Below are 132580 nucleotides of genomic sequence, written 5' to 3'. Positions count from 1 at the left end.
TATATGCAATCATTTTCTAGTTGCAGTCTTGAAGAGACGAATTATGTATTTTCTTATAGTTTTGCCTCATTTGGTTGGGAAGATTAGCCATGATTAATTAAATAGTTGGACTTTGTTTGATGTTTGGTATTTCAATAATTTGCCGGGTCTACCCGTAAATATTATATTATCATAGATTATCTTGCCTTCTAAGTATGTTTTTTTGTTGGACCTTGCTAGCTCTAATAAAACAATTGAGTTTTATTAGACTATTTAATCTTACATTGGCTAATCTTATGTTCGCAACAAAACGAGGCATTAAGGGGCTCAATTCATATAGTTGGGGGGCTAAATTCACCATAACGATGCCCTACCTTTCACTTAAAATAATGTGACAGAGAAAATATTATTTTTGAAAAAGATTGGTGTATAATCTTTAATAAAAAAAAAAAAAAAAAAAAAAGAGGAAAAGAGGGGGGAAAAAGGAAAAAACAAATGTGGCAGAGGCTCCATCGAATGCCGAACCTTCTCCGCACGCGTTAAAAGTTAGAGACACCTCACACGTGCTGTCCCGACTGGGATACCCGTACAGGCCTCCACGTGTCCTCTCTTCACCTCCAACCCACACTCTTCTCTCTCTCTCCCCATTTATATTCTTCCTTTCTTTCTCACTTCAAATTTTTCATAGACCCCCCTATCAGCTATAAGCTAGCTCCTGTACAAACGCCGTCGTTTCCCATTCCCTAAATTAAATTATCCGCCTCCATTCCAAAAGTCAACCCTAAACCAATTAATCGGTCCCCGATTATCGGATATGATCACCGCCTAATTTAATTTCTCATGGATACTGAATCAGTTCAATCGGGCGGCTTCACTTACATGGGCCGCAAATTCAGCGATCTCGGAATCACCGACGATTCCTCCTCCGCCTTCAGCGACTGCAACAGCGATAGATCCGGCGAATTCCCCACCGCCTCTTCCCAGAGCCGCCGCCTCTTCCTTGCCTGCGCCTCCGATAACTCCGACGAGCTCATCTCCCAGCTCGTCTCCGACCTCGATTCCGACAATATCGATGAACAGAAGCAGGCGGCGATGGAACTACGCCTCCTCGCTAAGAACAAACCGGATAACCGAATCAGAATCGCCAGAGCCGGAGCAATCAAGCCGCTGGTTTCGATTGTCTCGTCTAACGACCCTCAGCTCCAGGAGTACGGCGTCACCGCGATTTTGAATCTGTCGCTGTGCGACGAGAACAAGGAGGAAATCGCCTACTCCGGCGCAATCAAACCCTTGGTCCGCGCCCTCAGAGTCGGCACCTCCACCGCCAGGGAGAACGCCGCCTGCGCCCTCCTCCGTCTCTCCCAAATCGAGGAGAACAAAACCGTGATCGGCCGGTCGGGGGCGATTGCCCCCCTGGTGAGCCTCCTAGAGAGCGGCAATATCCGCGGGAAGAAAGACGCGTGCACCGCTCTGTACTCGCTGTGCTCGGTGAGGGAGAATAAGGTCAAGGCGGTGCAGGCCGGGGTAATGAAGCCGGTGGTGGAGATGATGGCGGATTTGGGGTCGAACATGGTCGACAAATCGGCCTTCGTGTTGAGCTTGTTGGTGTCGCTCCCGGAGGCGAGGGCGGCGCTGGTGGAGGAAGGCGGTATTCCGGTGCTGGTTGAGATAGTGGAGGTGGGCACCCACCGGCAGAAGGAGATTGCGGTGGCGATTCTGCTGCAGCTGTGTGAGGATTGCTTGGCCTACCGTACTATGGTGGCCCGCGAAGGAGCCATTCCCCCCTTGGTGGCCTTGACTCAAACCGGTACCAGTCGCGCCAAACAAAAGGTAATCATCCTCTAACTGAATTCCACATTAGTTACTATATACCCTCACAAATTTAACCCTAGGATGAAATTATAAATATTAAAATATGCGCCTGCTAATTTGATTATTAGTTATTGGTTAAAATGCTCTTAGGATTGCTAATGACTCTACTAGGTAATTCAAAGCTGTGTGATCAATAATTAAGAAAATTAATATGGGTGGTTAGTTTGTTAACGTTGTAGGGTGGTAGGATGGAACACTTACAAGTATTAGTCACCTGATTATTAATTATTAATTGAACAACACGAAAGTTGACATACACTTTAATTTATTTTTTTGTTAAATAAAGTTATGGTCATATATAAAGTGTTGGTGATAAGTTTATTAGTTTACAAGGGGCGATGGACAATCTTGACCTTATAATCATGTTTTAAGTGTAGACTTCCTTATAAACTAATCAAGTCGTGCAAGTAAAAAAAAAAAATCTTCTTTTGTAATAAAAATTATGTATGATTTGTATATTTGAGTTGGTCGAAATTATACAATGTCTAGTAGATTGTTATATTAACTTATATTGCTGTTCTAGAGTAGAATGACAAGTAACACAATACATTCCGATGAAATTGACGATTGCCACTACTATACCTACAGATGTTATAAATTAATAACCTGGTTTAAATAATATATGTTTTCCTAGTCCCAACTTGACGACAAATTGTTAAATAATATATCGTTAAGTAATATTTCGCTAAATTAATAGAATTTGGTCGGTCCCGACTTTATTACTTTATTAGAGTTTTAATTGTAGATAGCAAATATTAATATATATTGACCAGGCTGAAGTGGCCAAAACAATAAGTGAATATTCAACCTTGAGTCTGAAAATTGCATGTATTTGACCAGGCTTAAGGCTTTTACTTTCTCTACTTTCTTGAAAAAGTCTCCTTATTTTTTTAATTTTTTTTCCTTTTTACTTTAATGTATTAACAAACTGACCAAAATTAAATATAGGCTTGATCCTATGTTTATGATTATTTATAAAATTATATTACATATATACATATATATAGACTTTTGACTTTGTCGGTTCTTACTAATTTGAGTTGTTACTTTGTTACTACAGTAAGACATTTGCTGTGGCATATTAGTTATATTTATAGAGTCTGAACTGCAAGTACATGTTTTAGATTGAGTTTTGAAAAATGCAACCTGAAATTTAATACCATGAATTGCCATAATTTTAAAGAATAAAATTGAAATCGCAGATTTTTTATTTTTTAATTTGAAAAGAACATGGCAGATAATAATTAGTAACATGGTTGTTTATATATTTAATTTATTAATATTAATAATAACTTACATACGTGTGGGTGGTGTGTTGGACAGGCGGAAGCACTGATTGAGCTTCTAAGGCAGCCAAGATCCGGCAACGCCGCTGCAAATTAAAGGACATTTGATCTGTCCTTTTCTTACACTCTCACATGCCTCCCCATACCCTGACAACAATCCACATTCACAAAAGGACAAAATACATGCCAGTGGCAATTATGGAATATCTGAGAAAAGAATGAGGGGAGGGTCAAAATTGTAAATATAAAGTACTTGTGCTTTCGTTAAAGAGCTTTGTATATTCGCCTCCGGTTTTGATCTTGGGTAACAAAAAAGTAAAAAAAAGAAAAAGAAAAAAAAAAGAGAGAAGGATGACTCATACACCAATACAGTATTTTCCCATTATCAGGTTTGGTTTGCTGCTAAATTAAATATAATTTGTTTTTCCTTTTAAATATAGGAACCTTTTTTCTTTCTTCTACTGTAGTGACAAGTATCAGATTTAATATGTATTGTGTTTGTTTGGTTTGGTTTTGGTCTCCTAAATCCTTGTCACTTCAAATTATACAACTTTTATTTTATTCACAATTTTGCCCCTTCACCTAATATAATTGTATTCCCGAATCCTATGGAAGAATCAATGGTTTCGAATTTGTTGACAATTTAATGAAAATAGAGATGTTACGTAAGGTGTGGTAACGCTGAACATAATATGCAGAAAACCAGAATTTATTATTTAGAAGTAAATACTTGTGAAATATCTTCAGAGGCGAACACATATCCTTTGTACAGTCGAGTCTAGATTGATGCAAACTAAAAGTTCGATTGACTTACAAATTATACACTCAAGATTAGTAACTACTATCCTAAAAGACATATATAGAAGTAGCTCAAATCTATTTTCTTCTCTTTTCAAAAGCTCTCGTTTTTTTTCTTCTAATGTGGACTGATATTTATAGACTTCGAAATGCGTCCACTTTCTACACAAGTTAAACGTGAACCACTAATTCATTATCAATAATCGTCTAACCCATGATCGAGTCTAACACATGATCGAGTTTAGATTTTATGAAAGTTAAAACATGTCGATTAAATCGGTCTCTACTTTCATCCAACTTAGCATTAAATTACAATTCCCTCGTGCTCGTGATTTAAAAGCAATAAAGTAGTAGGGACTTGTCTAACCCCACCTCATTCGACTATGATTAGAATTACAATTAAATAGTGACTTGCAAGCGTGGCCACTTATACACCTTCCATTTGCAAAGGGTTTGTCTCTTTCTGTAATAAAACGTACAATTCAACTTCTGTATGTATATGTGTGTGTAAAGTTGTTCGTATTATTCAAATAAAAACAAAAGTGAAAGAAATACAGATTATGGTGATAAGCTCACATGAGAAATTGGTAATATGAGAAACATCAAACAAATGTAGGAAGTTTGATTAGTGACAAGCAAACCATTATTGGTCACACACACGTCTTGCCTTTGCACGTGCCGTTCACAGATACAACTCGATTTTCTCACATGTGAAAACTGTCGTATTCTTCATTTTTCATGTGCTACTAATTAATTACTCATAGTTGTTGCCCTACCTATTTCCAATACTTTTCATTCACAATAGTTGTGACAGATTTTCAATGTTTTTCCAATTATGGTTTTTTTCTTTTTTTTTTTTTTGTTTTTAATTTGCAATCTTTTAAGATGAAGATTAAATTACGAAAAAAATTACTAATGTTTGGATAATTACAATCACCCCTCAACTACGAATCTTCTTACACGTCTTCTCTTGCAGTGTCAAATTTAATGAAATCTTTTGTTTATGTAAAATATTCACCAGTTTGTACATGTTTTACTCCATTCGAGCTCAACATTTTTAAAACAAGATGATCATAAAATGCGTCTCCTGACTTGTAAATATCAGATTGTGGTGCTTCAGAAACTGCATTTTTCTACAAAACGAGTACAAACTAGAGAACATTTCATAGAATCTAGAATATCATATCGAATTTGACACCATAAGGATGAACATGTGAGAAGATTCATAGTTGAGGGGGTGATTGTAATTACCCAAATAAGATGGGGGTTTTCGTAATTTGACATTAGCTTAGGGAGATTGTGTTATTTTATTAAAAGTTTTTCCATTATTTATTTTACAAAAGATCTTGACGAGAAAAGCACTTAACCAGTAATGCGTGTTTTGTTAATGTATAGGTCAACCACTAGGTGATATTTCGAGCACCAAATCATGATTTATCTGACCTAATATATATTCGAATCATATTCCACATTAATTAATATCTAGAATGAATGATATATTTTGATTAAATGAGTGATTGCTTTCTAAATAAATATTATTTTTCAGGAATTAATAAAAGTTATCAAGAAGTTGTTAGTTCGCTTCTTATAAGGCGAATGATAAAATTAAATTACTCTGTATTCTATAATTGTTCAGCCTTGTGTTAGGTTAGGCAATTATTATGTCATTAAAAATAATTAATTATAATAATAAATTTAAATTAATCTATTATTAGGTCATTAGCACATGATTTGTAATCTGTGAGGGGAATCATAATTTACAATAAGATTGTATTTTATGTTTAGAAGCTTAAGGAAATCAAATTTTAATAAACTTGAAACATTTGGTACGTAAACTTTACCCTAGCCAATATTGATGAAATTAATAACATAATTCATTGATCTTGTTGGAATTATTTTATACTGATTCGGACAAGGATGTGGCCCATGAGGCGAAGCCCACTAAGGCCCATCAAGAGGTACAGCCCAAAAGACGAGGGGAACAAGTTGCCGAGGGCCGAATGGGTATATGGTGTTCGGAGAGACGACGCGATAGCTCGGTCCAGGGGACGCATCATATGCACACGTCGGCGCATTAAATACACGAGCACCAGCATTTGATATCAGAATGACTAGTGACAGCCGGAAAAGGGTGGGAAAGCCTAGGGGACGTGCGAAAAAACTACCCACCGAGAAATCATAACAAACGGCGCACGGCTGATTAAATGAGAATGATGACTCGGGTAGCCCAAAAAAGAAGGACAAAAGGTAGAAAGGGCGACTGAAGCGGCGGCAAGTATACCTCGCCCCGATTTTCATAAACTATTGAGATCCAAGCTCGAGGATTATAAATAGGAGCTTGACCCCTCCTATGGAAGTTAAGAATTTATATACATATAAAGGCCAACGCATTTTCTTTCTTAAATATACACAAATCCATCCTTAAAATACCTATCATTCCCTACTAACTTGATTGTTAAAGTGCTAATTTCGGTGTCAGTCCGACTCTCCCTTTTTAGCAGCTTAACCACATTCAAGGACCTAGTGTCTCCGCTTCCACCGCAGTTGTAAAGAAACTGAGTACGGTTGAGGTGGTTTTTCGGGCTAATCGTATTCTGTAACGAATTTTAAATGATTAAATAAAACTCGAGTCATTGTAATAAATTTGAACTCATCTCAAACTTATTTATTTGATTGTCGTTCCTTTTTTTTTCCCCACAAATTCACTTTTGTGTCATGAATAATAAGGTTGAGTTTTGGGTTAACAGTCCAAAATTAAACTCAAAATTCAATAAGCCCAAAACATAATTGGGTTTCATTTACTGCAAAATTAGGCCCATTATTACAATTGTCTTACAAGCCCATGATTGTCAAATTCGAAGAATCGACAGCTAAAATTCGAATGAAAGGGTAACACGTGGCGCGCATTTGTGCGTCGGGTTATGTAATATTTACGCGCTCCACTCTGTACAGTTGGTACAGTAACGCACCAACATAGATCCACGTATGGGAATTTAACGTTAAATCACGCGTGCGTTATCCCATGTAATCATGTTCAGCCCTTTACTAAATAATCATTACTTTTTTTATTTGTGTGTTAGTTATCCTATCCATATTATCCATTATCCCTATCCTACTCCCTTTTCTAGCCGACGGATTAACTTCTCCAATATTTACTCTAAATTGCAAAAAACCGTACGAATCCAACTTTACCGGACCGTTTTTACCTTTGACTATTAGAAGCCGTCCCGCGTAAAATAAAATTTAATCACTTTTAAAATCTTTTTCACTTGTCCAATCAAGTGGATTATTTTTAATTGTGGATAATTGATTTATTTTTAAGTTTTAATTAGTATGTTTAATTACGACAGAATTGTAATTTTTTATTTTTGCGGAAAGTCGTACTTTTAATCCCAAGTTATGGTATGGACTATGGATACGTGGCCACTCAACTAGTGGTCGTGCTCTTTTCATTGGTTTTGACATTTAATTTATAGTTACAATATTTATTTATATTTAGAAGAAAACTGATTTCTAATTCTTTCATATTTTTTTGGAAAACTTTTTTAGTGTGCAAGTGATCATTGCTCATTAGTAATAACCAATAAAAATGAAGCATGAGTTAAAATAAAATGGCATTAGGCAAATAATTATTTGATTATGTATATAATTGGTTGTAAGTAGATAACACCGATTGTAATCAAGACTAATAATTATTGGTAGTTATGGGTGTTTAATCGTAAAATTTCTTGAAGTTGATTTATGATCGCCTAATCCAGAAACGACGATTTATAGTGGTGCAAAAGTCAAAATGTCACATTCTCATAAGTCATAACTCAAGAGGCTAAAATAGTGGTTTGGCATATGCTTTTTTTTTTTTTTAACGATAACGTGGCGTATTGTCATTTGAGGAAAAATAGGTTGAAATTTCTCAAAAATATTTTGTATAGTTAACAGTTCGTGCTAATATACTAATAGTTCATCGGGCACTGTAATTAGACAACAAGACACAAATAGATAACTTAGTTGGATAGACTAGGCTGAAAATTGAAAACTTAAACTTAAAATGGACAGCTTAGGCAAATCAGACTTAAATAGATAACTTAGTTGAATAGTTTAAGCTGAAAATAGAATATTTAAATTGAAAATGGACAACTTAGGTAGAGAATCTGGACTCAAAATAAAAATCTTAGACTCAAAAACGATGAAAATAACTTTTTTCCAATGATACGGCTAGCAGAAATTTGGGGATCGACAATGGGAGCTGGTAGAGAGAAGTTGGAATAGTGGAAGAAAGTCCAACTTTTTGAAGTGTATTTTGTTTTTTATGGCATACGAGTTGGAGAAAAATAAGGAACATATTTTATCTAATTGAGCTGGCGAATGACATTTTAGCAAAGTTTGAAAATATAACTGTCCTCATTTGAAAGAGTGTTAATATGAAAGGATTGATTAGTAAATTGTCAATTTGTTTACATAATTAAATTTATTTATTTATATCATCTTGTTCAAACAATTCTCCCGAACTAGAGTGGGCCGGGCCTCTAAGGTGCGGACCACCTTTACGAAATTAAATTTAGAGAGAGAGAGAGAGAGAGAGAGAGAGAGAGAGAGAGAGAGAGAGAGAGAGTGGATAAGGGGTGATGAGTCAGAAAGACGTAATGAAGGAACCTTGGCATTGCACAATTTAAGGCTGTAATTAATTTACGAATTCTGCGCCATTATTCTTCTTCCATCTGCCGCAATTGTCACTGTTGTTCCACGTGGACTTGTTTGGGGAAACGATGTTAACAGTTCACACACAAACCTAACCTATAATAAAATAAGATAAAGATTGTGATTATTTACATTTAAATAAATATAATATTTCTCCTTTTTGTGGAAAAAAAAAAAAGATAAGTATATGTTAATCAGAGGTTAACGTAGTACAATCATCAACTATTTGGATGCGGCTACAAGATGCAAAATATAAAAAAAGAGAGTACAATTTTATTTTGGGGGAGTGTGAATGAAAGCAACATCCATTGAATCTGATTCTTTCAACATATATATATGTGGCCCCACTTTTTTTTTTTTTCTTTTATCTTTTCATTATGCAGTGAATAAAAATAAAAATTAATGAAACCTATTTTTCTTACTGCATGGTGTTTTTGGGATGTGGCTATGAATAATATCAAAATGTGAGAAATTGGGTGTAGCAATCAATCAATTGTAAATAAATGTGAAGTACATATATATATAGTTGGGCGGGACCATTTGTATTATGAATTGGCTCATTTAATTAATTATTGGTGATGTTAAGTGTCTCCCTAATTAAAAGATGCCTTGTGTGTTCAACACTCTTAATTTGGTGTCGAAAATTAAACTAAATTATTTGGTATTTTCATTCGAGGTCGTTCTGTGAAAATTGGTTCGAGCTCGAATTTGTTAATATAATGAACCACGTTCAACTTGTACTTTCATTCGATTAAAAAAACTACTATGGAAATTGACTCGAGCTCGGTTGGAACTCGTTCGAGCAAAATTTTACTTGTCAAATCGAACCCAAGTATAACTTTAAAAGCTCGATATCAAACAAAGTTGATAAACTTTCATACTAAGTTTAAAATCGTCACTCACTTCATCTCGTTATTGTAACTTATTGAGGTGCCGAAAAAGACCGGTTATTATGGAAAAAATGCAAAGTATTAGTGTAAGTGTAGGGTTTACACTATGTTACATACACCGAATGAAATATATCGGTTAAATATTTATCATTCATACTTACAAATAACACCCAGACCTACAGTGATTTGTGTAAATTAACAATAAAAATTAGTATAATGTAACTTTTATCGGGTGAAACATAGAAATAACTATTAGTGGACCCCCAAAGTGTTTGCTATTATATAGGATTGGATTAATTTAATGGACCAACCTACGAAGCCTGGCCTGTAAACTAGGCTCATTAAGAACCCACTAACTATATTGAGCTTAAATTCTTCTCAATTTCTTTTTTTTTTTTTTTTTTACTTTGCTCATACTTTTATTTTATCTGCCATTTTTCACCACATAAGAGCAACTCCATCCCACAAATATCAAAATTAATTATCAAATATTTATTTGATATTTTATATTTTAATTTGATACATAAAAAAATGTATTTGCTCCAACCACAGTTATCAAATAGTTCCTAATTAAAAATAAATAATGTGATTGTATATTTTAATTAACACATGTCATTTTCTAATTGGTTATTTAGGTGGTTAAATTGTGTAACTTCCAATTGATATTATTTTTTCGGGATGTATTTTTACATCCCAAAAATTAGAATATCAAAATAGAAACTCATTTGATAACTCAATTGGAATGGAGAATTTCTAAATTGAATTATCAAAATGGTAGTTGAGGGTTTTGATACCCCATTTAATAACCCATTGGAGTTACTCTAACAATATAATAAAATATTTCTAAATTGAGTTTATAGGCTTAAAAATGTCACATCCAAACATTATGCGCAATTGAGTTGTAAAGGAGTTTCCGTCATTAATGGAAGTTGGACGATAATTCAAAGAATTTATTTATATTATTTTGTTATTTTATTAATTTTTGCCTGCAAAAAATTGACATGTCGACCTAAAAATTCATACCACATATATTTTATTATTTATGCACCAAACGTCACAATTCATCCAATAAAATCCAACTATTGTGTTGTGTTTTTATCTGATTGTGGAACGAATCACTCTTTGTCTCTTACCTATTTGTTTATTCATTATTTTTTTTTACAATAGATTTTTTTATTTTTTTTTGTGAATGGGTCCAAAATTCCCAAAACCCCCTCCCCAATTGTAAAATCACAATCCAAACTGGTCACCGCAGAAAAATGCACATCCAGGATTCAGCTGTCACCTTTTGATCCATAAAATCCCATGTCACTTTAGCACATAAAGAAAAATGAAAAATAAAAAATAAAAAATAAAAAATAAAAGGACACATCCAATTACAGATAAGGGGTAGATGATACTTGTTAAAAAAAAAAAATTCCGAATATTATAAATAGCCCCCTACCGAACCAAGACTCTCATACACAATTTATTATTTACCCCCATTTTTATTTCTCATTTTCTTAAATTTAAAAATAAAAAATAAAAAAATGGGGCACAGTTTGTTAGATGCGTTGAATGTGCGTGTGGTGGGTTCCGGCGAGAAAATCTTAGTTCTAGCGCATGGATTCGGCACCGATCAATCGGCGTGGCAGCGGATTCTGCCCTACTTCATCCGCGACCACCGCGTTGTTCTATATGACCTGGTCTGCGCCGGCAGCGTCAACCCTGATTACTTCGATTTCCGGCGATACACCACCCTCGATGCTTACGTGGACGATCTCCTCTACATACTCGACGCCCTCCGAATCGACCGCTGCACCTACGTCGGCCACTCCGTCTCCGCCACGATCGGGATTCTCGCCTCCATTCGCCGCCCTGAGCTTTTCACTAAGCTCATCCTCATCGGCGCCTCTCCTAGGTCAAAATCTAATCGATTTTTTGCAATTTCTTCTTCTTCTTACTGTTAATCCAATTTCAGTACCAATTGTTGGGCAAAAATTGAGTTGAATTTTTCTGATTGGGAATTAAATAATCAACACTGATTTATAATTATTCCGGATTTTTTTTTTGGCACTGTAGGTTTTTGAACGATAAGAACTACCACGGCGGATTCGAGCAAGCGGAGATCGAGAAATTCTTCTCGGCGATGGAGGAGAACTACAAGGCGTGGGCGAGCGGATTCGCGCCGCTGGCGGTGGGGGCGGACGTGCCGGATGCGGTGAGGGAATTCAGCCGGACTCTGTTCAACATGAGGCCGGATATATCGCTGTTCGTTTCACGGACGGTGTTCAACAGCGATCTCCGGGGAGTGCTAGGGCTCGTGAAGGTGCCGTGCTCCATCATCCAGACGGCGAAGGACGTGTCGGTGCCGGCGTCGGTGGCGGTGTACCTGAAGAACCACCTCGGAGGGCGGAGCACTATCCACATGTTGAATATCGAAGGCCACCTCCCTCATCTCTCCGCCCCCAATCTGCTGGCGATTGAGCTCCGGCGGGCGTTGCCCCGATGACTCTGATTTGACAAGGAAAAAAAAAGGGTTTTTCTAACTGAAAAATTGTGGGAATAATGGAGTGACACGTGGAGAATAATTGTGGACTATTTTGTTTTTTTCTTTTTTCCCAATCAAAGGAGTGATCTTGTTTTTCCGCTTTAAGGAAAGAGGATAAGATATCCACGTGAATATCACGTGATGATATGTCCATTTTGTCTTTGCTTTATCTTTTTTAATTTTTTCCCCCACTTATTGCATTTGAGCTTTGTTATATTTTGGCGTGATAGAAGAGGTGATACTTGAAAAGCCATTTTCAAAATTTTATCCCAATAATTGAGATTTTGATTTCCAACCATGTTTTGACTTTTGAGAATATTCTAAAATTTCTGAATATAAATATTACATATTTATATGATGCATATAATTTATATTAATAAATATACAAAAGTTTAAAGTAAAAATTGTAATATTGAATTTCTAAGAAAAATCTGAATTCTTTTTCTTTCTTTATTATAGTTTGTCTAGTCCAATAGACAAATCTTTGAGGCTTATTGGGCCTTCTGCTTTAAAGCCAGTTCGCATTTGTGTGGCCTATCATTTTTATGTGGACTATGGTTGGCCGAAATTATTGATATACAAAGTCCAAAGCATGGTATCTATTCACTTGTAAATAAATTAAATATCAAAATTTAGGCATACCTAATTTAACCACTATGGTTAAAAGCATATAAATAATGTTATTTGTGTATCTATCCTCTTAAAAACTAAAAGTTAAGGATATATATTTAGGGGCAATTTGCTATACGTCTTTAGTGTAATTTCATTTTAAATAAGTATAAGTCATATTTCGCATTTTGCTAACAATTTATTAGGAATTTGAGTATTAATGATCACACCAAAACACCCCTAGAATTGTACGTTGCAAGCCACATTTTCACTTTCTTCAATTACGTCGATCAAAAGTACGAATCCTACCGTGAGTTCCTATCCTCGCACCACAAACAACGAAATCGAACCAAAAGCTTACAAAATCAGCAACGAATTGAGTGATACTGAACAACAACGCGCAAAACAGAACGAGACGAACATGATAAAAGCGAGAGAATGTTTTCTAGGTAAGGTCTATTATATACTACATCGAGTGAAATACACTAGGTAAATCTTTATCATTCATATACACACAAACACACACACATTTGTGTGTGTAGATCAACAGTAAAAGAAAAATATCCGATATAATCTTCGCATGGTGTAACATATAAATAACTTTGTAGGTAAATGCGTGCTATATATTTTATTTTTCTTTTTTTTTTAGTAAGAAAATAAGAAGGAAAATATCTTGCTTGGAGAAATAACACTAAATATTCTAACATGTATTGCATTTTCTCTCTTATATTATTTTCATCAAAATTGCGTTTTCATGAATACTTGGTGAAAAAGAAAGCGTTAGAAAACTTCAAAAGTCGCAACAAATAGTGAAAAAGCTGACATAGTCAAACAAACAAATGACCTACAACTGTTTCTCGAAGCTCTTAACCACACTAAGGAGAACCCGCAACCTAATCGGCGTCGCCACCCTCTCCACCACCGCCGCCGCCTCCTCCGTTTCTCCCAAATTCTCCGCCATGGAGAACGATCTCCAGACTCTCAGAACACGCGTCTGCATCGTCGGCAGCGGCCCCGCCGCCCACACTGCCGCAATCTACGCGGCGCGTGCCGAACTCAAACCCATCCTCTTCGAAGGTTGGATGGCGAACGACATCGCTCCCGGCGGACAGCTCACCACCACCACCGAGGTCGAAAACTTCCCCGGTTTCTCCGATGGAATCGGAGGGATCGAACTCATGGACAAGTGCCGCGCCCAATCTCTCCGTTTCGGCACTCAAATATTCACCGAGACTGTCACCAAAGTTGATTTCTCAGCCTTCCCCTTCAAAGTCATCAGCGATTCCAAGACCGTTCTCGCCGATTCCGTAATCATCTCCACCGGCGCGGTGGCGAAGCGCCTCAAATTCCCAGGCTCCGAGACCTTCTGGAACCGCGGCATATCCGCCTGCGCCGTGTGCGACGGCGCCGCCCCGATCTTCCGCAACAAACCACTCGCCGTCATCGGAGGCGGCGACTCCGCCATGGAGGAGGCTAATTTCCTAACGAAGTACGGCTCCAAGGTTTACATTATTCACCGGAGGGACGAATTTAGGGCTTCGAAAATTATGCAGAGCAGAGCTCTTTCAAACCCTAAAATTGAAGTCCTGTGGAATTCGAAGGCCACAGAAGCATATGGCGAGCGATCGTTGTCTGGATTGAAGATCGAAAATCTGAAGACTGGGGAAATTTCAGATTTGAATGTTTCTGGTTTGTTTTTCGCAATTGGGCATGAACCTGCTACCAAGTTTCTCGACGGGCAATTGGAATTGGATTCCGATGGGTACGTGGTGACGAAGCCCGGTACGACTTTGACGAGTGTGAAGGGAGTTTTCGCTGCCGGTGATGTTCAGGATAAGAAATACAGGCAGGCCATTACTGCAGCTGGAACTGGTTAGTACACTTCAAATTTTTAGTTCAGCTATTTTCATTTTGCAGTTTATTAAACTTATGTTGTGTGTTCAGTTTTATTTAATTAATTGTCCACTAATAGATGATCATTATACATTGTGAACAATGAAAATAATCTCAATTTAAGAAAGTAGTAGCCCTTACATTTTGAAATAGGATAACTAGTTTGGAGAAAATTAATAAAAGGAGAAAAGAATATGCTGAACTTCGACTGTTTCGTTGAGTAAGTACAGTTATAGAAGATAGGAATTGTTCTAGTTTTGGCATATGATAGTTGATACTTTGTTGCATTTGTGAGCATGGTACCTAAATATACTTTACCGAAAATTAATAAGAGTGACGAGAATTGCTTCTTGAATTCATTAGGCATCACATTCTTTAAAGAAGATTTAACGAAAAGGTTTGCGAAAATGGTTATCGAATCTCTATAGTTTGATGAATAGGATAAGTCTGTTGTACAAGCATGAGTTAGATTTACAATACTACATAAACAAATCTGTCACGGTATGAGTAGAAAAGTTATAGGCACATAGAAGTAGATTGTTGTGATACTTTTGATTCAACTTGTTTATCTGAAACGATTTAGAGTTGCACTAGAACTAGGAAATTGTAATAGAAATGTAACTTGGGACTTTTAATGATTTAAACAATACTACATCCATTTTAAATATGTGTTTCGATGGTATTGTTAACCATTCTACCCGATTTTCAGAAGTAGAGGGTAAAAAGGAAATTTCTAATGAGTCAACCCTCTAGACGAGATCAAATGTTGGCTGGGGTCAAATTTAAAGGGTTTGTATAATTCACCAAACTTGAGGGGATCTATGTGTAGTTAGACGAAACCTCAAAGTAGGGCTGTTTAATTTATACCCTGAAGTAAATCGTCTACCGCCGAGTTGTAACAACAATATCTGTATTACCCAACTTTCTTGATAGATGAACAACATAGAAATATTTCTACGGTATATTAGTTCTTTTCGTGGGTAATGCACTTCATGTTCTTGATTGCTTTGTCTTATTTCGTTCACCTTTACGTGGATTTGTTACATCATCGATAAACGCTTGGAAATTGATGGAGTAATTTGCGGTTGTTACTTTGATATATATGCAGGATGTATGGCGGCATTAGATGCAGAACATTACCTTCAAGAGATCGGTTCTCAAGAGGGTAAGAGCGATTGAGCATTGAATCTTATTGGATGTTGATTTGAATTATTAATGTTACAGGCCCTCTCAAACTGAGGAAATGGGAAAAATTGGCACTTCTATTTATTAATCTTATTATATTGGTTAATATTAATGCCGAATATGTGTGGTTGAAGAAAGGTAACTCCGTTTGTGTTACATTGCATTTTATTTATTATAATTTCACAATTTAAGGCACGCAGTAGTGTTGCATCATATTTGATATGGATATGGTATTTGAGGTTGTTTGTTTGAAGTCTGTGTATATTACATTCAGTCCACATGAGCTCTGCATAAATCAGAGTATAAAGTTGAACTAGCAAATTTTTGAGTCGATTTGAATCCATGTTCGAGCACTCGTAACTAATCGGAACGTTGTGAATTTCAATTTAATCCTTATATTGGAAACCCTGATTTATCAGTTAAGGTGAACAAAATGTCACATGATATTTACTTCAAGTTCGTATGTATAGATTGCTACCGTATAATTCTACAAAAAGACCATTGTCTCCCCCCACACCGCTACCGCCATCTTCAAGCCACTGTCGTCGTCCAACAAAAATTGACTATCACTCACACACACACACACACACACACACACACACACTCACACACACACACTCACTCACACACACGTACCCACACAAATTCACACACAACTGTCGTTGGAAAAGCATATATGCGTCTGTAAATACACCTTTGCAAGATATGAAAAGTAGTTGTTGGTTCACTTCGATTAGCTACATAATTTGAAGGAGTTTGAAGGAGAGGTGATTGTGAATAATTGTGTATACATTATTAGGCGTCCAAATTGAACTTTGTTGCAGTACAGTAAAAGTCAAGATCTTCATCATTGTTATCAAGAAACTGCAATACAACAGTAAAATTCAATAATCCATGGCCAAATTATTGTAGCCCCAAGTACACAAAAAAGATGTGTTACAATTCCAAACATTGAAACAAATCCAACCAATCACAAAGCAATCTTTTACAAACCTTTTCTTTTTGTGATGGGCAATTTGCAACACAGATAGATGTATCAAATCAAAGAAACAACACCTTACTTCTTCTTCAACCCCACCACCACTCCTATAGAAAAAATTTAAAAATAAAGTACATCCAAAGCAACACCCCTCTAAAATCTAGGGCTGCAAATGGATATTATAAAACTATATTAAAATGTAAAAGAACAGAAATAAAAAAGTAGTTAAAATAATGAAACAAATGGGACAAGTATGAAGCAAAAAACAATAATAGTTGTTAACTGTGTAAAGTCATATCTTTGATGTCTCTTCCTTTCAAAGCTGTGACCTTTTCTTTTTCTTTTTTTTGTTGAAAAAAAACCTTTTTTTTTTCTTTTTCCAATTGTAAAATAAAATAAAAAAGATTAGCACACTCATTAGGCCAGTAATCAAAATTCTCAATCACTTAAGAATATTGCTTAATCTTTTGATATTTCATGGCTTTTCTCCTTCTTAATATTCAAATCACCGAATTCATCGGTTTGATTAAACACGAGCCTCTTTCTCTTCGCACCGCCGCCCGAATAACTACCGTAGGCGTCGTCGGCCCTTTGTAATTCGGTTGGCGATAGTTCCGGAGACTTAATCCTTTCACTTAAATTTAATCTTTCAACCTCCATTTCCTTGATTATGTAATAGCAAGCAATCACCTCTTCCTGCAACCAAAAAATTAAAAAAAAAAATTAAAATTAAATTAAAATCCATGATAATGCATTGTGAACCGAAATTAAAATAAAATAAAATAAATAAAACTCACAATTTTTATAGCATGAGTTGAAATTAAAGGGGCAATTTTGTGGTGCAAGGCCTCTCTTGTGTAACCATGATCAAGTGCAACCAATGTGGCTGCTGCTGCTATAACAGATGGTTTGTGGCACATCATTATTTTCACATCTGCATTTTTATTTTATATTTTTCAATTAGTCTATTATATTATATAAACTTCAATTGAATCAAAATTAATCAATAACCACACACCTCTAATTGTGGCTAGAGTGATGTGTGCAGTTCTCGATACTCCAATTTTCGTTCGATTCCGAAACTTTTCGGCGAAGAATTGAACGAAAGAAAAGGGGGTGATTGATCCCATTTCCCACTCAAGTGTGTTCAATACCAAAAGCTCCATCCTCTGTATAACACTGCTTTCGAATTTGTAATCGTCGGCGCATAAATCCGATAACGCCGGCAATGTGGTTTCCTCCATTTTTGCAGCCAATGAAAGACAAGCTATTGACAATAGCCTTATTGCCCATGACTTCTCTACCTGCACACATACATTTAAATAAATAAATAAAAAAATCAATAAAATTATAACATCTACATTATCAAGAAATGGAGGTTATTACATCAATAGATCTTCTTGAAAGAAACCTATCAAGAAATGTGACTGATGTGTAAGCAGTTTGATATCTGAACCCAAGAACTTCTCTTTTCTGCATTAAAAAGAATTATATGTCAAAATTTCTCACTTTCTCTCTCACACACAAACACACATACTGACGGTGAGAGAAAAAAAGGGGTTGGGAAACAAACAGTGAGAATGTAGTGGATTCCATCCAAACGAGCCCTAAGAATCAAAGAAGATTGCTGCTGCATTTGGAGCACAACACCATTTGAGGTGGTTTCTCTATCAAGAAGCAATTTAATGTAATCATCTTCATAAAAATCTTCGAAAATCGAAGCAGCTTCGTCTTCATCATCTAAACTTGTTGCAATTTCTTTACAGAGCAGTAGATTAGTGGGAGAGTGTACAATAGACTGATGATTTTCCATTTCTTTTTTTTTTTGGCAAGTGTACTAGTGAATCTAAATGTAAAGAGGAAGAATATGTATATATATAATGTATGGAGGGGGAGTAATTGGTGCCCGCCAAAACAAGCGGGTGTGTGTGTGTGTGAATAATGAATAGTGATAGGTGGTCGTGTCTTGTAATTAGGCATGTGATGAGTAAACCATTTATTACTACTAATTTTTTTTTTTTTTTTTTAATTTATGTAGTGAAAAGTTGCTTAATTTGAAAAGAAAAAATAAATTAAAAAAAATAAAAGTGAGTGGTGTTGTGGTGGCCGAGAGTGGTGGAGGGGGGCTGTGTAGAGGAAGTTTATAGTTTTCTTTTTTTTTTTTTTTTTTTGATGAAAATTATATGATTGGGCTAGAGCGTTTTGTTTGCTTTGATTGCGTGAAAATTATCGTGTATTTTTTATTGCACTTAACATCCTTCGTGTTTACTTTAATTGTAAAAGAACTCCCATTACTATAGATACTAAAAATATGATTACTGTTTAGGGTGTTGGATGCTAGGGGTGTACACGGGTCGGTACAGTTCGGTTTTTCATATTTTAAAACCGTGTATGTCGATTTTTTTTTCGGTTCGTTACTAATCGATTTTTCGGTTTTCGGTGAACGGTATCAGTATCAATTCGGTTTATTTTCGGTTTCGGTTTCTTTATCGGTTCGGTATAAAATCGATGTTTGATTAACGGTAAATTTGGACTTCTATCACATTTCTTTAAGAAAATTAACAAATAACAATTCAAAATTAACTAATAAAACAAATTAACTATTAAAAGAAAAAAAAACCTGCTGCCATAATAAACCTGATGTCATTAATGTCATCTTCAAAAAAATAAACATGTTGTACACAAAAGAAGTCCAACTACATCAAAAGATTAAGTATCGGAATATGGTCACATTGATTACCAAAAAAACTTACCGATTTTTACTATCTATCAAGCGACGTCGTTTTGTATTCTCAAATGGATTCGGTTCGGTTCGGTAAATTTTTTTTTTCTCCATACACATACCGATTTTTTCGGTTTTTCAAAAAATATTTACTGTGTATGCGGTTTCACAAGGGACCTTTTTGCTAATATTTATAATAAATAGGGTTGTTTTGGAAATACGATATATTACGGGGGTGATAAATAACATAAAATCTAAAAAGAAAAGGTGTCTCTCTTTTTAGTGATTGGGTGGTGAAGTCCCTGAATATGGTGTGACTAGTCAAAGGTGAAACGTGGGTTCGGACCATTATTATTTATTACGTCACTTCACATACATAAGCAGGCCAGTTTTTTCCTCTCTTAGCTTTTTCCAGCATTTATTTTATTTTATTTTATTTTATTTATTGATATGGAATTGTTCTATTTTCCCGACAGAAATAGTTATATATTATACGGTCATAATAAATCATAACACATAAGTGTGGGTAGTAGTAACAAGGCCAATTTGAACCGAGTTTTGGTAAACTCAAACTCAAATGCAATCGGGTTTTGTGATTTGAAACTCAAACTCCCGTACATCGAAGTTTGTAGTTGCAGGCTCAACCTCGACTCATCATATAATATTTCGGTTTTTGGGTTTATCACCAAACTATTTTTGTTAGTGTTATTTGTATAAAATAAATTCTAATAAATATGTCATATAAATTTAGTAAATATTTATATTTCTAGTTCGATCTGGCTTTATTCACGTTGAACCATAATAAGCTCAAACTTTGTTCACACATTTTCCGTGTTTGATAAAATGGCTCAAACTCGACCAGACTCCCACTTAATTAGACACGACCCAAATAAAATCAAATCGACCAATCGGGCTTCAAGTAAATCCGGCTCAATGATATAATGCTCTCAAAATATAATTTCAGAAAAATAATAAAAGTCATTAATACCTTAAAACCCCAAATACGTTGAATTTCTAGAGGATACCTCAACTTTGTCGGATTGCTTAAAGGTGTTTTGCAAATTTTATATTTTCGTCTGAAAATTCATAAAATTTCGTTTTCTGTTTCAAAGTTGTCGTTTGTGAAATATGTTTGTTACTAGTATTAATTATTATTTAAATACTAGTAGTAATTTTATTTTATGAAATAAAATTCTAGCAATCTTGTTTGTTACTTCATCAATGCGAATTAGAAGATGCCGTTTCACTGCTCGAAAAAAAATGACAACATATTGTTTTTAATTTAATTAAACCAATTAGCCATACTTAGTACACACAGATTAGCCCATCTTCAGTCACACAGACAACTGTGAAACGCAAGATCCAATACCAAAATAAAAAAAAAAAAAAAAAATTGTTATTAATTTAATTCTTGATTAACCTGTTAAAAACAAGGACTAATCACTAGTGTACCTATCTTTTTGTGCATTAAAACTTTATTTTAACTGCCTAAATTTTGTCTATATTATTTCAGAAGAATTCCCACTGACCTATATATGCTATAGCTAGGTTAAATCAAAATACACCAATGGATCGGAGAATATATTCACTAATTACATAATTAATTGATATATATATATATATATATATATATATATATATATATATATATATATATATATATAGACATAAATAAAGACTTGTTGGGTAGTCATTGTGTAGTAAACAAGTACATTTGATCATCTATTGGATCTTATTACACTCTGAGTTTGTAAGTAGTAAATACTAAATAAATTTGAGCATTCCAAGACTGAGTTTTTTTTTCCCCAATGCAATTAAACATTAGCAAATTGTGTATTATTTAGGGGGGGGGGGGGGGGGGTTAAATCTTTCAAAATTAATTATGTTTTATTTTTCCGCAAGTGTTGGACTATATATGTATTGAATTGGAGAGAGTTTGAGACGTGTTTGAGGTAATTAATTAATTATTTAAGAATATATATATTTATCGTGCATCGCTCGCTCGTTAGAAGTAATTACTTAGTTAGATTTTCATGGATCATGCCTGTTTATCGAATTTCACATCTATTCAACTCAATATTAACTACTGTTTTAAAAAAGAAATTAATTGCAAAGTAAAAGATTAGTTACTAATAAATGATGTTAGTGAAGTAGTAGTGTAGTGTAAGTAATATTAATATGAACATTAGTGGTAGATTCTGATTCTGTTTGGGACTATGTATTAGATGATCATTTCCTGAGTGTGGATATGAGTCGACCCGTGTATGTATGTATAGTCATCCCATATATATATATATATATATATATATATATATATATATATATATATATATATATATATATATATATATATATATATATATATACCAATGTATAAATCCAGATGCCATTCTATGATTTGCCAATGATTTATTGTATATCAAGTTGCAAAATGATGATAATTTTTTTGAGGGTGCAAAGTGCCGAAATGTTAATAATTCAAGGGTGCGATGTGGAATTAAACATAAATATTATATATCATGTCATAATTAAGTTTTCTCATAATTTTTATTTGGAATTTAGGGTTCTAAAGTTCAAACTAAATAAAGATGAAGCCGACTCCTATATATCTGTTTATGTACAGTACGTGCATTACTTGGAAAAGTTAATTCATCAGACTTTCACTTTCCCCTTTTATTTCATTTTATTATTAATTAATTAATTTATTTATTTCGAATCAAATGACCATCTTTCATCTCCCTTTTAAAGGGTTTATAATTCTGAAATGGTAAATACAAACATATTAGTGGTAAAGTGTAGTAGTAGTTTGGAATATGCTCGTCGAATAAAAATTAATGACATTAATTAGATTAAATTTATTTTAATCATTTCAATTAAATGAAAGCTGACTGTCATTGTTACTTCCCCTACATTTCTCCATAAGATACAGTAAGAGTAAATTACACTGACCTCTCATTAGATAATGCTGAATTATGAAAGATCGCTCTTACTTTTGATAAATTACGAAAATGTCCTTCTCACAAGAGTTTTTTTTTTGGGATAATTAGCAAACCCCCTCCCCCATCAAGGAAAATGAGTTAAGAAAACACCCCCTCCCAAAAAATAATTTGAAAAAACCCCCTTAACTAATATCCACCCAAGTGATATTTTCATAATTCTAAAACTACCCTTAATTGTCTAATATACTCTTTCAAAACCCTAAGTTTATTTCTCTTTTCCGTCTCTTCTCTCGTCGTCTCTTCTCTGCTTTTTTTTTTCTCTCTTTTATACTTTTCTCTCGTTCTCTCTTATCGGAAGATGAAGAACCGACCACCGACATCACCGCCAGAACAATGATGCCAATTCCGTTGAAGCCGTTGTCGTCGCCGTCGTTGCAAATCTTAACAAAAGCCATAAAGATGATGATGATTTTGATAGCGATTATGAATTCGAATGCCACGATTGCTACATCGGCGGCGAAAAGCGGTAAAATTGTCGATTGGAATCGGATTTTGATGGGTGGTGGTTCTGCTTTGGTTGGTGGCTTTGGTTTGGTGATTTTGACCGTTAGTACATGGTTCTGTTTTGATTGTTTGTATAAAAAACCGTTAGAATATGGAAGTGGGGTGGTGATGGTGTGGTGTGGCGACGACGTGGTGACGATGAAGAGCAGATCTAGGGTTTTTTGGTGGATAGTGGCGGACGATGGCGCAAAAAAAAAAAAAAAAAAAAAATCGCGCAGGCAGGGCCCTTAATCGACTACGTGTGGTTTAATCAACTATGTTCAATAGTCGATTAAGGGTTAATCGACTATGTTCAGTAGTCGATTAAGGTTAACCGACTCCAGTTGTTAATTTTATTTTATTTTGATTTTTTTTTATTGATTCCAATGTATAAATCAATTACAATGTCTGTATATTTTTTTTAAATATAATTGATTTTGTATTTTTTTTGTAATTGTGATTTGTTATTTTTAATAGTTAAATTTTTAATCGACTATCCATTAATAAATCTGATAGAGAAAAAAAATTAGAATTTTTTTTTTAAAGATTTTCCTTAATCGACAATGAAGCATAGTCGATTAAGGCTAATCGATGAAGCATAGTCGATTAAGGCTAATCGATTATGCTTCATAGTCGATTAAGGAAACTGATACAGAAAAGACGGAAGAAAATACGGACAAAAAAAAAAAAATCGTTGAGCGCGTGACCCAGTGATGATGTGGCGGGCGGGGGCAAAACTGGAAAACCTAATGGCTGAAAATGGTTGTGGACTTTTCTCAAATAGACTAAAATATTTTGGGTCTCCCTCCATTAAAAACAGTAGTGAAGGAATTTTCTCAAAGAACACTTTTTTTTTTTTAACCTTTCTTGAAAAGTTACAAAATAGGATATATATATTTTTTTTTTTTGTTAATTGTATAATAACTATTATACTGTGAACTTTTTTTAATTTTTTTTGAGTGGGTACATACGTGAAGGCCACTTAAAAATATTTGCTTTTGAAAGATGAAAAATCAGAGAAAAAGGAAGTACATCGTTTTCTTGTTTGCAGGAACTGTCCAAACAGAGCCTTAAAGTTTGCTGCAAAATTTAAATACTCAGAAGAGAAAAAAAGAAAAAATAAATTAAAAGAAATAAAAAAAAGAGAGAAAAGTGCATCTGGGCCTCGTTTTTCCAAAAACAATTCCGGTAAAATGTGGATACAGTGTAGCAGAGAAGACAAGATGGAATATAAATCAAGGAATTCTGTGCCGGTCAACATCTTTGACTCAATTCCCATTACTATATTTATATTTTTTATATTTAATATTTTCAATTATATTAAATTACAACAATTTCTAAGGTAATATCAAATTGTGAAAAAATTCTTCTAAGATAATATCAAATTATGATAAATTCTTATATTTGAGTAATTATAACCATTCCCATAATTATTCTGAAGTATGATCGAATCTTCTTACGTACAACTTTGCGGTCTTAAACTTAGTAGAATTTTCTAGATTATGTAGATATTTTCTAGTTTGTACTCATTTTATCTCACTCGAGCTCCATATTTTGAAACAAGATGATCATAAAATGTGACTCTTGGCTTGTAAACATAATACTGCATTGTATCTGAAACTGCATTTTTTGACAAAACGAGTACAAACTAGAGAAAAAGTCAGTAGAATATAGAAGATTATGTTCAATTTGACACTATAAGGATGAATGTGTAACAAGATTCATAGTTGGGGAGGTGATCATAATTACCCAAATATTTAGGGTTGTTTCGTAATTTGAGCTTACTTCAATAAGGTATCCGTAATCTACCATTTTTCATTTTGAACATTAATATGCTAATTCTTACTCCCTCCGTTCCAAATTAACGTTTTTAGGAGTTTTTCTTGTTCCATATTATTTGTCACTTTAAAATTTCAATGATGCATTAATTACTGTTTTGTCAACTATGCCCTTATTAGTTATTACTCTTAATTAGTTGAGATATAATTAATTACATGGGTATTTTAGTCATATTATATAGTAATAATTTCCTAAAATCCACATATATATTAATTTTCTTAATATGTGCGCAACACCTTAAAACGACAATTATTTTGGAACGGAGGAAGTATTAAATCAAAGGAAAAAATAAAGATTTGGGCATGGAATTACAATTCAAAGCTCCACACACTAATTTGTTTGATCTTTTCACCATTTTTTATTCCCTTTATTTATTTATAATTTTATATTATATATAGACATATTCGAAGGGTTTAAAGCAACATTTCTTCTTTGATATCAGATACTTTTCTTTATTATTAGAATATATAAAAATAAGAGAAAAATAGCCCACATATATACACACATTATTCGAACAGACGACCCATGCAAATTTGCAGACCCTTTAAAGTGTAATTTCTCTTTTCTTTTTTTCTTTTTTTCCTTTTTTCATTTTTTCATTATTTTATTTATTTTTGGGAATCACAGCTGCAATAAACCACAAGTGTATTTTATGGGAACTTGAAAAGAAAGAATCATTGTTAGAAAGGAAGCATGTTTTTCTCTCCTTTTCTCTCATTATATTCAGCAGCATGGGAAATTTCAAACCCTATTTCTACCATATATATACTCCCTCTGTTCCATAATATCTGTCTCTTTTGATAATTTTTTTTGTTCCATATTATCTGTCACATTACAATTCCAATGCTGCATTAATTACTTATTTTTTTAATTTTACCCTTATTAACTCTATATCACTCTTCCTGTATTAATTAATAAACAAGGATATTTTGGTCCATCCATATCTATTTTCCAAAAATCAAGACATATTTATTGAGATTCTTAAGATTTGTGCCAAGGTGAAAAACGACACCTATTTAAGAATGAAGAGAGTATATGTTTCTCTTCATCAATCACTACATTAATTCATATTTAATTTATATTAATAATTATAATATATATTGGCCAAAACGACGAATCGGCCCCTATGCTTAAGTACGTAGACTGTAGTGAATATATATATACGGCTAGGGTTCGAGTAAAAACTGATTGATCGATTTAGCGGGCCAGTTGACAACGGGGACCCGGCCCGTTTAAGTAAGAGTACTCTGACCCAAATGAAAGCGTGGCCATGTGTGGATGGGGTTTGCTTAGGTGCCCCTTAAATATTAATACTGCGCAGAAATACCCCACAACAAAACACGCGTCACACACACTATAGCTACCGACTTGATCATAATAATTAAAGCCCCTCTCAGATGAATTTATTAATTAAATAATTACAAGCTGTAAAAAGATATATATAGTATTGATCAGTAAGAAAGTTGGATTCCCAATATTGACTGAAGCTCATCATATATGTATGTATGTATGTATATATATATGTATATCACCTTCAATTCAAACTAAATGGGCAGCATGCAGTGGATTCTCACATGGCCTTTAAATAATTAGTATAGATATATATGATTATATAGCTAAAATATAGCTCACCTAAGGGGTATGGAAAAATGAGTTGGGAGAGCAAAGCGGATCAGTAGCTTGACAACTCGATGATCCTGAGGTCCCTACAAAATAAGCACACGTGAACTAAGCCGGGGGTTGATCCGGCGGAAACCCCTCCGACGCTCAAGTCAGATGTACGGATCGTAGAGAGAATAGAGAGAATAAACTCGTGGTGGATTATCAATAATGAGAACGTACCTTTACAAATGAGTAAAACACCTATTTATATCCCGGTGATTGGATTGGGCTTGCTTTGTTGGGCCCAAGCCTTACTTTGAAGGTATTTGGGCTTTCGTGCAGTGGGCCTAATTAGTAGATATATTTGAGGGCCCATTGGGCCGGCCCATTTAGGTATATCATTAAGCCCCCCAACTCTCGATTCGAGATGGGGACTTGTGTAGAGGAATCCGGGTCGTGTCGAGAGTTAATTGCGTCGGGGATTAAATTGTTTCCGTTGGTGGTGAATTAATTCCTTAATTTTAATAAGGGATAATTGTATTTATTTGGCAGCGAGGTATATATTTAAGGGTTTTAAATATTATACCAGGGCCAAATAAATAGACTTCTTGTGCGGTAGAAAGAGATAAACTGCCTCTCCTGCGTAATTAATATGGGTATGTACTTTGAACTCTAGGTTTTCTTCTGTGCTATTCTTCTCTTGAAAATTTTTTATTTGCGGTAGGGTAGAAATTTTTTGTTTTCTTGATTGTTTCTTGGCGGAGAAAATCTTCACATGTCGAACTCGGGTAATTCGAAATCTTTGCGAATTAAACTTCGAGATCCGGTTGAATCGGGCAAGAAAACTTTTGGTACGGTTGGCTTGGACCGCGGGAATCTTGTGATGTCGAGTGCGAAAAACGGATCTACATCCGGAGGTGCGCGAAATTCCGTGCAGATGGGGGTTGGGTCTGTGGCTGAAAAGGAGGGGACCAGCGCACGTGGTCCAATGGGGGGAAGCCACGTGCGCACGGCTGGTACAGAGGTAGAGGCACGCGCGCGCGCGTCGGGCGCTGGAGTTGAGAGACGCCCGCGCGCGGTAATCAATGTGCAGCAGGCGGGCGCGCATCCCAAGCGACACGCGCGCGCGTCGGAAAGGCGGGTGGACGCAGACGCGCGGGATCCGGTGGTTGGGGAGGCGCCACGTGGGCGGGGACAGGGTGATGACGCGCGCGCGCGTGATTCAACCTCTAAGCGACGCGCGCGCGCGTCGGAAGGGGGGATCGATGCTGACGCGCGGGGTTCGGCGATTGGGGAGGCGCCACGTGGCTCTGGGCAGGCAGCTGGTGTGCGCGCGCGTGGATCCGCCCCTTTTGGGGCCACGCGCGCGCGTGAGGGCGCGTTAGATGCCGGTTTTGAGCGTGGTTTGGGCGTAATTGACGGGCAAATTTCCGAGGGTGCTGATTCGCGTGTTTTGTTTAACGGAGGAAGTGTTGGTCGGCGAGAAATTATTGAATCGTGGGGTGACGATGTAGAAGTGCGTAACAATATTAACATTTGCCCTGCTGTTGATGAAGCGAATTCCAGTGGGCGTCGCAATGTGCGTCGAGTCGTGGATTTTGGGAGCGATAGTGATGATTCGAATCAAGCTCCTTTGGCGAGTGATGAAGCGGTGTTAAGTAGTGAAGTTGAGGTGACGGATGAAGAGGAGGAGGAAGATGATATTCCGCCAGGTGATATTGAGATTGATAAGAGGAAGCAAAAGAAAATTAAGCCAATTAATTTGGACTTAGTTGATTTTGACAGTGTGTTGACGGAAGAGCATCTACACTCTATTCGTCGTTTATCTGGAGCGCCAAGTAACGTTGAGTTGTTGTTGCCTCAGATGGGTGACCGTTTGTATTCGCCACCCGATGGATTTCATACGGTGTTTTTGGGTTACTTGACGTGTACATCTCAGATTACACCACATCCGACCTTGTTGAAGGTCTGCGAGGAATTCAAGATTGGGTATAGTCAGCTAACGCCCAGTGCTGTTCTGATTTTCCAGGCGTTTCATTTTAGGGTAGTGCGAGTAGGTCTGCCTGTGTCTGTGAGTTTATTTAAGGCGTTATTTACGTTACATCGGCCCAATAAGATGCCTTTCTTTTGCTTTCATCCTCGCGTTCATTACCAATTCGTGAAGAGTGTGAAGTTATCTTTGGGGAAATGGAAGAACTATTTTTTTTACGTGAGGGCTCCCACTTTTGACGTTCCCGTAGTTTGGAATCCTACGTGTGAGAGTTTCGCGATGACTGCAAATATGGCGAAGAGGATTGAGGAATCTGGGTTGTGTGATGTGGAATTTGATCCGAGGAGTTTGATACCGACGGTGAAGGGTCAGCATCGTATATCCTTTTGTTGCCTTGACTTGTGTTCCTCTTCTTTGTTGTTGTTTTTTTTTTTTTTTTTTTTTTTTTTTGTAGTTTATTTCCCATGTTTCTTATGTATTCTTTATTTCTTGTAGATGGGGGTATCACCTTTGCGGCACTTCAAGCTAAGGCGAATGGGACGTCGAAGAAGGCATCGAAGAAGGCATCGAAGAAGGTACCCTCTACCTTGGGAGGTTCTTCAAATGGTTTGCCTCGTGGGGAGGTCCATGTAGAAGCTCCTCGAGTAGTCGCAGATGATCGTAGCAGTGCTGGTGAAGTGGAGGGGCGTCCACCGATGAGGGACCGTGGCAAGGGGAAGAGGGTGGATACCGAGTATGTGGCTGTGCCTAAGCGTCCACGGGTAGAGCCAGAGGAGACTTATGCTTTCCATGGTGGAGGAGGGAAACAGTTGTTTACTTATGGAGTAAACCGCGATGGTAAGGAGTCGTACTGGGATGTGTCGGTTTATGATTTGCCGATGTTGAGTACCGAGGGTTTCGTTCGAGAGTATGATCGTGTTCGGATGTCTGGTAAGGGTCCTTCTCATATGCTAGAGTTAGCTGGTGGAGACATATGTCGGGTGAGTACTTGTCTATTTAAAACAAGATTTTATGTTTTATTCTCTCTTGGCTTGCGAATAATATTGTTATTATTATTATTATTATATATATATATATTTTTTTTTTTTTTTTTTTTTTAGTTGGTAGCGACTTGGAGATACCTCGTGGAGCACGGTAGGAATGCGGAAGCTAGTAAGGAAGAGGATCGGGCTCGAAGTCAAGCACGTGAGGATGAGCTTCTAAGTCAGTTGGAGGAAGCGCGGTCCGATCTCGCTCTACGCTCTGAAGAGCTTGCTCGGAGGACAGAGGAGCTTGCTGAGAGGACGGAGGAGCTCGAGGTTATCCGGGGTGATGCGAAGGCTTATAAAGATGATGTTCACAAGTTGAACAAATGCTACGATCAGCTTAAAGAGAAATATGAAGCTGAGAAGGCGACGGGGAAGAGGTTCCTCGCGACATCAGGTGGTGCGGCTTATAAGGAGTCCATTGTGGAGGAGACTAAAGCTAGTTTCCGAGGTAATGATGAGTGTGCTGCTATGGTTGAGGAGCATGCATTGGCTGTGGTTTATAAGCCATTAGTGCGTTCTTGTCGCAAATATTTGCGTGATGCGGGTGGGATCAGCGAGGAAGTGATTCGCGGGATGGAGGCTGGTATATCCGATGAAGATGAAGATGAGGTCGATGGCAACGAAACGGGCACAGAGCTCGTGGATGACATGGCTGTTGATGACTCCACTGTGAGGGCGTCTTCTGCCCGTGGTGGTGGAGTTTAGATATTTTTGCTAGGATAGTTATCTTTCCCTTCTTGTTTTTATTTTTTTTTTTTTTTTTTTTTTTTTTTTGCTGATGTAGATGGGTATGTCCACTACTCTTTCGTTTGACTTTCTTCCTTGTTTGACTTTGATATTTAAAATTTCGATTTATTTATTTTGACATTGTCAAGAATTACTGCGTTGCTTTTAAGTGTTTGCATTTAGCATTGTACGCGATGTACTTGAGGAGGGGATCAGTCTCCCAAGGTTTATGTTAAGGGTCGTGCCCTTTGTTTGGACCGCTTGGGTCTTAATTATATTTGTCCGTGGCCACGTTTTAAAATTAACACCTCGTGAAACAAATAAAAGGACTTAGCTAATCCAGCTGGCCAGGCTATACGGATTATCTAAATCTCTTTAAGTGTTTGTAGGGTGGTATTGACTTGAACTCATGGTAAGAGGTAATTTGTATAGACGTAAAGGCGTAGATAGTAAAGCGAAAAGTATTATTTATTCAACGATAGCAAAGGAGAATTGTTACATGCCTACGTGAGGCGAATGTAAGTAAAGGACTAATGCGATAGGCCTTCATGAGGCGAAGGGAAATAACTACTGGTGGAGCGAGAAAAAAAAATTGACTTGATAAAAATTGTTCTAAGTGATTGTACTACACTTGTTCTTCTTCTTCCATGTCTTGCTTGTACTCGTTCGTTTTGCTGTGCTGATGGTAAAATGAATTCCTTTGGCGTTTCTATGCCTGTCAAATATAATTGAGAAAAAGGAATTTTGTCTAAGCATTTGTATTGAACACTTAGTAATTGAAGCTGAGGGGATGCGCATTGCCGATCTACGTACCATGCTATGGGGATGTTTTTTCTTCCTCGCATTTCGAGATATGAAATCAACTCGTGAGTTGCTGCGAGTTACTCTGCGACCATGCCTGCTAGTGGAATGATTTTTTCACGTTAGTAGGAGTAAATAAGATCATCCGTGTGTTGAATGCTAATGGAAGTATAGTTACCCTTGGCGATGTGGTATGGAGTGTTCTCGCTCTTTGGGCCGTTGCTTGAGTAATATGCATCCTCTCGTAATGGATCTCAATCTGTAATAAGATGGTGAGATGTGATGATGAATTGCTGGTGAAAATAAATTTACTAGCCCCCCAGTTTAGGTGGGATGTTAACGCACCTGGTTATGTAGTAGAAAAATTTCTAACCATCTAGGAACAGCTTACAAGACGAGTTACGTGGAAGGTCGTGGAGCCTGCAGATGCGACAATTTGTAAGTAACTTTTATATAGAAGGGGTATGGATGATGACCTTAACTGATTTGAAGTAAGGTAGACGTATACCTTAAGCGTAGAACCGCTTGAGGTTCCCTATATTCCATGTTCTGGGTATAGGGCGTCCATCAATGTTCTCGAGGCGATATGCTCCAGTGTTGACCACCTTTGTGATTTTATACGGTCCTTCCCACTTTGGGTCGAGCTTACCGATGGGGTGAGAGGCTTCAGCTTTTCGGAGGACTAAATCTCCGACTTGAAAGGAGCGAGGGCGGACCTTTGAGTTATATGCCTTGGCCATGCGTGATTTATACATCTGTTGTCGGATGTATGCAATCTCACGTAACTCATCTACAAGGTCTAGGCTTCCTCGCATAGCTTCTTCATTAGCTGCTGGATCATAGTTGGTGATTCTCCAAGATGGTTCACCTATTTCAACGGGTGCTATAGCTTCTGTTCCGAAAGCTAGATTGAAAGGCGACTCTCCGGTTGCTGCGCGTGGGGTTGTGCGATAAGCCCATAGGGCATTAGGCAATTCTTCCACCCATTTTCCTTTGGCACTTCCCAGCCTTGTCTTAAGGTGTTGGAGGATGGTGCGATTTGTAACCTCCGTCTGGCCGTTAGCTTGTGGATTTGCTACCGATGTGAAGAACTGCTTGATGTCCAAGCCGATGCACCAATTTTTTACTTTGTCACCGCAAAATTGGGTTCCATTATCCGAGATGATGGAACGCGGGATTCCGAAGCGGCACACGATGTTCTTCCATAGGAATTGTATGACTTCTTCTTCTCGGATACGTGCTAAGGGTTCCGCCTCCACCCATTTGGTGAAGTAGTCCACTGCTACAATGAGGTACTTACGTCCTCCTGTGGCGGGTGGGAATGGTCCAACTAAGTCCATCCCCCATTGGGCGAAAGGGATGGGGCTGTCAATTGGTTGCATTAATGCCGCTGGTAGGTGAGTGATATTTGCATGCTCTTGGCAGGGTTTACACTTCCGGACTAACTTCTTCGCGTCTTCATGCATCGTTGGCCAATAGTAGCCTTGCCTCAGTAGTTTGAGAGCTAAAGTTCTCCCGCTTAAGTGATTTCCGCAGATGCCTTCGTGTACTTCTCTAAGTACGTAATCCGCTGTGGTCGGGTCGAGGCACTTGAGGTAAGGGAATGAGAACCCTCGTTTGTATAATTCTTCTCCCACTATGACGAAGCGAGCGGCTCTCGTTTTTAACTTTCGTGCTTCGGTGGATTCCGCTGGAAGTTCTCCCTTCTTGAGATAATTCAGGATTGGAGTGAACCAGCATGGTTCATCCTCCTCGGTGTAGTGTATTTCAGTAGGCGAATTTATCTCCGGCTGAGGTGAGGTGAGGAGCGTCACCTTCCGACTTCCGATGCTGGCCATGGAGCTTCCTAGCCTAGCTAATTTGTCTGCATGGACGTTATTGGAACGAGGTACTTGCTTTATCTCATAACTCTCGAATTTAGATAAGAGGGTGTGCGCGAGAGCTAAGTATTTGGCCATGATGTCTTCTTTGGCCTCGTAAACTCCAAGTACTTGGTTAACGACGAGCTGAGAGTCGCTTTGGATTAGGAGCTTGCGTGCTCCGGCTGCTAGGGCGAGGCGAATTCCCGCTATCAGTGCTTCGTATTCAGCGACGTTGTTTGAGGCTGTGAATTCGAATCGTTGAGCATATTCGAACTCATCTCCATCAGGGCTCGTTAGGACGATACCCGCTCCTCCTCCTGTGGCAGTGGAAGATCCATCCACGCTGACAGACCAAGTAGGTAGAGAGGTGTTTTCTTCCATTGAAGTCATTTCGACTAGAAAGTCAGCCAGTATTTGCGCTTTGATAGCTGGGCGGGGTTTGAATTCTACTCCGTATTCACTTAGCTCTATAGCCCATTTTGCTAATCGTCCGGACGTTTCGGGACTCCTTAGTATTTGCTTCAGTGGATAATTGGTGAGAACCACTACTTGATGTGACTGGAAGTAAGGTCGAAGCTTCCGGGCTGCGTTGATGAGGGCGAGAGCGAGCTTCTCCATATTGGTATAGCGTTGCTCGGCCCCTTGAAGAGCGCGACTTATGTAGTATATGGGTTGGTGACCTCTTCCTCCATCTCGGATGAGGACCGCGCTGATGGCATCAGCCGAGGTAGCTAAGTACAGCATGAGTGTGTCTCCCGGCTGAGGTTTTGTGAGCAAGGGTGGTGAAGCGAGGTATGACTTTAGCTCAGTGAAGGCTTTTTGACATGCCTCATCCCACTCGAACTTTTTTCCTCCCCTTAGAATCTTGAAAAATGGGAGAGCCTTGTCCGCTGATCTTGAAATGAATCTATTCAGGGATGCTAAACAGCCGTTGAGTTGTTGAACTTTCTTGATCGATGTTGGCGGAGCCATGGAGGTGATTGCTTCGATTTTAGCGGGATTAGCTTCGATTCCTCGCTGCGAAATCATATAACCCAAAAATTTGCCTCCCTTAACTCCGAATGAACATTTGAGGGGGTTGAGCTTCATCTTATATTTTCGCAGGGTGGCGAAACACTGATCCAGATCAATTAGGTGGTCCGAGACCTTGACACTTTTGACGAGCATGTCGTCGATATACACCTCCATATTTTTACCGATCTGATCTGCGAACATTTTGTTCACTATACGCTGGTAGGTGGCTCCTGCGTTTTTTAACCCGAAGGGCATGACTTGATAGCAGTAGATGCCTTGGTCAGTGATGAAACTAGCCTTCTCTTGATCTTCTGGTGCAAGTAAGATCTGGTTATATCCTTGATATGCATCGAGGAAGCTGAGGAGTTCGCACCCCGAGGTCGAATCGATGAGCTGATCGATTCTGGGTAGAGGAAATGGGTCCTTAGGACAGGCTTTGTTGAGGTCAGTGAAGTCTACGCATAATCTCCATTTTCCTCCGGGTTTAGGAACGAGCACTACGTTCGACAGCCATTCAGGGTACTGAACTGGTCGTATATGACCTGCCTCTAGAAGTTTAGCCACTTCTGCTTTGATATGCTTGTTGCGTTCGGGTCCAAACGTTCGTTTCCTCTGTTTGACTGGCTTCATCCTCTTGTCGACGTTAAGTCGATGTAGGGCTACCTGAGGGGGAATGCCCGACAAATCTTGGGCTTTCCATGCGAACATATCTCCATTGTGTCGCAGGAAGTTGATTAGCTGCTGCTCCGTCTCAGGATCTAAATCAGATCCGATGCGTAGGAGTTTGGAATCATCTCCAGGTGTGAGCTCTATGAGCTTAAGCTCTTCGACAGCCGCTAGCTTGATGCTATCGTCTGGTACACTGATGAGGATTTCTTTATTGTCCTCAATGATTGCATTGACCCACTTCCGTTTGTCGGATTTTTGGGTATCGTCTCCCTTTCCGGGCGGTTTAGGCTTCTTTGAGGGTTCTCGTAGGGCCCTTGCATAGCATTCTCGAGCGAGACGTCTATCTCCAAGCACTTCTCCCATTCCATAGGGAGTAGGGAACTTCCATTTCTGATGGTAGGAGGAAGGTACTGACTTGAATGTGTGGATGGCTGGCCTCCCCAGAATGATGTTGTAGGGTGATGGCCTGTCGACGACGAGGAACTTGATTAGTTTCGTGATTCGACAGGGGTCTTCCCCTAAAGAAACAGGCAGCTCCACTTCTCCCATTGACAAAATGCCTTCTCATGTGAACCCTTTCAGGGGTGTGGAGATGGGACTAAAACGGGCATTATCTATGCCTAGCTGCTTAAAAGCATGGAGGTACATGATGTCAGCTGAGCTCCCACCATCTACTAATATTTTCTTGACCAAGAAGTTGGCCACCGTTGTTGTTACCACTAATGCGTCGACATGGTCTTCCTCTGGACCTTCGAGGTCGGAGGAGTTGAAGACTATGCTGTGATCAGGTCTTCGTATTTGATATACGCGTTCGGATGGAGAAGCGCGTTCTTGATTCATGCGCGCTGATCGAGCGAGTGTGCGTCTTGCATTATGTGAATCGCCTCCCGCCGGTCCTCCGGAGATGAAGGAGATGATTCCTCGGGTAGGTTGGTTATCATTGTTATCTAGGTCACGTCGGTGACTCCCATCTTCTCGTCTTTGTTGTTGATCTCGGTTATTATCTCGGCGTGGAGGATCATCACGGCGTTTATTTCGCGGCTTATCGACGTATTCGCCTAAATGGCCCTGTTTGATCAGCCTCTCAATCGCCATTTTAAGTTGTGCACACTCTTCCGTAGTATGCCCTCTGTCCTTATGGAATCGACAATAACGATCCGATTTTTCTCGCTTTGCGTTTGGCTGCATAGGACGTGGAGGTTCTGCTAAACCTTTCTGCTCTATCACGTGAAGGATTTCCGTGAGGCGAGTGTTCAGCGGAGTGAACCTATTGTAGGAGGAAGAGGGTTGGCCTTGAGGTGATAGTGGTGGACGTCGATCGTCGCGCCTCCTATTGTCCTGACGGTCGTCTTCCCTTTTTCTTTTAGGAGGAGCATGGGTAGAGGCTTCCTCTATCCGGACGTATTTTTCGGCTCGATTCAGCAACTCTTCTAGGTTGCCTGGAGGTCTTCCGGCGATAGATTCTTTGAATCTACCCGGTTTCAAGTTCTGCTGCATGATCCCGGAGAGCATGTCTTGTCCTACACTGGGGACCTCGTGGACGGCTTCTACGAAACGCTTAATGTAGTTGCGGAGCGTCTCGTTATCTCTCTGTACTATAGAGAAAAGATGAGCTGGAGTCTTGGCATATTGTTTGTTGATGGCGAATTGGTTGGTGAAGCGGGTCGACAACCGAGCGAAGGTGTCAATCGACCCTATGGGCAGGGAGTTGAACCAATTCATTGCCCTCTTGGAGAGAGTGGTGCGGAACATTTTGCACATCGCGGCATCCGTTGGGCCATATAAATCTGCCATGGCACTGAATTTCTCTATATGTTCCTGTGGGTCGGTGGTCCCTTCAAATTGTGGTAACCCCGAGATCTTTACCCCTTGAGGTAAAATCTCGTTGAGAATGTCTATGGTGAAGGGACTGCGTCTTGTTGGGGGAGGCATTCTTTCATCCCTTTGATTATTTGGTTGGGAGAAAAGGTTTTGGCGAGACATTCTGCTGTTTACTTCGCCTTCTCCCTCATTAAAGAGAGGGACTCTTGGTGGTGACGCAGTCCCCCGTGGGGGTGAGCGTGGACGTCGCTGTCTGGGCTGTGCCCCTCTATGGTTGGTAGATAGCTGCACTCGGGACCGTGGATCTGAGGTAGAGGAGGAGACACTTATTTGATTCTGGATTGGCGGTGGCGCCACAGGTGGCGCTACAAATGGAGCTGGTGCTGGTATCGCATTGGGAGCGTTTGCTCCCATCGTAGCGATATATTGAGTCACAGCCTCTGTGGCGGCGCGAGTTGACGCTTCCGCTATCATGCGTTGGAGCGCATCCTCGGTTATTTGAACCGTTCGAGGAGCAGGGAGAGCTGGATCGGCGAGTGGTGGGTCCCGAGGAGGGATCACCTGAACCTCGCGAGGTGGATCTGCCGCACGTGGAGGAGCTGGCTCCGTGGGACGTGGGGGAAGTGGATCCGCGGTGCGTGGAGGAGGTGGTATGCCCGATCCTCCACGGACTGGAAGGTTACTTGCTGTGTCATTCTCTCTCCGAGCTGACGCCTCAGGAGGATCTTGTTGGCTACGTGATCTGGTTTGCATCTTCCCACAGACGGCGCCAAAATGATGAAGCTAAAATATAGCTCACCTAAGGGGTATGGAAAAATGAGTTGGGAGAGCAAAGCGGATCAGTAGCTTGACAACTCGATGATCCTGAGGTCCCTACAAAATAAGCACACGTGAACTAAGCCGGGGGTTGATCCGGCGGAAACCCCTCCGACGCTCAAGTCAGATGTACGGATCGTAGAGAGAATAGAGAGAATAAACTCGTGGTGGATTATCAATAATGAGAACGTACCTTTACAAATGAGTAAAACACCTATTTATATCCCGGTGATTGGATTGGGCTTGCTTTGTTGGGCCCAAGCCTTACTTTGAAGGTATTTGGGCTTTCGTGCAGTGGGCCTAATTAGTAGATATATTTGAGGGCCCATTGGGCCGGCCCATTTAGGTATATCAGACACCTATTTAAGAATGAAGAGAGTATATGTTTCTCTTCATCAATCACTACATTAATTCATATTTAATTTATATTAATAATTATAATATATATTGGCCAAAACGACGAATCGGCCCCTATGCTTAAGTACGTAGACTGTAGTGAATATATATATACGGCTAGGGTTCGAGTAAAAACTGATTGATCGATTTAGCGGGCCAGTTGACAACGGGGACCCGGCCCGTTTAAGTAAGAGTACTCTGACCCAAATGAAAGCGTGGCCATGTGTGGATGGGGTTTGCTTAGGTGCCCCTTAAATATTAATACTGCGCAGAAATACCCCACAACAAAACACGCGTCACACACACTATAGCTACCGACTTGATCATAATAATTAAAGCCCCTCTCAGATGAATTTATTAATTAAATAATTACAAGCTGTAAAAAGATATATATAGTATTGATCAGTAAGAAAGTTGGATTCCCAATATTGACTGAAGCTCATCATATATGTATGTATGTATGTATATATATATGTATATCACCTTCAATTCAAACTAAATGGGCAGCATGCAGTGGATTCTCACATGGCCTTTAAATAATTAGTATAGATATATATGATTATATACAACTTGCATGGCGAAATTTAATTTAATTTACTTCATAAACCAACAACTAGTTTGTGACAAAATATAATGGAATATTATTACCAGTCCTGCACAATAGCTAATTATAAATCATTAAACTAGCTATATATAATTTGTTGGCAATTTCAAGAACAATAAAATCTATTTTATTCTCTTTTTTTTTTTTTTTAGATAGGAGAAAAGAAAAAAAAATTATAATGGTAGAAGAGAGTGTACTAGTGATGTACAGCAATATGCTTTTATTTCTGAGTCGTACATGTGCTCTTAACAGGGCAATATTTTGGATGGACCAATTTGTGTACTTTAGATTAGTGAAACATTTGAATGATTTAAAATCCATATACTAATTAAGGAAATTAAATTATATTTCATTTATTTTATTTTTTGTTAAAGGCCATAATTTGTCGTTGGTGACTTTGAGGAGTTGGGCCCAAAATATTTATTCATTTTGGAAATGGGCTCGGTTCCCAATTCACTTGAGGCGGCCCGATTTTGATGTCAGTTCACTTAAGTTCGGTGTAAATGGAGATGCTTCTGGCCTTTCATCTTGACCGTTGGGTAGTCGATCTTGACCGTCCATTTCATCTCTTGAATTAGTGTATGCCTTCTTCGTTTATTCAAAGTCTAGTTGACTTCTGTCACTATGTACTTTCTCTCTCTTTGTAACTCCGTTCTTGCTCTCTTTCCTTTCGTCTTCTTCCGGTGACTTCTGAGTCAAACGACACCTACTATCTTCTTCTGGTGAATTCTGAGTCAAATGACACCTACTATCTTCTTGCGATGACTTCTCATGAGTCAAACGACACCTATTATGGCTGACCTTTGTTAGAGTAGGTAACCGCTTACCAAAACCACCCCTACATACGACTGTCAATTGAGTCGAACATATCTGAATTTGTTGGATCGACTCGATTTTATTGTAATTAGAAACGAGTGTAGTGACGCCAAATTGTAAATGAACATCTCAACAGAGGATAATTAATATTTGAATTATATATGTGGACTGTATATAATTGGGCCATACATGAAAGAAACTGGACTCTTAAATCAGAAATCAGACCATCAAAATCGGCCCAATTTTAACAAGGATTAAATCGGCTCAATTGGTACATTCCCAAAGGAAATCCTTGTTTGTCTTTTCCGGAGATGGGCTTATCTTGACCTGATATAGTTCGATTATTATTTCGAACAAAATTTATCGAAGTACAATTTTGCTCATATTTATGCAATAAAATAATTATTTTATTACAGCACCCACACCGACATATGCCCCGATTCAAAAGTCAAAACTAAACATTAGCTCGATTCACACCGGTCCAAGAATAGATTGGCCAGTCGACTGACTGAACCCCCTTTATATCCAGCTGTCAACTATACACGTCACCAAGTTTATAGTGGGCCCCACCACCACAGAAACCAAAATTGCCAGGTTATGGTCTCTATCAACGCCGCGTGTATTCTCTTCCACACAAATTCAAAGAATATTCGGAACCACTCATCCAATTGATTCCGCTTTCTTTTTTTTTTCCCCAAATATCCTTAGATGGAAAATAAAATAAAGAATATTCTAAATTTTGATGCCCAATTTCGAATTTGATATAAATTAAAATTCATTAAAGGACTTCACAACTAAGTTATTAAATTAATTATTCATATATAATTTTTTTGGACATTGATGAAATTGCCCTTTTTATTTAAAATTAAAAACCTTAATGTAAGATAAGAATATAATCATAAATAAAATTTCCTTAAATCGAAAAACTAAGAGCAAATAAGATATTAATTAAAAAGGAAATTAATTTTCTGTGACGAAATAAGTACACGAATCTAATTTAGGAGAGACACACAAACAGGCCTTTACGTGGAAGATATTTTAATTTTACTAATTTATGTTACGTGTGTGCACGCGCTATATATATATATGAGAAGACCGTGTTTGCGTAAAATCTGAATTCCACTATTTCCTTTTCTCTCGAAAAATTATAGCAAGAGTCCGAGTTCGTCTCTACCAAAAGTTCCCCCAAATTGTTTTCATGGATACTTCCCTTGATTCAATTAGATTGTTATTTCTGTCCTGCAATTCATATATAAACTCGCCCCCACTTCAATTTTTTCATTCTTCAACCTCTTGTTTTCATCTTTCTGATTTTGATTTTAGTCGTCGCTGTGTTTTTTCTTTCTAACCTAGATTCTCTATATTATTTTGATTTTGGAGTAATACTATAGCAATTAGAGGTTTTTGATTCTGATTTGTTGCTGCGATGGGTAGAAGTAAGTTCCTATTTCTTTGTTCTTTTTTTTTTCGATTTAGTTACAAAATTTAATCTTTTCCGGTGTGTGAATTAGAAAATTATTGAGCTGTATTATGAATTAGAAAATTATTGAGTTGTATTGTGAATTAGGAATTTATTATGCATGAGTTTTTTTTTTCTGTATTTTTTTTATCTTAATTTAAGCATTCGGCTAGGGTTTTGATTGTCAGGAGTTGATTTGAGCTTTGTTAAAATTATTATCAAGTGAAACGTGAATCTGTTTTGCTTATACCAACTGAGTTGGATTGTCCGAGCTTATAATTAATCTTAATTTTAATTGGCGGTTATTAATTGTTTTGCCAAACCTGAGAATTCTCAAGAGTATAGTGTTTTGTATGCCCTTAATTTCCTTTGCTTGTGGAAATTTTTACATAGTAAACAATTGGTTTTTAATAAGTTAATGTGTGTGTGGCTAATTACTGTGTATTTTTTAGAAAGTTCGCAGAAGAAAAATGCTGCAATGCTGGATAGTGACGACACAGCTAGTCTGAGCTCATCAACATCATCTATGCCGTTGGACCATATGGCCGATTTTGGTGCCGATGAAGTGGTGGTGAATGACGACACTTTGCTCGATCAGTACTTAGACGCTTTGTTTGAGAAGAGGTATTTTTTACTTTCATTGTTTATGTAATATTTAAGCGACTCACTCGTAAATATCGCTAACAAATATTATGTGTTGTGTATTTTTGGTGTGCAGAGGGGCTACTAGGGAGAAAGCTTTGGCATCAATTATCGAAGCCTTCAATGGCCACTTGCAGCATAGTTTTGCTGAAAAGAAGTACACACTCTTTCTGTCTAATATTATATTCTTCTTGGTTTCCGTTTGCGGATTAAAACTGTTCAAATCTTATGTTCCTAAAATGTAGATTTAAAAGTAGTATTTTTGTTCTCAATGTAGGTTTGCTACATTGCTTCACCAGTGCTTGAATTCGGTCAAAAAAGGTTCCGCAAAGGAGGTTACTTTGGCGGCTCATGCAATAGGTTTTACTCTTCCCCCTTGCGCATGTCTCCATTGATTGTTCGCCGTTTGGTATTCGGACAAGACAAATTAACTTTACATTATTTCACAGGACTTTTATCACTGACTGTTGGTCCTGGGGATAAAGCCCTAGAGATCTTGGAAGAATCATTTGTTCCTATTTCAGAGGCGCTTAGAATCCATCCGGAGACATCTAAGACATCATCTGTATGTTCCGTTTTGCTGTCTGAATCTCCATACCAACTTATTTTGTCCCTCTGCAGATGTTTGATCTGACTTTCTTACATTGATAAAAAAATTTACAGTTGCTCCAGTGTTTGGCTGTCATCACTTTCGTCGGCGGTGAAGAACCGGAAGAGACAGAGAAATCAATGCAGATAGTGTGGCAAGTGGCTCATCCTAAACTAGGTCCAAATGTACGTCTTTGTTATCACTCTGGTCCATGATCTTAATTGCAATTTTTGTGGCTATTAAATTGTAATACCTATATTTTCGTGTTAAAAGGTGGCTGCTGCTAAACCTTCACCGGCATTGACAGCAATGGGGGTCACAGCCTGGTCGTTTCTTCTTACAAGTATCGAAGGACGAGCTCTCAACTCCAAGAGTTGGCAAGAGTTAGTATTTTTTTTATTAGCTGTAAAAATTTGTACTTTGCGCTTGGTTTTTTTTACAAGTGTTGATTGTTTCGACGAAATAATTCAGGTCAATGTCATACTTTTCGACTCTGCTGGAAAAGGATGACAGATCGCTGAGAATTGCTGCTGGTGAAGCTCTTGCTTTGATTTTCGAGATGGGAAGCCTCGAGAAATTCTGTGGTGATAGTAAGGTGTCTAACGTGCCCTCTGTTGATGAAGGGAATGATTCTCGAAAATCAATGCACATACATGGGCTAAAAAATAAAATACTAAATCAAGTACGTGCCCTTTCAATAGAGGCTGGCGGTAAAGGGACTGGTAAGAAAGATCTCAATAACCAGAGGAACACGTTTCAGGATATACTCCAATTGGTTGAGGTTAGTGTCAATGGTGAAAAAGCACTTTTTTTTTCTTCTTAAGTTGAATATTAATAATGTGAGTATCATCAGGATGGTTATCCCCCGCAAACCTCGACAAAAATTGGTGGAGATTATTTGTACACAGACACATGGCAAGATTTGATTCGGGTTTGTGTTTTCTTATCTTATTTAGATCTTTTAGTTGTGCGACGTAGTAGTGTTTTGACATATCATCTCGTTTTATGACTTGTAGTTGAACTTCTTGAAGCACTTTCTTGGAGGAGGTTTCGATAAGCACATACAGGTAAATAAATATACGTCTCCGTTTTAAAAGAAGTTCGATGTGAAGCATTCTTTATTGAAATTTCCTCTTTAATCTTGTGTTGGGCAGGATAATCAGTTTCTTCTTGACCTCTTTGGTTTTGCACCCAAGAAGAAGCTTCTATCGGGGGCTGAGCGACGCATGACTAGTCATGAAAAGGTTAGTGTTTTATGATAATTGTTGGGACTAAAATGCAAATATGTTATTTTATATTAAATAATTTGAAATTCCATTAGCATAAATGTTGAAGTAAATTCTCCAGAAAGTAATACCCATATTTTTGTTTTTGTTTTACAGAGGATGTACAAGTCACCTAATTCCGCCGCTAATAAAGCACGGACGCAATCACTTAACAAACAAAGGATGTTGTCCCAGGATAAAAATGTTGGCCAATTTGCGGTGGATTTTGGCGACATTTGAACGAGGAGCAGCTGTGTTCTGGCATTTGGTTAAAATTTATATTTATTGCAGTAATAAACTTCTAAAAAATTCACTATTGGCTCTTTTTACAAGGGAGGTTATTTATGTGATTTGATTTCCTAGGATTCATATATGTAAAGTAATTTTATTATCTGTTCGATTCATATATACTGGATGGTGTGGCGACTGATAATACTTATATTTGTTTGATTTATTAAAATTTAGTGTTGCCCAAATAAAAATAAGAAGGTAGGTTCCATTTCAACGTGCTACTTGCACTACTTTTAACCAAATACCAAATTGATTTTCGGTTAGGAAATGTGTTTTGGTACCAACAGTATGTCAGAAAGAAAAAAGAAATCGAAAAAAAGGGTACCGACGAATTTAGAATTTTTAATGAATGAGCTGCAATGTCACTGGTATGAAAATATCTAACTACAATACAACCTCTTATAAATTAGTATTCAATAAATGAATAATTTCGCGAAAATATCTAAATACAATATAACCTCTTATAAATTAATATTCAATAAATGAATAATTTCGCTTAAATAATTTTTTTTTTCAATCCAAACTCTGGCAACATGCTAAATTATTATGTAATTTAAAAATCTAATTTTCTTTACATCTGATTAAAAAAAAATTATAATATTTTCTATAATATACTCTTGAAACAAAAGAAGCCCCTCATTTCAAAAGTGAAGTCAATGTGCAAAGCAAGAACTGATGGGCAGGATCCAGTCGACGTTTACATTACAAAAAACCCTCTACCATCAAATTATGTATTAATTTACTACTGTAGAAATATATCGAATTGGACAAAACGAAAGAAAACCGTTTCCTTTCATGAATTAAAATGAGCAGGCATACCAGAAAAATGCTTACTCATTGCTCTATCTTTCCTGTACTGATTCCTCCCTCTGCCTCTCCTCCCTCCACCACCTCTGCCACCACCCCTCCCCCCCCTCCCTCCACCTTCATCATTTTCTTGTCCCTCTTCTTCTTGCTCCTCATTCTTCTCCGTCCATCTTTTAACCGCACCCAACGGTAAATTGCCACCTTGCCCAAGTCCATGCACGAGTTCCTTCTGCACTTGATTGACCAATCTCGCTTCGTTATAATTTGCCACAGCTGTTGCTCCATCAACTTTGTAGCTGTAATTCTTACCATCCTTCACATAATACTGTGGCTTCTTACGCGACCCCCACTTCGAACTGTCAGCAGCGTTCGAACCCGAGCCACCACCTTCAGCTTCCGTTGACTTTCCTCCTCTGTGTGAGTTCATTCTTTCGCCAAGTGTCTCAGGCTCCTCCATACCCGAATCACCCACACTCAATCCCAGGTCATCAAAGGAGTCGTCATACTCATCATCGTACTCGAGCAGCTGTGCCGAAAGGGCAGCAGTTTTGGCCAACTCCTTTTCCTTCTTGTTGTTTAAGGTTTCGGATTCAGACACGTCGTTCGTGTTCTTGCGCACGAATCTCCCTACTGCCGAAGAAGAGGATGACGAGACTGACGAGACTAAAGGTTGGTTTTTCACCACTTGTGGTGGAGATATTGCAGAATCCACCACTAGTTTGCCCTTGCCTTTGTCGTTAGGCTTATTCGTGGATGATAAAGAAGAAGACTGTTTTGGCGGTGGTGCTTTTTCCAATGAAATGTCGAGAGACTGAAGTTCTTCGTGGAGAGTTCCTTCAAGGATTCTCTGAATTACTTCTTCTGGGTCGTGGTTATATGCTTCAAGACAAGCTACTAAGAAGCCTCTACCATAATCCGGAAAGAGTTCTTTTATTTGACTGATTTTGGACTCTATAATTGCTGCATCTTCGTCGGCCTGCACTTTGTTACTTGCTGGGGAGGAAGTGGAGTGTGTTGCTTTGACATCAGCGTGTGGTGGGGTCTTCATTATCACGGAAAGGAACTGCAATTGTTCGTCATCCATTGATAACCAACCTTCACCCAGTTTTGAAAACATTAGTTTATCTGAAATCCATAGAGATCAAAGACAAGTGGGAGATATATGCAAACAACAATGAACTAGAATAAATAGCTAGTTCCATTAGATTTAGACCCACAGTTAGATGTATGATTGATGAGATTCAAAATGTAAAAATGAGAATTTAATAATTAGACTAGAACACTAAATAACACTAACTAGCAGATACGAAGAGTAACCTAGGTATTTGAGTTTATTAGTAGATCGTGCAAGAGATAATTCAAAATTTCAATTTTATCCGTTTTAACTACCCTCATAGAGAACTGAGTGAGTGAATGCATTTAAACAAGAACGGCAACCAATCAAATCAAATTAAACAGTTTCTATGGAGCCCAATAACAGTACGGATTGCATTTTCAAGACTGAAAATAAGTTTGTTGCCCAAAAGACATTAAATTCAAAATCGCAACTAAGCACCAAAAGTTATATATAGACCATAATTCCATATAAATTCTACCTGTTTTCTGCAGTAACTGCATCCGACTCATCATTTGGTGATTCTTCTCAATGTTCTGGATAAATGTTCCCCAAGTTCGGCCCCCAGGAACATTAGTGTTGTCTCCAGTGAGATCTCTTATTGTCTGTATTATAATGTCAGCCCTTACGACAGGGTCCTCCACATTTGCTGGAAACATCTTCATTGAGATCGGAAGAGAATAACTATTTTCGAAAGCCTCATCACTGAGATAGCAGAAATACAGTAACTTCCACCCAAGTTTTGCTATCCTAGTTGACATCATCTTCAAACTAGTAAAAACATCTGAAAGCAAATCATTCGGTATTTTCTTGCTCCTATCTTCACCCACACCCAAAATCACACGAAATCCCCTTTGCAAAGACGGGATAAGCGAGTCATGTAGCCTTGCAAGGGTAGTGAGCAATTCTTCATTCCCATAACTGCACAGATAATAAATCTCGGTAAAGCAATACACTCTAACTTACCAATCACAGATTCAGGCCCCAACCGTAGTACCTCATTTCAACCGGAGAGGAGAAGAAGACAGCTGCATGTTCGTATGAAGTAACAAATGAGTCCAATGATACAACTGAGTCATTGATGAAGTCCATAACCTGTGAATAAAGAGTGGGGAAAGAGTCACAGAGACAAAGTGGAACACGATTGACACAGCTACAAAGACCAGGATAAAGCCGTCAAGGAGCACAAATTAAACTTATTTTCCTTGTCTCAAGTAGGTGAGAAGAAGTTCTCTCCAAACGAATTGTAATGTCACATTTTAAACAATGCACTGTGTCCAATTTGAAGTATCACTAGGAATGATATCTAAAAGGTGCAGGGAGGTTAGACCATCAAACAATTAATGAAGTACCTCGAGATAGTCTAAGTGAAGGCGACTGGATCCTTGGTCTTGGTTGCCAGCAGAACTAAGCAAAACCTGCACACCAAGTCAAGTAAAACATTCATACATTTCAGCTAAAATTAAAGAGAGCTTCTATATCCTGCTGAAAATAAAGCCGCAAAAATTATCAAAAGCACCTCTAAGGATGAGCTGCATCTTTGATACATAGTCTGAGTGATGCTTAAAAGGTGAGACAATAGAACAGGAAAATCATCATGGATGAACGGTTGGGCTTTCATTGCATTCTTAACCTGGAAAATTTAAGCATCTACATGTCAGAAGGTGGGAGGCAGGAGAGAGCCAATAGACACAGGTGCAGACAATTTGCTTGGAAGAGCATACCAGTATTCGGGTCAAATCTTCATTTTCATGACCATATATGGCACAAATATCTAACAGTTTTGGCAAATCAAGCAACTTTTTGTCCTGCAGAAGAGCTATACATACAATTCATAAACAAACTTCTCAAGTAACAAAATGCTCACAAGATAATAAAAATTGTAGAAGACCCAAACTCCAATCAAAATTCTAGAATACTTTTTTTCCAACTGACTTGATAACAATTTTGCCCAACCCCATCCACCCAACCCTCATCAAATTAGGTAAAAAAATACACCCAATTTCAATGCCTTATAGCTTACTTTGGAGAAGAAAAATTAGCATTTCACTGGCATAATTAGCAGATAAGTTATGCACACATCAAAAGCTCAAGGATTAGATTAGCAGGGAAGTGGTGGGAATTTCAAAATTTTCTATCGGCAAGGTATAATCAGCTGATATCAACAATTCACTGCTAGACGTTATATTTTGTGGTTTTCAACAAGCTACTTCTAAGCATTCTTTACCCATAAAATCAGTTGCTCGTGTTTCACTACAATCCACCCTGCCAATAGCTCAGAAAAGTAAACTATATCAAGAAATAACTGAATCAGCAAATTTGTTAAAGCAATGCATTACAAAATTGCAGAACTGGATTCAATAATTTCTGGTGGATGCATAAGCATAATAAGGTATGTTAAACTATCATACCCAAAAGCGTAATAAACCACCCAAACACCACTGTACCAACAAACTACAAGGCAGAAAAAATGATCAACAGCACACCTTCGTGATCTTTTAGACTCAGTGTGTCAGCATTCTTCACCCCTGGATCCCTGTTGGATGATCTGCACGAAGAGAAATTTCACATTTGGTACAAAATCAAATTGACAATGAACCAACAAAATGGAAAGAGTTCTTCTGTAACTTACAAGCGATACAAGACCATGAAGACACGTCTACAAAGCTCAAACTCACCGACAATCACTCCAGCAACTATTCCTCGGGCTCCCCGATGAGGGAAATCATACCACCGACTTCTGAATTTCAAAAAACTTTCAAGGAAAGAACTCAATGATTCATTTGTAGCCACTGCAGTTAAGGAAAATGAATCATCTCAGAGAGTATTCAATCAGCACAATTTCTATGAACTAATGAGATACTCCAAGGAGACGGATAAACTGAAATTCACATGACAGCAAATAAACTAAGAACACTTGATAGAATTAATTTGTTAAGAAACAACAGATTCATTAATTAAAAAAAATCTAAGAATGATAACCTTCTTTCCAGAAATCTCTAGGGTGCAGCTTGAGCAAACGAGACAACTCTAAATTCAATAAATCAACAACACGTTGAGACTCCATTGGATCCAATCCCCCTTCTTCAGGTCCAAGCCCAGCCGCCACCGCCTCATCCTGTGGCAAGTAAATTACAAAATTGCCAGTCGCGGTGGTACTATTTACCCCCTTCCCATCGCCTCCCATCCCGACTCTGCTTGTCGACGCCACCACGGCATCGCCGCCGCTGCCGCTGCCGCTGCCGCTGACAGTGTTTGTGGCAACGGCGGTCCGGAAGGAGTTAGAGAGGGTGTGGTGAGGGTTAGGGTTCGGGGAATCCCTCTTTGGTACGAATTTCTTCTGGGGTTTGGGGGAATTTTTGTAATCGTTCCTGTTTTGGCTAGTGAATCGATTCGACATTTCTCCCAAATCTGTGATTCCGGAGAAATGTAAATATGTGTAACAGACAAAATTCAAAGGGATTAAATGTAAAGGAGTTGCAGAAGAATTGAAGGAATTGATGATTCGGAGATGATACAGTTTCTCTTCTGTTACCACAAGGTTTTTCCACTCGTTACTTTTTCCTTCTAACAAAGACTTCTCAACTTTCTTCTAATAAACGAAAAAATTCTATTTATATATATAAATATTTTTTTTATTTTACTTTTACGCTAACGAAAATATTGTCAGGCTCAAAACATATTTTAAATTGCGATTTAATTTTCCAACACAATTTATAATTCATTAAACAATTTCTTCTATAATTGGTTTTTCTCTTTCAAAATAATGGCCATATATTTAACAATTTCAATTTTGATTTACATCATAGACTCGCACACTTGCCTCGTACGTATACGTGTGTTCAGTGGGTGGTTATTCATGTATATATACGTTCATAGAATGTATAAAAAATAACAGTTTCAATATAATGAATTTTCCATTACATTAACATATGCCTCCAAAAACAAAAATAAAATAAAAAAATCTCTATTCTCAGCATATATAATTACACGAAATAAAAGAATAGATACCATTAATCATTTGACGAGAGATACACAATTAATTCCTCTACGTACGCCTCGACCGTATGCATGTAGCTAGGGCCTCGTATATACGTGCGTGTATTTCTCACGGTTTAGTATACGATGAGTAGTTTCGCCGTATCTTGTACAAATGCAAAACTCTTCAATAATACAATTCTTGCCCAAAACAATACCTTCTTTAAATATACATATATATATTTCTTTTTGTTTTAATTTTTACAGAAAAATAATTATAATTCAGAATGTATATAAATTGTGTCTGGTTGGGAATATTGTTATTAGCAGAAGATTAAGGTTAATTAGTAGTGCATGCTGTAAATTATTAATTAATTAATCCTCTGGTAAAGGCCCATGTCCATTCCATTGTATGCAATTGGAGCATACATCCACATTTCATCTGAACTTAGTAACTGCATATCAAACAAAACACATGAAAAAAACTTTAATTAGTTAATTAATTCGACTAATTATTATATATACATATTCAAATTATATGATCATGTACTAATATTTTATTATAGTATCAAATAAATAAATAATTTAAGTTGGTAATTAAAGAATGTACCTTGATTTGAAGCTGTAAGAACTTTACATACTGGACTGCCTCTTCCAGCATTGTGCTAATGTCAACCTGATTTCGAAATCCATGTTATTAATTATGAATTACATACTTCAAAATTCCAATAAAATTCATCAAAGATATCATTAATTATTGATAATGACATCTTAATTCATGATAATTAATTTAATTACCTTTGTTCCATTTGGAACAAGATTCTGCAAGATCCTCAATCTTTCATTAATTTTCTCTCTTCTTTTCTGGAAAAATGAAAAAAAAAAATTATCATCAGATCATTTGGCTCTATATATAATTGTTTATTCATGATGAAAAAGGACTAAATTACCCTTGCATAAAGACTCTGGGGATCAGTGGCAGTACCCTTGCCAGCCTTTGCTTTACCGTTGGAGGCCGATTTTTTCGATTCCGAAATTGCCCCTACATTAGAATCATCTTCCTCGGAGGTGCATGTACTTGAGCTCTGTCCATTATTCTCTCCACCGTTGATTATATTCACTTCCTCATCGTCAATACAAATAGCTTTCTTGTTCTTTTTCGTCGACTGTGGAACATTTCTCGTCTTTTTCTGCGCCTGCATCAACCAATAATAGTAAGTCCATGATATTCACATATGATATATATATCACTGAATAAAGTGTGTATATATATATATATATATATATATATATATATATATATATATATATATATATATATATATATATATATATATATATATATATATATATATATATATATATATACTCACATTTCGAGAAATCCGAGGTTTCTTCTTAGGACTAATATCCTGTGGTAATAATTCTGTCTCAAACTTCCTCTTGCAACAAGAATCTGCGTTATTCACGCACAACTGTTCGTTCAAAATATCAGCTTTCAATTGTCGAAACTCTTGCATGACGTCATCATCGGTAAAAACGGGCCCCACCATTGATGCTGAGCTGTCATTTTCGCCGTTTCCCGTCATCATAGTCGCGACAAAATCCATGGATGGCATCTCTAATGTGTTGCTATAATCGGAGCGGTTGAGTATTTCGTTGCTCTCGCTTTGACTGACGACGCTTTCTTGTGAAACATAGTAAAAGTAATTATTAGCATCATTAATATGATCAAGATTAGTACCATGATGAACATCGGAGGGTAAAACGGTCAAATTTCCATCACCGGACAAGAAATCCGACGACGGGATTATTTCGCCGAACAAGCCGCTGCTGCTACTGTTTAAGAAATCGGAATCTTCCTCGAACGAAAACATTTTGCTCAACGACTCCCATTCTTGATCAAGAAAAGCTCCAATGGACTCCATTTTTTTTAATTTCTTTTTTAATTTCTGAGTATTGGAAAATTGATTTTTTTTGTGTGATGATAACTTAGAATATAATTGTGCATCATATTTATACTGAGCCCAAAGTAATGGGAAAAGGAATTAATGGCAGTGTGATCAGGATTAATTTGACTTCATTTATTTAATGATATTATTTGTGGCTTCTTGATTATATATAATATTATATTATTGTAAAAGGGTTTGGTTGGTCCTAATTCTTTGTAACTAACCCTAAAAGAGTCCACTGTAGGGCAAGTACAGCTCATAAGAGGGGATCAAATTACTTCAATGTACATGCAATTATAACCTTAAATAAACTGTCTTAAACTAAACTACCTTAATTTAATTAATTATGACTTGCTGAAAATTTGGTTACTGTTATAACTAATCATTTGATGGTGACTAATTATCAGCGCTGTTAACATGATAATTAATGTGGTTTGGTGAATTAGGGTTAAGGGGCTGAAAATAAATAAATATTAAAAAAAATAGATGGAAAAATTGTGTACTTAGGGATTGGTAGAACGTGGGGTTATTATTATTATTATAATTAATATTATTATGGGATAAACAAAAAATGAATATACAGAAAGTCGGTGTTGTGATCGTGAGGGTGAACTTATTAGACAATTGAAGCGATGAACTCGGTCTTTTGTCGACCTAATTAATTAACTTAATTATTTTCAACTTTAAACAGGAAAATTAATTAACTTAATGATTATGAAGCTAATTTCAACTTTAAACAGGAGATTAACTGCTAGACTATTAACATGTAGTGAACTTTCTTTAAAGTTTTAAAATAAACTACCTTAATTTAATGCTTTACAAATATATAACTCGTTGGTTTAGTTCATGAACCAGCTTATTAATTAAACATGTTTTTTTTTTTTATATAGGTAGCTCAAGTTTGATGAATTCCTTAAAAAAAAAAAATAATAATAATTGAGTGTACCATTGTAAAACATATTGTCCTAATTGCTCATGAATTTGAGAAATTCCAACTAAATTTTGAAGTCGTAATAAAATGCGAAAATAATCATGTTTAATTTGGGTTGCCGTCTACTTAATTTGATTTTGTCGATCTCTTTGGTAAAATACGTTATGATCAGTTAAATATTTGGACTTTATTTGTATATTTATTGGCTCAATAACGTTTAGTGTGACTAGTGTGATTTACGTCTCCAGATGGAACTTGTCACACATGGTTAGCCTAATGTAGTTTACGTCTCTCGGACGAAAGTTGGTTGCGGGTTCCTAAGCTTAATTAATAAACCGGAAAAAAAAACTCTTATTTTAATTATATTGTTCTTTAATCAAATTTACAGCCTATCGATATAATCTAATTTTATATTGATAATGAAACAAGGGTTTTTAAAGAACAATAGTATATCATCTTCTTCACTTGTTTATAAGATTTTCTCAGACCCCCATGCTAAAAATCATGGTTTAAAAAATGTGGGTCGACATAATTATATTAACAACACCATCATTTTGTTTAATTATTTTCTATACACTGAACGTAATATCCATGATAAGAAGCAATTCCCAGCTGTAATATCTTTTTTTTTTTCTTTTCTTAAGATTAATTAAAAACACGACTTTAAATCCATGAAAAGGAATTGAGGTTGTCTGAACTTAGTCATTTAATTTGCCACCTTTGATTCCGCCGTTTGTCCCGCTTCATGGTAAATCAAGTTTTCTAGTGTGTTTTTTTTTTTTTTTTTATATGAAATTAATAATTTGACCATTTAGCTATTGCATTTATTTTTCTTGTTGGACAAATGTATATTTCTAACTTTTTATTCGATGGAATTATGTATATACTCGTGAGATTCATACATATTTTACATGTATTCACACCATGAGTGTACGTCAAAAGTTAAAATTATTTGATATATTTTATCAGATGTAACATCTAAAAGACTGTATCGTAAAGTTAAATATGTGATTGATGATGCTAAAGTTAGATCACCTTAGAGAGTTGAATTATGATGAGCTGAAAGAGCATAGTGGATCACTGGCTCACGAACTTGATGACCTTGAGATACCTGCGATCATAGAACACGTAAGCTAAGCCGGGGGTTGATCCGGCGGAAACCCCTCCGACGCTCAAGTCAGACGTGCTGATCATAGAAATAGTCCAGAGAATATAGTTAATAGTATTGCTCAGTTAATAGGACGTACCCGAAAGAATGAGTTCAAACCTTTATTTATAGTTTAGTTGAGATTGTCGGGCCCAAACCTTACTTGAAGGTGATTGGGCCTCGGTGATAGTGGTCTTCGATATTGGGCTCATGGTTCAGTAGGTAAATAATTTGTAGGGCCATTGGGTTTGACCAATTAGTCATATCAGTGATAATTAATTAATTATATGAATTTGAAATTTAGATGGATCACTTTAACTAATTTGGATGCGGATGTTGAGCGCGTAGATGCGGAGCGCATCCGCACGGAAGCGGAGCACGTGCGCGGATGCGAATGTGGATGCGGATTGCGCTCTCGTCGCTTGGGGCGCGACGTTGGGGATGTGTTATCCTTGGAGTGAAGAGGACATACCCAACTCTTGAGATGAGATGTGAATTTGTTGGAGTTCCAAGGTAGGGAGGATCTACCACCCTTGTGACGAGATGTCCAACACTTAGGATGAGATGCCAAACCTTGAGGTGGGATAGCCCCCCATCTTAGGTGAGGCGATCATGAACCCTGTTATGGTTTTGAAGAACTTCCAGTGTCTTTGACATCATTGGAATGAGGAGCTCGTAAGGGAGATGCGTTGGCTCTCCGAGGTGAACATGGGCGATATTCGCAGTTTGCGCTTCTCGATGTTGCACAGTTCGCGCTTCTCCGCGATGAGTGAGTTGTTGTATTCGGAATTGAAGGTTCGAAGTAGATGCTTACGACACACTCGCTTGGTGGGTGTTACCTTATAGTGGTGGTTGTGCTACGGCTGGAGCCGCATGAGGGGCGTTGACTCCTGCTATGGTGATGTATGGTGCCACTGCTTCAGTGACAGTGGCAGCACGAGTTGAAGCTTCTGCGATCATACTCTGAAGGTTCTCATCGGTTATCTGAACCGTTAGAGGAGCAAGTAGAAGTTGATTTTGTTGAAGGTTCGTCGATCATACGCTGAAGGTCCTCTTCGGTTATCTGAACCGTTAGAGGAGCAAGTAGAAGTTGATTTTTTTGAAGGTTCGGCGATCATACGCTGAAGGTCCTCTTCGGTTATCTGAACCGTTCGAGGGGGATGGAGGTAGGCCCCCATTGATTCGATAACCCATGGCGAACGAAATATTTTGGGGGCAGAGGTAAGCCCCCAGGGAGTCGATAACCCTTGGCGAACGAAATATTTTGGGGGCAGAGGTAAGCCCCCAGGGAGTCGATAACCCTTGGCGAACGAAATGTTTTGGGGGCACTGTAAACCCCCAGGGAATCGATAACCCTTGGCGAACGAAATATTTTGGGGGCAGAGGTAAGCCCCCATGGAGTCGATAACCCTTGGCGAACGAAATGTTTTGGGGGCACTGTAAACCCCCAGGGAGTTGATAACCCTTACTAGCGTTGAAGGGCCTCCTCGGTTGTCTGAACCGATCGAGGGGCGGGAAGAAGTGAATCCTGTTGAGGATCTAGTGGGACATCCGAGGAAGGCCTCGTAGTGGATCCCGAGCATGGGGAGGAGGATGTGACAAGCCAGAGCCTCCACGAGGTGGGAGGTTGTTAGCAGTGTCACACTCCCCTGAGCAGATGTCCCAAGGCCATCATGTGCGCTACGTGATTGTGTTTGCCTTCCCACAGACGGCGCCAAAATGATGATGCTAAAGTTAGATAGTGGATCACTGGCTCACGAGCTTGATGACCTTGAGATACCTGCGATCATAGAACACGTAAGCTAAGCCGGGGGTTGATCCGGCGGAAACCTCTCCGACGCTCAAGTCAGACGTACTGATCATAGAAATAATCCAGAGAATATAGTTAATAGTATTGCTCAGTTAATAGGACGTACCCGAAAGAATGAGTTCAAACCTTTATTTATAGTTTAGTTGAGATTGTCGGGCCCAAACCTTACTTGAAGGTGATTGGGCCTCGGTGATAGTGGTCTTCGATATTGGGCTCATGGCCCAGTAGGTAAATAATTTGTAGGCCCATTGGGTTGGACCAATTAGGCATATCAGTGATAATTAATTAATTATATGAATTTGAAATTTAGATGGATCACTTTAACTAACTAAAAAACTTGTTTGATCTACCGTCAAAGAATCAAGTTGCAATATTGTGGGAAATTTCTTAATCTCACCGCCCATTGCACGATCACTATTGTAAAACAAAGATTGTCATGACAAAAAAAAATACGAAGGGTGGGGAATAAAATCTACTCATGTTTATGTCCAAACAGAGAACTGAAAGAAATTTATTTAAAAAAAAAATTAATAATAAAAAAATCAGATATTGTTCTTCTTGAATTCCAAAATTTCCATAAAAAATAAGAAAAAGGGGAAAAAGAAATGATTTTTGGGCTGCTTTGCACGATTGTGGTTAATTTTAGGGCATATGTTTGGGTATTGTCGGGCGTTTACATATTTCCCAGGTTAGCAACTTCAGTTTGAATAACTATTTAATTACAACAACAGCTAATCTTTGTCTTATCAAACTACCAAACTCTGTACACAAGATAATATGCCACGTCAACTCATTAACTAGCTGACACGTGTAGCACTTGATATTTATTTTCACAATATAAAAAATAAAAAATAAAAACTTTAGATAAAAAAACAATAATGGAGTACTAATTCTTAGTTTAAAGAAAATTTTAAGCTGCCAAATGCATTTTACATATATACTGCACGAACCTGCGCCATTTACTAAATGCACTTATATGATTATTTATAGATTACTTGGTCAAATAATCAATGCATTATCTCTTAAAGACTTAAAAAAATCATAATTAAAGTTGTGATAATGACAGCATTTGACGTTAGTTAGAAATTAATGCCAAATTTATAGTTTTTTAATACAACCCAATGACTCCTCTAAGCAATTAAAGACGTCGTCTTATCAAAATAGAGTCTTAAGGCCATAATTAAGAATTCTAATTTAATATTTTCTAATCCTACCAGATTTACATAAAATTTGGCTTATATGATTTTAGCCATCCTTTTCAATTAAGTAATTATAAACTTAAAAGTCAATGATATTTTAAATAAAGATGCATAGACAGACTTTATTTATTTATTAATAAATAAATAAATAAAATAAAGCATTACACATTTTCTTGTGGGCCAAAAGAGGTTTTAATTATTAAATATTAATTTCTCCATTACCGACTGTGATTTTAAGTTGATTAAATATACTAATTTTTTTGTTGAATTTCCTCCTTACTAATTACTATGACTTATTAAAACTAATTTACATTAAAATGCCAGTTCAATGCCTATTAGCAATGTCGATTATTACTTAAATATTCGAGAAAGAACTAATAATATGGGGCCATTGTACATTTTAATAATAATAATTAATGATGATAATTTTTTTTTATGTCTAATGGATGACTTATATAGACTAAACATTAAACAAATATCACATGAATGATTAATGCACTCAAAGGTCCAAAGCTTAAGAAGAGATAATGGTAGTTTATTTATTTCTTCCTATTTGTTTAATCACTCCTAATCATGATTATGGCATACTTTAGTTTTTTTTTATTTTGAAGTACGAAGGGTACTCGCACTAAAAGACAAAATCACTCGCCCCCAGACACCTAATCCCCTGCCCGACAGATTTTGGAGGAGGAATGTCAATCGTGATGACTCAACGGCCCGTTACGATAACTGACCTGGCCCTGGTGCCGACAATGAGTATTGAAACATATTTGCTTGCACATAAACTTGATAGAACATAAAATATTCCATACAAAATGAAAGAGGTAGTATTGGTCTCTCACAAATACAAACAATGTGTTTAGATGAATAATAATACAGTAGAATTTGTTAATCAATAGCAAGTATGAAGAAGAATAAGCTAAGAACTCGGCCAAATATTATTACATCAAATTATTTGTTGGCATCATAGATTATCTGTTTTCCTCAGATAGATGAGCTCACAAGAACAAACAGTGGCTTGTCTCCTAACTTGTCCCGACCCTGTAATGAACCGAAAAATACGAAACAATTAATGCAAAATTAAGTTATCTTTCAATGGACTGACTAAACGGTTCTATCAGAAAGTATAAACGTAATTAGCGAAGACAAAATAAATGTATTTATAAATATGTCGCTGGTATGGGGAATGCAGTTTCATACCTTCAGTTCCGGCAATTCAATAACACAAGCACACTCAACCACGGTTACTTCAACGCGCTCTGCAATGAAAATATATAAACCAGGTTAGATTAACTTGAGCACTCCTCTAATAACTCGCTCATTCATGTATATTAACTCGCCTTTTCATGTATCATTGTCATTATTCAGACAATAGCACAGCTCGAATATACTATTATACTCCTGCCTCGTTTAGCTCGTCATATTTTTTCCCAAGTTCCGACTCGGATTAACAAAAACATAGTAAAATATTTAAATAAAAAGACATACCAAGTAAGCGGATCGCAGCATTTAAGGTTCCCCCAGTAGCAATGAGATCATCAACTATAAGAGCGCGTTCTCCAGCTTCGACAGCTCCAACATGCATCTCCATCTTGTCAGTTCCGTACTCCAGCGAATACTCTTCCGATATTACCTTACCTGCCATCACACACAGGATAACAACGAATAACGAATTAAGCAGTGAGTGTAATCCGCATATTAATAAGATACGAGGTGCTCGTGTAAAACAGTTCCAACAATGTGTACACAAATCAACGCAAATAAATAATTACCATATTGCAAAAAATGCCAAAATATTTCAGTATATGTAATGTACACAATTTATCAAAATGACGAAAAAGATAAGACATGTTTACAAGGGTTTACCGGGTAATTTTTTGGGCTTCCTCATAGGAACAAATTTTGCCCCAATAGCCAATGCAATCGGAGGGCCGAATATAAAACCTCTTGCCTCGATACCTGCAAAGAATCTCCGGCCGTTATAAGAGCACAACTAACTGGTACAGTTACAAGTGTCACAATGCATGATAAGATAATTTCAACATCACACTAAATAAACATTATACGGTTATAAGTTTCACAACGAATGGAAATTAACTGAAAACCAACTGCAAGATTTATACAAATTCTTTGAATAAACTACATTTCACCTTCAAAATAGAAAACCTACCGATGCAGTTGATACATTCGTTCCTTTTCCGAAATTCTTTTGAAAAACAAGGGCAATAAAGGCATAATTTCCTCTATAATTTACCAAATGTTCAGCTCAAATCGTAGATTATCGAACATTAAAAAACAATCTGACTAACCAAAAGTTTTTGACAAATCAATTAGAGAAAGCATATTGATTCACACTATAAGTTACTGCATCACATATTCCACAACCAAATTTCCGTAGATTATAGTAAACTAAATATCATAAGCACACACACACACACACACACACACACACACACACACACACACACACACACACACACACACACACACACACACGAGAAACTCACCTGCAACAACATTGATATTTTTGTCTTTATATCTCTCAACAAACAAATCGATCGTGTCCTTGAACGCCTTATGATCAAGCAACAAAGTCGTTATATCCTGAAACATAATTCCTACATTTTTTTTTTATTTTACAAAAAATAAAATTTAGTTAAATCACAAACCCTAAGATATCCAAAAACCACTGGAAGATTTAGAATCAACTCACCAGGTTTGGGGAAATCGGGTATGACCCGAATGGTGGAGGAGATCCGAGAGATACGATCGTCTGTTTCGCCAACATTTGCTGAAGCCATGTGTGCTGCTGACGTAAGCTCCCGTTCAGGTACGGCTGCGCCACCAGTTAATCTGCCGTAGATCGCCGGATTCTCCCTTCTGCTGCTGCTAATTGCAGTGGTGGCGGCGTTAGAGTGGGAGAGGAAGATATTTGATTTAACCTTAATGCGGCTGCACAAATATCCGATCGGGACAATTTTACCCTCGAAGATCTCGATTGGCGAGAGTTGAGATAGAGTGTACATGAGTGGGATTTAAAGAGAAATTAAAGGGTAGGGTGTGGAAAACTGGGTGATTAATAAATTGATGGTTTAATTTGATGCTTTTTGTTTGATAAAGTATAGCTATGAAGAATAATTTATGATCTAACTTTTCTCAAACAAAATAAAAATTAAAAATTAAAAACTACCCCCAAGTGTTGTCTGGTAGGTGGAGTTTGATATTTTTTTATTCTTTTTTTTTTAAATTATTTTTAAAAAAATAAGAAAATCGCAATGATCCACTTTGCTCTTCCAGCTTCCTCTATCTTAAGTTCTTAACTACTTGTGATCTATTTCTAACATCATTAGTTATTATTAACAATCTACAATTGATTCGAAAGAAAATTAAAACACTTTTAAACCGAGCTCGTCACGCTGATTAGTCTAGTGCGGCGGATGAAAAGCGAAAACCAGAGGTGTTATTATAAGAGAATTTTACATACATGCGTATAATTTATTAGTTTAATTTTGGTGATGTTATGTGATAATTATCATAATATAGAGCATGTTTCATGCTAAAAGGAAAGAGGTTCATAAATCTTGAAACAATATGGTGGCATGAAAATTGATTTGTAGTACATGATATATATTTAATAAAAAATAAAAATTAATACTATATTTATTTTCACAAGTTTATAAATTAGGCTTTTCTGAAAATGGATCTTTAATTGAATAATGAAACAAATCTGAATAGGGTCCTGGCCCATTAAATAGAGTTTGGGCCTGAGCTCACAGTTTTGGGCTTATAACCATTAGACAGGATGATCGTTTAAAATTTAAATTCTCTTTTTTTTTTTATTGAGAAAGATTTTCTTGGTATTGATATAAACAAAATTAATGCATTTTTAATTTATATTGTTGTCGAATTACCAAGGTTTAATCATAATTTATGTGCTGAATGTCGTACACCATTACACCCTAGATTAATAATTACTTTGATTAATTCATTAAATGAAAAAAAAAAAAAGGAAACACTTTGAATTTTCATGAACAGTGACATCACCTTTTGGGTCAGAGTGTCGTCAGCAATAAGCATTTACACACAGGATTAGTTCATTTGTATAACAAATTAATAAATACACAGTTACTTACAGCAGGATGACACGCATTAACAGCATCAACTGTGAAGTCATTGCATATGCCATAACTAATTTTGAATAAGCTCTAATTTTGACTTCTATTACCTGTGGATACATTAATTATTAATTATTAATAATAATAATAATAATAATAATAATAATAATAATAATAATAATAACATTAACAAAATAGCTTTATTGTATTAGGGGGTAAAAATTGATAAATTAATAATTTTTAAGTTTACGAGTTAATCTTAAAGTTTTAATCCCAACCGGTTATTTATTCCTAGGTTATATGTTCTAGAAAGTTCCATAAAAAAAGAGTTGAAAAACTTTTATAAGAGCACGAGGTCAAAGACTCATCAAAAGTAGAAATTGAAAATTAGTAGCAAACAAGTAAAACTCTTTTGATGCACAAGGCAAACACCACTTATTTCCTTTTTTTTTTTTTTTTTTTTACTTTTCTTTTAATTATCTTTTATTTCTAAAGGCATTTGTTCCAACTAATATGTATACCCTTTTAAGTCAATGGCTTTTGGTACTAATAATAGATAAACCATGTCCCTTTATTATTAAAAGTATTGTTAATGTGTCTCAACCTAATTTACTCGTACCATATCTTAATTAAATTTTTATTGCAAATAATTTGATTTGTGACACTTAATTCCTCCACTAGTATACATCCACTAGGCTCACATTTACAACTAGTGGGCTCGAACAAAACTTATGCCGCTCAAGTTCCACCTATTATTATCATTATTTATTATTTATTAGAAATTGATTTAAAAAAAAAATCAATATTTTTAAAATTCTACACATTTTTTTATTTTCACAGGTTTATTATTTAATTTTAATTTTAATTTATTGAAACAGTTATCCACATTGACCATTCCAGAGAGACTGCAAGAAGTTGGTACACAACTTGCTACTTAAAAAAAATGGAGCAGTCAAAAATCAACATTCTAAAATGTAGTTGAATTGAACAAGTTTTATACTTCCAGCACATAAATAAACTAAATTAAAAAAAAAAAAAAGAAAAAGAAAAGTTGAAGTCATTAATTAATAAATTAATTAAAAGCATATAAAATCAGATTCATGTACTCATAAACAGTAAAGAGAGACAAGTGTGTGTAAGAAGGCAATAAATAGCCGCCGCCGCCGACTCGTCAACACAACAACCGCCTGCCTGCTTTCACAAGCAACTCCTCTAATTACTTTTCCACTATTTAATTAATTAATTCAATATTAACACTCAATTACTATATCCCCTTAATCAGCTGCTAATTAATTTCTGGTTTCATATTGAAATTAAAATTCAACTATAGAGAGAGAGTGTTAGTCGAATAACGACTTTACATCAATTATCTTATTTATTTATTTTTTTGATAAATAATAAATGAATATATAAGACCGCGTAGGAGGTTTGACGTGGACTAAGTCGGCTAGCTAAAACACCCAGTCCAGTCATCAACACACACATACAGCAACTACTACTACTCTCTCTCTCTCTAAAACCAACCGACTGAAAGTCAAGTAGCTTCCACTTGGCCTCAAAGTAATGCCCCTTTCAGGAACTAAACGTGTTTTCTCTAACCATAATTTTCCTTTTATTATTTAATATCTAATGTTGTTAATTTAATTTGCCTTTAATAATCAGTTGAGTAACCGTCTTACTTTCCTTACACTTGTCACGCAACTTCCCCTTCCTTCTCTCTCTCTCTCTCTCTCTCTCTCTCTTCACTCCTTATATAAATAACTGTAAATCCCACTCTCCCAATTATTCATATCGATCTTCTTCTATTCTCTCTTTCTCTCTCTCTCTAAAACAATTTATATCTTTCTCTCTCTAGATTCTTCTTCTTCTTCGGAAGTACTGTGTTTGTGTTTGTTATTCTGATAAGTGATAAACAAAAATAAAAAAAAATAGAAATGGCAATGGAAGCTTTGAATTCACCCACTGCTCGTACGGCGTCGTTTGACTTGGATAAAGCCAGCCTCCGTTATTTGGAGTCGTGGACCAAGGGCAAGCGGACCAAGCGCCACCGCAGCGTCGACGAGCCCCACCAGCCTACTGAAGAAGAGTATTTGGCTCTTTGCCTTGTTATGCTTGCCCGCGGCGACACCACCAAGCAATCGCAGAGACAAATTACGCGTGTTGTTCCGCCGCCGCCGATGACGATGACGGCGGCGGTATCGGCTGATCCTTCATCGAAGTCTGTATACAAGTGTTCCGTTTGTGGCAAGGGTTTCGGGTCTTACCAAGCACTAGGAGGGCACAAGGCCAGCCACCGCAAACTCGGCGGCGGCGGCGGTGGGGATGATCGCAACTCCACCCACTCCGCCACCACAACTACCTCCGCCACCGCCAGCGGCGGCGGCGCCAGGACACATGAGTGCTCTATATGCCACAAGCGCTTCCCCACGGGGCAGGCACTGGGAGGGCACAAGCGCTGCCACTACGAGGGCGGTGCGCCGAGCGGCAACGGCGCCGGAGCAGGGAGCAGCGCGTTGACTTCATCGACATCAACTGTCACCCACAGGGAATTCGACTTGAACCTGCCGGCTTTGCCGGATTTCTGGCCGGGATTCGGGTCCGGCATCGAAGACGAAGTCGAGAGCCCCCATCCGGCCAAAAAATCCCGCCTTTCGCTGCCGGCGAAATTGGAATTGTTCTGAAGCAAATTAGCAGATTATTATTAAATTTTTTTATCAGAATTAGCAGATTATTGACTCTGGAAATTCGATGATTGTGTATTGGTTACGTTATTGGTTGGTGCGGATTATTTTTTATTTTATTTTTTTGGGTGAGAATTCTTTGGTGTAAATGGAAGTGAAACAATATTGTTTAATTGATTCAATTTTTTTATTTTTTTCATATCTCGTTGTTCAATTATGGTTATTTTGATTAAATAAAATAAAATAAATAGAGCCCCATATTAGGGGATATATGACGTAATTAATACGCCAAGGTTTCTATAACTGTAATAAGGCTGTGCATTATTACGCGTTTGTGCTACAAATACAAAAGTTAGCCTCTTGACTTTTGTAAGCTTGCTCTAATAAATATCTAGTCATATTTAATAAATATAAAAAGCAAATAATTATAGAGTTAGTTAGTTTAGTTTAATTTTTGGTTTAGGATAAATAAATAAAATTAATTTTGATATGAGAAAAATCATTTAAGGATGAGTACTAAATTTTGGCAAGAGATAAGAAGATGAAGCAATTATTTTGTAGGTATATACTATGTACAAGTGATAAGGATGAACACGTGGCCCTCTTCCCTACCCCCGCTGTTTAAATATAATTGCAAAGCTGCTGATTAAGATGACAAATAACCTCCTTTACTATTAACCTCCATGGTTTATCTACTAATTAATTATTTTCATTTGATTAATGACCATATAGTACTGCTGGCAATGGTTTCAAGTTTCAAACTAATGAGATAGCTTAATCGTGTTTAAAAAAGGTGGAGCCCACACATAATGATAATATACAGTATTGTGTGTGTGTTTGCATGTAGGTATTGTGATATTATCTACATTATTAGGTTGGCAAAACAACTTATTTAAAAAAATTCAAAAAAAAAATAATAAAAAATAACCAAATACTTAAAAGAGTTAAACTAGGGCGAAAATTGGACGGTCCAAATTGACTGTGATATTAAAAAAAAATTGGTCGACCTAAATTAGTTGTGACTTGTGATAACTAGCTAATGCCAGCGAAACAGACCACTAATAATAATAATTATTAAAAAAAAAACATTAGTAATAATAATTATAGTAATTGTTAAAGTACTATTAGTAATACGAACCAACATTGATCTAATGGGGTTTTGCACTTACTAATTAAAGTAACAAGGTGAAAAACAATCTGCTAACCGAAATGACAATCGACAAAATCGTCACTAACCAACGCCACGAGGAGAGTTAACAATCCGAGCATTTAAGAAAAGGTGCACAAATATATCGATTTCATTACATGCAAATAGGCTAAAACACCGTAGATTTCGTACGAATAAATGTTGAGGTACATAGAGCAAAGTAAAAACCAGAGAGCATATCAGTTTTTATGCAATAAAAAAAAAAAAACCGAAAAAAACTAGAAGACAACTGTGTCCAGCATTGTACCCAATGTCTGAACAATGTTTGAAGACATCAAGTTCGAGACGTGTTCTTCTAGATGCTTCTTAGCGTCTTGCCTTCCCACATTGGCGATCGCTAGTTTTTCTGGCGACAACTCGTCCTCCTCCTGAACTGCTTTATTGTATTTAACAGCTAGACTTAGCATCTCCTGCACGTTTGAACCCAGAATTGCAATAATCAGAACAATAAAGTAAATAGAATTTCTATGCTAGCATCTCTACTTTAAAGATTAAGGCATGAGAAGATTGCATATCTACTTTTTAAGATTATAAAACTGAACTCCAAACGTGTCGTATAACCTACGGCCAAATATCATCTTCTAAAAATTGAAGTGAAGGAATAAGAAATAGCTCCCATTTTGAGGCAAAGAATAGTTTGCCGACTGCATATATAGAAGTATCATGTTTTTGGCTTCCCAACAGACAATCATCACCACTTACAGAAGTACCAGACAATAAGCCGATGAAAAATAAACTGACAAATTCAACCTGACCTTTAATTAAAAGATCAAACAGACCAGTAGCTTTTCAAAGTCTATTCAGTTATAAAGTACATCCAAAACTACAATTAATTCCTCTGTTACATCGTCGTAGAATGGGAATTGAATTTAATTATTGAATTTGTTTTCCTCTGATTAAACTACCTTTTTTAAAACTGTTCATGAACAGGCAATGCATCGATTTATGAATTGATTGTTTTTTCTTCATTCCGTAATCTGGCTATATAGTTTATTTTAGTATCACAAGTTTTAGTATATTGACGCCTTTACATTTATAATCCCACGTCAGAAATATAGACCACCAAAATTGCTCGGTTTATGGGATGCTTCCTAGCTATAGAAAAACCAAGGCAACAATAGAACATAAAGTCATTAATTAACATAAAATTCAACGTACCTGGACAGTCTGCTCATTAGTCTTTGAGTGGGTATCAAACCGCTGAAGAGTCAAACCATCTGTCCATTTCTTCTTGTGAAGATTCAGAAGCATCTTCTCCTCAAGTTCATTCTTCCTGTAATTTATTGCTATGGAGTAATAATGCCTGTTCAAACCATGGATCAGAGCCTGCAAAATTATCACCAATTAAAAATTAGAATCAAAGGGTAAGAGAAGTTTAAATTGAAGTCAATTAACCCAAAGAATATTAAACCCTTACTTGAATAGACGGTTTGTTGAGATGCCCTAGGTTGGATGTTGTCTGTCGTGGCTCCTGACCAAGCATCATGGTTTGGGGGTTAATAAGACGGAAGGCATCAATTACCACCTTCCCCTTCACACTCTGAATTGGATCGACCACCACTGCCACCGCCCTCTGATTCAAAGCTTCAAAACTCTGCAAAATAAGACAGAAAACTGTAACTATGTGGGCCTAATGACATCCATATTTAGTAACTGACTCGAATAGCAAGAAAACGGAGGTGTTTCTCCCGCTATAAGCAGACCCTTACAAGAATAAGCAGAATCAAACAGCACTTTTTATGCTAAAACCCTCTCCAGAGTATTCCCAAGATGCATGACGTGCCCTACATAGCCAGTATAATAACACAACATTCCACCACTCAAGCAAAAGTGCTTGAGTTTTTGTTTCAACTTTAAACCAAAATATCGAAAAGAAGGCTGATGGCAAATGTAAGACGACCCCCACCCCCCACCAACAAAGACAAATTTAAAAATAGGTAGACAAGAGTATGCAACTAATACAAATATAAAATCCCCAAACGCCATTAATTTAATCGACAGCCTTTAGACGAGACAACAATAAATAAGGGTGAAGTAACAACCTGCTGAGTATTGATATCAACACCAGAAAGCCAGCATCCAAATCCTGGATGTGAATGGTACCAACCGACAACCATCTCAGGTCTGCACACAGAAAATCGAACATTCTAACTTTAGTAATCAAAGATATCCAAATGAAAATCCTCGTGAGAAATTGGGCAGACACTGTTTGAAAGAAATCTACAGACAGTCAACTTAGAGCAGATGATACAGATCGATCGGAGTTTTAGAGGAACCCTAGAGCCAGGCAAGCAAAGAACTCACAACAACAAAATCTAAACCACATATACATCTATATAGAGTACGAATCCCCTTAAAATTAGAAACAATACTGCACTACAACTCCAATTCCCCAAAACATATACATTCCATAATCTAAAAACGAAATGCAGATCCTAAATAATCAAAGAATTTATCATATTTATACCTGCCAGTTTGCTTAAGCATGTCAAGCATATTAGTCTGGAAAACGTGATCCACGGCCTCGACACTAACCCCGGTTCCACTCTGGGGCATGGCGAAAACATCCACCACACGAACTGTATACTCGTCCACAAACTCTCCCAGCATCAGACCCATCACTTCCATCGGCACCCCAGCCCTACCTATAAATAAACATGAACACACCATAAAACCCTAATCATATCAATAAAGACGAAACAAGTTAGGGTAATTAAGTGGATTTTGCTAGCAAAAAGGAACCCTAGATTTACCGTGTTTGAGCATCTTAAGAAGGGCGAGGGACGAGATGTAGACTTGTTCTGACGAATCGAGTGTTGGGGAGTCTGGCGGTGGGTGGCCGAGGGCGCCGCCGGCTCCGGCGAACATTCGGTGCAGTCTTTCCATGCCGGCCATCTGGTTTTTCTCCGACTGATTTTCCTTTTTCTTTTTCTTTTTTTTTTGCTGTGTAGAATTTTGTTTGATTTCTTTGGAAACAAGACAGGGGTTGGGGGAGGGTATTGATAGTAAATGTTTTGCAATGATACCCTTGTATTTTGAGATAATTACTAGTTTACCACCGAAACTAGTATTCCTTTTCGTTTACGCTCCTTTTACTTTTTAATTTACAAACGGCTCCTGAAATTATAAATTTCTTACAATGATACCCTTACATTATTTTTTTTAGTAATTATTTAAACTGAGAGGGGTGACATTTTAGTAATTTTTAGGCTTAAATCAAACGGTGTTAAGGTCAAAGGTCTGAAAACTAACGGTGAGGGCCACATTGAGATAAATTTTCAAGTACAGAGGGTCAAATTGATGCAATTGAGAGTAAAAGGGGTAAAATGATATCGAGCCAAAGTACAAGGGTGCAAATCAATGCATTTGAGAGTAAACGGGGTAAAGTGATATCGATCTAAAGTAAAGGTGGGAAAGTGGAATTTACACTAAAAAAATACAAAATGGATCAATTTTTTTCTCAACTAGGGCCTAAAGAACCCCGGACCTTCCTATTCGGGCCGGCCCTTATAAGCAACTAATGGGCCAGTTATAAGTTGTTAGTTGGGCTAAGAATCATTTCCAGCCGGGATAGAAAAATAAATAAAAATAAAAGGGTATATTAGTATATTACTGATGAGTTATAGCTCCACCACTAAATTTAATTTGCAGGAGATAAAAGCAAATCCAAGTGGGGGGAGTACAAATTGATGGGGCCCCAAATGTAAAATCCAACGGCTGAAAATAAACCCCCTCGAAAAGCCGCGGAAACACGGAGCCGCTCGAACCCAGAGTTTGGAACAAGATATTCCCTTCGCATCACACTCCCCCTCAAATGTCACATCACTTCATCACTCTCAATTTCTCTCTCCCTCTATTTTATCAATTAAGGCCGCGTTTGGACAAATTTTTTTTATCTTTCTTTTCCTTTTCTACATGAACACCGCAGATTTTGGGAACTCATCAAAAAACACAAGAAAAAATAAATAGATTGTATTAGATTTGAGATTTTAATGTTTTATGAACTAAAGTATTAGATTTGAGATTTTTGTTTACTTAGATACCGGCCCCATCACAATCTATACACGTATTTAATAGTTTTTGAAGACTGCCATCAACGCATCGCTTCATAATTCACGTTTTATTTAATAATTACATCTTATGTATTTTAAATTTCAATACGAATTCATTTGTCCCTCAATAATCGAACTCGTAATCTTTCATTTGTGTCTTAATTTTACCGCTGCGCCACTTCACACTCTGAATATAACATGCGTTACTTAGAAAAACGTTGGCTTGAATTTAATCATTATCTATCAATTATATATTTGCTTTTTATAAGAATACAAACAAAAATGTTGTTTAAATAGATAAGGATGCAATCAATATACTTAAAAAGAGTGGTAGTTTAAAATTAAAATATTTTTCCGTTGGCAATAATAATTTCATAACTACAACTCTACTTTTTTTTGTAATAGCCATACAAAAAAAGTGCATAGTTTTTTCCCCACACGTTTATCTTATATTATCCACTAATTAAACAAAGGATTGATACTCCTAATTATTATTTTGGTTAAACCACACATGCTTATTAATTTGTTTGGACAAAATATTTCTCCTATTTGGTTGAATATGGTTTTAATCAACTAATTATAATTAATTAATTAACTATTCCTTGCTGCCAAACAAGTCCTTAATAGTAAACCCAACCAGGGTTACTTTTGGCATAACCTTACTCTACACTGAACCAGCACCACTACCACTATAATTAACGCCACCATCACTCTCTCTCTCTCTCTCCTCTCTCTTTCTCTCTCTTCATTTCATTTTTCCTTTGAATTGAAGAAAAGAAAAAGCAAAAAAAAGAAGAAAAAAATTCATAATTTTCTCCGAAGATGAGCTGCAATGGCTGCAGAGTTTTGAGAAGAGGATGCAGCGAAAACTGCATCTTAAGACCGTGTTTGGATTGGATCGAAACCCCACAAGCTCAGGGCAACGCCACCCTCTTCGTCTCCAAGTTTTTTGGCCGGAGTGACCTCATGTCTTTCATCGCCGCCGTGCCGGAAAACAGACGACCAGGTAAACTATCAATTCTCCCTCTTCTGCATGTGGGTCTTTTTTTTTTTCTTTTAGCAATTTAAAAATTACTTTTTTAATTAATTTTTTTTTAAATTTCTTAGCTTTGTTTCAATCGCTATTGTTTGAGGCGTGCGGGCGGACGGTGAACCCAGTGAACGGGGCGGTGGGGCTGTTGTCCTCCGGCAACTGGCACATCTGCCAGGCCGCCGTGGACACTGTGCTCGCCGGCGGCGCCTTACGGGCGGCGGCGTCATTCGGGATTCCGCCGCCGAACTCCGATGGAGAATCGGAGTCGGCGGCGGCGGCGTTCGCATGGGGTCAACAAACCACATCATCATCGAAGCACATGCATGGATCAACCATCGGCGGAGAATCGAGGTCTTGGGGCGGAGGCGGAGGAAGCCGGAATTGCATGGAGAATACGGCGTCGCTGGAGTCAGGGTTATCGGAAGTGTCGCCGGAGAAAAATGGGATTAATAAAAAAGAAGTTGGTAGCAAAAAGCCAAAGCTTCTTAACCTTTTTGCTTAATGATGGGTTCTACCTAAAGAAGAGATGAGTTTAATTCTTTTTTTGGTTTTTGTTTGTTGGGTGGGTGGGTTGGGTGGGGGTGGGGGGTGGTAGTGGGACTAACTTTTTTTGGGACTCGGTGAAGAGAAATTGAAATGTAATGATCTGAGATTAATTAGATGCTTCTCTTTTTTTTTTTTTGGGTTATAAATCGGAAAATGTACCTCTTTGTAATGGTACTATTTAGCTTCATAAAATGAAGTAAATAAAAAAAAACTACAATTATTATGAGTAATAATAAAATCTTAAAAGAAAATTGCGTTTCTCTTTATTTATTTTATTGTTATTATGTTCAGATTATGTTGGTATTTTTTAAATAAACATGAACTGTAACATTGTACTGTGAGTAGTATTAAATTTAAATGTTAATGATAATTTAATTGTAATGACTAGGGTTTGAAAAAAGGGTGACCAGTACAGTTCGAAAGGGGTGCAATCCACGTCACTGGGACCCACTTAATTACCCTCCGCCACGAGCAGTGGGATCCACGTCATCACTCCCATTTTTTCCATGTTATAATAATGAAGGACAATTTTGAATAGGACAAAAGTATTTTCAATTTTATGCAATTTTTAATTATTTAAAAAATGAAATAAATAAATTATAAAGTCAAGTCTCAAGTGGCAAATGGGATCCGCTTTTTTAAGTTCGCGTTTCGCCGCATCCGGTGTAGGTAGGTCCATTGTTGCTTGATAGTGTGTCACTTTTTTCTATACTTGTGTATATATATTGGCTTTTTCTTTTTCTTTTTTTATATTTTAATGTTTTTTAATGTCGTAAATATAATTAAAAATGATTTTAATTTTGAATATGATCCATATAGTTGACACACGTTTCGCAATCAACAAAGAAAGAGGGAGATGTTTTTCACTTTAGTAAAAGTTCAAGAAAAGATTATATTCTGATTTCTTAGAATCGGATTTTCTTGTATATATAATATATATTGTGTCTTGGGGTAATGGATCTTATCTAAGTAGAACTATTATTTTTGGGATGGGCCTAAGCCTAAAGAATAAAGTTCAAAAGCCCAATTTTGTGTTCTCATAGTTGTTTTGGTAAATTATGAAACCCCTTGAACTTAGGTTAAATTACAGAAAACACTCCAAACTATCTGTAATTACAAAAACCCCGATGTTTGCTCTATTAAGCAGGTGGGCATAAGACGAAAACAAACATCGGGATGATTTTAGTAATTACGGATAGATGGGGGGTGTTTTCATAATTTGACCTACATTCAAGGGTTTTTTTTGTAATTTATTCGATTTTTTTTTAAAGAAAAATATGGCATGTAATATGTTTATAAATAAATATTTATATTAAATACATAAACGAATAGGAAGCGTTGGATCTCTAGTGGATGAGATGCGGCGAAGGAGGTGTGTAAAGTGTAAAGTGAGGCCCCACCCAATATTTTGTCAAAAGAATTTGAGGCTTCATATTAATATTTTATATATTTATTTATTTATTTATTGGGCTGGGTAAAGTCGTCTGCTCTAGAGAGAGGCCAAAACATTGGGCCCTAAGCCCTTGCGTAGGGCTGACGCTGCATATATGTATTGATATATCCATTTAAGTGAAATGAATTAATCCATTCGTTACTATCATTTTACCTAGAAAATAATCTTTCGCTTTAATCACGCCCGTTTTGTGGTGCGATGATCGGAACTCACGCTGCGATTCGTGTACGCAATTCGAATTTTATGTAAGTTGAATACAAGTTCATGCACGTGATGTTTCGTTGCTGGTTAACGATCATTAATTTTGATAGTGATTTGAGTGGAGAATGAAGTGAATAAGTTTTTTTGGTCGTTTAGTTATTTATCGTGTCAGTCGTTTCTGTATTGTTGCACTTGTGGTCGTATGATAGGAACACAGTACGATTCGCACATGCGTATACGATTGTTATGAGAAGAAAGAGAGGCGGAACCTCGACGTGATTGGGGGATGCGAATAGATGGCTTACAAATGCTAAGGGTATTTTGGTCCGTAAAAATGCCTGATAGACTGTTAGCAAAATGTGAAATGTGACTCGTAATTCACTAACTAACATAAATAACCGCATACATATATGTCATATATGTTTGGTGGTTAAATACCATAAAATATCAAACACACAAAGTGTACACGTGGAGCTTCAAAACTCAGTGGAACCTTCTTCTCTAATATCAGAACTTAGACAAACAAATAAACATATAGCCTAAACATTTAGTTAAAACTAATTAATTAAAACACCTATTACACTAATTAATTAAGGAAAGTCAACCTGGTCTGGATGAGAGGGAGGAGGAGAAGGTTCTGGAATAAAAGGCAACAAAGGAGTGCCATGCTGGATCGGGCCGGGCCTTACTGAAGTCGTTGTACTCGGAACCGGATCTATCACCCCGTAATCTTCCAATTGCACATTATTACTATTATTATCTTCTTCACCACTATTTACCTTTAGTTTACCAAATTAAAGAGGACAATTAATTAAAAAAAAATAATTAATTACTCATATATATAGATTATTAGAGGTGCATGTATGTATATAATATATATATATATATATACCTTGATGAGGTTCCTTCTTTTAATGGTTATTGTAGTCTTAGCTTTCCTGCAGTCTTGATCTGAAACCACACCTACAAAATTAAACCTTATATACATATCTCTGTGAGAGAGAGAGAGAGAGAGAGAGAGAGAGAGAGAGAGAGAGAGAGAGAGAGAGAGAAGCAGACCTGGGCCTGGGTTTGAGGTAGTTCTGGCATTGCTTGAATAAGCAAGGTAGATAAAAGAAGGTGTCCCGATGAACAACAACAACATGAGCAAGAATCCAAAAGTAGTACCCTTCATTTTAATTACCAAAAAAAGAAAGACAATCTTGTTTGTTGCCAATAATGTAATATATTAAAATGTTGGAATGGAGCAGCAGACTTTGGTACGTCGGTCACCTTTCCTTGGATTCAGAAACCCCAAAACCCACCAGAAAATCAGCGGAGATGACGATACACAAAATATACATATTTGTCGCATATATATGTTATTATAAAAATGGGAAAAATAATAAGAAGAAATTAAATGAAAAATAAAATTATATTTAGTGGGAGTGGGAGTAATGATGAAATTTCATTCATTGTCAATGGGCATTATTATTATTATTATTATTATTATTATTGCTGAGTGCAGACCTGAATTATTACAGTAAATAAATGCTTTTCATGTTATTGTTGTTTTCTTGCTGCACAAATTTTAAAGTAGTAGTGGTGAATCAATCAATGTAGAAGGGGCGGTGGCATCCTACCCTTTTGTGCAACATTCAAGATTCTCTCTCTCTCTCAACATGTATATATGTGTGTGTCTGTATGTATATTGTAGGAGTTGTACCATGTAACATGTTAGCAGCTTGTACATATACGTATGGGTAAATTACATATACCTCACCTGAGACTAAATAACTTACAAATCCTCGTATTATTGGTAATTACAACTCTACCCCCGTAGGTATATTACATTTACCCCTCGGGGTGGATTTTGAAATTTATAACGAATAATCTTCAAGACTTCGCAACTCATAATTTTGTGACGGTGTAATTGTAAGATTGAGAAATAGCTCAAAGGATACCGTAATTTACCCATTAGTTACAAATTACTATATAAGTTTGCAAACCAAATAAAACACTACTTCACTATTTCAATGAAGTGCTTATATACTTCCATACACGATTAATTTCCAGAAAGCAGATCATATATATATTATAGTAAATGTAGTTCAAATATTGAAATTAGATTCAAAGGAAGATCGATCGCTCTACATCAAAACCCTAAACACATTCGGATTTTACGACATGTTTATAACGTTGAATATATAAACTGAGACGAAAAAATCAAAATTCAAATAGGATTGGATTAAATAATATCTGATTGATTGATTGATCGATCAACATTCAGCCGGCGCGACAAATCAAAGGGGTGTGCTTCGCCCATCGAACAAACTGATCCCACATCGGACCCTTTCGTCTTCCGCTCATGTCTGTCTCCTTTCTCTTCAACATGTCCCACAATATGTGTACATCCTCGTACTCACATGTCCTCACATCTTGCTGCAGTTTCACAATCCCTGCAATTTCATACAATCCCAATTTTTTTTCTTTAAAATAAATAAATTAAACACAATGCAGATTATATTAAAAAGAAAAAAAAAAAAAAAACAAGAGGAACAAAAACCAACCCGTTTTGCGAAGACCGACCCGTTTAGAGATTTTGGTCCAGACTTTCCTCATCGGAGCCATCATTTTGTCCCAGCATTCCATCTTCATCTTTCAATGTTAGGTTTGATTTTTCTGAAAATTTTCAAATCAATCCAACAGATCGGATTTATTTACAATATTGCCCTGATAAAAATATATATGATCTGATAATTGAAGCAGAAGATATATCACGCACCTACGTGTGTAATGTGTGTGTAAAACGATACATATGTATGTATGTATGTATGTATATATGATCTGATAATTTAATTGAAGCAGAGATTTTTCAGATCCCTAAGGAGACGGAAAAGATATGAACAAGTTGTTTTGGCTTGTTTTTTTATTTTCCTCTTCTTTTAAAAATCTTAATATTTTGGATCCCTGTAAATAAATAAAATTAAATTAATGAATCGTGGGAAGATTGTTTTGATTTTGTTCACCTCGACAATTATTAAATAAACATCATCCATTAATTTCCGCTTGCCGCACGTGACACGTGGAAGCGCGTGCATTGGAAATTTTATCCATATACATAATCCTTTAATGAAATATTAATAATATAACAAGTTCATTTGAATTTCATCATACATTACATGTAATTACCCAATCTAAACTTGATTTTGATTTCATATTACTCAAAACTAGGGTTGTTCATGGGTCGGTTTTACCCGACAACCGACCCACTATCGGCCCGACTTTTGTGGCCGATAATTGCCCACCAACCGACCCGCTCTGGTCGGGCCGATAATTTTAACCGACCCATGTTTAGTTGGGTCGGGTATAGTTTCTAATATGATGAAAAGTCGGTTGGCCGATATTACCCGACCAACCGACTTTTTATTTTTATTGCTGGATTTTTTTTTTTTTTTTTTTTTTTTTTGTATTTTGTATTTTGTATTGTTTTTTGAATTTGAAGTCTGTAATTTGAGATACATGTCGAAACTTGATTTTGGAATGTAGTTTTATAATTGTTAGGGGATGAATTTTAATCAAGCTAAGCAAAAAATCTGATTTTTTTTTCCTTTTTTTTTTTAATTTACTGTGGCCGATAATTTGGAACCGAACTATTTCGGCAACCGACAAAGTCGGTTGCCGACCGTTACCCGACCCATGATAGTCGGGCCGATAATGGTTTTACATTTTTGCAATAGTCGGTTGGTCGGGTCGGGCCGATAATCGGCGATATTCAACCGACCCGACCCATGAACAACCCTACTCAAAACAAAGAAAATTCAAAAAAGGAACGATCAAATTGTGGTAACCATACAGCATTACATTTACGATTTAATTCGTTATTCTAAATCGATTCGAAGAATAACTAATATTCGTTATCGAAAAAGACTAGATGGAAAACTAAATGTAACTTGGAGTAATAAATATAAAGACGTGCAAAGAACAAAGAGAGAGAAAACAACTTAGTCAGTGAGGAAGAGCTTTGGTTAAGCTTGCCATGTATGTCAAATAAATGGTCCACAGGTACGAAAACGAACTATTCATCAAAGGCTGCATATATATTATATAGTCAACGAAACAACGACTGATCAATATTAATTAAATCGAATAACCTGTTTAAATACTAAACATGGATGAATTTTGTCGAGAATGAACATCAAAAGTACGTACCTGCAGATGAACAGGGATCACTTTGTACGTAAGGAAATCACACAGTGGCCAGTACATAAGACCGTTTAGCAGAGTCGGAATCAGGTCTCGTTTCAATCTTGCACCAATCTCGTTCCCACTTTCCCCTGTTCGTACACACGCAAAAAAAAAAAAAAAAAAAACAAAAAAAAACCCCCTAAATTTCCCGTTTGATTAATCTTTAATTAGTGAGTTCAATATAAAATGCATTGGGTGTCGCGTAGAAAGAGCAGACGACAGCACAGCATCGTACCTTGTAGAGCTGCATTGAAAGAGAAGAAACCACCGTTAATCATAGGTCCGTATAAAAGTTGTCCCATTGCTAGTTTCTTGAATGTAGTTACCATATCTCTCTTCGGTAAAACTCTCCCGACGAAATTAAACCATAAATGCTGTGCCGGACCTAAAATAATTAGCCCAAACGCGGCCATTCTCAGTGTCCTTATCGAGTCCCATGCGCTATGCGCCTCCATTGTAATTAGCTGACACATTTCGGAAAAAAAGAGTTGGTAAATTAACAAAATAAAATGTTCGACGGGGTGATAACTCAATAACAAAATCAGTGGTGTTATTAACACTGTTGCTTTGGGGGTTGTTTGCAACAAACATCTTTCACGTTTCATAAGCAATTTTTGCCGATTGTGTAACCCAACCCAACCCAAACTTTCTGCCTATTTGGTCGTTCAACGTATTAAAGATTTAGTCATGTGTATTCCGAACACCTAAACATCGGTACCATAGTCTTGTAACTTAATATAATGAGGGAATATCGATAAATACTATATACTTTTACATCTTTAAACCAACTGTTCAATTTTTTTTTTCCAAAAATCGAAGCATGATAAATATGAATTTACATAATTTACGACAATCTTAAGTTTCCTAATTGTTTTTTAGTTCCTACATTACAAGACATGTCTACTGGCTCAAATACATAATTTCAAATCACCATAACCAAAACGTATGGCCTCGATTTTAGTCATACAAACCGGACTTGAAAAATACAAACAATCAGCGAAAAATCGAGAAATGCGAAGCACCATTCATCGATAATTCCTGAACAAATTGAGCTCCAAACAGTGTGAAAGAATCTAATTAGCAATACTCTGTACCAAAAAGGAAATAATGCACAACATCTACACCAAAATTACCTGGGAGGTGACGTCAGCTGCCCCATAAATAACAGCCGACGATATGCTTTTCGTCAAAATTGGGCGCGTTTCCAGCACGCCCAAATACCAGCTGAGGAGCCCCATGCCAGAATTCGAAGATTTCGATGAGTAAGACCTGCGTAGAAGAAGTGCTGCAAAGTGAGAAGAGAATTCAGACGGCGTCGTTTCAGAAACCCTGGTTTTCTTCGCGAACTGGTGGTTTTGGTGGCGGCGAACGGACGGGGTGTACGGACGGCATTGTTGATCGTATAACGAGGATAAACGGCGGCGCGTGGGCTGGGCAAGGGCGGTGCGGGTGAAATTGGAAATGAGATGGAAACGCATATTTGTGTGTTTACCAGAGTTTGTTCAGTGAATCCCTATTCTTTTGGGAGGTGATCTACAAAAAAGGGGCTGTAATTTCTTCCAGGGGTTTTGGAAGGGATAAATGACAACATTATATTGAGGTTTCTCTACTCAAATCAATGGCTGCTCACTGTTTAATATAAATATTATTTTTTTTATTGTTTTTACAAATATAAAAAATAGTTTATAAATTATAATGAATCTGAGATGGTTTGGGCTTATGTTCATCGAAAAGAAGAAAAAAAAAAAGAAATAATTTGGCCTTTTAGGAAAAATATTGGGCTTAGAAGAAAATTATTTGGGCTTTTGTATACATATATAAATTTCTATTATGAAAACTCCGCACATTCTCTCCGACAAACTTCAAACCTATATAAGTAATCGAATGAACGAAAATCCAGCTTGGACAAATATTAAGGTTTGTCTTAGGAATTATGCAATAATTTTGTTTTAATTCACATAATTACACGAAATTTCCGACTTAATTTTTAATATATATAACTTGCAGGTAATTTTGTCGGATGATAATGTTCCCGGTGAGGGAGAACACAAAATAATGTCATTCATTAGAGCACAACGTTCGTCGCCTGGATATGATCCAAATACGAGGCACTGTCTGTATGGACTGGTACTACAAATTGGAAATCCTAATTAATTGTTATTTTTTAGATTTAATTTCTTAGCAAGAATTATTGCAGTAGGATAATGGCTAGGAGGATTTGAAAGGCATTATGGCATTAAGATTTCCAAGGTTTAGCCAAGGGTTAGCTCAGGACCCCACTACTCGTCGTATTTGGTTTGGTATTTAGGTTAAATTACGAAACATGTACCCACCTATCCTTACTTGCCAAAATCGCCCGTGTTTGTTTCCGTTTTACGCCAATCCCCTTACGGTGTAATTTTTGAAGTATTTTTTTTTTATTCCAGTTAATATTTTTTTTAAATGCCTATTCTACTCCTGCAAACGTAACATTTTTATCATGTTTTTTGAAGTTTTATTATCTAAACTTGGTCTAACACACAATTGAGTCGAAAAACGAACTTTAAGCCAGTCAAACACGAATCGATTTTGAATAGCTTTATTTTGTGTAAGTATATTATTATTCATTTTCTAAGTCAAGCTCGAGCCCCGAACATCATAGTTTCTCGAACGAAAATTCATATTCAAATTTTGGTCATTGTGTTAACAAATTGAACTCGAGTTTTTCCAATCATAAACTAAATATCAAATGTTTTAATTATTTTCAGCCCTACGTACAAGTAAATATCCACTAAATACTATTAAGTGGGTATTAAAATACAAATGCAAATTAAACAAAAAAAAAAAAAAATTGTAAAAACCAAATCATGTATTTTGTAAGACATGCATTTTAATGATTTAAGAATTTACAGACATTAATTTTGGAAATAAATCGAAAAGTTTAACAAAAAAGAAATAATCCTATAAATTGAATTGGGGTTTTATTTTTGGTCGAATTGGGGAAAACTCCCAACAGATTGTTCTCTTTCTTCCCGATTCTTCTTCCTCTAATTTTTTTTGTTCTTTCTCCTGTTCTAGTTTTCTCCTCCTCAAATCGATCGCCAGAGTGTTTATTCGTTGCTCACGATTTGCTTGCTGCGGCATACCACTGAAGCGGATTTCCATGGATCCTAATCTCATGAAATTCCTCGAGGAAGACGAGGTTCGTCGTCTTCTTCCTCCTGAATTATTTACTTATACATTTCGTATTGATTCATTCTTTGTCGATTCGTGTGTTTCGTGTGATGCTTCGATACTGGGCTTCTTCTTTTTTCTTACTGTGTGTGTGCGTGTGTTAACATGGGTGCATAATTGTTTGGCAGGATGAAACACTGCATTCTGGGGCAGACGTGGAGGCATTCACGGCTGAATTGAATAGAGACATTGAAGGCAATAATTCTACATCGCACCAGCTCTCCGATTCCAACACTGGTAATTCATTTACCTCATCGGCTAATTGGAGTGACTTATTGTATTCATGTTTAATTTTTGTACGGAAATTCGAGGTCTATGTCTTTGTTGCCTGTAATCTCGGTTAAGTTTACTCTGTTGTTGCTAACATAACAGAGCTGGTTAGCCATTTGGGGGTGTTTATGAGGTAGTGGTACTTACTATATAGGGTCTTGTTGAATTTATAATTTTTTGGATAATGATTTAAACGTAAAGCTATCGATTCTTTCCTAAGAACTTTCACGATTTTCATCCTCTGTGCATTCAACAAATGCCAGCAGCTTTGTCTCATGGAAGCAGTCAAAACGCAAGTCAGTTTCTTCCTCATTGGCAAACTTCAGGCCACGAGGGGATCGTCAATTTTCAAAGTGTGCAAGATATCAGGCCTATTGAGGACAAAGAGCAGCATCTACAGCAAAACGTAACAGACCCTGAGAACAGAAAAGAGGACAACTTCTCTTCTCACGAGATTAATCCTCTGCCACATGCCCCATCTTTAGATGCTGGTCCACAATCTCAAACCGACCAGAGCGCTTTCCCTGTCTCACAACCTATGAATATACAAACATCTGGCGAACAAACCATCCATATCCAAGAGCCAGATCATAAACCAAATCAAGAAAGAGATTCACAGACGCACAACTTTCAGAATATCAGTAATCATTCGTCTATGGAATTCAACGGTCAACAATCTTTGTCGATAGGGAAAGGAACAAGTATGGGAGTAAGTAATGAACAGGTCTTATCAACTGTAATCCAACATACTACAGGAATGGTGATGAGTGGGCAACAGGCGATGACATCGGAGATGAGTAATCAACAGTCAACTACAAGTAGCAGTAGTCAACAGCCAGGTGGCAATTTGAAATTGAACAAACAAGTGCCCTTTGGCATGTTGCTTCCTATCATACAACCCCAACTTGACAAGGACAGAGCCATGCAACTTCAAACTCTTTACTATAGACTGAAGGTAGCTATATTTGCTCGTTTTGTTCGTTACTAATGTAGTGCAGTAGTGTCTCATCCTTACAACGACTTTAACTGTTTCCAGAAAAATGAGATTTCGAAAGATGGTTTTGTGCGGCACATGAGAAGTATTGTAGGGGACCAGATGTTGAAAATGGCTGTATTCAAGCTGCAGACTCAGGTATGTGATAAATATCGTGTGGTTTTATGCCTTTTTGGTTGACTTCAATGTAGTTTGATTAACTCCATAAAATGAAATCAGGCTAATAGGAACGCACAGACTGCCTCCAATCAGTTTCAGTCCCAGCCGCAGGTGTCTGCACGGCAAATGCAAGTCGCATCAAGTGGTGCAAATCCTTCTGTAAAACCTAGTTGTTTGCAAATTGATTTTTACAAACCACCTCTTCTACTAACAAAGCTCCCGTTTTTCCTCATTTTGCAGCACAAATGGCAACGGATTTAAGCAGTTCCACGGGCGACAGTAATACAGCAAAATCACGTGAGGTGGACAGTCAAGCAGAGTCACAAGGGGGACAAGCAAGCCAAATGTCGAGTTCTGGTTCAGGAGCTTTAATTCAGGAGAGGAAGCATCCTGCATTTCCAACACATGGAGTTAATAACCAGCAGCACATGCATTTCCCACAGACATCTTTTCCGACGTACGGAAGTGGTGGGACAAGTTATTCACCTTTCTCTGCGACTAATGCTGCATCGTCAACACCTCTGCGACCACAGGCTCAAGCTCATCAGAACACTGCTGTTAATCACATGGGACCCACACCCCGAGCCATGAATATGACAAATATGCCTAAATTTGACAGGCCTCATTCTCTTAGTGATCATAAGAAAATGCAACCTGGAAGTATGGCTCATATGAGTAGCAGCAACAACGCGCTGCAGCAGAATCAGGTGCAGTGGCCAGCATCCGCCAGCAAAGAACAGAAAAGTGGCGCTGCATCCTCGATGAGTCATGTAAAGCAGGAACCAGTTGACCAGCCAAACGAACAACAACATAGAGCCCAGTTGTCTTCTTCACATGGATTATCTTCTTTATCTCCTGCACTGAATAAACAGGGCAGTGTTGTTGCTCCAGGGAATTTCAAGGATGAATCTTTCGAAATGCACTTATCTCGAACAGGATTTGCACCACCTACAAGCGCGGTGCCCACGAATTCAGTTCCCTCTTCAATTCCAAGCCCAATGGAAACCAACACTCAGGTATTTGACAACTCTCTCGTTTCTCTATTGTGCTTCGGCTGAGTTTTGGCTTTCAAAATAGGTTAATGGGATACCTTCTTTGTGCACGTGCCATAAAGACATACATGCATGAACAACTCAAGAGATTGGTGTAACATTATGATTCTTATGTGTCAAGCCATAAATATAAATAAAAATGTTGATATCATAGTTAAAGTAAATGTGCTTAAATTTTTTACTATCATGTTTTAGTTGCTCTCGTCTTTGTTTTTTTGACTTGTGTATACCAGAAGCTGAATTTCCTCTATAGATTTTTTTGGACTATTCTTTCTCATAACATTTTGTGATAATTCATTTATGTTATTCTGTAATCGTTTGTTACTTCTCTTTGATTTCTTCTTTATGACTGTCAGTCAGTTTCTCGGATGCCGTCTCTAACTAATCCTATTGGGCCTGGAAATATCAAGGCTCCCCCAAAAAAGCCTTTGATTGGACAGAAGAAACCAATGGAAGCACCTGGTTCTTCACCTCCGTCAAGGTGATACTATTTGTATAACAAATTAGCTACAATGTTAAAATACTTGAGTGGATTATTCTTATGATCTAATACTAAATTCTCGTGAATATATTCCATAGTAAGAAGCAAAAAGTGTCTGGTGGATTTTTGGATCAAAGCATCGAACATCTAAATGATGTTACTGCAGTTAGCGGAGTTAATCTGAGGGTAACTCTTCTTCAACTAACCTCCCCATCTGAACCCCCTTGATTTTATTTGCAGTCTTTGGAACAAATCATGGGTTTTTCTAACTCTTATAAAATACATGCATAAACAGGAGGAAGAGGAACAACTCTTTTCTGCCGCCAAGGAAGACAGCCGGGTTTCAGAAGCATCTAGACGCGTTGTTCAAGAAGAAGAAGAAAGGCTGATCTTGAATAGGACTCCACTTCAGAAGAAAATGGTGGAACTAAGTTAATATTTTTTCTAAGTGCAGTCTTTGCGTCTTTTTTGATATCTTCATTCATTTTATTCCCGGGGTAGCATCTTTGCATCATAGAAGTTAAAACTTCTACTGATTCTTTGTTTTCTGGCAGTGGCTAAACATGGTTTAAAGAATATGAGCAGCGACGTGGAGCGATGCCTGTCCTTGGTGAGACTGTGATAGATATAACTATGCTCTAAATTTGAATTACACGAATTGTTATCTAGGAACATTGTGTCATAAAATGAAATGATTTTAGTACACACATAAATAATTTTAATTAACTTGAATTCATAGTCAGGGAGACTTTTGAGAAGTATAATCGGCTTGTTCTTTCAATCTCTTTTATTTTACCTTAACTGTTTCTTTTGGTTGCGGATTATTGTAATCTTAGTGCGTGGAAGAGAGACTGCGCGGAATCATATCTAATGTCGTCAGACTTTCAAAACAGGTTATTATCCATGCTTTTATTTTCTCTACATTCCTTTTAACTCTTTTCTGAGTGAACTGCTTGCTTCCCTTTACGTATCTCAAGCTGAGTTTGAGTTATTTATGCAGCGAGTTGACATAGAGAAGCCAAGGCACAAAACTATCATCACCTCAGATGTCAGGCAACAGATCATGACAATAAACCGTAAAGCTCGCGAAGAATGGGAGAAAAAGCAAGCCGAAACCGAAAAATCACAAAAAGCAAATGAAGTAAGCGTTCACTGTTCCACTTATATTTGTTTAATTTTCATGAAAATTCTTAATTCAATTTTGAATGTAGGCTGATGGTACAGCTGGCCTTGACGGAGACAAGGACAAGGACGAAAGTCGTGGAAAATCAACAAAGGTAAAACTTTTGCAATATTGTATTATATAACGGCATGGAGCAAAAAATTTTTTTTTTTCTAATTTATTTATTTGTTAACTTTCCTGCAAGGCTAACAAGGAAGAAGATGATAAAATGCGAACGACAGCTGCAAACGTTGCTGTACGAGCTGCTACTGGAGTGGGCGACATGCTTTCAAGATGGCAACTTATGATTGAGGCAAAGCAGAAACAGGGTGGACCAGATTCATCATCTGTGAACCAGCCTGCCAAAGACGTAACACGAAAGGCTTCCGTAACCTCTACAAGAAATACGAAGGAGAATCAAGAATCAGAAAAGAGGGATTCTTCGGCTGCTTTTACCACCTCCGGTAAGTATTTTTAATAATCAAACAAACAAACACCTTATAAATTTTAAATTTAACATATATGTTTTAACTTATTTTCAGGGTCGGTGAGAAAAGTGGGAAGGAATCAAGTAGTCGTACCACGTGTGGCCCGGAGCATATCGGTTAAAGATGTGATTACGGTATTAGAAAGGGAGCCTCAAATGTCGAAATCCACACTGCTATACCGGTTGCATAACAAGGTCAGTCCTGATGCCGGCGGCGAATGATCCAATCGGCATATTCTCTCGTAGATTCCGTTTTTTATAATTTATGCGTTGAATCCTTGTATGGTGGTGTATTAGGATAGAAGATAGAGCAGATAATAATATTTATTTTTGTGATGTTTTTGCTTCAAGATCAAACATGGACTTGCTTGTTTCACGTTTTAATAAGCTATATAATAAATTAATAATTAACGACTCTTGTTCTACTATTGAAAACCCCCATTTTTAATAGTGTCGATTCCAATTGATTGTTTTTATCTGAATTCTGAAAATTCCGATTTTTCAGAAGTGGAATTGAAATACAAATTAGATTCAATTTTTTTGGTCCAATTTTAATTTTCTAAAACTAAATAACAATATCAAACAATATTAATCTCGATAAAATAAAATAAAATAAAATAAAATAAAATAAAATAGAATTCCTTTGGAATATTTTTTTTTCTTTCCGAAAGTGTAAATTTATAACACAATCCGTCCGATAAAGGTATGATTTTAACTTGTAATCAAAATTCACAAATTATACACATACTATCAACAACTCCTAGCATTAAATAAATTATCAACGACTCTTGTTCTAATATTATAAATAGAAACCCTCCCCGATTACAATTCAAAACCTAATTGTGTTCTTAAAGAAGTTTGTCGGCGAAGCTAGATTGTGTTCGAATAATTAAAAGATTAAATTGGAGATTGTAAGTCACCTGATTTATTTTGATTCAATAAATTTATTTATCTTTTTGTTTGTGAAATTCGTAGATAATTTTCATTTTTTGTTTCTACGGCGTTTTTACGCATGTTTAAAATAATTTATTTACTGTTGAGTTAATGTTATTCTAACCCCCAAAAATAATAAATAAATAAATAATAATAATTGTAGAGATCAAAACACATGAAATTTTATCGAAGCCCAACAATCAATTACATTACAGAGAACCCATTAATTAAGCCCACTCCCGATTCCCCCAATTCTGTATGATTTATACAATTACATTCCATGTAAAAATAACCAGTAGTAATTTAATTTACAGAAACCAGAAGTAAATTGAAACCTGTTGAAGAAACCCTCTCAAAAGACGTGAGCTGAAGCTGGCAATACTTGTTCTCCGATCAATTCCGCCGGTGATAGAAGTTTCGCCGCCCTAAAGGTTTATCAAGGTAAAAAAATTCTCCCTATTTTTTACTTTTTTTTTCCAGTCCTATTTTCTCGATGTTTCTCACGCTGAAAAGTGTGTGATTGTGTGCGTTTTTTGTATGTATACCATTATATTTCTAAGTTTTTCCCTTAATTACCCCCACCCCTCTCGTTGCTGTACAGCATAATGGAGTCCTTAGGTTTTATTGTTGCCAGAATTTAATTTTGTGTATACATGGAAAAATTAAATAGATAGTCTAGAGATTTCATATATGCTCTTGCTACGTGCTTCAGTTTGTACCCAAAAATAGGGGCTGGGGGCTCAAAATCAAAAGTTGTATTTTTTTCCTGATTGTTTTTCCCCAATGATGAGTTTGATGGAAAATAAGTAAATTGATGGTTATTTATTCCCCGAAAAATAGTTATCTGTTTTTTAGAGATGGCAAATCATGGTGGAGGAGCAGCAGTTGCACAAATTCCAACAAGCTTCGGACACGAACTCAGAGCCTGCCTTCGATGCCGTCTTGTCAAGACTTATGACCAGGTTTGGCTTATTAAACCTCTTAAGCGCGTTAACTCGTGTTTTATTTTTTATGTTACAAGTGTTGTTGATTAAAACCCAAAAAGATGTGAAAAGACATATTAATGAGTCTTACGGTTGTTGCAGTTTCGAGAATCGGGGTGTGAGAACTGCCCTTTCTTTCAGATGGAAGATGATCACGAAAGAGTTGTCGAGAGCACAACCCCCAATTTCACTGGGTTTGTTTCCTCTTTTCACCCACCTTCTCTTTTTGGCCCACAAAACGAAGTGATCGAGAGAAAATTATTTCTGAAACGTACTGAAGCTACTTATTTGTGTTTGGTTTGTAGGATAATCTCGGTTATGGACCCGACTAGAAGCTGGGCTGCCCGCTGGCTCCGCATTGGTATGTAATTTGTTCTGCTACTTTAAATTAGTAAATTATTCCTTTCTTTTGTATGTGATGAAAATTCTGATAATCATTAGCCATTAGACATTTACTTGATGCTGATATCAATACGCAACTTGACAAATCACAGCTGCATATGGCTTAGAGATCCCAAACTTTCTTGTTTTTGCTGGTGATATCCTATCATATTCGAATAAACTGTGAAACCCCGATTCAGATTCATATTCTTAGGCCTTGTTTGTTTGGGTGGATTAGTTATGGTCCAATAAACTGTTGGACTTTGTTTACCGGGTCGACCGGAAATATTATGTTATCATGGCTTAACTTGCCTTTTGGAGAATTTTTTTATTCGACCTTCCATGGTCCAATAAAACAATTGGGTTTCATTAGATTATTTAATCTTATCTTGGCAGCCAAACGAGGCCTTAGGCCTCGTTTGGCTATAATACGTACCAAGTGGATTACAAGCAAGTTGATAAAGACACTTACCGCACTAATAAGTTGAGAGCATTGTGATGAGAGATAAAGACTAATAAGTTAATGACTTAGTTAAAGTGAATATAAGAGCTGGATAATCGTGCTATTTAAAAAAAACGTCAAAAGATTTATTCACATTTACAATTGGAAACTAGTAAAGTTTCTGAACTTCACATATGCAGTAAATCCTTAGTACTTAGGCTGCTCGCGATTTTATCAAGTAGACTCCGGATGCATAACTTATCAATACCCTGCATTTGTCAATTTTGGATACCGGTGTTTTTTAACCGTGTGTTTATTTTAAAACTTTTCAGGCAAGTTTGTTCCTGGTTGCTACACACTTGCAGTTTCTGAAGCGCTCCCTAACGACTTGCAGGTAAAACTATTGTAAACAAATTATCTTTAATTAAACTGCCGGCTTCTTAATCTCCTCTCCACAGCTATGTTGCTATAAATTATCTTCCTGAAAGTGTTTTGATGAACGATTTTGTAATGCTGCAGAATATTTGTGAAGAGGAGCGTGTGCCTTATGTTCCACCGAAACGCGTTTGATGTATCTAGAACTTACTTTAGCTTTGGTTTTGAGGAAGTTGTGCCCGTTAACCCTACCTTTTTTTAGTGTTATTAAGTCATAAAAAACGACTAATCTTTCGGATCTAACACTCTGTCTGTTTGCTGAAATGTAAGCAATTCGAACTTTTAAATATTATGTAATATTTATCGTCTAGTTTGTGATTGTATTAACATGGTACCGAACAAACGATGATTGTGTCTTCTAAATATTAATATTTATAGTGGTGGTCCTCCCAAACAACCATTACAAGGACAAAATAATGGCTTATTTCATGCTACACCCCGAGTAAAAAAAAAAAAAAATTGAGTTCCAACTATTTATTCGCGCACGAAAAAAAATACGAACGTTCGTATTGATTTGTTTATGCTATATTCGACTATAGTGATGTTCGATAATTTCTACACTTTCCGATTTCATGATTCGTTGAACATGAAGAAAAAAAAGGCATCATATTTCTAAATATACGACTTTAATTTTTTGGGTATTGTTGATGTCCTATCACCACCACATTTTTATTTTTATTTATAATCAAAAGACAAATTTTAGGTGCTGGGAATTGAAAGTCACATGGTTGAACCCTACAACAATTATTAGTGATAGAAATTTGCTTTTTGCCAAACGTGGAATAGGATAAGCTCATCTACTCTTCAATGGATAAACACACACGTCAAGGTGTGATATATTATGACAAAAACATGTATGTATATTAGGTGGGACAACAAGAAGTTAATCATATTAAAAAGTATTAATTAATACAAGAATTATGGAGCAAATAATCAATTACTCATTATTAGTTTCTTACATAACACACAATACAAGAATTATGGAGCAAATGATGAATACAGCTCTGCTCTTTCCCAATTGATAAGCAAAAGTGTAATAGTTATTAAAAAAGGGGTAAATTACGGTCAACTGATGTCGGTCAACTGATGTAAGGTCCTCTAACTATGAATCTTCTTACGCGCACTTTTATAGTGTCAAATTCAACATAATTTTTTAGATTCTGTAGAATATTCTCTAGTTTGTACTTATTTTGTGCAAAAATACAGTTTCTGATGCACAAAAATCTGATATTTACAAGCCAAGAGACACATCTTATGATCATCTTGTTTCAAAGTGTGGAGCTCGAATGTGGTAAAACAGGTACAAATTGGATAACATTCCTCTAAATTTGACAATACAAGGGTGAAAGTGTAAGAAGATCCATAGTTAAGGGGGTGGAGTGTAATTACCCAAACATGAGGGGTTTTTTTCATAAAAAAATGAAAGACCACCTTAATTAGTTTGTAGACAGTCCCACATGATAATAACCACATTAAAGCTTTAGCAACACCAAGTGGGGCCCAAATAAGTAACTTTAGTCCCCTCCAAACAAGCCCACATTAGAAAAAAAAAAACCAAAAAGGAAAAGGAAAAAGAATATGCTTTGCTCTTCGCATGAAACATTCTTTATCCCACATTTAAAATTGAATTAAAATTAATCTGTTCAAACAAAAAACATAAAAATTCAACTACTCTAATAATAATATAGCGTCGGTTGCAATGAATCATCATAAATGTTAACAATATACCATCGTTATCTATTCGCCCTTCCGTGTTGTTTATTATTCTCTTGAATACTGTCACGAGCTTTTCGTGTTCATCTTTCCCCTTTTGCCCCTTCTTCTTCTTCTGACAATCTTTCAAGAAGTTCAGATTTTGATCAGTTTCAAGAAAGGGAGCATGATTTTTTCTTTTATTACAGCTTTGCTGGCACTTGTTTTATGCTTTCTTGTTGCAAAGGTTGTTTCTTTCGGTGTTTCCAGCTCCAGAGCTGACGGTAACGGCGTTGGTTGTTCCGTTAGTGAAGTTGCAGTTGCGAAAGATGGGATTTTGGATAAAGGGTTGAGGGTAAGGAAGTCAAAAAGCAAAAAGAAAGTGAAATTTGTTGATGATGATGATGTTGTGATTAAAAGGGTTGATCTTTATCAAGGGGGTGAAAATCTTGCTGATGATTCTGTTGGGGGTGTGATTGTTGAAGAGAAATCTAGAGAAAATGTTGATCAGTTTGTAGATAAAGAACAATGTTTCGATTCGGATGCCCGGGATAAAGAAGAGTCGAAAAAAGTCGAAATGCCGTTGGAGAAAGAGGTTGTTGTTGAAAATAAAGATGGGGTTTTTAGTGGGCTGAATAGTGTAATTGATCAAGAGGAGAGGAATGAAGTGAAATTGGGGGGGAGTGATTTGATAGCTGATATAAAATCGGAAGGAAACGAGGGATTGATTGAACGGGATTTAGAGGAAGAAACGGAAGTGAGTATTGAGAATGAGGATGATGATTGGGAGGGAATAGAGAGGAGTGAGTTGGAGAAAGTGTTTGCGGAGGCTGTTAATTACGTGGAGTACGGAGGAAAAGGGGAAAACAGAAACGATGATCGGTTAGCGAAAATGGGCAGCGATGTGCAGATGGAGTTGTACGGGCTTCACAAAGTTGCAGTCGAAGGGCCTTGCCACGAGCCTCAGCCTATGGCGTTGAAGGTGTCCGCTCGTGCCAAATGGTATTCGATCTTTCGTATAAATGCTATCCCTGTTTTCTTTGTTTTCGTATAGAATTGCATTGTATTGTTTGCTCATATATTAAGATGAATGTGAAGTAGTACATAGTACGTGCGTAAAACCGAACTTAATTCTTGAGCTATCATCAGCAGGAGAAACCCGAAAACCGAAAACCGAAAAATATTGACCTGCATTTGGACTAATAGTGCCAATTTCGTTTGTCGAAATATTAGGTATCTAAGAAAATTTAGTGTCCGTTTTCACAGTATCAAGAAAGTGAATCCCGTCATTGAATAATTTGTATCACCTTTCAAAAGATGATCTAAAATGAGAGAGATCGTTAAATCTTGAAGAGAGAATCTTGATAATAACAAGAAACGGTAGGCGGCGTGAGGGTTTAGTTTGATTGCTAGCGTATATATATAACAGGGTTGATGGGGGCCACTAATTCAATTGTGCAAGGAACGCTTGGCAAAGATTGGGAAGCATGAACCAGGACGAGGCTATGGAAAAGTACGTTACTGTCCTTTCGGATACTATACCTCATTGGATGCACCATTATTCTCCCGTAAGATTTCTCCTTCGTTTCTAGACTACTCATTGATATTAGTATATATATATATATACACCTTACTCTAATATATGGGATTATACTCCAGGATGAAGATATGCAAGGTCACCATAAGTTGGAAACAGAGGATAAAATATCTGTCCCGGAGTATGAAAGGTTTGGTGATCGTTTTTCGTTTCTTGATTTTTTAATTTTTAATTTTTTTAATAATTTTTTCTTACCTACATTTTGAATCCATTTGCAGGAACTTGAACATGAGCGCTGCTGCAATTGGTGATTCGAGCACCGGCGGAAGTTCTGTCGAAAAGGTGATTACTGACTCAGTATATAAATTCAAATTGCATCGAACTAGTCGGAAATCATGATTATTATTATTTTTTTTTTTTGAGAACTCAATTTGATTATCTTGTTTATGCGTATGGTCAATGATTTTCAGCTAGATTTTGTAACATTAAATCAGTGCATGATCTGATTGCTTCAGGATTCATGATTTTACTTGCTGGAGCAGAGTTAGGGGGTGATGATGCTCTCAACATATTGATGCTTATTGCAATAAATAAATAAATAAAATTGCTAAATTGTTTTACATGTTATGAATGTAAAACTGCACATTGTATTCTTAAATTATATGTTAATAGTGTTTGTTATTAACTTATGTAATTAATGTGAAATTGCTAAAGAGCCCCCTGCACAAGTTCTTATTGCCATAATCATAAATCATAATCATAACCAGACACCATGCTTTGAGTGACAAATACTAATCATCATTATAAGTTGCAAAACCTCATAATTAGTATTCCATTTTCCATAACAAAATCATAACTATATACACATCTCAAAGCAACTACACTTAAACTGTAAAAATAAAAATTTAAAATTTAAAATTAAAAATTAAAAAAATTCCCTTAATTTGTCAAATGGGAACTACACTGTTGACACTACCGCCGTGAGCTTTCCCCAGGGCGACAACTTTCGCTCGATAAGCAGCAGCCGCAACAGCATTCTTGACCCTATTTTCTTGAGGAAGCTCGCACGCTTCACCGAACCTGAGTTCACCGGGAGGAATGAAACACTCGACAGACAAACCCGGTACGTTGAACGCAACTTCCTCAATAGTCCACGCTTCTTCCATTCTAGTCTTGGTATGACTCATTGCAGTTTCTCCGAACCTGAAAAGTGTAACCACAGATCGGCCCGAGTGAGCTATCATGATGCCCTCAACGGGCCTGTAATCGTCCATAAAAGAATTGATGGTCGTCTCCCAATAGACAGCATCGGAGCCGTTGGTTTGAATCCTGGTTAAATGGGAATCCTCCAAGTGGACAAGAAGCCCCGTTCGCTGGCTGAAGTATCCGAACAAGACATGCCTTATGATCTCTGCGGGACCCTCGCTCCTTGCTTTCAGTGTTTGGGGGTCCGCGCAGAGTTTGAGGATGAAGCAATCCTCACCGTTGATTTTTTTCTCTCCCGTGCATCTGGCGTTGGCGAACATGTTTGCCGTTGTCTTTGGATCCAGGCCCTGCAGTTAAAAATCCAGGTCAATGTCACTGATTTCACTTTAGTAGTGATTTTGACCCTTTTTCGGTCCGAATTTGAAGTTCTTTGAGTTGGGTCATAAAATTACCTGAAGTGCACGACGAAGGGGTCTAACGGGCCCCTTGGCCGCATGTGCACCAAGCCACGGGGTGTGCCGCCACACCAGCTTACCATTGCAGCCAGCACGAACCTTGCTGCCGCCCAATGCAAGCTCAACATACCACATATCTGGATTCATTTGCCACAGCACAAAACCACCCGACTCGGCCGATTTCGACGAACTCTTGTTCTTGATCACCTTTGTCGCCGTTTCGATATCAGAAGCCAGCATCGTGACTTTCCCCATCGCGTAAGCATTCTGGATCGAGTTCTGGAGCTTCTGCCCACCCGAAGCCGCTAGATATTGCTGCAGTATGTACTGTGCTGACGAAGATTCCTGCATAAATCAAAACCAGTTGGGAAAAAAACAAAATCAAAAAAAAATATTGAAATAAAAGAGCATTAATGGCGGTACGAGGACCACCACCATGTGCAGCAATATCTATCTATTGAATTATTCAATTCAGTTATCCACCATTCTCCTATTTTTGGGAGAATTTATGAAACACACTGACTATTTACCAACCAAAAGAAGATGCGGTCATCAGTCACAATCCACGCACACATCAATTTTTTTTATTATCCTTTCTTTATTTTCCTTTTTTTCCGCTCTCTTTAATTCACATTCTTTGTATGCAGTAATCGTGAAATTGAATGATTAATCCTATCGAGAAAATTGAAGGAACAATTGGAGAATACAGTGCAGGAAAAATTAATTGTGACAGATTGACCGTAAACAGCAAATGATCCAAAAATGGAAGGAAATGTAGAGAGAGAAAGGAAACGTAGAGAGAGAGAGACTGACAATGGGGGTATCTTTAATAGAGAGATGAGGCAAAGGGTCGGTGTTGCTAACGTGCACCGGGGCTAGAGGCGCACCGAGTACACCGAGAAGCAGCCTCAGATCGGACCTCGAATAACCCGACCCGGCGGCGGCGGAAACGGAAGGGGCCCGGCAGAGCCAATGCGCCCATCCGTCGCTCTTCGTCTCACCGGAATCCGACCCGTTCGGATCCGGACCCTCCCTCAAAGGCGACAGCGTCTCGGCACCGGGCCTCAAACTACCCGATCTCGATATCAGCATTTCCGGTGGGCCCACACTGGTGCCTCTCCGGCGGCGGTGCAAACTCGACCCGGATGGAGACTGACTCCGGCCCCTTCTCGACCGGGCCGGCGATAGCCCGCGGACTACTTCCTCCTTGAGAGCAGAGAAAAAGCCCTGCTTCCGCTCCATATAAATCACAGGCTACAGCAACCGAAGCTCGATTTTTTAACTGATTGTAAAAGTGAAAAAGCAGAGAGGAGAGTTAATGCAGATGTTGAGAAAAAAATGGCAGAAGCGAGCAGAAAGTGTTTACTGAGCAGGAGAGAGAGAGAGAGAGAGAGGGAGAGAGAGAAAAGGGGGAAAGAGAAAGCTGTCGTTAACAAGAAGCAAAACATTACTCACAGCGCTTTGCGGTTATTTATATTACGGAAATTAATTAATTAATTAATACTCTTAATTAAATTGATTTTTTTTCAGGACTTGGAAAGTCTTTCTCCCACTCTTAAATGACTAAAATACCCTTCTGGAGGAATTTTCATAAATGTACAATAATACCCCTTCTTAATTTCGTATATTCATGAAATATTTAGATAATATCAACAACATCAAGAAAATATTCGTAATACAAGTTTTATTAGTAACTGTGAATGTATATTTGGGTGTAAATTTTATCTATTTTAAGTCATGTTTGGCTGTCAGTTACTAAGATAAATTATAATTAATTAAATAATTGGACTTTATTTGATCGTATCGCTTGTAATTTAGTTACGAATTTCTCCCTGTCCAAGTGGAATATTCATAAAGAAGGCAAATTGTATTTATTGTATATGAATTATTTTACTAAGATTATTTTGGATAAATGAAAAGTTGGGCCCACTAGATTTTGTATACAAAAATTGTGGTACAAGTATTGGGTAGAGTATGAAGCATCCTAGCTGTTTGTTGTAGAGTATTTATCTTTGACTAATTGTTATTAGTAATCATTAATCATGAATGTTTATTGCGTGCAATAAATCAATATTTTATTAAAATGTATAAAAAAAAATTGAAGGGGCAAAATAGAACTAACACTTGAAGAATTAGTCCAATAGTAGGTCCCTGAATGTAAGTAGTACCATACTTTTGACCATAACGGACTATTGTTTTTTCGCCGTATTTAATTAACAATTTTTCCTTAAATTTTTATATATAATTATAATTATTTTTATAATAATATTTTTCTGGTGTAGACTATATGTGAACTAACTATTGGGCTTTATCTACTTTTTATTGGTAGATAGGCCCCTACCCGTATATTAATAATTAATAATGAAGGGTATTTCAGTCGACTATGAAATTCGAATTTGGGTTAGTCAACATAAAATTATCTTGCTCCAACCGTTAAGTCGTGCATTGCGGGACTCTAGTTAGCATTTCTATTACTTAACACAGTGGCCAATCCGATATTTTCAATTTTGTAGCAGCCTAAAACTAATAAACCAATCAATTTTTTTATAAAAATAATAGTGAATAAAAAAGAATAAAAATAAAAAGGAAATGAAGTCAAAGTCAGCTGGGTAGTAAAAAGATATGAGATTCTCAAGGGAGATTCACTGACATATGTACAATGCCAAATAAGAAAAAACCAGAAAAATATCACATGCATTCATTCTTCAAATGCAGTGGTGCACTACACCCAAATTAAATCATTACTCCCTATACAAAAGTTTCTCTGGGATTTATATTCTCACCACTTCAGTTTATCAAGGAACAAACCGTTTGATAAAACCGCGAAAATGACGTTGCGCTGTGAACGAATCGAGTCGAACCGGACTGGACACGTGTTTGTTCGAATTTGTTTGAAATTTTATCAAGTTTTTAAAGTTGCGTTTGATAAACAATCGTTTCGAAAAAGGACACGAATCGAGCTCCAGTAGTTTGGATTTTTTTTTCTTATCATTTTTTTAAGTCGAGCTTTATAGTAACGAGAAATGAAAATCGAGATCAAATGAATTAAACAATCTCGAATCAAATAGTATGATTTAATTAAACAATCTCGAATCAAATAGTATGATTTAATTTTCAGCTATACGCAATGCTTATCGTTAAATTCGTGTAGAAAACCATAACAAAGATCTTTGAGTTGGATTTCTTCAAAATAACATTGATTTAAATATGTTCGAGTTTAATGTGAACAAGAGACAACAATTTGTTAGTGGTGGGTAAAATACTAAAATTATGAATAAAACATAAAATAAATAGAAAATGAAAAATAAAGGTCAAAAATTATTGATGGAAGTAGGTTTGGACTTTGGAGTATTTGGGCCGCAACTTGCGGGGGATAAGTCATTAATTTGAAATGCTATTGACAATCCTCAAAAAAGAAGAAATTTATTCTATTTGACAACTACCCAATAAAATTATGTGAGCCTTAATTAAACAATGAATGTATCATCCGATTAAATTTTTAAAAAAAATACTTGCAATTATTTTCGAGAATTTGTCACCAAAATTTTCTGGTCATGCTTTTCTGTTTAGACCATGAAAGAAACGATGCTTTTTGCTCCTAGAGTGCCTCCGAAAATCTCTCGAAATAACATAAGGAACAAACTGAACCTGCAAAAAACAAAATTTTACTTGCAATACTCAGAGATGCCTCTGTAAGATACAATATTCGGCGGTAACATATAGCATCTTCCTAGAACGAAAAAAAGAAATGACTAGTTCAGTTCACTAGCCAAATTATTTATACGAACGACCCTAACTTAATAAAATGATGTGAGGCCTTTTTTTTCGTTAGTGGTGCAAGAAAACAGTTGATTATATGTACAGATAAATGAGATATCCTTAATCACACTGAGGTTTTAATGTAAGAAGAAATTTATTTTCAAAGGAAATGTGGAATCTGAGAACTTATAAATGAAGTGCACCTGAGAATTGGTCCTAATGCCGTAGTCCTGAAGAAAAGAATTGTCGTCGAGTAGCTTCTCATTTTGGTGCGAAAGGCAAAAATTTGCCCATACGTGTTTCCTGCAGAATCAACAAGTGTTATTAACAAAGTATAAGGCGAAAAATACACTTTATGAATTATACTGTTTTATCATTCCCTCTTTCCACGAGACTATCTATACAACAACGAATCTTTTTCGTTTGCATTTCGCAAGAGAAAGCAAGTCAAGAACATATCACATGTTTCTATCACGGGAAACTCGTTCACTATGGCAGAGCAAGTTGATAAGACAGCGTAATCGTGACAATATAAGTATTTCAAGGTTATGTATCCATATACGAAACATACCAAGAAATGTGCCGATGCCCCATTCTCGACTCCTCCACATCATTCACTTTTTTCTTAATCGCCAATTTCAAGTCCTTCAGAGTAGCAGAATTCATCAGAGCCACATCTTCACACCACAAAAAAACGAAGAAAAAAACAGAACTAACTCAGTATCTGTACCAGTTGGTGCTAATGTTACATTACACAATCAATTCTAAATATATCTGAGAAAAAATGATGTACCAAAGGATGTAGCGTCCAATTTTAGGACAGTGATACGCATGGCGCTGCCGAGCTCCAAGTTGATGAGAGTGTTCACATCAGACAGCGACAGTTTCTTGGGTACGTCTGCGAGAACTGGATCGTTAAGAAGTGCATCCAATGTTGATTGTAATCGAGCTTTCTTTACGGTTGTGCTGTTGTATTCTAGACCTAGTTCTGAGTTGATGGCTACGGTGGTGCTTGTATTAGATTCATCTGCTTTTGTAATATCTGCTGATGCATCCATTTCGGAGGTATTCAGCTATTCCGATTCGGATAATCGAGCTGCCACTGCCTAAAAAAGAATCTAGATTAACACTACTCGTAGATAAAGTCGATGCATCTAGAATCTAGATTAACACGAGTAAGTTTCTACCTATCAATACCCTAATGCAGAATACCAAGCAAATCCCTGAAAATTGCTGAGGCAATGAGGAAATACTAAATATAAGCACTCACCAAAGATTGAATTTACAAGCACAATGAATTTATCAGTAATTTTGCCCTAATTTTCAAAATATAATTATTATTCAGGACCAATTCATAAGAGAAATTTTCCCCTAAAAGTTGAACAGAAAAACTTAAACAGCTAAATCGACCCACCGTCTGCATTACAATTTACATGAATGCGAGACTGAAGCTGGAAGATTGGTTGAACTGAAGAACAAGCAGATTAAATTTACCTTAATATTGTTACATGATTGCTGCTCGCCGGAGGAAATCGGAAAGCGACGGCGACGGAAAACCTAGAGCCAATATGGTTCTGCCGGTGTGCCCTTTCTCAGACTAGCGATTTCCTCTTTTTAGCTACACGACAACCGATGCCTGGTCACGCTATTTTTTAATGACCCGATCCGACCCGACCCGCAACAATTTTAAACTGTAGTTATTATTTATTTTTTAAATAAGTCTTGACTGTTAGTATACAAATTTAGGAGACCAAAATATTCATACTTATCATTTCACTGAAATTGTCTTGTCTCCCACTTCAATTGGAATATATTTTATATATAATACAAATTGTATTTCTTTGGAATACATGATCTTGTGAATTGTATTTTTTTTTTCTTTTTTTTATGCTTTTGGCAATGAATGAACCTGGACTCTCCTATAATGACTTCTAAATGATACGAGATGTGTAAACTACATTAGCATACAATATAGATCTACTAGATAAACCTACATGATATTGTGATTTCTAAAAACTTATGCTACGAGTGTTGAACATGGTCTCATAAAGCTATAGAGAATAATATCAATCATATTTACATTTCCAAATCGAAGCGAATTGCGACAGGAATTTATCATACAGAGATACATGTAATAAATAACATTTATATACACACAAACATCAGCAAACACAAACACAATTTTTACAGGGAAATAGAAGAGATCATTAAACTTGATAATAAGGTTGTCTTGAATTAATATCCATTGCTCGGAATAACAGCATAGCATTTGCAGATGAAATTTTGAGGAAGATAAGTATAGGATCTTCGTCGTCTTCGTCTCTGGTTATCGACCTTCGTCGCACCTGGTTCGTTTAGGTATGCATATTTGCTCTTAGTCCACCTACATCATTAACCTAATAATATTAATAATTTTTTAAATAATCTAAACATATATTTTGACTGTATTTGTAATTCTTACCAGTCCTTAATTCCGACCCTTGTCTCTTTATTCTCGTCCTCCTTTAAAAGCTCGTCCTCCTCTAACAATTCTTGAAATTTCCGGTAATCATAATCCTGCAAAAAAATATACGAAATTTTTAACAACTCCTTTTTTTTTAATCTTTTTTCGGTTTTCTTATATATATATATATATATATATATATATATATATATATATATATATATATATATATATATATATATAGAACTTACAGAGAGATTGCGAGCCCTGAGACGAGCAGAAGCCTTGATAGCTGCGTAAAAGTGTTCATCCTCGACCGAGCGTCTTTGCTTCCAGTAACGTGCAATCTCCTGGTTGGTTACGCTCTCTTCTACTAATACCGAAATCGCCATTTTCTTTTTTCGTAAAAACTACGACACTTGTTTTGTGTTATACTATGAAACTATGGATGGAGATGGAGATAGAGACGGAGACTAATATAGGCAATATTATCATCAAATTCAAGTTGCATATTTTAAAATTGCAACCAGCCAATAGTTTGGAATTTCTTACACACAGATTAATGACGTTGTTGCTATAAAATAATGCTTTGCTTCTTCTACAGGCACTACAAGAAATGAACCTTAACCAATGATAAAATAATACTAATATTTTATTTATTTATTTATTTATTTTTTCTACAGGCACTGCAAGAAATGAACCTTAACCAATAATAAAATAATACTAATATTTTATTTATTTATCTATAATTATTTTTTTTGTTTGTCCTGCTTCATTAGCTTCAAGATTATTGAATTGAAGCTTCTATGAAAAATGAAGTTGAATCTGCAGTGGGGCCATTATGTAATTAGCCTCTCACAATAATTATACAATTAAACACAAATTCTAGATAAATTAGCACACGAGGAAACCTACAAAAACACTTCATCACCAAGTTAGCAAATCTCATCTGGTAAAAGAAATTTGCCTTTTCAATTTCCAGAAGAAGCAAATCTATTCGGTACAAATCGGCTCAGCCAATTCCAAATCTCGCTATTGCTATGCGAAATAAGATACACCACAAACGCGACGTACGCCGCAGTCCAAACGGACACAAACAAACCAAACAAAAACCCATCAACTTCAGACAAGAAAAAGTGGAACAGAAGATACCCGTTGATCACTATCACTAACGCCGCCACCGTCCATGCAGCCTTCTACATTAACAAAAAGAAATCGCTCGGTTTTCACTAAATCAAGAAAATCAAGCTTGCGCTGTAATAATAAAGGAAGAAATGAAACTGTTGACTAACCTGAAGTGTTGGGCCAATCTTGAAGACTCCCATAATTTGCTCCTTCGACACTAATGTAAGAAGTGGGATAAGTGCAAAAGGTATCTGTACGGATTGCAGCACATTTAACCATTCATTGAGCACATCTAGAGAAGATTCCGATTTATTAAAAACCAACGCTACTATTATAGTCGGTATAATAGCACAGCTTCGAGTAATCAATGCCCTTAACGACTTCTTTAAACGTAGATTAAGAAACCCTCCCATTATAAATTGCCCAGCATAAGTTCCGGTTATCGTACTACTCTGCCCCGCTGCCAATAATCCGATACCCCATATATAAAGAATCGGAAAAAACCCTCCGCCGTATTTTTCCTCAAGGTACTGTCCTGCATTTACTAGGCCTATACTATTTGCTTGTTTAGTTCCGTAAAACCCCTTTGCGAATACAGCTGTGACAAATAAGTTGATCATGAAAGAGACAAGAAGGGCAGCTGTGCATTCGATGGAGTAGTAGTTGATTGCCTCCTGGACTTGACCTTTCTTTTTCGGGTCAACTTGTCTTGACTGTACCAAAGCAGAGTGTAGAAAGACGTTGTGTGGCATTATTACACAACCCACAACTCCCACGGCTTGACGAATTGTTCTTGAGCTAAGTTTCGGAATCAAAAGACCTATCAAGAATGTGGGAAATTAATTTTCTTGGTAAGTTTTGCATCAAAAAAGTCGTTTCTTTAATTTGCAGAATTACTGTTAAGGATCTAACCGATTAGAAGCTCGGTCTTGTTTGGCTTAGCATCGGCAAACATCCAAGCGAACGATAGCGCCATAGTTGAAATGAGAACTGCAAAAACAGCTTCCAACTTCCTCACTCCGTAATTCTCAAGTAGTAAAAATACAAAGCTGTCAAACAAATTTCACGGAAGATATTTTCAGTGATTAACAACTCGTAGCGTAAAAGACAAACACAGACTTGCGTGTAATCAACAACCGGAAAGACTAAAGTAGTGGTTTCCTGAGTAGGATCACACAGCCAAACCCATTGCTTTTTCCGAAAAGTGAAGCATTAAAAAAAATCGAGTTTACGATAAAGTAGTTTGCACCAATAAAAGTGTCAAGTGATACTGGCTTCAACATAAATTAGTGGACTACTAACGACCCACACTATATAATTAAATTAGATGAAAAGATGGTTAAAAAACGAATTACTCCGAATCTACAAGTTAAATCACTGTAAAGAGGTAAATCGCAAACTAAATTTCGGTCGAGCTTAACATTTACTAATTTCCTAACCTTTTAAGTAATTAAATTCAAGTTCATAACAATGTTTATGCATTAAAAGGTATAAAAATTGCATCTTTATCTTTCAAAAACTCACTTTAAAGAAAAGGGGAGAAAAAAATTACCAATCAGAAGCAGTAATTAGAACACCAGCCCAAAGGGGCAGAAACCCCCGGCTCAAAATCTGAATAGCAATCGCACTTCCAATCACCTCCTGAATATCCGCTCCAATCAACGCCAGCTCCGCCATGATCCACAAAACAATCCCCGCCCAAAACGGATACTCCTCGCGGCAGAGCTCCGCCAAATGCCGCCCCGTCGCCACCCCGATTCTTGCCGACAGAAGCTGAATCAGCAGACCCATCGCCGTCGCCCACATCAGCAGCCACAGCAGCGAGTAACCGGCAATTGCGCCCGCCTGAAGATCCCCCTCGAGATTCCCCGGATCTAAAAACGCTATGCTCATCAGAAAACCCGGGCCCGTGAACAGCCATAGCTTCTTAAACGAAAACGGCGGCACGGTGGAGCAAGTCGGCGAATCCAATTCGAAATCCTCGATCAGGATCTTCTCCCGGCTCTCGTACGCCGCTTCTTCGTCGTCGCCGGCGACGCCATCGCAATTTCCCCCTGATTTAACGAGAGCGGATTCCGATGAAGGGGACGCCGACGAGGGCAATAGGCGGTGGGATTCTTCCTCCCGGTCTTCTTGCTCGCGCGATTGTAGTTGTTGCGATTCTAATCCTGGGGCAGAAATTGAGACTGCATGGTGTTGTGGTGGGGGTGAATTCATTGGATTAATAGGACTAATTACTTTACTATGTTTTAATTCCGGTTAGATGAAGGGGGTTTGTACTTTTGCTGGGAAACGGCGGCGCGTGGGGGTGGAGGGTGACAGGAAACAGATTTAGTGGTGGCCGTGTTCTCGAATTTATAGATTAGCAGGAGAGGTTTGTTACGCTACATGTACGTGTACTGTACATACTTTTTGTTTTGTTAATAAAATCGAAAACGACCAATCAAAATTTGACACGCTGGACTTATTTGGGGGTATTATTGTCTTATTAATTTGAGTTACTGGGGTTTGTACTTGCGTGCCGGTAATTAGTACCTTTGCTATTAAAGGGATTTTGCGTAATTTGGCCCGGTTATTTTGGAACATAATAATACAGCAAAATCGAGATAAATTAATTCGATAATTTAATATTTCACTAAATTAATAAACTTTTGATTTTGCTAGTCTAAACTGTATTAATTTATAGAAATTTAATAGTAAAAAAGTATTGATTTTGGAATTGTTTTATAAGTTTGTTAATTACTATATTATGTAATGGTATTAGGAAAAAAAAAAATTGGGATTCAGAATCGGACTATCAGATTCTAATTAATTTTGATCTTATTTATTTATTGTAATTACTAAATTCAAATTTAGATTCGAGTTGAGGCATTTAATTGGGTTGACCAAGATTCTAGTCACGCTTAAGAGATCGTGAGTTGACTTGATAATATGTGATGGCTCAAGCCCATAGAATTCAAATCAACAATTTCAGATGGTATCATTGTAATAAATTGAGGCTGGTCCAATATAATTGTTCAAGCCCAAGCTCACCTAATATAAGCCCACATGGCTACATAAACAATAATTTTATTTATTTCAAAATAATATTTATTATTTTTGAATTTTTATATGCTATTAAAACGATATAATGAATTCTCAAGAAAAAAAACGATAAAACGATAAAACTAATAAAACTAAAAAAAAAAATCATAATAAAATAAAACAATTTAGGGAAAATTACAGCCAACCCCTGAGGCAAGATCAAATTACGAAAAAACTCCTCTTGTTTGCACTAAATATATATATATATATATATATATATATATATATATATATATATATATATATATATATAAACTGAATATCGAACCGAATTACCGGTTCAGTTATCAGCATGTACTGAATTTTTGTTCGGTTTACCAATCGGATAAACACCCACCCGTATATAAATTTGACAACATAAAGATGAACGTGTAAGGAAATCATGGTTATCGAATCGGAAAATATCGGCGTATCGTTTCCCCCCGTGTATCATATCATATCGTACGAAATACTATTAAAATATAAATTTAATATTTTAAAGTCAAACCACTCATTCCTAATTTCTTAAAAAAAAAAAAAAAAACTAATCTATCATAAAATATATAGAACAAAAGTCGTAATTGCTCATAAAAATAACATCAACAAATTTTAAATTTTGATCCCTCATTTGTAAAAAACTAATCCATCACTCATAATCTTGAAGATCAATGTAATTTAATTTTTTTTTCATCCACCAATTTCAAACAAGTGTCTTCATCCTCATGTTCATTAGTCTCTTCAACTTCATCAACTTCAACTTTGGCATTTTCCTATTTTCTCTTATAATATAAAACTTGACGTGTAAATTTCTTGGATCTAATATATGTAAGAAAAATATTAAATAAATATTGAAATTCGTTTTCAGGCCCTAATAATGTGAATATTTCGTTTTCTTCTTTTTTTCTTTTTTTCTTTTAATTTTTTTTAGTATTTTGACTAATATCGTAAATATCGTATCGTATCGTGATATGGCGATACGATACGATATCTTGCGATATTTAACAGTATTTATGCATAGTCGATACATATTATGAGTTGTATCATTTTGATCGGAACCGTACCGTCTCGCGATATATATCGCGGTATCTCACGAGTTTAACTACTATGCAGAAAATACATAATTGAATGATGTTTGTATTATACAGAAAAGAAGAATTTTTTCGTAATTTAATCTTATCTCAGTGGGGCGAACTTAGTTTGCCAAATGATTTATTCTAGTAGGAACTAAATATACATTACGTGAATAAAAATAATAAACAAATGCTAATCCAAAAGCTGAGCATCAAACTTAACAAAATCAACACTCATACCGCTCTAAATTTGAGAAAGAAGATCCGCAATTTCCGGGCGTTGACTGCATTTTGCAGTCAACGGCTCAACCTTCGGCGCCGTGAGCCCAGTGCCTTCACTCATGTCAATTGCCCTAATCTTCTCCCAATCGAAGCACTGTATCAGCGTCCCCAAAGCCAGCGCCACCACTCTCACCGCCATGTTCTCGCCGGGGCACGCCCTCCTCCCCGATCCAAACGCCAGCCACCTGCACCTGCACCCGATGACACTCTTCCCGCCTTCAGAGTCTTCAAATCTCTCCGGTTTGAACTTCTCCGGCTCCTCCCAAACCCTAGGATCACGCTGAATTCCCCACGCGTTCACCAATAGCATCGTTCCACCTGGAACGCAGTAGCCCCCGATTTCGCAATCCGCCGATGATTTGTGCGGCATTAGCAGCGGCGCAGCGGGCTGCAGCCGCAGGGTTTCGTAGATGACGCGGTGGAGGTAAGGGAGTTTGCCCAAATCCGATTCGTCAATCAGACGTTTTTTCTCCCCGACGAGATCGTCGATTTCAATTTGGGATCTTTTTAAAGCCCTAGGGTTTTCGAGAAGAAGTGAAAATGCCCACTCCAGTGTATTCGACGTCGTATCGGACCCTGCTTGAATCAGAACCTGTAGATACAGACATGAAAACCAATCGGTTCACCCAATCTGATAAAAGAACAATAAAATCTCACCAATAGAAGATTTCTGATCATTTCATCTGTGTAATAAGCCGGTTCCTCTTTTTGCTTGTCAAGTAAAATTTCTGCTATGGTTTTCTTCTCTCTAGCTGCAGCAGAGGAGGCATCAATATCCAGCCCACGATGCTGTTCTAAGATATTCTGCATAAATCTGTCACGTTTCTGCTGTATCAACGCCATCTTCGTCTCCGTGTCTCGAAATCGAAACCATTTCATGAAAGGTAGAAAATCGAGAACCTGCGCATCGGGGACAACCTTCGAAATCTCGTTTATTACATCCTTAAAATCCTCCGCCTCTTTCGATCTCTCAACACTCTCCCCGAAAAACCTCCTCCCACAAACCATCCTCGTCATGACATTGAAGGTGAACTCAAACAGGGCTTCTTTCACGTACACCGCTCCACCAGGATTTTCTCCGGCTAGAGAAAGTAGTTTTCGGATCAAGATTCGGATTTCATCGCCCCGAATCTGTGACATCATCTGTATTCTGTGTGAGGATAGCAGATCAAGAGAAGCGATTCTTCGGAGATTTCTCCAATGATCACCATGTGGGCACCATGGGAGGCTGGTGTAGTTGTAGCCGAAGTGTTTCCCGTTGAGGAGAGAAGGGCGGTTTGCGAAAATTATGTCGTTTTTGGTTAAGCATTCTTCTGCGAGAGAAGGAGACGAGACGAGGATGACTGGGCGGGACCCGAAGTGGAGGAAGATAATGGGACCATAGCGTTTGGAGAGCTCGGTTAGGGAGCGGTGGAAAGGCTTCTTGAGAAGGTAGAGATGGCCTATGAACGGTAGAGATGGAAACGGGGTTGGAGGGAGATTTTGGAGCTTGTGTAGAATATACAGAGTTGTGATATAGAGAATTGAGAGGAGAAGAGAAAGATAAATGTAGAGTGTATACATCTTGATGGGAGATGATGAAGATGGATGGTTGAATAATTGGAGTTATATCAAGACTTCTGATAAGTCAAAGCATCATCCCACATGGTATTGCCTGCTTAGATTAGTAAGTTTGTTTTTCCCATGGTTTCTGCATATTGAATATAATATTTTCTTTGCATTTGCATTATTGTAAGTTTTCCAAATTGGCTGTAGTGACTGCAAAAAGGAGATATTTTTATGGGAAGAAATAATAAATAAAGCAGGAGGAAACAAGTGGCCTTGCTTGGAAAACTTATGGCAATACTATATTAATTGTGGTTAGATTCTTGAATTTACTATAACTCACAACAACAGTAAAATTTGAAATCCACCAGAAATATAGCTGTACAATTGTCTTGTGCAGCAGAGGCTTCTTCAGCGAGTGAAAGGTTAGAAAACAGCCCGCCAGCCGGGAGGAAGATTTGAAGCTTGCGGCGGCGACTTTCAGCAACTAAATATGAAATATGATAAGAGACAGGCCCATCTCTTAATTTGGGGAAAAATCAAATGTAAGATTTTTCAACTATTTGTATACCATTTGTCAACCAAATTAATATTATATCAATTTAACTCAAATAAAAACATTAGTATGTATAACATTTTTCAAACGGTTTGTATGCTCGAAAGGGAAAAAAAGGGGGTGGTTCTTTAATATGACTCTGTAAACTCTCAAGCTGCCTACATTGACTCGGTAAACTGTCAAAGTTTCGTTTCGGTTTCTTAAACAGGGAACGAAATCAGTTTTACCAGTTTTACGACAGTCAAAAAGATGGGTTCTCTCAACTCTTTCCACTTCCTCACTGTTCTTCTTGTTCTTGTTAGTTCTCAGTGGCTGCCGCCGTCGCCGCCATCATCTTCTTCCCCTTTCAGCATAACCACCGACAAGGAGGCCTTGCTTTCTCTAAAGTCGCAATTTCATGTCGAAATTCCGAATAATCCCCTCTCAACATGGGACCAACAAAACCTCTCTCCCTGCAACTGGTCCGGTGTTTCCTGCAGCGAACAACGAGTGACTGGTCTCGATCTTTCCGGTCTCGGAATGACCGGTTCGATAAGCCCTTACTTAGGTAACCTCTCCTCCCTCCGATCACTCCAGTTGCAGAACAATCAACTGACTGGAAAAATACCATTGACTATAAGTGGATGCAGAGATCTCATGACCTTGGAATTGATGCAGAACCGGATTTGGGGAAGAATCCCTCACGAAATCAGCCAACTCATGCAGCTTCAAATCCTGAATTTAGCCGGGAATCAGCTTTCAGGTGAAATCCCGTCGTCCTTAACCAACATTTCTTCCCTCGTCGATTTAAACCTACGCACGAACAATTTAGGGGGTTCCATTCCCAGTGATTTGTGGCGCCTTTCGAATTTGAAGCTTCTCGATCTCACCATCAACAATCTCTCCGGTAGAGTTCCGCTGTCACTGTACAACATGTCCGCCTTGGTGTACGTTGCTTTAGCTTCCAACAATTTCTGGGGCGAACTTCCTCCTGATATCGGAATCACGCTGCCGAATCTTCTAGGGTTAAATTTCTGCTTCAATAGATTCACAGGTACTATTCCTTCATCTCTACACAACCTCACAAACATACAGACCATTCAAATGGCTCGTAACTTCTTCCATGGGAGTATTCCACCAGGGCTTGGAAACCTGCCAAATTTAGAAATCTATAACATAGGATTCAACAGAATTGTCGGAAATTCGGGTCTAGATATTCTCGAGCTTTTGACAAACAGCACCCGATTGGACTTCCTCGCTTTCGATTTCAATCTTTTCGAGGGTGAAATCCCCAATTCCATAGGCAATCTTTCCAAAGTTCTCACAAAGTTGTACATGGGTGGGAATGATATCCACGGTACTATACCATCTTCCATCGGTGAGCTTAGGGCATTGGATTTACTGAATATGAGCTATTGTTCGATCTCCGGCGAAATTCCGGCAGAGATTGGGCTGTTGAACGAATTGAGGGTCTTGGGATTGGCTGGTAATAAGTTGTCTGGAAAAATCCCTAATTCTTTAGGCAATCTCCAACATCTAATCAAGATTGATTTATCCAGGAATAAGTTTGTCGGAAGCGTACCCAACACTTTTACGAACCTCCAAAACCTTATATCCATTGACTTGTCTGATAACATGCTAAACGGAAGTATTCCTATTGAAATCCTCAATCTCCCCAAATTAGGTGTCTTCCTTAATCTATCTCGAAATCAACTCACCGGTTCCATACCTGTAGAAATCGGGTCGCTAGAAAATATTGCAGTGATCAACATTTGCGACAACATGTTATCGGGCAGTATTCCTAGTTCCATTGGGAGGTGTAAGAGTTTGGAGCATCTTTCACTTGCCAGAAACATGTTGTCTGGTCCAATTCCAGACACTTTAGCATCTGTCAGAGGATTGGAAACTCTCGATCTTTCCGCAAACCAACTCTCCGGAAAAATACCATCGAACCTGCAGAACTTGCAGTCGCTACAATTCTTGAATCTCTCTTTCAATAACTTGGAAGGAGAAATACCCGGTGGTGGAATTTTCAAAGATCGTTCGAAATTTCACTTCGATAACAACAAAAGACTCTGCTCGGGTTTGTCCTGTGAATTTCCCCGTCGAGGCAGGAAATCCGCCTTCATTTATATCCTAATAAGTGTTGCTGCTTTAGTGTCTGTTTGTTTCGCGGTTGGGTTGATATGGTACGTTCGAAAAGCCAAAAAGACGATGATCGAGGACTTGTTTGATGATGATCAATCCGGAGAGAGAAAACCTCAAATAATTTCTTACAAGGAGCTCTGTTTTGCAACGGATAATTTCGGCGAGAAAAACCTTATCGGACATGGGAGCTTTGGGTTTGTTTACAGAGGAGTTGTGCAAGGAGTGACTATGGCAGTGAAGGTCCTCAATACTGCGGTAGCGAAACCACGAAAGACCTTTTTAGCAGAGTGTGGAGCTTTGAGATATTTGAGGCATCGGAATCTTGTGAAACTCGTCAGTGCTTGTTCGAGTTTGAACTCGAAGAACGAGGAGTTTTTTGCTCTGGTATTCGAATTCATGAGCAATGGGAGCTTGGATGATTGGATAACTGGGAAAAGAAAGCATGCAAACGGGATTGGAATGACTGCTTCGGACCGACTGAAATACGCAATAGGAATTGCATCGGCGATCGACTATTTGCACAACGAAACCGAAGTGCCGATCGTGCATTGTGATTTGAAGCCGAGTAATGTTCTACTGGATTCGGACATGACTCCAAAGGTTGCAGATTTTGGTCTTGCTAAGTTATTGTTGGACGATACGGACAACCACCGATTTTCTATCAGCTGTACACACACTCTCAGGGGTTCTATTGGCTACATACCTCCAGGTTAGCTATATGTACAACTCATTTATTTTGCCATCAACTTCATGTATAATTTCTTATATATGTTCTAATTTCTTGAAAATAATAATAATTATTATTATTAATGTTGGTAGAATATGGATACGGAGAAAGACCATCGACAGCTGGAGATGTGTATAGCTATGGGATTCTTCTGCTAGAGCTGTTTACCGGGAAAAGTCCCACGTGTGAGATCTTCACAGAAGATTTAACACTAAAGAGTTGGGTGGAAAAGCAATTTCCGACTGATGTGGAGAAGGTTCTAGAACTTGATCTAGTTGAGGAGATGAACGATTATTGGGAGGACGAAGAAGAGGGGCAGGGATTGCGGTAAGCTCGAAGGCTGGCGAGAATGCCTGACTGCGGTCGTTGGTATTGGTTTGTCTTGTGCTGCTGAGTCAGCTGATGCGCGTATGTCCATTATAGACGCACTTCGCAAGCTCAAGAATGTCGAGGAGATACTTGACAAACATCGTCGACTTGTTGATGATGGGGAAACTATATATATTGATTCTTAGTATGTAAATTCATGAAGTTAAGCCCATACAAGCACAGATTATATATATATACAGACAATTTTTATCATATTCGAGTCCATATGTAAATTAAAGAAATTAAACCAAAAGACGGGGCATGTTGAAAAAGACGCCGTCGTTAACAGAGCTGCGGAAAGAAAATATATAGGGCCGTATTTTTTCGACAGGGCGGCGTACAATGACTTGTGCAGAGGTGTCTTCAACAAGTGAACACGGCCTATCACCGGAACTAACATGAACAACTAGGGGTGAAATCGAACGGATTTTTTTTTTTTTTTCAAATAATGAAAGATTAATCTTGATCCGTTCAAAACAAACAAGAAGTCGAAAAAATCGAAAATAAATGTATTCCGAATACGTTTTGATACTCCGGTCCTTGTCATTAGTTTCATTACATTAAAAGTTTATATGTCAGTTAAGACATGTTCCCGTTTGTCAAACTGTCCAATTCATGACTTTATCAACCCTTATATGGCTTTATACATATGAAATTTGAGGCTATAAGTATTTTGAAGAAATTGTCAAACTCATAGCTTTATTAGAAAATTCTTATGGCAGTGTTTGGTTTCGTTTCTATTTCATTGTTATAATTCTTTCTCGGAAACAAATTTGTGTTTGTTAAGCTTTTTAATAATAATTTCGAAAACAATTTCTAAAGCTTTTCTCTCATCCAGATATAATTTGACTGCTACGGTAGAAAAAAAATGACTGCTAAGTAAAAAATATCTTCACTGAATAAAAAAACAAATATCATTTTACTTTTAAATTCTTCTTCTTAAATATATTTTTTTTACAACTTTAAACATGATTTGACTGCTGCGATGTATTTTATTTCGTCTCAAATTATAAACAAATATTACATTCATCATCAAATTACTCCTTTAAAACATATTTTCCCGAAATAAAATGAAAATAACTCCCAAAACGATTTCAAACGTTCGTTGCTGGAAACAAAAGCTACGAGTGCTATAAATTTTTTTCTCTACGTTATGGTGGAAAATTTACAACAAGTGAACAAGAATTGTAGTTGTGAGTTGTGAATTGTGATGCAATTGACTTGACTTTTGACTAAGTGAGTAGCCAAGCTGCAGACCACCTACGTGAAAATTGTGAATGTTATGTCATAGAGTGATCCTAGTTGTGACTAATTCAATACACGTTACTTGTAAAAAGAAGTTATCAATTTCAAAAATACGATTCACTTTGCATAATTTAATTACAATTTTTATTTAAAATATAATAATTCGTAGAAACAAAACCCATTTTTTATTTTTATTAACCTTACCAGTCCTCCTTTAAAACAAGCCCTTATAAAGAGAAACTAATACACGTGCATGTAAACTTTGCATGGCTATTCGACGTTCATTCACATTTTCAGATAGTATCTGCATGGTTATTAACTCAGAACATTTTAATTTGGGAGTTCTATTTTTGTTTTTTTCATTAAATAAATTAAATTAAATTAAATATATAGTTAATGATGGATTTAGCCGTTAATATTACTCCGTAGACTCCCAAGTCTCGTTTGCTTTCAAGACTGGGAACGAATTCGTCAATGAATTAATGCATCCAATAATAACACGCCACGTGGCAGTTTTCTTTTCACTTTTTTCATGTATATATAAATCGTAAAATCTTAATTCAGAGTTATCACAGGGAAGAAGATGGGTTCTTCTTCTTTTGGCAACTACTCCGCCATTAATATAATCCAGTTCTTCACTATTCTTCTTGTTCTCGTTACTTCTCAGCCGCCGCCGCCGCCGCCGCCGCCGTTTTCTTCTTCCCCACCAGCTTTAAGCATCACCACCGACAAGGAAGCATTGCTTTCATTAAAGTCACAATTCCTCGTCGAAATTCCCAATAACCCTCTCTCAACATGGGACCAACAAAATCTCTCTCCCTGCAACTGGTCCGGTGTTTCCTGCACCGAGCAACGAGTCACCGGCCTCGATCTCTCCGGTCTCAGAATGGCCGGTTCGATTAGCCCTTACTTAGGTAACCTCTCCTCCCTCCGATCACTCCACTTGCAGAACAATCAACTGACTGGAAAAATACCATTGACTATAAGTGGATGCAGAGATCTCATGACCTTGGAATTGATGCAGAACCGGATTTGGGGAAGAATCCCTCACGAAATCAGCCAACTCATGCAGCTTCAAATCCTGAATTTAGCCGGGAATCAGCTTTCAGGTGAAATCCCGTCGTCCTTAACCAACATTTCTTCCCTCGTCGATTTAAACCTACGCACGAACAATTTAGGGGGTTCCATTCCCAGTGATTTGTGGCGCCTTTCGAATTTGAAGCTTCTCGATCTCACCATCAACAATCTCTCCGGTAGAGTTCCGCTGTCACTGTACAACATGTCCGCCTTGGTGTACGTTGCTTTAGCTTCCAACAATTTCTGGGGCGAACTTCCTCCTGATATCGGAATCACGCTGCCGAATCTTCTAGGGTTAAATTTCTGCTTCAATAGATTCACAGGTACTATTCCTTCATCTCTACACAACCTCACAAACATACAGACCATTCAAATGGCTCGTAACTTCTTCCATGGGAGTATTCCACCAGGGCTTGGAAACCTGCCAAATTTAGAAATCTATAACATAGGATTCAACAGAATTGTCGGAAATTCGGGTCTAGATATTCTCGAGCTTTTGACAAACAGCACCCGATTGGACTTCCTCGCTTTCGATTTCAATCTTTTCGAGGGTGAAATCCCCAATTCCATAGGCAATCTTTCCAAAGTTCTCACAAAGTTGTACATGGGTGGGAATGATATCCACAGTACTATACCATCTTCCATCGGTGAGCTTAGGGCATTGGATTTACTGAATATGAGCTATTGTTCGATCTCCGGCGAAATTCCGGCAGAGATTGGGCTGTTGAACGAATTGAGGGTCTTGGGATTGGCTGGTAATAAGTTGTCTGGAAAAATCCCTAATTCTTTAGGCAATCTCCAACATCTAATCAAGATTGATTTATCCAGGAATAAGTTTGTCGGAAGCGTACCCAACACTTTTACGAACCTCCAAAACCTTATATCCATTGATTTGTCTGATAACATGCTAAATGGAAGTATTCCTATTGAAATTCTCAATCTCCCCAAATTAAGTGTCTTCCTTAATCTATCTTGAAATCAACTCACCGGTTCCATACCTGTAGAAATCGGGTCGCTAGAAAATATTGCAGTGATCAACATTTGCGACAACATGTTATCGGGCAGTATTCCTAGTTCCATTGGGAGGTGTAAGAGTTTGGAGCATCTGTCATTTGCTAGAAACATGTTGTCTGGTCCAATTCCAGACACTTTAGGATCTGTCAGAGGATTGGAAACTCTCGATCTTTCCGCAAACCAACTCTCCGGAAATATACCATTGAACCTCCAGAACTTGCAGTTGCTACAATTCTTGAATCTCTCTTTCAATAACTTGGAAGGAGAAATACCCGGTGGTGGAATTTTCAAGGATCGTTCGAAATTTCACTTCGATAACAACAAAAGACTCTGCTCGAGTTTGTCCTGTGAAATTCCCCGTCGAGGGAGAAAATCCGCCTTCATTTATATCCTAATAAGTGTTGCTGCTTTAGTGTCTATTTGTTTCGCGATTGGCTTGATATGGTACGTTCGAAAAGCCAAAAAGACGATGATCGAGGACTTGTTTGATGATGATCAATCCGGAGAGAGAAAGCCTCAAATAATTTCTTACAAGGAGCTCTGTTTTGCAACAGATAATTTCGGCGAGGAAAACCTTATCGGACATGGGAGCTTTGGGTTTGTTTACAGAGGAGTTGTGCAAGGAGTGACTATGGCAGTGAAGGTCCTCAATACTGCGGTAGCGAAACCACGAAAGACCTTTTTAGCAGAGTGTGGAGCTTTGAGATATTTGAGGCATCGGAATCTTGTGAAACTCGTCACTGCTTGTTCGAGTTTGAACTCGAAGAACGAGGAGTTTTTTGCTCTGGTATTCGAATTCATGAGCAATGGGAGCTTGGATGATTGGATAACTGGGAAAAGAAAGCATGCAAACGGGATTGGAATGACTGCTTCGGACCGACTGAAATACGCAATAGGAATTGCATCGGCGATCGACTATTTGCACAACGAAACCGAAGTGCCGATCGTGCATTGTGATTTGAAGCCGAGTAACGTTCTACTGGATTCGGACATGACTCCAAAGGTTGCAGATTTTGGTCTTGCTAAGTTATTGTTGGACGATACGGACAACCACCGATTTTCTATCAGCTGTACACACACTCTCAGGGGTTCTATTGGCTACATACCTCCAGGTTAGCTATATGTACAACTCATTTATTTTGCCATCAACTTCATGTATAATTTCTTATATATGTTCTAATTTCTTGAAAATTATTATTATTATTATTATTATTAATGTTGGTAGAATATGGATACGGAGAAAGACCATCGACAGCTGGAGATGTGTATAGCTATGGGATTCTTCTGCTAGAGCTGTTCACCGGGAAAAGTCCCACGTGTGAGATCTTCACAGAAGATTTAACACTAAAGAGTTGGGTGGAAAAGCAATTTCCGACTGATGTGGAGAAGGTTCTAGAACTTGATCTAGTTGAGGAGATGAATGATTATTGGGAGGACGAAGAAGAGGGCAGGGATTGCGGTAAGCTCGAAAGCTGGCGAGAATGCCTGACTGCGGTCGTTGGTATTGGTTTGTCTTGTGCTGCTGAGTCAGCTGATGCGCGTATGTCCATTATAGACGCACTTCGCAAGCTCAAGAATGTCGAGGAGATACTTGACAAACATCGTCGACTTGTTGATGATGGGGAAACTATATATATTGATTCTTAGTATGTAAATTCATGAAGTTAAGCCCATACAAGCACAGATTATATATATATATATACAGACAATTTTTATCATATTCGAGTCCATATGTAAATTAAAGAAATTAAACCAAAAGACGGGGCATGTTGAAAAAGACGCCGTCGTTAACAGAGCTGCGGAAAGAAAATATATAGGGCCGTATTTTTTCGACAGGGCGGCGTACAATGACTTGTGCAGAGGTGTCTTCAACAAGTGAACACGGCCTATCACCGGAACTAACATGAACAACTAGGGGTGAATTCGAACGGATTTCTTTTTTTTTTCAAATAATGAAAGATTAATCTTGATCCGTTCAAAACAAACAAGAAGTCGAAAAAATCGAAAATAAATGTATTCCGAATACGTTTTGATACTCCGGTCCATGTCATTAGTTTCATCACATCAAAAGTTTCTATGTCAATTAAGACATGTTCCCGTTTGTCAAACTGTCCAATTCATGACTTTATCAACCCTTATATGGCTTTATACATATGAAATTTGAGGCTATAAGTATTTTGAAGAAATTGTCAAACTCATAGCTTTATTAGAAAATTCTTATGGCAGTGTTTGGTTTCGTTTCTATTTCATTGTTATAATTCTTTCTCGGAAACAAATTTGTGTTTGTTAAGCTTTTTAATAATAATTTCGAAAACAATTTCTAAAGCTTTTCTCTCATCCAGATATAATTTGACTGCTACGGTAGAAAAAAAATGACTGCTAAGTAAAAAATATCTTCACTGAATAAAAAAACAAATATCATTTTATTTTTAAAATTCTTCTAAAATATAATTTTTCCAACAACTTTAAACATGATTTAACTGCTACAGTGTATCTTGTTTCGTTTCAAATTATAAACAAATATTACATTAATCCTCAAATTACTCCTTTAAAATATATTTTCCCAAAATAAAATAAAAATAACTCCCAAAACGATTTCAAATGTACGTTTCTCGAAACAAAAGCTACGAGGGCTATAATTTTTTTTTTCTCTACGTTATGGTGGAAATTTTACAACATGTGAACAAGAATTGTAGTTCTGAGTTGTGAATTGTGATGCAATTGAATTGACTTTTGACTACCTACGTGAAAATTGTGAATGTTATGTCATAGTGTGATCCTAGTTGTGACTAATTCAATACACGTTACTTGTAAAAAGAAGTTATCAATTTCAAAAATACAGTTCACTTTGCATAATTTAATTACAAATTTTATTTTAAAATATAATAATTCGTAGAAACAAAACCCATTTTTTACTTTTATTAATCTTAGTAGTCCTCCTTTAAAACAAGCCCTAAAGAGAAACTAATACACGTGCATGTAAACTTTGCATGGTTATTCGACGTTCATTCACATTTTCAGATAGTATCCGCATGGTTATTAACTCGGAATATTTTAATTTGGGATTTCTATTTTTTTTATTAAATAAATTAAATTAAATTAAATATAATATATAGTTAATGATGGATTTAGACGTTAATAATTTAATATTACTCCGTAGACTCCCAAGTCTCGTTTGCTTTCAAGACTGGGAACGAATTCGTCAATGAATTAATGCATCCAATAATAACACGCCACGTGGTAGTTTTCTATTCACTTTTTCACGTATATAAATGTAAAATCTTAATTCAGAGTTATTGCAGGGAAGAAGATGGGTTCTTCTTCTTTTGGCAACTCCGCCATTAATATTATCCAGTTCTTCACTATTCTTCTTGTTCTCGTTACTTCTCAGCCGCCGCCGCCGCCGCCGTTTTCTTCTTCCCCAGCATTAAGCATCACCACCGACAAGGAAGCATTGCTTTCATTAAAGTCACAATTCCTCGTCGAAATTCCCAATAACCCTCTCTCAACATGGGACCAACAAAATCTCTCTCCCTGCAACTGGTCCGGTGTTTCCTGCACCGAGCAACGAGTCACCGGTCTCGATCTCTCCGGTCTCAGAATGGCCGGTTCGATTAGCCCTTACTTAGGTAACCTCTCCTCCCTCCGATCACTCCACTTGCAGAACAATCAGCTCACCGGAATAATCCCCGACCAGATCGGCGGTCTCTCTCGTCTCACAACTTTAAACCTCAGTTTCAACAGCATCAACGGAGAAATACCTCCGACAATAAGCCGGTGTAGAGATCTCACCACGCTGGAATTGATGCAGAATCGGATTTGGGGAAGAATCCCTCACGAAATCAGCCAACTCACGCAGCTTCAAACCCTAAATTTGGCCGGGAATCAGCTCACTGGTGACATTCCGCCGTCTTTCACCAACATTTCTTCCCTCGTCGATTTAAACCTAGGCACCAACAATTTAGGGCCGGGTACAATTCCCGACGATTTGTGGCGGCTTTCGAATTTGAAATTCCTCGATCTCACCATCAACAATTTCTCCGGTAGGGTTCCGCCGTCGATGTACAACATGTCCTCCTTGGTGTACGTCGCTTTAGCTTCCAACAATTTTTGGGGCGAACTCCCTCCAGACATCGCAACCACGTTGCCCAATCTCCTAGGGTTCAATTTCTGCTTCAATAAATTCACAGGTACTATCCCTTCATCTCTGCACAACCTCACAAACATACAGATAATTCGAATCGCCCATAACCTTTTGCATGGGAGTATACCCCCAGGCCTTGGAAACCTCCCAAATCTAGAAATGTATAACATAGGATTCAATCGCATCGTCGGAAACTTCGATTTTCTCGAGCTTTTGTCAAACAGCACCCGATTGAACTTCCTCACTTTCGATTACAACCTTTTCGAGGGCGAAATCCCCAATTCCATAGGCAATCTTTCCAAAGTTCTCACAAAATTGTACATGGGTGGGAATAATATATATGGTACTATTCCACCTTCAATTGGTGAGCTTAGGAGCTTGGATTTATTGAATATGAGCTATAGTACTTTTATTTCTGGTGAAGTTCCACCTCAAATCGGGCTGTTAAAAGAATTGAGGGTTTTGGGATTAGCTGATAATAATCTATCTGGAAAAATCCCTGATTCTTTAGGCAATCTCCAATTCCTAACCAAGATTGATCTATCCCGGAATAAGTTTGTCGGAAGTATACCCAGCACTTTTGGGAACCTCCAAAACTTGATATCCATGGACTTGTCTGATAACATGCTGAATGGAAGTATACCAGTAGAAATCCTCAATCTCCCTGGATTAAGTTCATTCCTTAATCTATCTCGTAATCAACTCACCGGTTCTATACCTGTAGAAATCGGGTCACTAGAAAAAGTTGCAGTGGTCAACATTTCCGACAACATGTTATCAGGGAATATTCCAAACTCAATTGGGATGTGTCAGAGTTTGGAGCAACTGTCGCTTGCTAGAAACATGTTGTCTGGTCCAATTCCCGACACTTTAGCATCTGTCAAAGGATTGGAAACTCTGGACCTTTCGAGAAACCAGCTCACCGGAAAAGTACCATCAAACCTCCAGAACTTGCAGTCGCTGCAATTCTTGAATCTCTCTTTCAATAACTTGGAAGGACAGATCCCGAGTGGTGGAATTTTCAAAGATCTTTCGAAAGTTCACTTCGATAACAATAAGAGACTCTGCTCGGGTTTGTCCTGTGAAATTCCCGGTCGAAGGAGGAAATCCACCTTTACTTATATCCTAATAAGTGTTGCTGCATTAGTGTCTATTTGTTTCGCGGTTGGCTTGATATGGTACATTCGAAAAGGAAAAAAGATGACCAAGAAGGGACCGTTTGATCATCAATCTGTAAAGGGACAACCTCAAATGATTTCTTACGACGAGCTCCGTGTTGCAACTGGTAATTTCAGTGACGAAAATCTTATCGGGCATGGAAGTTTTGGGCTTGTTTACAGAGGAGTTGTGCAAGGAGTGACTATGGCGGTCAAGGTCCTTAATAATGCGGTAGCTAAACCACGAAAGACTTTTCTAGCAGAGTGTGCAGCTTTGAGAAATGTAAGGCATCGAAATCTTGTGAAACTCGTTACTGTGTGTTCGAGTATAGACTCGAAGAAGGAGGAGTTTCTTGCGTTGGTGTTCGAGTTTATGAGCAACGGGAGTTTGGATGATTGGATAACTGGGAAAAGAAAGCATGCAAATGGGACGATTGGAATGAATGCTTTGGACAGAGTAAAATGTGCAATAGGAATTGCATCGGCGATCGACTATTTGCATAACGAAACGGAAGTTCCGATTGTGCATTGTGATTTGAAGCCGAGTAATGTTTTGCTGGATTCAGACATGACTCCGAAGGTTGCAGATTTCGGTCTTGCCAAGTTATTGTTGGATACAGACAACAACCAGATTTCTCTCAGTTATACGCACACTCTCAGGGGTTCTATCGGCTACATACCTCCAGGTTAGCTCCACTTACAACAACTCATTTGCAATCAACTACATATATGTATAATATAATGATACATTTCTTGAAATTATTATTATTATTATTATTAATGTTGGTAGAATATGGATACGGAGAAAGACCATCGACCGCTGGAGATGTGTATAGCTATGGGATTCTTCTGCTAGAGCTGTTTGCGGGGAAGAGTCCCACATGTGAGATCTTTACAGAAGGTTTAACACTAAAGAGTTGGGTGGAAAATCAATATCAGACTGATGTGGAGAAGGTTCTAGAAATCGGCCTAGTTGAGGAGATGAACGATTATTGGGAGGAGGAAGAAGAAGATGGCAGGGATTGCAGTAAGCTCGAAAGCTGGCGAGAATGCCTGACTACGGTCGTTGGTATTGGTTTGTCTTGTGCTGCTGAGTCAGCTGATGCTCGTATCTCCATTAAAGAAGCACTTCGCAAGCTCAAGAATGTCGAGGAGATACTTGACAAACATGGTCGACTTGTTGGTGAAAATATATGTTGATTCTTGATTTGTATACAGTGGCTGATTATGTATACAGACAATTAGAAATTTAAAAGCATGCAGTTATTAGCATGGGATTACATGTCCATTTTAAATTTAATAAATTAAACCAATAAATTTGAGAGCAACTACGATTTATAAAAAAGCGTTATTTTCTGCTAGTATAATAAGGGATCAAATTTGGAATGAGATTTTCGATTTTGACCGATTTTAATCCAAAATTTTCAAATTTTGAACAATAATTTCAATTATGAACTTAAAAAATCTGATTTTTGAAGTTTCTATTGAATATATAAAATGTATTCAATCATATTTTAAAATTTTAAAATTCTAATTCATTTTCTTTTGAAAATCGTATTTAATAATATATGTGGATTAAAGAAATTTGAATTTTCAATTAAGGAACAAGTTTTGTCATTATAATTTTCGACATTTCAATATTTCAATTTATTCGATAACATAATTGAAATTAGTTTTCCACTTTCGAAAAAAAATTAAAATTTATCCGAGAGTACTAAATTTGATCCAATCCATACGATTTTTCTACCCCTACATTGAATAGTTGCTGAAATATTATTATCGAAAATAATTAAAAAATCTTTTTTTATTTTTAATTTTTGTTATTTCAAATTGAAAACCCTAAATTAAAGTGTGGTTACCAAATAAGAATCCCGCCCGCTCCAAATACCCAAAAGAAAAGAAACATAAAAAATAAACCGGGAAAAATGAAATCTTGAAAACATTTTCCAATTTCAAAACTTTTTTACAGCTTGCCTGCCCGGGTCAAAACTCAAAATTTGGGCACCTCAAAACCAAATTAAGAAAACCCTTTAATTTTTTTTTCAATTTTGGTTCAAAGTTTTTTCTTTTCAGCGTCTGCGCGCTCACCCCAAAAAAATTTCAAACACCTCTGCTAAATGTTAATGGCGGTACTCACCACACCATTTTCAGCTTATTATAAACTCAAAACCCATCTCCTCTCTCTCACAAACAACCCACTCGCTCTCCCTCTCCGTCTATCTCTGTGCAGTTCTATCTTGGATTCTCCATTTTCGAGCACTCTCGATCTCCAATGGCGGACCAAGGAAACTGCATGAGGGTCACCCGTTTGGCGGCGAAGAAGAGAGCGGCGGAGGCTATGGCGGATTCCGATCAGAACAAGAGGAAGAGGGTTGTTCTGGGCGAGATTCAGAACGTGCTTCCTTCACAAGATGGGGGTTTGAGCAAGAAACAGAAGCTTAGTGTTGAGAGTGAGAAGCTGAAGAGTAAGCCCAAGAGGAATGTGAAGAAATCGAAAGTGGGTCCCACTGAAACCAAGGGTTTGAAGGTGGTAATTGATCCTGCAATTGATTCGGTTGCGAAATGCGACGATCCCCAGATGTGTGGAGCCTATGTTTCTGATATCTATGAATATCTTCATACAATGGAGGTTGGTGTTCATTGCAATTTCATTTTTCTTTCCTTTAAACTTTGTTTGATTTGTTGGGTTTTTGGATTTGATTGGTGGGTTTTGTTTGGTGATTCAGATTCTTCGAAAATCGGGTTGATTTTGCTTATTTGTTCATGTATTAGGGTTTCATTGTTCTAAAAAAAGCTATCTTTTTGGCTGATTTAATCAAACCCCCACTTAAAAAAAATTGAATTTATAGTTGGGATTTATTTTAATCAATCTGAATTTTGGAATCCAGATGGAAGCTAAGAGAAGGCCGATGTCTGATTATTTAGAGAAAATTCAGAAAGATGTAACTGCAAACATGAGAGGGGTGTTGGTGGATTGGTTGGTTGAGGTGGCGGAGGAGTACAAGCTTCTATCGGATACGTTGTATCTAACTGTTTCGTACATCGATAGATTCTTGTCTATGAATGTTATTAGTCGGCAAAAGCTTCAGCTTCTTGGCGTTTCTTCGATGCTCATCGCCTCGTAAGAAACATAATTTTTCGCCTTGAAAAAAATCCCACTCTCGAGCAATCATTTTAGTATACCATAATTTTGCTGATATTGGGTTTTTGTGTATAGGAAATACGAGGAGATTAGTCCTCCACACGTTGAAGATTTTTGCTACATAACCGATAACACGTACACCAAGGAAGATGTGGTCGATATGGAGGCTCACGTGCTTAAATCCCTCAGATTCGAAATGGGGAATCCAACGGTGAAGACGTTTCTCAGGTAGGAATCTATCACCGTAGATTTGCTGTTTTGATTTCTTGTAATATCATAAGAATCCCGTTTGGCTAAAAGTCTGCTCGTTCGTTTTTTGTTTCGTCTTGCAGAAAATTCACCAGAATTGCTCAAGAAGATTTTGAGGTAAGCTTATTGCTTAGGTTACACGATTATCTTTGTTTCTTTACGACAATTTATATTAAGTGATTCATTCTCATGTATGTTGTATACTTGTCTTAATGCAGGATTCGAGTTTGCAATTGGAGTTCTTGGGCTACTACTTAGCAGAACTAAGTCTGCTCGATTATGGGTGTGTGAAATTTTTACCGTCTGTGGTGGCTGCATCGGTGATGTTCTTATCGAGATTTACGCTTCAACCTAAGCTACATCCTTGGGTAAAAACTGCTCTCGTTAAATGTTTTATTAATATTTGCAATTGTCTTTCTTGAGCTGAGTAAATAATTCGTGTTTTTATTTAAAAAAAAACAGAGTTTGGCTCTAGAAAACCAATCGGGATACAAAGCTGCGGATCTAAAAGAATGCGTGTGCATTCTGCACGACTTGCAATCGAAGAAAAGAAGTGGAGCTTTGGTAGCCGTGAGGGACAAATACAAGCAACACAAGGTTCGTATATCCACCGCCTCACACGTTTTCATTTCATTTGATGCTAACTTATTTCATATTGTATACTAACTCTGATTTTTAACTTTATTTTTCTGTAACAGTTCAAATGCGTATCGGAACTGACCCCACCATCGGAAATACCCGAGTCTTTTTTCGATATCACTAAAGATTGTAACTAGCGCACGAATTGGAATCGAAGGGGAAATGTACATAAAGTGGTGGCGTACGAAAAAGATCAACGCCTCTCTGCTTGTGTTCTTCGTTGAATCTGTATGGGGTTTTTTCTGCTACCAGCTTCGTCGGAAGGGTAGATTAGTCAATTACTAACATAGATAGGCTACAATATATGTTTTTACCTTTAGGAAGTTTTTTTTGTTCTCTTCTTCTTGATTATGATATATGTTGACATACTTGAAAATTTTATCAAGTTGATATATTATTAATGGTATTAAGCTTTTACATTACTTGTATTGTTGTTAATGGAGTGGGATTGAATTGAGAAAATTGCTTCAAAGTAAGTTCAAATTGTTGGGTAAAAAGACAAAAAAAGAAAAAGAAAATGCAAACTATATAGTATATATTTATTTGTGAGTTAAAAACTATTAAAAAATAGTATGACCATTTCGGCTAATTTTATGCAAAAAACGTTAGCTATAGCATACATTTTCTTGTGATTTTGCTCGATTAGTAAAAAATTAGCGAAATCAAATTTGAGGTAATAACACCGAGTTACTAAATATCTCCAGAATTAAAATCACCTTCCAATTATATTTGTTATAATATGTCACTTCAGGGCAAATTATGGTCACCCCTAGGTAGGACCAAATTACGAAACTCCCCCTTATTTGGGTAATTATAGCCACTCCCTCCTAAATATTTTTATGTAAAGTTTATGTAATTCAGTTATTTACCTGATATGCCTAATTGGTCCAACCCAACGGGCCTACAAATTATTTACTTACTGGGCCACGAGCCCAATATCGAAGACCACTATCACCGATGCCCAATCATCTTCAAGTAAGGTTTGAGCCCGACAATCTCAACTAAGCTATAAATAAATGTTTGAACTCATTCTTTCAGGTACGTCCTATTAATTGAGCAATACTACAACACGTATTCTCTGGACCATTTTATACTATGAGCACGTCTGACTTGAGCGTCGGAGGGGTTTCCGCCGGATCAACCCCGGCCTAGTTCACGTGTACTATGATCGCAGGTACCTCAGGATCATCAAGTTGTCAACCTACTGATCCGCTTTGCTCTCCCAGTTCATTTTCTACACTACCCCAGGTGATCTAAGTAATTAGCATCATCATTACCGAACCAAATCATATATTAAATTTGGTAAACATTATGAAATGTTGGCGTACCAAAATGTCGCTTCGTTTTACCGATTTAACTAAATTTACCTCGAAGAGGTATTTTCATAAGATAATACATAGTTGAGGGGTCGCTATAATTACCCAAACAAAAAGGGGATTTTCCTAATTTGACCATAAATCAGGGATGGCCGTAATTTGCACTATAAATATAATATCCACAGTAAAAAGTTAAAAACACCCAATTAGTATATTAGAAAATACGTAAATACAGTACACAAAATATAAATATAGCTTACAAACTTTGGTAGACTTCTTTTTTTTTTTTTTTTCTCAAACTGAAACCTTGTGTATACAACAGAGAGGGCCAATAACAAAGGTGTACATTTAAGCTAGCTACAACAACAAAACCCTATTGTATGTATCTCCAAAAAAAATCAAGATTATTTTTCAGGCACCATTGTATTTGTATATCAAAGAATCTCCCAGTCTTAAACTTCTATAAATGAAAATCGAAGACGCAAACCAAATTGTTTGCGAAACAAGCAGCAATCTTGTCGCCTTTATTGTTCCAACAAACTTCAAAGATGCCATCTTCTCCGCGGTAACTTTTCACGATTCTGGCTTCCTTCACCGACCAAACGTGCACACATTTATCCAGTGATCCACTAGCCAAATATTCCCCGTTTGGACTAAACGCAACAGAATAAACCGCATCCCTGTATTTCATTTGTTCGAAAACACAAGTTAGAAAATAAACAAAAAAAACACTCAGGAAAATCTACCAAATCATTGTTGCAGTTTAAACAAGATTATTTTAATGGTTTAATGAGCCGTTTTCTTTCTTGTCGATACCTGTGCCCATATAATGTATCGAGAATACGCCCAGCTTCCACATCCCACAGCTTTATGGTTGAATCGAAGGAAGCACTGAGAAATGGAAAAGGAGAAAGTGAGCCGAAATAAATTCAAAGATACGAAATTAGTCATTTATTTAAATTACAGAAAAATCACCTTGCCAGTACGAGTTGACGATTAGGGTTATCGGTCCCAGTCCCTGTTGGACTCCATCTGACAGTGTATATCTCCTACAAAGAGAATATGCATTCCAAAAAAACAATGATTTACCTATTTATCAAATAAAAGTACAGCAATAGACATATACAGTATTAGCATCGTACTTTGGTATGTTCGTTTAGGTTAATCAAGCAGTTGTCCTCTTTCATGGTCCATATCTGCACCATAGTAAACATATTACATACTTGATGTATTAAACTAGAAATAAACAAGATGAAAGTGAAATTGTCAATTGTCAATTATATCAATAAGACGACGAAGAACTCAATGTACACAAAAGACGCCTCTAACCTTTGCCGTAAAATCATCAGAGCACGAGGCTAGAAGGGAGCCAGTGGGATCCCATTTTATAGCATTAACTTCACCCTGAAGAAGCATTCAAATTTTCTATGTCAAGAATGCGATAGCTAAATAAAAAAACTACCATAAGAAGCACACAAACAAGATTAAAAAAAAATAGTTTCGTTATGTCGAGAATGTGTGTAGCTCAAACAAACCTGATGCCCTGCAAAAGTTTTCAATGGATGGTTTACTCCAACTTTACAAACATATATCATGCTATCACTCGAGCATGTTGCGAAAGAGAAATTGCTTCTCCAATCGACATCAAGGACAGTAGCTGGGACACAAAAAAAGTTAGCTAATATATATAATGAGAACAAATCAAGTATATGCAATAAAGAAAAAGACAGTTAAAAGCACCTGAGTGAAACTTGAAGTGTTGTTTACGTTCTGACGTCTTAACATCCCATACAATTACAGTTCTGTCCCTACTCCCACTCAGAAGAAAATCCCCTTTCTTGTTCCATTTTAAAGAGAAAACCGGCCCATTATGCTCATTCAAACTAGTAATGAAATCCCCTGTAATAAAACGACATGAAAGTATACATATATATATATCAAAAGTCTAATCTATTAGACTAACGTTCGTGTTATGTCGACCATATGAGAAACATGTCTTACCACGTTCATTCCACATCCTGACTCGACCATCGTTCGAACCTGTAGCAAGTAGTGTTCCCTCAACCTATGTAAGAAAGCATGTTATAGTAAGAGGGGGTAAAATGAGTTTTGTAAAATCTTATTAGACAGCACTTTGAATGATTAAACATCGCACTCGATATTCGTACAAAGAAACGATATGAAAAAACCTAAAAATACGAAAGAGCCCTCACATTCCAATCAAGTGTAGTCACATCCTTGCTTTCGCCGTTTGGTGTTTCCATAAAATGCCTCAATACGACATTTGAAGGTCCATTTTGCATATTGGGGACGGATGGCTTATCCACGGTCCAAATTCGGGCAGTCGAATCTCCGGCCCTGAAGAAAAATAGGAACAAGTTCATTAGTACTGCTGTCACGTGCATCGTATATTGCTAGAGAGAAGGCTTAAACATGTTAATTGTAGAGTTGGTTATAATAAATATATTAGAAGAAGTTTAGAGAGTATGCTTACCCAGAAGCAAGAAGTGAACCGGCAGGGTTCCATGCGCATGTAAAAACCTGTGAAGAACACAGGAGAGTTAGCATCTTTACATTCATGTCTTAAAAAAACATCAATGAAATAATTAATTCATCAAACCTCGGAAGTGTGGCCTCGCAACACAGTAACATCAACGTTCGGGATTGCACTGCTAGATGAAGCTATACTTGCGCAAATATCCATCGGCAGTGGCTCTATTATAACACCATTAATGATTAATGAGCATTAAAACAATAACCGAACTTTAGACAATACACATGCATTATTATTTTTAAAATAGAAAGTAAGTGAAATTCTCCTCACCTCTATCAGCTTCATTCTCCTCAAGTCTGCCGTTAATCTCATCTTCGTTATGATTAGCGTCACTTATGTCGTCAAATGGATTTTCCTTCTCTTTTCCATTTGCTATTTTCTTTTCTATCTCTATCGTCTCTCTATAGGGTTCGTTTTCTCTTTCCGCTGCGAGTCCGTGGTCGCTTCCCTCGCCATTTTCAGCATCTACTTTCTCCTTTCCCTTGGAGTTATCCTTCTGAATACTTTCCTTTTTATCGTTTACGATGTTTTGAGGTTCATTTACGTCTTTTAGTATAAGTTCAATAGGATGCCGAAACTGGAAGTTTCCATTTGCACCCAGATCACTCTGGAGGGATTCGGCAATTAAGCATCACTACAAAATTCTCAAACATGCACAAAAAAGGAGAAAAATAAACTCAATCTCACTCGTGACATTCTTACGTTATTCGGCTTCGTTTCTTTTCCAAGATACTCAATTCCTTTTTGAATAAATGTAACAAGAGCACCAGGTGGAACAGCATTTCCATCAATGGCACCTTCGCTAATTCCTGCCTCGTATTCGAATGCGAAAGCTGAATGTGTGTACCCTGAAAACCAATTATAGAAATTAAGGGCACAAACACCACACCACCACAATAACAAAGGAACTCTATCCCATCGATACGACAAACCGACGAAAATAGAATTTTACTTTACCGCACTCTACAGCATTAAATGGTCCGGGAATTCGAACGTGAAAAAGGTTTTGTCGGCATGTGCATGAATTTCAAATCTTTCAGATAATTGCATTAAAATATCGATTAGCCTGCCCGGAAAATAGGTTGCATAATACAGAACCCTAAGAACTGATATCTTTACAGCTAATTAAATCTCATATCCAAGAATAACTAAAAACTAATTGGCCATTTAATTTGAATCTCACTCACATAAGGAATAAAATGATTCTCAAAGTGCACACGATAACCGATAGAACATTCACCAGACTCTTAAAATTGCTAAGTAAAAATAAGTGTTCATAAATTTCAAGGTTTTAAATGCAACATAACTGTGTGTCTGTGTCACACCACCTTCTGGCATTGAAGAAATGATCAAGCAGAAAATTCCTAGAAAAATCATCAAAATACCAATTTTTTTTAAATAAATAAATAAAACATGTTAATTGAAATTGGAGAAGATGAATTCCCCTACTCACTGCCAAAATCATAAAGACGATCTTAAAATTGAATTAATAGTCCGATATAATCTAAAATGACAACTCCAAAAGTACAATTAAATAAAAAAGCCCTCTTTTAAAATTTAAACCTAGAAATTCAAGTTCCGTTCATAAATCCTAATCGCAAAATTAAAACTTCTGCAAAAGAATTCATACCAACAGTAAAATAGAATGCAAAATGCAGAGAAAGAAAGAGGGATACCGGATTCGTTAAGGTGACGGAAAATGAGGTAGTTTAACTCGGCGGATGTTAACGGCGTCATTTTCGCAAATCGCCGTTTGCATGTACGAACTCACGCCGGTAGTCTGCCTGTGCAGAGAGAGCGAGAAAGAAGATGTCACAGGTTCAGACGGCGTCCTTGTACACAGGTATTTGATTTTGTTTTTGAAACCTTGATATTTGCACTTGACTCCTTCATGTTTCAACTTATTGCATTCAACTTCCCTTTTTTTTTTAAATATAAGTTTTTTCGCACTTTTATTTGCAAAAATGCCCTAAATTTTTATTTTAGCTAAAAAATCTATGAAAACAATGTGCGCGTGTCTATAAAATATTGCGGCGCATTCTTCGATCATGACGGGTGATGTATTTGCGCATTTTTTGAACACAGAGGGTGATGTTTCGGCGCATTATTTAATCACCAACGGTGCGTTGTCGATTTTCTATTTTTCATCGCTAAATTTTTAAAGTTCACTATTTGATTTTGTTTTGAAACCTTGATATTTGCACCTACATCCTTCATGTTTCAACTTATTACATTCAACTTCTTTTTTTCTAGTAAAAGTTTTATACCCCATTTTTTTATTAGCTAAAAATCTATGAAAACAATATAAACGTGTTTATAAAATGTTGCGACACATTAGTTGAGCACGAAGAGAGATGTTTTGGCGCATTCATTGAACATAAAGGGCGTTTTATCGAATTTTCAAATTTTCATTGCCAAATTTTTAAGTTCACTATCAAATTTCAGTCAATTTCACAAGTTTGATATCACTTTCCAATCAACTTCAAAAAGTTCGCGACCATTTTTTTTAAATACCCAATATTCAAAAGCTCACTACAGTATCAATTTTCAGTTAATACATGAAACTTCGCTACCAATATTCATAAATTTTCTGTCGAAGTTTGTAATACTTATGGAATTTCAGAATTTATTTGATTTTCATCATTTGCATAAAATATTTAATAACACAATATAAACACATAACTCATAAGAATATGAATAATACAAAATTATTTATTGGTACAACAATGTTGGAATTATTTAAAAAACTAAATAATAATAATCTTGATACAAATTTAATTAGGAGTAATAAATGAATAATATTTTCAAAATAAAAATAAAAAAAATAAATGAATAATAATTAATAAAATACCACCGTCAAAGGTCTCAATCTTTCTTAGGTGGAGGGTCGTTTTAATCACCTAAAATATGGGCCAAGCCCACAACCGTTTTTTCTAGTCCCCCACCCACACCCATTGACCCGTTTCACTTTTGTGTTTTAACTTCACATTAAATATTACTCTTTATTATTTAATTACTTTTTCATTTTTTACTCCACAGTTAAAAAAAGGAAGAAAAAAGAAAAACGCTTAAAAATGTCAGACAACATTGAATCCGCAAAACAAATTCCTCAAACCCAAGATCTCCCCCCTTCAGCCACCGCCATGGCCGAAATCGAGCAGTCAGCCCCTCAATCCGAGACCTCAAACACCACCACCGCCTCCGCCGCCGCCGCCGCTGAGAAATACCCCAACGTCTCCTTCAGCATTTGGCCACCGACCGAGCGCACGCGCGACGCCGTGAGGAACCGCCTCGTCGAAACCCTATCGTCCCCCTCCATTCTGTCCAAGCGATACGGCACCGTTTCCCGCGACGAAGCCGTCGATGCCGCCAAGGTCATCGAGGAGGAGGCGTTCCTAGAGGCCGGGAAGGCGGCGACCACCGACGAAGAGGGGATCGAGATTCTGCAGGTCTATTCCAAGGAGATCAGCAAGCGGATGCTGGATACGGTGAAGGCTAGATCTGGAGAGACGGTGTCTGCTCCGGCGACACCGGCGGTGAATGATGAGCCGATTAAGCCCGAGGAGGAGGATGCTGGGTCCACCGCACCGCCGCACAGCGAGAAAACCGAGTCCGTTGCCGATGAGGAATGAGTAACCCTAAAATACTATTTGCCAATTTCCCCTCTTTTAATTTTTGTAATCTTTGTTAGTGGAATCTCTTTCGGAAGTTTTTTAATCGTGTTTGGGATCTACTGAGTATTACTATTATTATCATGTCAGAACATCTTGATGCTAAATATATTAGTTTAATTAGATCTTATCACATTTCCTTATTTGGTATTTGGTAATTATTTCTTGGATTTGCGTTTGCTGCATCTCATTGAATTTTCTCTCCCTTAGCTAAATGCTTTTGTGATATGAGTAGACAACCCTAGTTACTGGATTATTCTGCTTTGAATGAGGTGAATTGTACCCAGCCTTTCTTCACCGATTGGTCGATGAATTGGCTCTTTCTGAACCGTGTTCGTCCAAAAATTCGACCTAGTTGTGAAATGTAGGAGTAGGATGAACTTGGAATATGACAGTTACATATAGTGGCTTGCTTGTAGTTTCAATGTTATGTGCTCGTTAACCGGTGGAGATTCATATCAAGTAGTTTTTGGCAGAATCGATTATTAGAAGCCATAACTGTAGCTGCGAAACTTTAGAAGCAGGAAAATGTATTTTGTCATATGCCTTGGCCGATTTTGGGAAGAAGCTTTGCAGCTTAGCATGTTTGTCTTATTCGTTGGGGGAGAGATGAATGATCGGATTACCTAATTTTGCATTATGTCGACTGTAGAAGTAATCGGTATTTGGTAAAGCTATTCTTTAAAGGAAACTATAGATATTGAAATCTTGTGTTGATATATAAGTGAAATCTGCCGAAGAATCTTGCTCGCTACGTTGAGAACTGGTTGTTGATGACACGAAAGTGCTGGCTCAAATTGGCCGGTGAAAAATACCGCATAATTTTGCACCATAGATCTATACAAATAACTATCTACCGACTAGGCACACATGCACATGGATGTGTGTGTTATTATGTATAGATCGATGGTGTGGAATCTTACGGACGGGCATAACAGGAAGTCACAAGATAGCAGTGTTTTTCCACAATTCTTAAAAGTCAAGCACTATACCAACTTCATTCTTGAATTTTATTAAGTTGACTTGTGATTTTATAGTTTTACATTATTCTATTTCTTTGAAGATACTATGTTGACTGTCATAAAAAAATGTTTTTAATTAGAAAAAAAAAACTGTCGACTCTCCTACCATTTTGTTCATGTCACAGGCAGCCATCCAGTTTTGAAAACCTCAACCACTCTAGTAGAGGATGGATGGGGGGAACTATTAATTTCAACCTTGTCAAGTATGAACAAAATCCAAAATATAGTCTGGTTTCAAATCAGCCATTTAGAAGGATACAAAATCGAGTTCGATTCAAGTTCGACTACGTAATATTTGTTCAACCACCTAAGTGACGAGTAATATACAACTAACGAGTCAATGAGAGCCCGGTCGTATCTTCAAGAATCCAGGTCAAATAACAACAAGAACTATAGCCTTTTTAATTCTTTATTAAAGTTTACCTTTTCAAGATTTGCTTTGAGAAAACAAGGTGTTTGGTAAGTGTTCAATTAAAATTCTAGGACTCCTTCCAAAAAAATAATAAATAAATGAAAATTACGAAAACTTTAGCATGTTCTTGAGTTGCATTTGTATGAAATTTTCTTGAAGAAAATGAATTTAAATTGGCTCCATATAAAATTGATCTTAGATCCACCAAAAATCAAACAACCAACACGAAAATGAATGAAATCAAGAATATCTTTCTTCTTTGTTAATAAGTAATAACACTTTACATTATATGAGTATATTTGATGTCCTCTAAAAGGAAAAAAACCAAACGAGAAAAAAACTTCTACGCGTAAACAAATGATCACTGAACCTCGTACAATCAAAATCGAAAAAATGAAAAATTTGGAAATATAGATTAATATATATCTAATGACCAGGGCCTCTCTTGCTTGGTCCAGAGGCCAGAATGAAAGCCAGCCCTCTTACCGAAAGACGACTGCTACTAATACTGGAGTTGTTCGAAGACACTAAAAACGACGTTGTCATGGTCATGTCGGAGCCGCCTCCGTCCATTCTGGCGGCAGTGGTGGTCGAGGCGTCTTCCGGTGGTGGACGAAGGGCTCGACAATCGGCAGGACAAAACTGTGAGCATATAACCAACAATGAAACTATGATCACAAACATGAGGTTAGAAGAAGTCCTTCTCCATCTTCTGATTGAGCTGCATCTACTAGTTTCCATTTCTGCTGATATTCAACTTGATGAATATATATTCTATGTGAAATATAATATTTTCTTTTTGTTTTTCTCTCACTAGGAAGAGTTTTTGTTGATGAAATATAATGTGAAGAGATGCTTGAATGAATGTATATATAGAAGAAATTTTACAAGGGGGACGGTGAAGCCTTTTTGGAGTGGGCCCTTGGCTATCACAGAGGAATTTTTGACTTGGCCGTATATTATAATATTATATTGATGTGTGTGTGCCACTCTTTTTCAATGGGAGATTTTGTTAAAAGGAATTTTTTATTTGGAGGTAGAGAGTTTTGGGGTAGGGTTGAACGTGTGCTTTTACGCTGGGAATGTTTTGGTTTGAGGTTTGAACTTTGACTTTTATAAATTTTGAGGAATTATTCACATATTTGATGATCTCACCTTTTACATTTAAAAAGTCAATTTTTTGCATATATAATTAAGTTGTGGGTTCAAGTGAGGCTATAATTTCTATAGAGTAGAGTGGGAATCGGTATATCTCATAGAGAGGTGAAGAATGATGTATTGAATGTGATAGGAGATAAAGTAACTTGCTTGTCCTTGTGTTCCACAGCTGTATTTATACTTGTCGTTGGGATAGTTCTCGTGGGACCCCTGTCCTATCAAGCCACGATGCACGTGGTGATTTGCTGCAAGCTCAATTTATCCACTCAAGACGATATGCTTCCTCTTTCAGCGACTTGGGTTGCTATTGTAGTTACTCTTTAACTGTCCTCAACGAGTTCGTATTGGTTGGTGGGCATCTTTTCAGTCCACGTCACGATGCAGATACATGTTACACATGATCTATGTGGGACTTATGATAGGTTTTAGTAGTTGTAGTGGATGAAACGGCCTTGAACCTGGACCGGCCTTGGGCTTCGTATTGGACTTTTAGTTCAATATGAGTCTTTGGACAGATGGACACGTATCAACTAATATATTTATTGAGGCAAACTTGTATATATAAATTAATTAATTAAAAAAGAATCGTTTGAGTTTGAGCATTATGTAGGAATAACATTGGGGTAAAAAGTTGATACTAAAAAATGATAAGAGAAATAAATGGTCTTCACACTAATTTACAACCTCATAGTCGCGTCTGGCTTGTGCGCTTTTCCCTGCGAATTTCAGAAACGCTTTCACACCATCCATTCTTCAATAAACGCGTACATCTCGTCATATATATGTTCATGCAAACTCTCTCTCTCTCTCTTACTTTCTCTCTCTGTTTTTTATTTTTAATTATTATTGAATATTTTTACATGGAGAAAGAGACAAGTGAAAGATGATAGGGAAAGAATGCTTACAAACAAATACACACAAAAACACAACAATATATTCTGGTCATATAACTTATAATTATAAGAAACAACTACTACATTGATTAATATTTCTTCTTATAAAGTAACATAACCACATTATCTCAATATTCCCACTTGTAATTAAATTAAACAGGAAAAAGAATGTTGAATTACTATTAGTGTATTTCTAGGAAGTTGGAAAAGATGAATTGTCTGTCGAATTTTAACTATTTTAGCCGGTGGGCATCAATATAGTCAAACAACTCAACAATTTTTCCTCCTCACCGCCAATATTTAATTAACCACCCCACAACACACACACACACACAT

General features: G+C 37.2%; 28 protein-coding genes across 36 annotated transcripts; 15 read left to right on the top strand and 13 right to left on the bottom strand.

The window, feature by feature from the left end:
* The first annotated feature begins 617 nt into the window (after window positions 1-617).
* Window positions 618-3663, top strand: LOC105959269 (ARM repeat superfamily protein). The gene is made up of 2 exons (XM_012983330.2): window positions 618-1809; window positions 3175-3663. Exons 1-2 carry the CDS (start codon window positions 820-822, stop codon window positions 3232-3234), a joined length of 1050 nt encoding a protein of 349 aa, XP_012838784.1. The 5' UTR covers window positions 618-819; the 3' UTR covers window positions 3235-3663.
* Window positions 3664-10825: 7162 nt separating this feature from the next.
* On the top strand, window positions 10826-12348 carry LOC105959268 (alpha/beta-Hydrolases superfamily protein). The gene is made up of 2 exons (XM_012983329.2): window positions 10826-11420; window positions 11582-12348. The coding sequence occupies exons 1-2, from the start codon at window positions 11050-11052 to the stop codon at window positions 12009-12011; spliced, it is 801 nt and encodes a 266-aa protein (XP_012838783.1). The 5' UTR covers window positions 10826-11049; the 3' UTR covers window positions 12012-12348.
* Window positions 12349-13322: 974 nt separating this feature from the next.
* Window positions 13323-15990, top strand: LOC105959267 (thioredoxin reductase NTRB). Its single transcript, XM_012983328.2, has 2 exons — window positions 13323-14531; window positions 15661-15990. The coding sequence occupies exons 1-2, from the start codon at window positions 13499-13501 to the stop codon at window positions 15729-15731; spliced, it is 1104 nt and encodes a 367-aa protein (XP_012838782.1). The 5' UTR covers window positions 13323-13498; the 3' UTR covers window positions 15732-15990.
* Window positions 15991-16566: 576 nt separating this feature from the next.
* Window positions 16567-18564, bottom strand: LOC105958906 (cyclin-D5-1). The gene is made up of 5 exons (XM_012982908.2): window positions 18290-18564; window positions 18103-18189; window positions 17735-18020; window positions 17514-17650; window positions 16567-17412 (listed from the first exon to the last, which is right to left on the bottom strand). Exons 1-5 carry the CDS (start codon window positions 18527-18529, stop codon window positions 17176-17178), a joined length of 987 nt encoding a protein of 328 aa, XP_012838362.2. The 5' UTR covers window positions 18530-18564; the 3' UTR covers window positions 16567-17175.
* Window positions 18565-35015: 16451 nt separating this feature from the next.
* LOC148765479 (uncharacterized) lies at window positions 35016-36173 on the bottom strand. Its single transcript, XM_088812821.1, has 2 exons — window positions 35336-36173; window positions 35016-35224 (listed from the first exon to the last, which is right to left on the bottom strand). The coding sequence occupies exons 1-2, from the start codon at window positions 36171-36173 to the stop codon at window positions 35016-35018; spliced, it is 1047 nt and encodes a 348-aa protein (XP_088668947.1).
* Window positions 36174-39992: 3819 nt separating this feature from the next.
* Window positions 39993-43341, top strand: SAT32 (interferon-related developmental regulator family protein / IFRD protein family). The gene is made up of 12 exons (XM_012983327.2): window positions 39993-40340; window positions 40816-40987; window positions 41082-41162; window positions 41283-41365; window positions 41455-41570; window positions 41669-41779; window positions 41868-41977; window positions 42066-42375; window positions 42448-42525; window positions 42611-42661; window positions 42749-42838; window positions 42977-43341. Exons 1-12 carry the CDS (start codon window positions 40331-40333, stop codon window positions 43097-43099), a joined length of 1335 nt encoding a protein of 444 aa, XP_012838781.1. The 5' UTR covers window positions 39993-40330; the 3' UTR covers window positions 43100-43341.
* Window positions 43342-43767: 426 nt separating this feature from the next.
* On the bottom strand, window positions 43768-48683 carry LOC105959265 (Ubiquitin system component Cue protein). Its single transcript, XM_012983325.2, has 9 exons — window positions 48054-48683; window positions 47704-47863; window positions 47558-47619; window positions 46796-46890; window positions 46591-46704; window positions 46424-46489; window positions 46069-46166; window positions 45553-45992; window positions 43768-45052 (listed from the first exon to the last, which is right to left on the bottom strand). The coding sequence occupies exons 1-9, from the start codon at window positions 48469-48471 to the stop codon at window positions 43944-43946; spliced, it is 2562 nt and encodes an 853-aa protein (XP_012838779.2). The 5' UTR covers window positions 48472-48683; the 3' UTR covers window positions 43768-43943.
* A 737-nt stretch (window positions 48684-49420) lies between these two features.
* LOC105958754 (uncharacterized) lies at window positions 49421-50624 on the bottom strand. Its single transcript, XM_012982758.2, has 5 exons — window positions 50423-50624; window positions 50000-50245; window positions 49848-49913; window positions 49660-49725; window positions 49421-49504 (listed from the first exon to the last, which is right to left on the bottom strand). Exons 1-5 carry the CDS (start codon window positions 50600-50602, stop codon window positions 49421-49423), a joined length of 642 nt encoding a protein of 213 aa, XP_012838212.2. The 5' UTR covers window positions 50603-50624.
* Window positions 50625-56874: 6250 nt separating this feature from the next.
* LOC105959264 (adenine phosphoribosyltransferase 1) lies at window positions 56875-59270 on the bottom strand. The gene is made up of 6 exons (XM_012983324.2): window positions 58802-59270; window positions 58596-58706; window positions 57955-58047; window positions 57577-57726; window positions 57289-57347; window positions 56875-57129 (listed from the first exon to the last, which is right to left on the bottom strand). Exons 1-6 carry the CDS (start codon window positions 59112-59114, stop codon window positions 57073-57075), a joined length of 783 nt encoding a protein of 260 aa, XP_012838778.2. The 5' UTR covers window positions 59115-59270; the 3' UTR covers window positions 56875-57072.
* A 2567-nt stretch (window positions 59271-61837) lies between these two features.
* Window positions 61838-63083, top strand: LOC105959263 (zinc finger protein ZAT10). Its single transcript, XM_012983323.2, has one exon. It carries the CDS (start codon window positions 62138-62140, stop codon window positions 62882-62884), a length of 747 nt encoding a protein of 248 aa, XP_012838777.2. The 5' UTR covers window positions 61838-62137; the 3' UTR covers window positions 62885-63083.
* A 1011-nt stretch (window positions 63084-64094) lies between these two features.
* Window positions 64095-67090, bottom strand: LOC105960797 (26S proteasome non-ATPase regulatory subunit 14 homolog). Its single transcript, XM_012985008.2, has 6 exons — window positions 66845-67090; window positions 66559-66736; window positions 66134-66215; window positions 65509-65685; window positions 65250-65417; window positions 64095-64501 (listed from the first exon to the last, which is right to left on the bottom strand). The coding sequence occupies exons 1-6, from the start codon at window positions 66984-66986 to the stop codon at window positions 64310-64312; spliced, it is 939 nt and encodes a 312-aa protein (XP_012840462.1). The 5' UTR covers window positions 66987-67090; the 3' UTR covers window positions 64095-64309.
* A 1752-nt stretch (window positions 67091-68842) lies between these two features.
* LOC148765478 (LOB domain-containing protein 38-like) lies at window positions 68843-69741 on the top strand. Its single transcript, XM_088814180.1, has 2 exons — window positions 68843-69149; window positions 69251-69741. The coding sequence occupies exons 1-2, from the start codon at window positions 68966-68968 to the stop codon at window positions 69676-69678; spliced, it is 612 nt and encodes a 203-aa protein (XP_088670306.1). The 5' UTR covers window positions 68843-68965; the 3' UTR covers window positions 69679-69741.
* Window positions 69742-73925: 4184 nt separating this feature from the next.
* On the bottom strand, window positions 73926-77252 carry LOC105959261 (protein sym-1). Of its 2 annotated transcripts, none has more exons than XM_088814554.1 (4): window positions 76737-77220; window positions 75839-76067; window positions 75568-75692; window positions 73926-74088 (listed from the first exon to the last, which is right to left on the bottom strand). In XM_088814554.1, exons 1-4 carry the CDS (start codon window positions 77079-77081, stop codon window positions 74053-74055), a joined length of 735 nt encoding a protein of 244 aa, XP_088670680.1. In that variant the 5' UTR covers window positions 77082-77220; the 3' UTR covers window positions 73926-74052. The 2 variants fall into 2 exon arrangements, with proteins under 2 accessions (XP_088670680.1, XP_012838776.2); XM_012983322.2 differs by lacking the exon at window positions 73926-74088 and adding an exon at window positions 75176-75447 and having other exon boundaries at window positions 76737-77252.
* Window positions 77253-78431: 1179 nt separating this feature from the next.
* Window positions 78432-83835, top strand: LOC105959260 (transcription initiation factor TFIID subunit 4b). Of its 2 annotated transcripts, none has more exons than XM_012983320.2 (15): window positions 78432-78784; window positions 78945-79053; window positions 79350-80041; window positions 80123-80218; window positions 80300-80384; window positions 80480-81255; window positions 81648-81772; window positions 81871-81958; window positions 82068-82203; window positions 82327-82382; window positions 82609-82665; window positions 82773-82913; window positions 82984-83049; window positions 83140-83398; window positions 83477-83835. In XM_012983320.2, exons 1-15 carry the CDS (start codon window positions 78746-78748, stop codon window positions 83641-83643), a joined length of 2892 nt encoding a protein of 963 aa, XP_012838774.2. In that variant the 5' UTR covers window positions 78432-78745; the 3' UTR covers window positions 83644-83835. The 2 variants fall into 2 exon arrangements, with proteins under 2 accessions (XP_012838774.2, XP_012838775.2); XM_012983321.2 differs by having other exon boundaries at window positions 78494-78784; window positions 79353-80041.
* Window positions 83836-84636: 801 nt separating this feature from the next.
* LOC105959259 (transcription elongation factor SPT4 homolog 2) lies at window positions 84637-87009 on the top strand. Of its 4 annotated transcripts, none has more exons than XM_012983319.2 (6): window positions 84637-84795; window positions 85210-85316; window positions 85440-85531; window positions 85643-85698; window positions 86493-86554; window positions 86680-87009. In XM_012983319.2, exons 2-6 carry the CDS (start codon window positions 85212-85214, stop codon window positions 86728-86730), a joined length of 366 nt encoding a protein of 121 aa, XP_012838773.1. In that variant the 5' UTR covers window positions 84637-84795; window positions 85210-85211; the 3' UTR covers window positions 86731-87009. The 4 variants fall into 4 exon arrangements, with proteins under 4 accessions (XP_012838773.1, XP_088670679.1, XP_088670677.1 ...); XM_088814553.1 differs by having other exon boundaries at window positions 84643-84795; window positions 85195-85316; XM_088814551.1 differs by having other exon boundaries at window positions 84652-84795; window positions 85440-85698.
* Window positions 87010-88144: 1135 nt separating this feature from the next.
* On the top strand, window positions 88145-90509 carry LOC105959258 (uncharacterized). Its single transcript, XM_012983318.2, has 5 exons — window positions 88145-89289; window positions 89750-89855; window positions 89947-90014; window positions 90103-90166; window positions 90340-90509. Exons 1-5 carry the CDS (start codon window positions 88475-88477, stop codon window positions 90346-90348), a joined length of 1062 nt encoding a protein of 353 aa, XP_012838772.2. The 5' UTR covers window positions 88145-88474; the 3' UTR covers window positions 90349-90509.
* Window positions 90510-90600: 91 nt separating this feature from the next.
* LOC105959257 (uncharacterized) lies at window positions 90601-92948 on the bottom strand. The gene is made up of 3 exons (XM_012983317.2): window positions 92299-92948; window positions 91483-91830; window positions 90601-91377 (listed from the first exon to the last, which is right to left on the bottom strand). The coding sequence occupies exons 1-3, from the start codon at window positions 92725-92727 to the stop codon at window positions 90772-90774; spliced, it is 1383 nt and encodes a 460-aa protein (XP_012838771.2). The 5' UTR covers window positions 92728-92948; the 3' UTR covers window positions 90601-90771.
* Window positions 92949-94836: 1888 nt separating this feature from the next.
* On the bottom strand, window positions 94837-97028 carry LOC105958904 (Ubiquitin-like superfamily protein). Its single transcript, XM_088814550.1, has 5 exons — window positions 96739-97028; window positions 96038-96350; window positions 95816-95921; window positions 95448-95547; window positions 94837-95133 (listed from the first exon to the last, which is right to left on the bottom strand). Exons 2-5 carry the CDS (start codon window positions 96300-96302, stop codon window positions 95038-95040), a joined length of 567 nt encoding a protein of 188 aa, XP_088670676.1. The 5' UTR covers window positions 96303-96350; window positions 96739-97028; the 3' UTR covers window positions 94837-95037.
* Window positions 97029-97273: 245 nt separating this feature from the next.
* On the bottom strand, window positions 97274-98209 carry LOC105959256 (Big1). Its single transcript, XM_012983316.2, has 3 exons — window positions 97939-98209; window positions 97706-97800; window positions 97274-97627 (listed from the first exon to the last, which is right to left on the bottom strand). The coding sequence occupies exons 1-3, from the start codon at window positions 98077-98079 to the stop codon at window positions 97480-97482; spliced, it is 384 nt and encodes a 127-aa protein (XP_012838770.2). The 5' UTR covers window positions 98080-98209; the 3' UTR covers window positions 97274-97479.
* A 253-nt stretch (window positions 98210-98462) lies between these two features.
* On the bottom strand, window positions 98463-101208 carry LOC105959255 (metal transporter Nramp3.2). The gene is made up of 4 exons (XM_012983315.2): window positions 100365-101208; window positions 99725-99861; window positions 98980-99632; window positions 98463-98883 (listed from the first exon to the last, which is right to left on the bottom strand). The coding sequence occupies exons 1-4, from the start codon at window positions 101027-101029 to the stop codon at window positions 98659-98661; spliced, it is 1680 nt and encodes a 559-aa protein (XP_012838769.2). The 5' UTR covers window positions 101030-101208; the 3' UTR covers window positions 98463-98658.
* Window positions 101209-103071: 1863 nt separating this feature from the next.
* Window positions 103072-104790, bottom strand: LOC105959254 (cytochrome P450 81Q32). Its single transcript, XM_012983313.2, has 2 exons — window positions 103885-104790; window positions 103072-103819 (listed from the first exon to the last, which is right to left on the bottom strand). Exons 1-2 carry the CDS (start codon window positions 104788-104790, stop codon window positions 103190-103192), a joined length of 1536 nt encoding a protein of 511 aa, XP_012838767.2. The 3' UTR covers window positions 103072-103189.
* Window positions 103153-108764, top strand: LOC105958753 (uncharacterized). Of its 4 annotated transcripts, XM_088813159.1 has the most exons (5): window positions 103221-104893; window positions 104983-105086; window positions 105176-105317; window positions 105537-108164; window positions 108275-108764. In XM_088813159.1, the coding sequence occupies exons 3-5, from the start codon at window positions 105266-105268 to the stop codon at window positions 108511-108513; spliced, it is 2919 nt and encodes a 972-aa protein (XP_088669285.1). In that variant the 5' UTR covers window positions 103221-104893; window positions 104983-105086; window positions 105176-105265; the 3' UTR covers window positions 108514-108764. The 4 variants fall into 4 exon arrangements, with proteins under 4 accessions (XP_088669286.1, XP_088669284.1, XP_088669285.1 ...); XM_088813160.1 differs by lacking the exon at window positions 104983-105086 and having other exon boundaries at window positions 103153-104874; XM_088813158.1 differs by lacking the exon at window positions 104983-105086 and having other exon boundaries at window positions 103198-104893.
* A 1600-nt stretch (window positions 108765-110364) lies between these two features.
* On the top strand, window positions 110365-113605 carry LOC105961327 (putative receptor-like protein kinase At3g47110). The gene is made up of 2 exons (XM_088813012.1): window positions 110365-112999; window positions 113113-113605. Exons 1-2 carry the CDS (start codon window positions 111925-111927, stop codon window positions 113532-113534), a joined length of 1497 nt encoding a protein of 498 aa, XP_088669138.1. The 5' UTR covers window positions 110365-111924; the 3' UTR covers window positions 113535-113605.
* LOC148765477 (uncharacterized) lies at window positions 110380-111849 on the top strand. Its single transcript, XM_088813013.1, has one exon. It carries the CDS (start codon window positions 110380-110382, stop codon window positions 111847-111849), a length of 1470 nt encoding a protein of 489 aa, XP_088669139.1.
* A 1526-nt stretch (window positions 113606-115131) lies between the features above and the next one.
* On the top strand, window positions 115132-118516 carry LOC105961326 (uncharacterized). Its single transcript, XM_088813011.1, has 2 exons — window positions 115132-117874; window positions 117979-118516. The coding sequence occupies exons 1-2, from the start codon at window positions 115198-115200 to the stop codon at window positions 118386-118388; spliced, it is 3087 nt and encodes a 1028-aa protein (XP_088669137.1). The 5' UTR covers window positions 115132-115197; the 3' UTR covers window positions 118389-118516.
* Window positions 118517-119238: 722 nt separating this feature from the next.
* LOC105959253 (putative cyclin-A3-1) lies at window positions 119239-121639 on the top strand. Its single transcript, XM_012983312.2, has 7 exons — window positions 119239-119817; window positions 120077-120309; window positions 120406-120558; window positions 120663-120696; window positions 120798-120947; window positions 121042-121176; window positions 121278-121639. Exons 1-7 carry the CDS (start codon window positions 119461-119463, stop codon window positions 121353-121355), a joined length of 1140 nt encoding a protein of 379 aa, XP_012838766.2. The 5' UTR covers window positions 119239-119460; the 3' UTR covers window positions 121356-121639.
* Window positions 121640-122786: 1147 nt separating this feature from the next.
* Window positions 122787-126929, bottom strand: LOC105951697 (WD40 repeat-containing protein HOS15). The gene is made up of 14 exons (XM_012975149.2): window positions 126765-126929; window positions 125791-125936; window positions 125359-125695; window positions 125155-125249; window positions 125029-125075; window positions 124748-124892; window positions 124536-124599; window positions 124275-124433; window positions 124070-124191; window positions 123864-123938; window positions 123677-123730; window positions 123510-123583; window positions 123351-123425; window positions 122787-123214 (listed from the first exon to the last, which is right to left on the bottom strand). The coding sequence occupies exons 1-14, from the start codon at window positions 126823-126825 to the stop codon at window positions 122995-122997; spliced, it is 1674 nt and encodes a 557-aa protein (XP_012830603.2). The 5' UTR covers window positions 126826-126929; the 3' UTR covers window positions 122787-122994.
* A 1143-nt stretch (window positions 126930-128072) lies between these two features.
* Window positions 128073-128889, top strand: WPP2 (WPP domain protein 2). The gene has a single exon (XM_012982906.2). It carries the CDS (start codon window positions 128163-128165, stop codon window positions 128718-128720), a length of 558 nt encoding a protein of 185 aa, XP_012838360.1. The 5' UTR covers window positions 128073-128162; the 3' UTR covers window positions 128721-128889.
* The last annotated feature ends 3691 nt before the right edge of the window (window positions 128890-132580 follow it).

The sequence above is a fragment of the Erythranthe guttata genome, chromosome 14 (assembly GCF_056151865.1).
Source record: "Erythranthe guttata isolate IM_541 chromosome 14, IM_541, whole genome shotgun sequence".
NCBI lineage: Eukaryota > Viridiplantae > Streptophyta > Magnoliopsida > Lamiales > Phrymaceae > Erythranthe > Erythranthe guttata.
Note: the sequence above shows the minus strand (reverse complement) of the source record. Positions and strands in the feature narration are given on the sequence as shown.

Excerpts from the sequence above, each read along its gene's own strand:
- LOC105959269 (XM_012983330.2), top strand. The coding sequence starts at position 820 with ATGGATACTGAATCAGTTCAATCGGGCGGCTTCACTTACATGGGCCGC. Across the intron at positions 1,810-3,174 it reads CCAGTCGCGCCAAACAAAAG|GCGGAAGCACTGATTGAGCT; the intron begins GTAATCATCCTC and ends TGTGTTGGACAG.
- LOC105959268 (XM_012983329.2), top strand. The coding sequence starts at position 11,050 with ATGGGGCACAGTTTGTTAGATGCGTTGAATGTGCGTGTGGTGGGTTCC. Across the intron at positions 11,421-11,581 it reads CTCATCGGCGCCTCTCCTAG|GTTTTTGAACGATAAGAACT; the intron begins GTCAAAATCTAA and ends TTGGCACTGTAG.
- LOC105959267 (XM_012983328.2), top strand. The coding sequence starts at position 13,499 with ATGACCTACAACTGTTTCTCGAAGCTCTTAACCACACTAAGGAGAACC. Across the intron at positions 14,532-15,660 it reads CATTACTGCAGCTGGAACTG|GATGTATGGCGGCATTAGAT; the intron begins GTTAGTACACTT and ends ATATATATGCAG.
- LOC105958906 (XM_012982908.2), bottom strand. The coding sequence starts at position 18,529 with ATGGAAAATCATCAGTCTATTGTACACTCTCCCACTAATCTACTGCTC. Across the intron at positions 17,651-17,734 it reads CACTCTAGCCACAATTAGAG|ATGTGAAAATAATGATGTGC; the intron begins GTGTGTGGTTAT and ends ATAAAAATGCAG. Across the intron at positions 17,413-17,513 it reads CAACTCATGCTATAAAAATT|GAAGAGGTGATTGCTTGCTA; the intron begins GTGAGTTTTATT and ends TTTTGGTTGCAG.
- LOC148765479 (XM_088812821.1), bottom strand. The coding sequence starts at position 36,173 with ATGAATTGGTTCAACTCCCTGCCCATAGGGTCGATTGACACCTTCGCT. Across the intron at positions 35,225-35,335 it reads CTCCGGAGGACCGGCGGGAG|TCTTCAACTCCTCCGACCTC; the intron begins GCGATTCACATA and ends ATCACAGCATAG.
- SAT32 (XM_012983327.2), top strand. Across the intron at positions 41,366-41,454 it reads TTTGGCGGCTCATGCAATAG|GACTTTTATCACTGACTGTT; the intron begins GTTTTACTCTTC and ends ATTATTTCACAG. Across the intron at positions 41,978-42,065 it reads AACTCCAAGAGTTGGCAAGA|GTCAATGTCATACTTTTCGA; the intron begins GTTAGTATTTTT and ends GAAATAATTCAG.
- LOC105959265 (XM_012983325.2), bottom strand. The coding sequence starts at position 48,471 with ATGTCGAATCGATTCACTAGCCAAAACAGGAACGATTACAAAAATTCC. Across the intron at positions 46,891-47,557 it reads GAGTCTAAAAGATCACGAAG|CTCTTCTGCAGGACAAAAAG; the intron begins GTGTGCTGTTGA and ends TTGTATGTATAG. Across the intron at positions 46,705-46,795 it reads AAGATTTGACCCGAATACTG|GTTAAGAATGCAATGAAAGC; the intron begins GTATGCTCTTCC and ends TAAATTTTCCAG.
- LOC105958754 (XM_012982758.2), bottom strand. The coding sequence starts at position 50,602 with ATGGTGGGGCCCGTTTTTACCGATGATGACGTCATGCAAGAGTTTCGA. Across the intron at positions 50,246-50,422 it reads AACCTCGGATTTCTCGAAAT|GCGCAGAAAAAGACGAGAAA; the intron begins GTGAGTATATAT and ends TGGTTGATGCAG. Across the intron at positions 49,505-49,659 it reads TCTTACAGCTTCAAATCAAG|TTACTAAGTTCAGATGAAAT; the intron begins GTACATTCTTTA and ends TTTGATATGCAG.
- LOC105959264 (XM_012983324.2), bottom strand. The coding sequence starts at position 59,114 with ATGTACACTCTATCTCAACTCTCGCCAATCGAGATCTTCGAGGGTAAA. Across the intron at positions 57,727-57,954 it reads GAAGCCCAAAAAATTACCCG|GTAAGGTAATATCGGAAGAG; the intron begins GTAAACCCTTGT and ends GTGTGATGGCAG. Across the intron at positions 57,348-57,576 it reads TGCTGCGATCCGCTTACTTG|AGCGCGTTGAAGTAACCGTG; the intron begins GTATGTCTTTTT and ends TTTTCATTGCAG.
- LOC105959263 (XM_012983323.2), top strand. The coding sequence starts at position 62,138 with ATGGCAATGGAAGCTTTGAATTCACCCACTGCTCGTACGGCGTCGTTT.
- LOC105960797 (XM_012985008.2), bottom strand. The coding sequence starts at position 66,986 with ATGGCCGGCATGGAAAGACTGCACCGAATGTTCGCCGGAGCCGGCGGC. Across the intron at positions 66,216-66,558 it reads ATGCTTAAGCAAACTGGCAG|ACCTGAGATGGTTGTCGGTT; the intron begins GTATAAATATGA and ends TTCTGTGTGCAG. Across the intron at positions 64,502-65,249 it reads CTAATGAGCAGACTGTCCAG|GAGATGCTAAGTCTAGCTGT; the intron begins GTACGTTGAATT and ends TCAAACGTGCAG.
- LOC148765478 (XM_088814180.1), top strand. The coding sequence starts at position 68,966 with ATGAGCTGCAATGGCTGCAGAGTTTTGAGAAGAGGATGCAGCGAAAAC. Across the intron at positions 69,150-69,250 it reads GCCGGAAAACAGACGACCAG|CTTTGTTTCAATCGCTATTG; the intron begins GTAAACTATCAA and ends TAAATTTCTTAG.
- LOC105959261 (XM_012983322.2), bottom strand. The coding sequence starts at position 77,081 with ATGCGTTTCCATCTCATTTCCAATTTCACCCGCACCGCCCTTGCCCAG. Across the intron at positions 76,068-76,736 it reads CAGCTGACGTCACCTCCCAG|CTAATTACAATGGAGGCGCA; the intron begins GTAATTTTGGTG and ends GAAATGTGTCAG. Across the intron at positions 75,448-75,567 it reads TGATCCCTGTTCATCTGCAG|CCTTTGATGAATAGTTCGTT; the intron begins GTACGTACTTTT and ends ATATATATGCAG.
- LOC105959260 (XM_012983320.2), top strand. The coding sequence starts at position 78,746 with ATGGATCCTAATCTCATGAAATTCCTCGAGGAAGACGAG. Across the intron at positions 82,204-82,326 it reads GAAGAAAATGGTGGAACTAA|TGGCTAAACATGGTTTAAAG; the intron begins GTTAATATTTTT and ends GTTTTCTGGCAG. Across the intron at positions 82,914-82,983 it reads AATCACAAAAAGCAAATGAA|GCTGATGGTACAGCTGGCCT; the intron begins GTAAGCGTTCAC and ends TTTTGAATGTAG.
- LOC105959259 (XM_088814551.1), top strand. The coding sequence starts at position 85,212 with ATGGCAAATCATGGTGGAGGAGCAGCAGTTGCACAAATTCCAACAAGC. Across the intron at positions 85,699-86,492 it reads TGCCCGCTGGCTCCGCATTG|GCAAGTTTGTTCCTGGTTGC; the intron begins GTATGTAATTTG and ends AAAACTTTTCAG. Across the intron at positions 86,555-86,679 it reads CGCTCCCTAACGACTTGCAG|AATATTTGTGAAGAGGAGCG; the intron begins GTAAAACTATTG and ends GTAATGCTGCAG.
- LOC105959258 (XM_012983318.2), top strand. The coding sequence starts at position 88,475 with ATGATTTTTTCTTTTATTACAGCTTTGCTGGCACTTGTTTTATGCTTT. Across the intron at positions 89,856-89,946 it reads GGATGCACCATTATTCTCCC|GATGAAGATATGCAAGGTCA; the intron begins GTAAGATTTCTC and ends ATTATACTCCAG. Across the intron at positions 90,015-90,102 it reads TCTGTCCCGGAGTATGAAAG|GAACTTGAACATGAGCGCTG; the intron begins GTTTGGTGATCG and ends ATCCATTTGCAG.
- LOC105959257 (XM_012983317.2), bottom strand. The coding sequence starts at position 92,727 with ATGGAGCGGAAGCAGGGCTTTTTCTCTGCTCTCAAGGAGGAAGTAGTC. Across the intron at positions 91,831-92,298 it reads CTATTAAAGATACCCCCATT|GAATCTTCGTCAGCACAGTA; the intron begins GTCAGTCTCTCT and ends TGATTTATGCAG. Across the intron at positions 91,378-91,482 it reads CCCTTCGTCGTGCACTTCAG|GGCCTGGATCCAAAGACAAC; the intron begins GTAATTTTATGA and ends TTTTAACTGCAG.
- LOC105958904 (XM_088814550.1), bottom strand. The coding sequence starts at position 96,302 with ATGGATGCATCAGCAGATATTACAAAAGCAGATGAATCTAATACAAGC. Across the intron at positions 95,548-95,815 it reads GGGCATCGGCACATTTCTTG|GAAACACGTATGGGCAAATT; the intron begins GTATGTTTCGTA and ends TTGATTCTGCAG. Across the intron at positions 95,134-95,447 it reads GCATTAGGACCAATTCTCAG|GTTCAGTTTGTTCCTTATGT; the intron begins GTGCACTTCATT and ends TGTTTTTTGCAG.
- LOC105959256 (XM_012983316.2), bottom strand. The coding sequence starts at position 98,079 with ATGGCGATTTCGGTATTAGTAGAAGAGAGCGTAACCAACCAGGAGATT. Across the intron at positions 97,801-97,938 it reads TCAGGGCTCGCAATCTCTCT|GATTATGATTACCGGAAATT; the intron begins GTAAGTTCTATA and ends ATTTTTTTGCAG. Across the intron at positions 97,628-97,705 it reads AGGGTCGGAATTAAGGACTG|GTGGACTAAGAGCAAATATG; the intron begins GTAAGAATTACA and ends TTAATGATGTAG.
- LOC105959255 (XM_012983315.2), bottom strand. The coding sequence starts at position 101,029 with ATGAATTCACCCCCACCACAACACCATGCAGTCTCAATTTCTGCCCCA. Across the intron at positions 99,633-99,724 it reads CAAGACCGAGCTTCTAATCG|GTCTTTTGATTCCGAAACTT; the intron begins GTTAGATCCTTA and ends CATTCTTGATAG. Across the intron at positions 98,884-98,979 it reads AGATTGGCCCAACACTTCAG|AAGGCTGCATGGACGGTGGC; the intron begins GTTAGTCAACAG and ends TTGTTAATGTAG.
- LOC105959254 (XM_012983313.2), bottom strand. The coding sequence starts at position 104,790 with ATGTATACACTCTACATTTATCTTTCTCTTCTCCTCTCAATTCTCTAT. Across the intron at positions 103,820-103,884 it reads TGATCAGAAATCTTCTATTG|GTTCTGATTCAAGCAGGGTC; the intron begins GTGAGATTTTAT and ends CTGTATCTACAG.
- LOC105958753 (XM_088813160.1), top strand. The coding sequence starts at position 105,266 with ATGAAATATGATAAGAGACAGGCCCATCTCTTAATTTGGGGAAAAATC. Across the intron at positions 105,318-105,536 it reads AATTTGGGGAAAAATCAAAT|GGAACGAAATCAGTTTTACC; the intron begins GTAAGATTTTTC and ends TTTCTTAAACAG. Across the intron at positions 108,165-108,274 it reads TATTGGCTACATACCTCCAG|AATATGGATACGGAGAAAGA; the intron begins GTTAGCTATATG and ends TAATGTTGGTAG.
- LOC148765477 (XM_088813013.1), top strand. The coding sequence starts at position 110,380 with ATGGGTTCTTCTTCTTTTGGCAACTACTCCGCCATTAATATAATCCAG.
- LOC105961327 (XM_088813012.1), top strand. The coding sequence starts at position 111,925 with ATGTTATCGGGCAGTATTCCTAGTTCCATTGGGAGGTGTAAGAGTTTG. Across the intron at positions 113,000-113,112 it reads TATTGGCTACATACCTCCAG|AATATGGATACGGAGAAAGA; the intron begins GTTAGCTATATG and ends TAATGTTGGTAG.
- LOC105961326 (XM_088813011.1), top strand. The coding sequence starts at position 115,198 with ATGGGTTCTTCTTCTTTTGGCAACTCCGCCATTAATATTATCCAGTTC. Across the intron at positions 117,875-117,978 it reads TATCGGCTACATACCTCCAG|AATATGGATACGGAGAAAGA; the intron begins GTTAGCTCCACT and ends TAATGTTGGTAG.
- LOC105959253 (XM_012983312.2), top strand. The coding sequence starts at position 119,461 with ATGGCGGACCAAGGAAACTGCATGAGGGTCACCCGTTTGGCGGCGAAG. Across the intron at positions 120,310-120,405 it reads TCTTCGATGCTCATCGCCTC|GAAATACGAGGAGATTAGTC; the intron begins GTAAGAAACATA and ends TTTTGTGTATAG. Across the intron at positions 120,559-120,662 it reads ACGGTGAAGACGTTTCTCAG|AAAATTCACCAGAATTGCTC; the intron begins GTAGGAATCTAT and ends TTCGTCTTGCAG.
- LOC105951697 (XM_012975149.2), bottom strand. The coding sequence starts at position 126,825 with ATGACGCCGTTAACATCCGCCGAGTTAAACTACCTCATTTTCCGTCAC. Across the intron at positions 125,937-126,764 it reads CCGTCACCTTAACGAATCCG|GGTACACACATTCAGCTTTC; the intron begins GTATCCCTCTTT and ends ATTGGTTTTCAG. Across the intron at positions 125,696-125,790 it reads AAGAAACGAAGCCGAATAAC|AGTGATCTGGGTGCAAATGG; the intron begins GTAAGAATGTCA and ends GAATCCCTCCAG.
- WPP2 (XM_012982906.2), top strand. The coding sequence starts at position 128,163 with ATGTCAGACAACATTGAATCCGCAAAACAAATTCCTCAAACCCAAGAT.